Raw genomic sequence first — 143,578 nt, 5'->3', positions numbered from 1 at the left:
CTCGCTGCCAGCTCTCGGGTGGTGCCTTTATCTGCCCACATTCCCCCATTCATGGCCAAAAAGTGCTGTTCATTAAAACTGTGAGCTGTTCCACGGAGCTGTGGGTTTGGGTGCTGAACATCTCACACCTGCTCCCCTGTTTTGGAGGGTGGAAGTTTGGTCTTGACCAGGACAAGAAAATTTTGGACTGTCTGATATACTTGACCATGAATATACATCTTCACTGGAACCTTTGAACTGTATCTGACATTAATACTTGTGGTTTGGATTTTATTTTTATTTTTTTACTCGTGAAAAATATTTAGTGGGAGGTTTGATACTGTGCATTTCTTAAATTATTATGATAACATTGGTTCTTCTTGTCATTTAAACCCCACCACTTCTCTTGTTCTCCTCAGACAAATATGCTGGACTTCGTGTTTGCTGTTGATGATGTTGTGACCTGGCATATGACAAACTTGTTAAAGAACAGGAGTCATTATTCCTTCCTTAAATTTTTTGGGCCCAAAAAGATAAGTACCATACAGGGATATGGAGCAGGGATTTACTACAACACCTTAGTGCCATGCAATGGCAGGGTAAGTACAAGTAGTGTGAGTAATGAAGTCAAATATTTATGTCTGTGAAGTATTAAAATGATGAGCTTAAAGCAGATTTCAGGAAGCAAATATTGCAGATTGTAATTGTAGATTAACTTGTGGTATCTTCAGTATTTATGTCTCAAACTGCTTCACTAACAGCATTTTAATTAAAAAGCAAACAGAGCAGCCTGTCTTACACCTTAGGAGTGAGCAGTGTTTGGAACTTAGAGCTAAGGCACTTCAGGAACTGGATTTATATTCCTTATTGCTTTCTGTCTGCCACTTTTGGTGGTGGTGAGGTTTTGGTGGTGCTTCATTTCAGCAGCTGACCATGTAGTAGCAGCAAAGTGGGCTGTTGGGTATAAAATGCAAGTTACAACAGCAAGGTGGAATTGACGTTTGTGTTGTTTAGTGCCTCATGTTCTGCCCTGTGAGGCTTGGGTGTAATCAATAATTCTGCTGAGTGCTTCTTGCCCAGCAGCCCTGTTCCTGCACCTCTGTTTGGTAGGGAGGAGTGAGGGAAGCACTGTCAGTCTTGCTGTTCTTGTCCCTGCATGAGATTTTGGGGTTTAAACCTTATTTCTTTGATGCAGAAAGGGATTTGGCATTTCATTTGAAGTGGTGTTTGCCATGACTTTGTGTTCTTGGCTCTTATGTTCTAATGACTCAGTCATGCCACAGCCTGTGGTCCTTTTGGTATCAAGAAATTCTGGAGCTTGCTGTGGCCATAATCTTTGAAAATTCAGCTACTGCAGATTGGTAACAAACTGTGGAAAGTCCCCTGGTTTTTCCAGTTACATAAAATAAACTGCAAAATCACAATTTTTTTTTTCTTAATATCAAAGAGGAAAAGAAAAAAACTCCTTGATACACACCCCACCTCCCAATAACAGGGTACATAAACGTCTCGAGGTTTTAATTTAGGTCTCTGACAAACTATTGCTTGAGTATTTGAAAATATTTTTAATACATTCAATTTTTATTATATAAAAAAATCTATTTTTATGAGATAAAAAATAACTTCTATTTTTATTCTATTTTTAATATCATAAAGGCTAATCTGGATTATTCCAGCTATTGTATAGTATATATTATTCCAGCTATTGTATATTATATATTATTCCAGCTATTGTATATTGTACATTATTCCAGCTATTGTATATTGTATATTATTCCAGCTATTGCATATTATATATTATTCCAGCTATTGCATATTATATATTATTCCAGCTATTGTATATTGTATATTATTCCAGCTATTGTATATTATATATTATTCCAGCTATTGTATATTATGATTATTCCAGCTATTGTATATTGTATATTATTCCAGCTATTGTATATTATAATTATTCCAGCTATTGTATATTATATATTATTCCAGCTATTGTATATTGTATATTATTCCAGCTATTGTATATTATATATTATTCCAGCGATTGTATATTGTATATTTGGCTGCTGACTTTATTGCAGCTTTGATTCTAGAAAGGATCTTAGTTTCATGCATTCCATTTTCTCCCTGCAAAAATTGTAATTTAAATAGGAGATTTTTCTTTTACCTCGTGTGTTAATTAAAACATAAAAATGTTTTCCAGTTTTTTATTGGAGGTGTGTGTGCCTTAGGATTAAGGACAGTTATAGCAAGTAGTAAGTTCCATGTAGGGAAAACAGTGCAGGTATAAGTTTTTTCCAAAGCCTTTATTTTGCTGTGTTTTTTTGCAGATGATAAAATATGGAGTAATTAGCACTGATGCCCTGATTGAAGATTTGTTCCACTGGAAAACTCTCTATGTGGCTGGGCGCCTGCAGAAGCCGGTAACTGCTCCCTTTTCTCTCTGGAAATGCAGGAAATTACAGGGCTGGAAAAGAATCTCTGGGAGTTTGAACTTTATCTGTCAGGGATCTGTGCTCAAATCATCTGCCCTGATTTAGGGATGTAGCCCCAGAAGGATAATGTCTCAGAGAGGAGGTGAAATGGAGTTCCTAATGATGGGCTGTGGAAAAAGAACCCCTAAAGGGGAGTAGATTAACAACAGTTTTCTGCCTGTAGGAAATCTTGAATAACTCTATTAATGCCAAGTCCCTTTAATGTCAAACATATTATTTGCCTTTTATAAGAGATTAGAGGGGTGGCCAAAATTTAACACAGCTAAAGAATGGAAATCTTTCAAGATGAAAGCAGCTTTGCTGTGCAGTTACTGGCTGGTTCATAATTGAATGAACCATGGGTTCTGCATGTTTGGACCACAAAAAATAACCTTTGCTTTCCCCCTTGTGCCTGCCTCGTTGTGCTTTCAGCAGGTGGCAGCAGTGCTAAGGGAAAATCTGTGATGAGGAGAGGGGGAGAATTAGAGGAGGAATCTCCTCAGGTCTTGGAAGAGAAGTTCATGATGCTTTTAGCTAAAAAACTGGGAGGGAACGTTTGAATGGATTGTCTCAGACTGCTGCCTTATCTCCAGAGATGTATTACAGTATGATCCAGGTTAGAGCAGCTGTTATCTTTGTAAAGATAACATTGAGAGAGAGACCTGAAGGGAGAATTGTGGAGGGCACTTCAACAGTGAATAGTCAATAGCTGTTTTCAGTGGAGCTGCATTTGCTGCTGCTTTGGTTTGTGACATGCTACAGTGAATATAAATTCTGTGTGCTGTGAAAAGCCTTCCTGCACTGTCAGATTTACCCCAAGAGTCAACGTTCACGTTTTACCAGGGGGATAACCATTGCACTCTGACTTCCTGGGAGATTTGCAGCTCTCTGAACCATAGGAAATTTGTTCCTAAATGCTATCAGTGTTTCAGGCATTCAGATTTTGAAGCCTGCTGTTTTATTTTCTTTCCAAAAAATCCTGCTTTGTATTTGGGGGGTGGTTTAGAAAAGGAGGAGGTTATTCCTTTTGCTTCTCTAAGGCAAGGCTGGTCTCTTCCATGAGGAGGAATAGCCTCTCTGCTGGGTTTCATGTTTTAAAAGGCTCTAACTGTGGTGTCCTTAACTTGCTGATGTTTCCATGGCAATCCTAAGGTATTGCAGTCACCTGTGGGACTGCTTGGGGTGCCACCACAGATTTCCCTGTTCTGACTTCCCTTAGATTTCCCTGTAGCAGCAAGTTAGGTCTGTACATCTAAGTGAATTGCTTGGTGAGATTTGAGAAAAATCAGGAGGACTACCTTTGTTCACAAAGGTGTTGTACAATAGATAAATATTAAAAAGCTGCCTTTTATAAGCAGCACAGGATTGCTTAACCAGAACACTTGAAAAAGACAAACTCCCAGCAAGCAGGGATTCCTAGGGGAGTTGTTTCTGGAAGTGCACAGTTACCCATCTCCCAAAACAGCTTCCCTTCATCTGCCAGTGTTTCTGTCTTCAGTTCTTACCACAGATCTGCTTTTTATTCCAGTGTGTTTCCATAGCCTAGGTGATTGGATTCTCTAGCTGGTCTTGAGCAGTTTCAGTGGTTCCTAAAAATACTCACTTCTTGTGGCAGGTAGAGGCATTCAAGTGATCTGTTCCTCATGGGTGAGTGAAGATCCCCTCGAGTTCACATCCTGCTGATGCCAAGTGCAAAACTAAAGCCCTGCTTCTTCTAGAACAATCTAGAACAACCCCTGGCTGAGAAACCACTTGAAGCTTTTGATAGGGGAGTCCTCTATGAAAAAATAAAGGAATGAAGAAGAATAAGGAAAACTTAATTCTGTCTGGTGTACTGTTCTCTTTTAGTATAGTCTTTTTTCTTATTGCACAATTACACATCTGTTGATGCATTCATCTTTCCTGTTCTGATTAATCTTAAATTCAAAGTATGAAAAGGTGACTAGCTCTTCAGAGATTAGCTCATGTCTGATGCATATAGCACTTCCAAACCTGTGTGTGAAAACAGCTTTTCCTAGCAGAGTATTTATTCTTAAAATCACATTCTTTTCTCTCACATGGTGGGGATGCTCTAGTACTTGTTGTACCATGCTAGTAAGATCTACTCTGAAATGAATTTCTTACTCAATCCAGCATGAAAAATAAATAACATTTCTAGCTCCAGCTTCAGCAGCACTTTGCTGAGGTCTTGTTTCCAAATGCCTCTACTTTTCCAGGTGAAAATCCTGGCCCAGAACGAGAACAGCAGGCTGCAAGCTGCTCTTGTCAGCAACCTGAAGAGTGCAGTGATAGCATCCTTCCTCATGCTGCCAGAGAGCTTCTCTGAAGAGGACCTTTTCCTGCAGATTGCTGGCCTCTCCTACTCTGGTGAGTCTGGGGGCCTCAGGTGGCTGAGAGGAACTGGAGATGGAGCACAGTTGGAGTCTCAGGTGTGATCACTCCTCTCCCTTCTTGCTTTGGGCCTGCAGTGCTGCATGCAGCAAGAATTCTCTCTGAGTGTGCTTATGTAACAGCCCAGTAATTGGGTTTATTCACAGGAAATAGGTGCAGCTCCTCAGCAATGCTGCCTGTACCTGCTTGGTTTAGGAGCAGCTCAGTGTGACTGATTGGATATGATGAAATAATGGGGTTCTCTCCTGTTTGCATGGATTGTGTTTTGGTGGAATGTTTCAAAACCTTGGGAAAAAAAAAAATTTTCTTTGCACTCAGTGCAATGTTGAGTCATCTGATAGTCTGACTCATACCTTGTCATCTCTTTTTGAGTGTGCTGTGTTCAAGCTCTTCCTTAGTTAACTTAAAGATCCTGATTATGATTCTTTGATTTCCATTTAACACTCCTGCTTGGTATTTGTTGAGTTTCCTTACCAATTTCCTAAAAAAAAGAAAAATCTTGAAAAAACTACTGCAAATGATTTTTCAATATACCATGTAATTGTTACAATTCACTTCAGCATTGCTTTTTAAATGTTGACATCCTTACTGGAATTACTGGGAAGGAGCCTGGTTGGAGTTGTGCTTTACCCAGCACTTCCTTGGCTCATACACAAATGCAGTTTTGGCTTTTAAAGGAAGCACAGGGGGGTCTAAGCTGCAGCTTGGCTGTGCTGAGGAGTGTCACTGTTTTATGTAACACTTCTCAGGGCAGTTCAGATTGCAGCTTTCTCTTCCAGAGCAGTTCTCTCCTGAGGTGTTGCCAGTTTTAAAGCACCAGGAGAAGGGTGCTGACAGTGGGATTGCCAGCCAGGGATGTTCAGTGCTCATCTGCCCAGCACCAACACTGGATTCTTACTGGGCACTACTGACCAAAGTGGTTTTTATTTACTCTTTGAAACACTGCAATTAAACAAAAATCAGTGAAATGCTGAGACTGGCTGTGCTGTGTGAGCAAAGCTGAAGCAACACAGCTCCCAGCTGGGAATGTACAAGGAAAAGGCTGCTTGTGGATATTTCTTTTGCTGCCATTTCCTTAAGGCTTTCAGAGGCTGTACTAGTAGACAAAATTGATTTTATGTGTTACTCTAATCAGTCTCCCTGGAGACTGCTGAGAAGAGTTGTTATTGCTTTAATTTAGAAAATGTTTCTCTTTTATTTTGTCCTGCATTTTTGAGAGCACTGAGTCAGTACCATTTATATGTGAAGTGTTTGTTTTGTGGCTCAGCATAAACTGAAATAAACTAAGGAAGGCTAGCAAGTTGGCACCTTTCAACAACATTTATCTCCTGAATGTGGGAAGTGGGAAAAGGAATTGATTCAGAATTCTGGTGGTTGATACAAGCTACACTGAGCATCCAGCTCCTGCCTGGAAACCCAGCAAACAGCCAGGCTGGTACCTAGCAGAGGTAGTGGAATGCTTTCATACAGACTGACTGGCTTTTCATTTATTCTCTTTGAAACTTCTCAGTCATGGATCTGAAAAGTGTAAAGGCCAGGAATGTAACAGTGGTGTTAAAAGAAATTGCTTTTTGCAACTACTGACACAATAGATAGGTAAGAGAAAAAGTGATCCAGTGATCTCACCAGGACTGCTGTTAGCTGAACTCCAGGTACTGCCCTTGGAGTGCAGAAACAATGCTAATTATTACCTCTCAAATTGGAAAATTTAAGCTCATTTGCGTGTGGATACAGGGTATGAAAACTGGGCAATTTGTTTAGTAATTGTTGAGACTGAGGTCATGTTTGCAAAGACTGCAACTGTTACTTGACAGCTGGAATTATTTTGTTTCCAAGTGAAGATGTGGACAGGCAGGCTGATGACATTGTATCAGAGGCTACAGAACAATAAGTGTCTTCAAGGACATTTTTTCTGTGCTTGAAGGTGTTTGAATAGGTTTTTTTTTACTCTGAGAAGATGATTTTTGTGGATTATATTGGCATCCATAATATTGGAGAGTAGAGATTTAGATGACAGCTCTATACTGTGTTGATTTCTCTTATATTCTCCTTCATGATTTTGGGGTTTTCCTAATAGCTTAACTCTCTCTTTTCCTGCCTAGGTGATTTCAGAATGATAATAGGAGAAGACAGATTCAAAGTGCAGAACATAGTGAAGCCCAACATTGCCCATTTCCAGAAGCTGTACAGTACCATACTGCAGGACTGCCCTCAAGTGGTGTACAAGCACCAGCTGGGAAGGCTTGAGGCAAGTGTTCTCCTTTAAACAGCTTCCAAACAAGTGCTCCAGCACTGACAGAAGGCAGGAATTGTCATGCACATTGTCAAACAACTGCACCAGGAGAGCAGCTGTAGGCTCTGTGCTTGCTGTTGGTTGTGTTTCTGTTCTTTGGTTCGTTCTGCAAGCAGCAGACTTGCCTTAAATACCAGGGTTTTCATATGGAGGAGCTCTACTGCTCATTTTCTCTGAGGATGAGCACAGAATAGACCCCAGCAAGGGAACCAGAGCAGATCACTGTAAAATGTGTGTTCTAATGGATTCCACATGGAAATGACAGGCTAGGAAGTGAGGAATCAACAGATGGTTTGTGTTAGAGGGATGAGGCTGGAACTCAGAGGTGCAACTTTCTGCAATCAAAAACTGCCTCTCACAAAAAACCTCCTCAAATTCGAGCTATGAAGATCACCTGACTAAACCCAAGTGAAATTCTGGCATTAATACCCATACAAGACCATTTTTCTTTAGCTTTTGGGAAATCCAAAAATCCTCAAGTTCCAGCTATGAAGATCACCTGACTAAACCCAAGTGAAATTCTGGCATTAATACCCATACAAAACCATTTTTCCTTAGCTTTTTGAGGAATCCAAGGTGATCAATACCTTGAATTCCATCTTTCTGGTGTAACATTGCAGTTAAGGGAGAGATGCCACAGTCAGTAGCAATTTTCCCTTTTGTGATATTCAAGTGTGATATAAACTTGATGATGAAGTCACAAATAGCACCACTTGTCTCATGAATGTGGGCACCTCTTTATCCTCAAGCTTTGGTAATTCTGTCCCAAATGCCACCTTTTAGGATGTGTCTTTGTTAGAAATTCATTTAATTGCAGGCTTGAGTACAGTAAACAGTTTCACTGCAATGCTTTGGGGTAAAATACAGCCAAACCTGTATTATCCTGCAGCTGTCTCCATGTTTTCTTATTGCTTGTGAACAGTTTGGTGCAAGCAATATTTAAATGAATTTGGGAAAAAATTAGTAATGCTCCCTTCAAGAAAAAAAATCCTTTAAACAAACCCTGGTAGCATAGTGCAAATTTATTGCTGGATAATAAATCTCTCCACAATCCCATAACAGTCAGCTTCAAATCAAGACTGCTTCAAATCAACAGCAAAATGAGGGCATTTAATCAAGTGTTTAATGCTTTATTGCTCACACCTTGCTGTGCTTATTGGCAGCTCCTGCCCAGGCTGGGGTGGCTCAGTGCTGCTGGGGTGCAGTTAACAGAATGGAACCCCCTTGTCCAGGAGCAGAGAATTCTCTCTCTCACAGAGAGAATTCCTTCTTCAGGGCTCCCCCAGAAGCAGGGGAGGCAGAGCCCAGCCCTGAGCTCGGGTTGAGGCACAGATTCCTCCCACACAGAGCTCAGAGCTGCTCCCTCTGGCTGCCTCTGCAGCTGGGGCTGACTCATCTGGAGATCATTTTCTCCACACTGACAAAAGGGAGTGGAGAGGGCAATCAGACTCCTGTCTGATGTCTCCATGAAGTGGCTAAAACCTTGTGTGGGAGGAATGGAGCTCTTCAGATTTTCCTCCTCTTTTGGAGAGCTCTGCCCCATGGTGCATTGCATTTTGGAGAAATCTGTCCAGGCCTGCACGTTGGTATCATTGTATTCAAAAAAGCCTCCTTGGATTTCTGATTTAGATTGCAAAATGTGGGATGAATGTTTTCTTCAAATTATACAAACCAGATGTGGTTTGGAGTTTAAAGCAGAGAAAATGGTTTTCTAGCTAAACTTGAAAAGTGTGTGTGTGTGTCTGCAGTTTGATTATATTCAGGCAGAAGAAACTCAGCTGAGGGGTCTTTGGGGAGCTTTTTTTATTGTGCTGTGCTTATGTTTCCAGAGGAAATTGGATACAACAGAAATGATAGACTTTCAATGAACATTCACTTGCAGACACAGCAAGATCATGTGTGTCTTCCTTTGAATAAAAACCCTTGCAGTGACTCATTCTTCAAGTTGAAAACTGAGATGCTGCCTTTCCCTGTTCTTGGGAAGTTTTTATTACCATTGTCAAGGACCTTTTCTAGTGAAATGGATCAGGTTCTGTGAGATGTATCAGAGGTCAATTTTCTAACTTTAAAAAAAAAGAGAACTGAATGTATTTCATGTCTTACTTTTATAACATTCAGATTGATAAAAGTCCAGAAGGTCAGTTTACACAACTTATGGCTTTGCCAAAGACTCTGCAACAAAAGATAACTGCTCTGGTAAACCCTCCTGGAAAGAACAGAGACGTGGAAGAAATTTTACTGCAAGTTGCCCATGACCCTGACTGTGGATATCTGGTGCATCAAGGTAGGTCTGTAATTTCCTTTAAGGCATGATAGATACACAAATCTATTGTATGTGCTCTCCTGTTTCAGGTGGGTTAAAGAGAAGGGGAGTTAAAGAGAGGGGTGAAAAAATCCAGGAGATCATAATGAAATACATTCCTGAAAGCCTGAGTTTGGGTTAGATTGCAGACAGGTTATCTGAAATCTTATCAATAGCATTCCTAGTGATACAGAAAGAGGTGTTTTGGTTTGGATCCTGAAAGAGGCAGAATTTAAGGGATAATAGTGATCACCACAGGCAAAACTTCCTCAGAATACTGAGGTTTCAATCCTCCCAGTCAGAGACTGCAAGGCTGAGGTAATTCTCTGCCTTGCTGACATTTCCCTTGGCACTCATGGCAGAATTTAAGGGATAATAGTGATCACCACAGGCAAAACTTCCTCAGAATACTGAGGTTTCAACCCTCCCAGTCAGAGACTGCAAGGCTGAGGTAATTCTGTGCCTTGCTGACATTTCCCTTGGCACTCATGGTGGTTAGCCCAGACATGTGAGCCCTGGCACAGAGCTCCAGCTGCAGGGAAAAGGCTGAGGTGCTTCTCATCAGCACAACTGCTCTGAGGCACCATGATGTCATGTGAGCAAGTTCAAGCTGATGCTGCACACACCAGTGCTCTGCTCCACTGCAGAAAAATGAAAAAGTTTTGTACTTGGGCTCCTTTGTGCATTTGAAGAACCTGGCACATTTTCTGTTCCAGGTAGGAAATTTTGCAAGCTCCATGAGCACAGCAAAACTTCCCAAGAGATCTGGGAGCCACCAGACACTAAGCAGGGAGCTGAGGGAGCTCAGCCTGGTTTCTGGGGGGAAATGAAGCTCCTGGATGATGCAGTTCTCCATGGACAGCCTGGGATGAGCTGCTCCTGGACATGGAGCTGTTCAGCTTCTTTCTTGGGCTGGGCTGGAGCAGCAGAGGGCTGAAAGCTGGGTCTGGGAGCAGGAGCAGGCTTTGAGCTGCACACAGAGCTCTGATGGTGCTGTGCTTGTATTTCTCTGGCAGCCTGGACACATCTTCTCAGCCCTGCACTTGAAACCCTTAGGAGAACACATCAAGCTATTCTTTCACTTTTGTGATCAAAGCATTTTCCTAATTGATCAATCTGGGTAAAGGCCAGGCTGAGCCATTTGGGAATGCTACAAGACAGAGCTGATTACTCCAGTTCAATTGCATTGTCCCAAGATATTTTGCTACATCAACACAATTTGTTCCTCTCCCTTCCCTATTCCTACCCCTCAAATGATTTCACAGTGGAATATTGTATCCTTGCTTACACATGCATTGTGCTAAGCTTTGTTCTTCAGTATGGAAGCAAGAGTTAAAAATATTTAAAATTATACACCATGCAGAATGTGTCAGTTTGGAAGATGAGCTCTGAGCCTGCTGCAGCTCTACATTTCTTTCAAGTATTTAGTGATGTGAATAGTTTTGTACATCTCACTATGCTTTTATATGTGTTAGAACAAATAGAACTTCATAGTTCTGAAAAAAACTACGATTTTTTCCAACTGTTCTATGAAGAACCCCTGGACAATGCCAAGTGAATGTGCCACAGTGCAAAGTGGTGAACAAGCCTTATCTCCAAAAGCTGTACTTTAGAAAAGCCAGGAAGAGCTGCACTACAGAGGTATCTCTGCTTGACCAGAGAAGTGCCAAATCCCAATGGCATGTTGAAGTAAACAGGGAGGATCATTTGTCCTGCTCTAGAATGTTAATTTACCAGCCCTTAGATGGAACAACTCTGAATCCTTTGTGGTTAATCATCTTAGCACAGAGCTAATGAGAGCACTAAATACATGGATTTGATCAATTCCTACTGCTTGCTGTCTATTTTAATACTGATTTGGGATTTTTTTCTGTATGTTACATATAAAATAAATTAAAATAGTTTAGGGAATACTTTTAATTAGCATGAAAAAGCAGAGCAAACCCAAATTTTCTCAGTGTATGTTTTACTTTCAGGCTGGCTTGATTGTATAACTGGAACAATATTTAACTTGTGCATGGTGGAGGGGCAAAGAATCCCCACACAAGTGCTGGATGGGTAACATGTGTGTGCTTTTCCCTCTGCAGGCATTTCAGCAATTGTGAGATCCTCCAGTATAGTGCAGAGTGCTAAAACCATCCTGACAGCTGGTAAGAATGTGTGGGGTTTCTGTCCATGTGGGCCTGCTGATTTCACACAGCAAAAATGACAGGGCCCCAAGATTGTCCTTTTACAGGAGTTTAAAGAATAAAATTTTGGTGTGTTTCACTAAAAGTCCCTAGAAAATAAAAGCAACATTTAAAGCAGAGGCTTTCTTGCAAAATTATAAAATGCTGAAAGGGACTGGAGTCTGTGTGACTCTTAAATCAACAAACCAAACAACAACATCAGCTTTCATTTTCTCTGTTCTGGAGCTGTGCTGAGGAGATTTTGTGAAGCAAAAAAATTGGAAGGGAGGGTTAAAACCAGTGTTATTGCTGTTGAATTCAAGTTATTCCAGTGTTCTTCCTGTTATATTCAAGTTATATTCAAGTTATAAGCAGTGTTATTGCTGTTGAATTCAAGCTATTCCAGTGTTCTTCCTGTTATATTCAAGTTATATTCAAGTTATAAGCAGTGTTATTCCTGTTGAATTCAAGTTATTCCAGTGTTCTTCCTGTTATATTCAAGTTATATTCAAGTTATTCCAGTGTTATTCCTGTTGAATTCAAGCTATTCCAGTGTTCTTGCTGTTATATTCAAGTTATATTCAAGTTATTCCAGTGTTATTCCTGTTGAATTCAAGTTATTCCAGTGTTCTTGCTGTTATATTCAAGTTATATTCAAGTTATAAGCAGTGTTATTCCTGTTGAATTCAAGCTATTCCAGTGTTCTTGCTGTTATATTCAAGTTATATTCAAGTTATTCCAGTCTTATTCCTGTTGAATTCAAGCTATTCCAGTGTTCTTGCTGTTATATTCAAGTTATAAGCAGTGTTATTCCTGTTGAATTCAAGTTATTCCCTTGAATTCCAGGTGGCCCAGAGCTGGGTAAGTGCAGGAGTAGAGCAGAAAGGGTTAAACTGTGGGGTTATAAATCACCTCTGAGGCTCTTTAGCTCCCCTTGTGTGTCATCCACTCAGTCACTGACACTTTGGGAAGTCCTCATGGATCTTTGAGTAACACTTGGCATTTTTATTGTCATTTTTTATCATTTTATCATCATTTTATTATCAGTTTTTATTGTTCTGCTTCATGCAGCTGAAATCAGTTCTTTGGGAAATGTCTCTATTTCCCTTGCTCTTAGCTGCTTTTGCTTTCTATGTAGTGGCTTTTTTCTCTTTCAAACAAAGTGTAGTTTCCTTCTAATCAGTTATGTAGAGTTCTGTGTAAAAACTATTTTCTACTAGTGGTTTTTGTGGTGAAAAGATATTTTTGGGATTTGGTTCAGGTAGAGCAAAGCAATTTTGGGCCTTTGCCTCCAGCACAAGCCAAATTTGAGCAAGGAGGCTTGGGGGATTGGATTCTTCTCACTTTTTGCATGATTTAGTTTTTTGGGGTTTTTTTAAATGTATTTACACTTGTCTGCCAGAATCTGGTGAAAACCATGAGTAACAGAATCCAGGAGTGGAATTTGCCTGCTCAGGGCAGTCACCTCAGTGTTTTTGAGGTGTGATGTTTGTGGGATGTGCCCTGGAATGAGGAGCGATGGGTGTCCATAGCTTTAATTAGCAAAAACCTTTTGCCATTTTAATTTTTTTTAAATATTTGTCTCCAAACACTTATGCCTGAGTTTATATTAAACCTATCAGTATCTCCTAATGAAGATTTTCTCCCAGGCATGGTTTCTTAATTTGAAATGCATCACTGGGGCAGCATTCCTGGCTGGGCCAGCTCTTGGGGCTCTCATGTGCATAGGATACAGAATTTACACAGAGAAAACAGGAATGTGGCTCCTGCATGGAAATATTTGCTTGACTCAGGCATGGAATGTGTTTTACAGGAAAGCGTGGAGCTTTAAATTCAGTCCCTAAGGATGCTGCATTTCTTCCTTTATTCTTTTTCCAAATCTTGTCTAATATTCTGTTCCCCTAAGACCTATTTTCACACTTTCTAGTAAAGACTTCAGGAAAAATATAAGGCTCTGACCTTCTGCAGTGCTTATGTCAGGAATAGTAGCTTAAAATAAAAGAATTATGAAAGAGAATCATGAAATCTGTGGCTCCATTGAGCTTTGACTTTTTATTGCTGTTCCTAAGAACTGTACAAATACTTTGTAAAGCTTGCAAAAGAACGTTTTCATTAGCTGGCCATGACTCTTTTTGAAGTGTTCTAGGGGACACAATCTGGTTTCTTCAGCTGATTCTTTTCTCTTACCAACACCAGCAAAGGTGAGGTGCCTGCTCTGGGCCACAGCATGGCAGTGCCATGTCCAGCATTTCTAAATTCAGTGCTAAATCAGCAATAGCTGGGCTCAGAGGCCATGCTGGGTATGAACATTACTGGCAAGGAGCACAAGAAGGAATTTCACCCCATTTAAGAGAACTTTTCTCATCTTTCTCTGCCAATGTGGTTTGCAAGAGGAGCCCCAGCTCTGTGGTTTTGTTTGTTGTTAAATGCCCTATTTAGATTTGAAAATGTGCCTGTGTATTTCTTTGAGGCTGTGCTGAGGTTGCCTCTCTGGTTCCCATTAGGGATGGCACCAGGCTTTGATTTGTTTTCCCACATAGCCAGAGCCTGCCTGGGCTATGGGAACTCACTCTGCAACTCTTAGATTTAGCTCCTCTGAAGATGTTGATGCTTCTTTAGCTTCTTTCTTCTTTATATTTCACTCAAGGAATGCTGCAAGCTTTGAAAATTTTTCTATAAATACAGCATACAGTCTTACAGCATAAATCATCAATTGAAGCATTTGTCCAAGATACTTTTAAATTAGCACAAATGTTCTGAATAGCATTTATTTTCAAGGATTTGAGGATTTTTTTTTTAAAGGAGCAGGTTTCATTTGTTCAAGATACTTTTAAATTAGGACAAATGTTCTGAATAGCATTTGTTTTCAAGGATTTATTTTTTTTAAAGGAGCAGGTTTCATTTGTCCAAGATACTTTTAAATTAGGACAAATGTTCTGAATAGCATTTGTTTTCAAGGATTTATTTTTTTTAAAGGAGCAGGTTTCATTTGTTCAAGATACTTTTAAATTAGGACAAATGTCCTGAATAGCATTTATTTTCAATGATTTGAGGATGTTTTTTTTAAAGGAGCAGGTTTCATTTGTTCAAGATACTTTTAAATTAGGACAAATATTCTGAATAGCATTTGTTTTCAAGGATTTGAGGATTTTTTTTTTAAAGGAGCAGGTTTACATATCAAATATTCAGGTTTGGTGATAACTGTTCTCTTCATCAGCTACCTGAGCAGATAACTGCTGGCTTCACTGTAAATATCTGTAAATATGCAGATATCTGTGCATGCCACACTACAAATATACAATGATTTGCTCCACATTACTCAAGGAATGCTGCAAGCTTTGAAAATCTTTCTATAAATACAGCATACAGTCTTACAGCATAAATCATCAATTGAAGCATTTGTCCAAGATACTTTTAAGTTAGCACAAATGTCCTGAATAGCATTTATTTTCGAGGATTTGAGGATTTTTTTTAAAGGAGCAGGTTTCATTTGTTCAAGATACTTTTAAATTAGGACAAATGTTCTGAATAGCATTTATTTTCAAGGATTTGAGGATTTTTTTTTAAAAGGAGCAGGTTTCATTTGTCCAAGATACTTTTAAGTTAACACAAATGTCCTGAATAGCATTTATTTTCAAGGATTCAAGGATTTTTTTTTTAAGGAGCAGGTTTACATATCAAATATTCAGGTTTTATGATAACTGCTCTCTTCATCAGCTGCCTGAGCAGATAAAGTCTTGATTTCACAGAATAAATGTGTCCTGTAAGAGGAATCCATGCAGACAACTCCAAGAGCTACTTGGAGCTCTAGTTTGAATTCTAGTTTGAATCCTCACATAGAAGACCTATAGGAATTTTCTGGGATAATTTTCTCCCCAAACAGAAATTTTTAGGTCATAAGAGCCAGAAAACTACCCAGATCCCTGTCTTGGGTGAAAGGCAAAAACATCCAAATCTTTCCTTTTTCTTTCCTTCTGGATTACCAAGCCTCACTGTTGTCCCTCTGTGTTCCATCACTTTAAGTGTTGTGCTATGACTTGCAGGCAGGCAGAGATGTGCTGTAAATATCTGTAAATATCTGTAAATATGCATTATCTGTAAATATCTGTAAATATGCATCTATCTGCATGGCACCCTACAAATATAGAATGATTTGCTCCACAGGACAGCTGTGCAGCAGGACATCCATGCAAAGGCAGGCCTAGCAGGACACTTTGGGGGATTCCCAAGCAAACGCTGATTTCCAGCAGCAACACTTGCAAAAAGCTCAGCGTGGATCGTTAAGTGAAACCAGACACGGGTTGTGTTTACACAAACGCTGTGGGCTCGGTCCCATGTGCATCAGGGCTTTGTTCTGTGTCCTGCAGTGGAAAAATCTAAAGGGGAGGTGCAACCACCGAGTCGCAGCTTCAGAGCTGGAGTCAAAGACATTTTCATGTGGTCCAAGTGCTCCAGATTCTGAGCGAGAGCCGTAATTACAGCCATTAACTTCTCCTGCAGCTGTGATTCATCAGCCCAAGGGCTGCTTTGGGGAGCAGCTGAGCTGGATGGACAAACCTGTGCTGGGCAGCAACGGGGCCGGCAGCTCCTTCCGTGCCCTGGGTGGAGCTCGGAGGGACGGGAGGGACGGGAGGGATGTGCTGTTGGGCAGGCTGAGAGCAGCAGCGTCCCTTGGGAGCTGCTGTCATTGTAGTGCACGAGTTCTCTTGTCATTACAGTGCAAGGGTTCCAGAGTGCCAGTTTCACACCTCCTTGATGTTTCTGTAGGCAGCTCCTCCAGGCACTGCCTCTTCCTCATCCTCACAGCAGCCAACTGACTCCAGTTCCCACCAATCCACTCTTTTATAGCACTCTTCTCATTGCCTACAGCTGTGGCCTGTTAACATCAGGCCTGCTCCTAATCCTTAATAATTAACCCAGCTGCAGCTCTTTAGGGGGGTAAGATTACCTTCTACACTACCTTTGTGTGTAATCATGTTCTGTCCCCCTACAGAGAGCAGCGGTGTCTCTGCAGCTGAGAGCAGGAATCTATCTCTCTGCATGCTGGGAGAGCAGTGTCCCTGCAGGCTGAGAGCAGGAATCTATCTCTCTGCAGGCTGGGAGAGCAGTGTCCCTGCAGTGCCTGCACCATTCCCTGCAGGCTGGGAGAGCAGTTTCCCTGCAGGCTGGGAGCAGCAGTGTCCCTGCAGCTGAGAGCAGGAATCTATCTCTCTGCAGGCTGGGAGAGCAGTGTCCCTGCAGGCTGCAGTGTCTGCACCATTCCCTGCAGTCCTGCAGCAGTGTCCCTGCAGTGCCTGCACCCTTCCCTGCAGTGCCTGCACCATTCCCTGCAGTGCCTGCACCATTCCTGCAGTCCTGCAGCAGCTGTGCTGCAGTGGATCTGCCACACACTGCACTGCACTTCCAGAAGCCCCTGGAATTCACTGGAGTGGCAGAGCAGCAGTTCCTCTCTCTGAGGTGCTGCATCTGCAGCTTGGGCATTTCCAGAGCCACACTTCCACAATTTGACCTTTTTTAACATTTGTGCTGTGCTGTGCCAGAGCTCAGCCTGGCTTTGTGCTGCTGCAGGAATTGTTGCTCTGTGTGCAATCTCCATGCAGATTTGTCAGGCACTTCAGGGTTTCTGTGGTTGGTTATTTACTTGTTATTGGAGATGCTGCAAAGAAAAGCCTGACATGACTTCATTAGTGTGCTTGCTTTTGCAAAAACCTGGTAAATATGGAAAAGTTGGAGCTTACCTATGGGATGCACATGGGTTTGTCAGTTCAAAGCACAGGGATGGATGTTTTCCTACCCAAGGTGAAGCTGAGTTGATTGAAATTGCAGTTGAAGACATGAGAAGTGCAGAACTGATTCTCTGCAGTCTGTTTGTTATCAGAGCCTTCTTACTCTGCCACATTCCTTCAGAAGAGTGTGCACTTCTCCTTCTTGCTGCCAACTAATTTGTCTTCTTGCAACTTGAATTTGAATGCATCTATCACTTAAAATATATCTTTAATTGATTTCTTTCTTTCACTTTCCTTTTTTTTTTTTGAGGTCTTTCCAAATCAGGTATTAGTATGCCCCTCCCTCTCAGTCCCCCAAAAATTAAAGAAATCCAGTGCAGCACATGGCTAAACTTGGGTTGTGGTTTCCTATTTGTTGCAAATCTTTCCTTGCGTTCTGGGCTGTGACATTGTGTGACTTCTGGCTAAATTCCTTGTGTGTTCTTAGTCAGTCTTGTCAGGTGTTCAATTAAATAAACATAGGGAAGATTGTAGTAAATATCATTTACTGCACCTTTAATCTGTGCACGTGTCAAAATGAGAGCTTTTTGTGCAGCACTAAAAAGCTGCTTTTTCAGTTCTGAATTTGTGAGGGTGTGATTAGACTGTGCTGTAAGCTGAGCAGTCACTCTGTGTGTTGGTTTGGGTTTATTTGTTTGCTTTGGGGTGATTTTTTTGAACAAAAAAAAGGAAAAGCAAGTGGCTGCATTGGCTGGGATCTCAGAACCCCCCTGAAATGCCAAGACTAACAGTGATTTGTTTTCAAATTTATAAATACTCTGTGACTAAACCCAGCAAAAGGCTGTGGGTTTTTACTCTAGGTCTGTAAGAGAACTTCAGAAATTGTTTAACTCCAAGGATCCATTTTACAAATTTTGTGGAACTCAGTCCCATCATATCTAAAACTCATTCATGCTTGGAGGCAACAACTGCTGCAGCTCTGCAAATTGAGATGTCTCCCTTTATTGTATGCCATGGCGTGGAATTTAGCAGAATTTTGCTCTATTTGCTCTGCTTTGATAGCATTAAAAGTGTTTTTGGTGGCATTATTTACTGTGCTCTGCCTGTGACAGGAAGGTTATTTGCATGTCTGCCTGCTGGATTAGGCTGTCATTCCCCCAGGGAAATCCTTCATTTGATGCACTAAGCACCTTCTGCTAAATGTTGATATTTTTTTTTTCTCTGTTTTCTTCCTTTTTAGGGGCAAAGAAATCTGTGATCTACAGTTTGAAGAAATTATATAAGATGGCAAAGGGAGAGTTAAAGAAGCCATCCTGAGTCTGTACATACTGTGTATGGGTAAATAAATGGTACTTTTTCTCTAAATGTTTTGCAGATGTGACTTTGCATACTTGAGAAGATTACAGTGTGTTTAAAAAGTCTGTTCTGATGATTTACATGCCCAATTTTCTTAATGAAATAGGAACTTTTTTAATGGGAGGTTTGTTGGCAATGGGGCAAAAGAATTATAGCTGTAAATACTGAAATGAATTTTCCTGTGTGTTTTGAAGAACCTTAAGTAAAAAAGGTTGATTGTACAGATGGATTAAAACCCAAATTACTCATTTTTTATGTGGTGGTAGCAGCTTTACTTCCCCAAATACCCTCAGAGTCTCAAAATTATCAATATCCCAACTTTAGTTCTTTCAGGGATTTCCAGAACTGGAGAATCCCTTGAGATTTCAGTAGATATGAACCTGCCCTCTGACATTGCTGCCCTGCCAGGTTCATCCTTGGAATTCCTCTGAGGATGCTCCCTGTGGCATCTTGAATCCCAAAAACTGCCCCAGTGTGGGAGAGGGGAAAGAGCAGCTTGGCAGGTGTCAGATCCTTTAATAAGGATATTTAATAATATTCATAGATAAGGATATTTCATAATAATGAAATAGTGTGTTCCTCTCGTGAGGCTGAGATGAAAAGTGCCCAATTCATGGCCATTATCACAAGGGCCAGAGTTGGAAGGAAAATCAGAATTCCAGGGATCTCTTTGGGCACACTTATGCAGTGTTTGTTGTTTGGCAGAAGATTTCATCAAAACACTTTGGAAATTTGGAATATTACGAACAAAAGCACAAGTTGGTTACTTCTTTGATTATCTTTTTTTTCCCTTAAAATACTGCCCACAAAGATGAAACTTGAACTGCCTTTAAATGAGCTAAACCAAAGAGAATTGGAGTTTGACATGACTTGTTGCATTAATCATGCCATGAAGGAATGGCCATTGCTGGCAGGATCCATGTCTGCTGCTAGAAACTGGGAGGATCTTTTATAAATAGAATATTTTTCACACTGACTCAGGTGGGTTTGCTAATTTGGGAAATTTTCCTTAATAGAAATAAACTCAGGTAAGGTTTCATTTTCCTTGTGAGACTGTCAATGATAAAAATAATTTAATGGTTAAAAAAAAGGAAATAAAATGGATCTTTCCTGATCAGCACGTTTGGATTTTTTTCTTGTGTATTATGTGATCATCAGGGCCATCTCTCAAGCTACATTTGATTTAGTGATCTCACTTTAAAAAATACATCATTTCAATGAAGTTGCCTGCTAATTGTTTCCAGGGAGAATTTCAGAGCATTAATTTAAGCAAGACAATAAAAAATACATTGTTGTATGTAATAGGACTCACACAGGCTTGCTTTAATCACGGGGAAACTTTTAAATATTGATTCTTTTTTAAATATTTGAGTTTGAAATTTTAATCCAGACTCAGGAAATAGTAACTGTGAAATAGGAAATCAATCAAACTTTCCAAGGTCAGAGGCAGGTTCCTCATACTTTGCATTATCCATTGGTGATAGAATTTGTGAAACAAATCCCCTCAAATGTCCCTTTGCCGATGATACAACCTTTGTATGGGGGCAAAGAATGTTTGTATGGCCCTGGCATTCTCTGGCCCTATTAGTAAGAAGCCAAAGCCCCCAGTTTGAGAAGTTTATATTATAAAAAATGGAACTAGGGTATTTAAGCCACTTCCAGGTAAATCTGGACTTTTTCATGCTGTAATGCAGTTGCAAGCATTTCAAAGCAGCTTTCTTTGAAAAGCCCTTAGCAATACCATTAAAGAGAATGTTCTGAATGCTAAAGCCACACTTGGAAGTGGGGTTTGGTGTTTCTGAAGGCTGCTGAAATGGTGGTTCAGAGCATGAGAGGGCAGAGACACAGCACTGTGGTGTGAGATGGGCTGGCCTCATCCCACAGTGACAGCCCAGCTCCATCCTGCACCTTGCTGCCTGAGCATTTACCCAGGAATAATGTTCTTGTGGGGAGAAAGGGAAAAGTGAAGCTCTGCTGGCTGTTTAGCAGCTGATGAACTCTTTGTGTGCAGCAGCTGCTGTGTGCAGTCGGGCCTGCCCAGCCCTGAGCTGTTTGGCACTGTCACTGTGCCAGAGGATCCCTCTGGCCCTGCACAGGTGGGACTTTACTGCACTTCCTGTAACCTGAGCCGCCCGTGTTTGTCTTGTGTCGCTGGATACCCACTGCAAGGCTTGCTTTGGCTTTATGAACTCTGCACAGCAATATAAGAAGTCATTTTTTGCTCTTTGGAGTGAGTTTTGCAAATCCCAGCTCGATAGTTCCCAGTTCTCTCCATCTGTTGATGCACTGCCAGTGTCCAAGTCCGTGCACTAAATCTTTGGGAGATGTAAAAAAGTCCTTCCTCCTCTTCCACATGGGCTGAAAACTGGATTCTGCTCTGTAAATCATTCATCCTGTGCTTTTTAAGAGTGGCCTACCTTTCCCCTTGGGGCCAATGGTCTTGAATGTATTTATTTTTCTGGCAGAGAGCCACGAATGAATCATAGCCCTGAGCAGCTCGTTGTGAACTCCTCACCATTGTTAAGAGACTACTTGGGGCAGTTGTTACAGAGCTTTGCTATGTAAAACTTTTAAGAGAAGAGAGATTGATTTCAGCCTTGTTAGCTGCTTTTGAAGTCCCCAGCAGTTGTGTGGAAATGATTTCTTCTGCTCTTCCAGCTGTAATCCACTAAAATAACCGGGGATTGTTGCACGGGAAGCTGGGACATGGGAATAAGTTACTGCCTCTTTGTCCTAATGAGGTGTGGTTGTTCTTTCACCAAAGAAAAGTCACTTCAGCCTTTCATTCCATTTGTAACTTTCCTGTTTATACCTTCCTGCTCCATTTCCATACTTGATTGTTTCTCTTCTTGACTTAATTCTCAAGTCTTTCATTCTGTTCTTCAGACATCCCTCTTTTCTGGCTTGCCTGTTCCACCGTGGATATTGTTTCATGCTCCCTCCCCCTTTTTCCTGTGTAGCAGAGCTTTCATTAAAGGCAACCAGGCAGATGATTTATTTCTGATGTCTTAAAAGGCTTCTTTGTGATGAAGAGCCTGGACCCAATCAAACTGCTGAGGGTTTGTGTAGGTGAGTCAGCAGCATGGGCCTCACTGCCTCTGACATGCACAGTGCCAGGGGAGTGTGGAACAGCCTCCTGCTCCAGAGGGAATGAACTGGCTGACACAGGAAGAGGAGGAAATCAAAAAATCCAAAATGTGACTGCATACATAATCATTTGGCTGCTCCTAAACTCGGTTTGGGGAGGGCACAAAGCTGAGCCACACAGGCTGCTGGCCCCCATCAGCACATGTATGATGTTGTGGGAACTCAGCACATGGCTCCCGATGTCCAGAGATGCCAGGAAAACCCTTTGGGCTCTTGGAAATCCTGGAATGTTGCCAAGAGTGTCTGGTGGCTTGATTTTGATCCATCCACAGAAGTGACAGCAGTTTGAGGACATGAGAATCACTTTAGAGTGAAGGGTGTAAAAGGGACACATTTATAGAGTGAAATATAGACTTTAAGGGTTTTGGTACAGGGGGGTTGTGGAGACAAGATGGAGGGATCAGGGCGTGTCTCGTCCTTCTTCTTTCTTCTTCTTGTCCTCCATCTCCTGTGGTGATGTTGGCACTTGGGGATTGGTTCATGGTGAAGGTGCACTTGCTAACATGGGTGAAAAGCATTGGGAAATAAAGGTAAATATTGTGTACGTAGATATTAGTATAAAAAGACATGACCGCCCCGTGGGTGGTCAGAGAGTGCCTGTGACTGCTTGCAGATCAGACCTCTGTTGGGCAGACAGAAAATTCTGTAGATAAGAAACAATAAACAATCTGAAGACGGAAAAGCTGAAGAGTCCAGACTCGTCCTTTGAAACGCGTGCCACCCAAGAACCACCCTACCCGTGTCGGGGCAGAGACAGACAGCCAGACCCAACATGATGTGCTCCTCATTGCTTGCACATTTCCCCTTCTCCAAGTGCTGGGACAGAGAGCTTCTCCAAGTGCCTGACTGTGGCACCCTCCAAATTCCAGCTGTACCTGCAAGTGCAGAGCCTGAGTTTCTCACCTGTGCTTCCCTGAGGCCTCTCTTTAGGTTTTGTTGGCCTTCACTGGCAGCAGATGGGAGTGAACAGCCTGAGCACAGGGGAGGTGCAGCTGAGCTGGGATCCCTTCCTGGCAGAAACACTTTGCAGCATCCCAGAGCTGCCTGATGTGTGCAGCAAACATCTGTGCCAGAATTGGGGAGATCAAGGTGGACACAGAGGCCAGGATTCCTGGCTGGCTGAGGGAGCTGAACCTTGCTCTTCACACTGAGGTGCTAAAGCAGGAGCCTGCTGTGACTTGGGAAAGTTCAGAATGAGCACAGCCCTTGGTGAGTGTCCAGTGCAGGGGGATCCAAGCAGGGCTGTGACTCATGCCTTTTCCCAGCAATTAATTTAAAAATAGAATTGAAGTTGAAATATGCTCTGAAGGTCAGAATATCAGGGCAGTGTGTTTCTGATGGTTTTTCCTGGGTAAGGTGTTGAGAGAGGACAAAGTATTCTTAATTTTCAAAGTCACTCTGCTGGCCATGTAGTCTGTGTAGAAAATGAATTTTCTTTGTATTCCTACTGCAGGAAAAAGAGACATTACCTCCACAGAGCTATTTTCTGCTCTGCTTTTTGTTGGACTCAACAGTTGCTCTGTCACGTTTGGTACTGTGGTTTCACAAAGTTTTGTGACTTTATTTACCTGTTTTTCTAGATAAAAATCTCCACCACAGTTGCTAACTGATCCTGAACTTAATGACTGCCTTAGGGAGAGGCAGCAATCACTTCACTCCTGCATGTTTTAACCTCTTACTCAGCCTGCTTCAATCAGAAATGTTTAGAAATGGATTAAGTTTTACTACATGAACAGGAAACTTCAGACTATACATTCTGAAATTATTCATGCAAACTCCAAATATTTTATTTAATAAAATAAAATAATATATAATAATAAAATAAAATAATAGTTATTTAGTCTAAGAACTTCCATGCAATTTTTGCCTTCATAATCCAGCATTCTGCCAAGTCCTTCCCAGTAGTGGTGGGGACTGTTTGGATGGTTGAATGGAATTTTTTTGAGAAATGCAAAGCCAGACTGAACACCTCTGCAAGTGTAGTGGGTATAGGGGGTTCTTCTTAGTTTTAAATTTGCCTAAATCTGATCTTGAGGAGTTTGCAGCCACAAGGAGCTGTCTTTAAAAGCAAAACAAAGCAAAAACTGACCAAGAACAACCACTCTGTGTTCTGGTTCCTTCACTTCCCTTTGTTGTACTGATACCTTCTTTAAAAGCCTTGAACCTGATATTTAAGATACCTCCCCTACTCAATTAAATGAGCCAAGTAAATAGTAAAACATCTCATTATTGAATTAATTTGTATTACTTCTCTGTATGGGATCTCTTTAGCTCCACAGTGCACTTGGTAAATTGGAAAGCTTGTGTTCCCACACAGTGATTATTTACTTAATCTCTGCCTCCTGCCAAAGCTCCTCCAAACCTCCTATTTTAAAATTCATAGTGAACCATGGGAGGGGAGCATTCAGTGGTTTTTTTTGGTTTTGTTTGTGGTTTTGGTTTTTTGCTTTTCATATTGCCACCCTGGAGTTGCCTTGCTCTCAGCAGTGGTGGAGAGTCTGGCTCACTCCCTGTACTGCAGTGAGAGCCAAGAAGTTCTTCCCTTCCTAGGATGCTCCAAGAAGGGCTGACACAGAGCAGCTCCCAATGTCTGCCTCACCATGCTGTCACCCTGCTTTGGCTTCACAGCCTGGGGCAAAGCTTTTTAAAACCAAATTATTTGCACTTTTTTTTTTTTTCTTTCCCTCTCTTTCTTTCCTCTCATTGCCTCCCCAGTCTGGGGTTGGGTGAGCTCCTCGTGCTCATCCTGCTCAGCCCTGTTAACTCTGTCCCTGCAGCCCTGCCTTAGGTTCCTGCCAAGGAGGAGACTGAGTCAGCAGCACTTGGGCAGTTTGAAGGTGAGTTCCCTGCAGACAAATCAGATGGATGATGAAATCCATCACTGCACTTCCAATTCTTACAGCATTTTTAAGTAGATTATATTTAAGGGTTGTATTTGCACAGCTGCTTTTAAAGCAAGGATTGGTTTCTTTTCCTTTATGTTTTTGTTGTTTAAAGAGTGTCTCCTCTGTTGTTTTTCTAGTTTATCTGTGACTAATTTTAGCAGGATTCCCTTCCCAGTACAGAATTGAAAATTGGTGTGTTATTTTCATTAGACAATCAGAGGATAATTCAGGTTGGAAAAGCCCTCTCAGACCACTGAGTCCAGGCTGTGCCACATCCAGGAATTCCTTGGCCACTCCAGGTTTGGGCACTCCAAACCCCAAATCCTGAGCACCCTTTCCATGGGGAAATGTCTGCTGATATCCAACCTGCTCCAGCCTGAGGCCTTTTCCTCTTGTGCTGTCCCTGTTCCTCAGAGCAGGGCCCAAACCCCCGTGAGCCATTTGGGAAGCTGAGGAGAGCCCACTTGTCCTGAGGAGATGAGTGAGCTGAGTGCAGAAAGCCCCAGCCAGGAAGAGTCCCAAGTCCTCAGTAATTAGCCAGGAGTAATTAGATGAGGCTGCAAGAGCTGCAGAGCTGGCCCCAGGAGCAGTGGGACAGTCAGGGTGGTGTTTGCATCCAGCAGGTGTGACTGAGCTTCTTCAGAGAGATTCTGTGGCCATCCCTAGCTGATAAATGGACATTCCAAAGGGCTTTGAGCACCCTTTGGTGCCCAGCTCCTCTGTGCAGTGACCTGCTGCTGGTGGCTTTGCTTACAAGGAATCCTGTGACTGAGGAGCCTTTGCTTACAGCCTGCAAATGTATGGAAGTTGTGGAGCTTACCATGAATGGATGTGGAAACTCTGGAAATAACCTTGTGTCTCATCTTGAGCTGCAACCTGTTTGTGATTTTAATGATCCCACTTGGACTGAAGTTTCTGGTGCTGTGTGAGAGACAGGATGCAAATCAAATAGGGAGTGCAATCTGTTAGGTGGTGTTTACTGCATAAGGAAAAAGTGCATAGTGAAGAGGTCACTGTGCATATTTACCTTCAGCTGGGGATCACTCACTGTACTGACCTTTACACTGAATTTGCCATTTGGAGTTCTGCTGTGAACCATCTGTGGTCTTTTTATCAGTTTTTAACAAAACTTTAACAAATTAAAACCAGTGGGTTGTGGCCAGGGGTTGCTTTTAATTTGTTAATCTGACACTCCTTTAGTAATTAATTTTTTTCAGCTATCTTGTCTGTCTCCATCTTATGGGAACCTCCATGGGGTGAAATCTTTTCTAGAACAAAGCAAGCAAAAAGCACCTGTGGTTAAATGTTCTGAAAGAGCAGAGTTGGTGGTGTTCATGTTCTGTGTGAGTCTGAAAGTATCTCATTGTTTGCTTGAAGATGATGCTGCTCTTCTGACCCTGCTCCAACTGAAATTATTCTGTCTCTTTTCATCTTCCTTGGATGATGGGGCAGACAATTATGAAGAGGGCAAGCTTTGTCTTGAAGCAGGTAATAAATAACCATCAACTTACCGTTTGGATCAACTTGTCTGGCTGGAATTACTGCAATTTAACACATTGTGGTGTAATGAATAATAAACTATCTTCAAAAAAAATTCGATCTTACGTATTTTGAACTTTGGGTGTGTTTTTATAGAAGGCAGCTTTGAGCTGCAGTGCAGCTGAATGTGGATTTTTGCAAGGAAGAGTTTCAGAATCAGTTTAGGAGTTTTTCATTGCTGAAAAGATGTTTGCTTCTGAGGCCACTTCATTTGTGTGTGCTAAAACCTGCTTTGAGCTTGATTTTAAAAGCTGCTGTCACTTGGTGTAAAATTAACCAGTTTTCTGAAAGAAGGTGTGGATGGATGGAAGCATGCACTGTAATTGGACTGACAGAGATGGCAAAGCACTGCCATGCCTCATTAAACCTGTGACAAATAATGGAGAAACTGTTTGCTTTTGGCACCAACTGCATCATCTTTGTGCACAGTCTGGTCCACCCTGAGCTTCCCTGCAGACTCCAGGGAGCTCCAGGCCTTCCTGGCTGATGGAAGAGAAGTACCTGTGTTGTTGCTGTTTGAAAACCAAACTGGGATGGCAGTAAGAAAGTGGAAGAACTTCCATAAATTCCTTTTTTTTTTTTTACATACAGTGATGCCAGCTGGCAAATTCCTTCCTTAGATGGGCACCTAAGGAAAACAGAACTTTTTGCAGCTCTACACTTGCACTGGTGATTGAAGCTACACAACCTTTGCCCTCTTAGAAATCCCTGAAATCACTCAGAAATAGTTCAGCAGGCCAGGTTTGGGTCCTGTGGTGGGGAACACTGCAGTCTGTCCCAAAAGTGAGGTGTGCCACTGCTGGGGCCATGTGGAGGGAGAAACTCGCCCAGGGCATTTTTAACCAACTCTTACTATTGTGGAAATGCTTGATTTTCTTGGTTGGAAGAGATGGCAGACAATTCCAATAAGAATGACAGGATTAATGCTTGAGTAGGGGCTGTAGGATTCCAGAATTCACAGAATGACCGGGTTGGAAGAGACCTTCAAGATCATGGAGTCCAGCCCAGCCCCAACACCTCAACCAAACCCTGGCCCCCAGTGCCACATCCAGGCTTTGTTAAACACACCCAGGGATGGGGACTCCAGCACCTCCCTGGGCAGAACATTCCAGAACTTTCTCACTCTTCCAGTGGGAACCTTTTCCCTGCTCTCCAGCCTGTATTTCCCTTGGTGCAGCTCGAGGCTGTGTGCTCTGGTTGTGTCAGTGCTGCTGGAGACAGAGCCCAGCCCCAGGTGAGCACAGGCACCTTTCAGGAGCTGTGAGAGTGATGAGGGCACCCCTGAATTTCCTTTTAGGGAGATTAGGCATGGGATCTCCCTGCAGACTGTACATTTCTAGAATATAGGGTTTTGCCCTCTGGTTTCAGGACCTTTCCTGCCTCTATACTAAAAAACCCCCAAAAAAGTGTTAAAATGTTGTCCTGAGGCAGCTGAGATCCACAGCCAAGCACAGTCCCAGCTCCCTCACACAGGGGTTAAACCTTCTGTTGCATTGGCCATACTTTGTGAAGAATGTGATTAATTAATTTAATGTGCATTTGGAACAGGAGTGGCATCCCAGGATTTGCATCCTTACCTGGGTGCTCAGGCACAGCTTTTATTTTAGTTCAGCCACAAACCCTCAGCTATCTTGGTGACTTTTGGGTTTCATCAAAGGAAACTTTTGCTGCTATCTGAGTCAGCAAAAAGCCTTTGATACCATTGGGTTAGAAAGTTCCTGCTAAATAAAAACCAAATTTTAACACCCGAGCAAAACAAAATACAGCTCATCACCCAAGACTGGGTTTGCTTCCCTAATGTGTGAATTTGCCTGGTGAGCAGCATGTGTTGAGTTCAGCAGCCCCAACAAGGTTTTTTGTGCTGTGTTGTGTCTTCCAAGATTCCCAACGTTTCACAAGTTGCACTTCATTTTTTTTTGGTTTTTGCAGATGTTGTCACCCCCCTGCTGCAGGGGAAGTGTGGCTGTAGGGAGTGCTCAGGGTCACTGTTCCCAGCCAGCTGATGCTCCTCAGGCTCCTGAGATGTTTCATAAATACCCTAAAACTTCTGCTGGGAGCTGCAGCAGCAGCTCCAAAGGATCAGAAGCTGTTTTGACCTCTCCTTTCTCAAGCTCCTCCTCATCCCCACAGGAGCTCTGTCTGCTTCAACAAAGAAACCCTTCCCACCTCTTCCCTCCAGCACTTAGAAACAGGAGTGGCAGACTTTTTTCTCAGAGATACATATTGAAAAGCCTTGTAATTAGTCTGCAGCAGTTAATTCTTGTGATATGTACCAATGTCTAGCTCAGATCTTTTCTCAGTGCCTGTGGTTTTGTTTTCCAGATTTCATGATGTTTTTCTTGTCCAGTGTCTTGTTTTCTCAAACAAGTTTTACATTACTGTTTTGACTACTTTTTTCCCCAAATATTAGATCATCAAACTCCTCTTCTTGCTTGCTGGCAATGAAAATAATCTCCAGTAGTCTATTAATACAATATGAATTTTAACATTATATTGCTATAAATGTCACAGATGAAGGTTTTGCAACATGTATGTTCATAGTTGTTCTGACACCACATGCATTTAATTTGTTTTATCAACTGAAGTGTTCCTGTTAGATCTCCTGAGTGTGTGGAGTCTAAATCTGGATTTAATTTAGGTTTGGAATGTGCTTTTGGCTAGCTTTTGGTGGCCTGGAGATCTCATGACCTGTCCTTGCAAGGATATGAAAATACTTCAGTGTCAGCATGATTTTGATGGACTTTGAGATGGGAACTGGAGAGCCTGGAGCCTTCAGGGCTCTGCACCTCTCCAGGAATCCAAGCTCAGGGTGTGTGGGGTCACCCCAGCCACTCCCTGCCCGCACCTCCCACAGCCCTGGCTCTGCAGCCCTGCCTCTGCAGCCCTTCCCCTGCACCATTTCCTGCACTCTGAGCATCTAAAGGGACCCTGCTGCCTCTGCAGCCCTTCCCCTGCACCATTTCCTGCACTCTCAGCATCTAAAGGGACCCTGCTGGCTCTGCAGCCCTTCCCCTGCACCATTTCCTGCACTCTCAGCATCTAAAGGGAACCTGCTGCCTCTGCAGCCCTTCCCCTGCACCATTTCCTGCACTCTGAGCATCTAAAGGGACCCTGCTGCCTCTGCAGCCCTTCCCCTGCACCATTTCCTGCACCATTTCCTGCACTCTGAGCATCTAAAGGAACCCTGCTGGCTCTGCAGCCCTTCCCCTGCACCATTTCCTGCACTCTGAGCATCTAAAGGGACCCTGCTGCCTCTGCAGCCCTTCCCCTGCACCATTTCCTGCACCATTTCCTGCACCATTTCCTGCACTCTCAGCATCTAAAGGGACCCTGCTGCCTCTGCAGCCCTTCCCCTGCACCATTTCCTGCACCATTTCCTGCACTCTGAGCATCTAAAGGAGCCCTGCTGTGCCCCGGTGCTGCTTTTCCTTGGGCAAACCCTGCTTTTCTCTTCTTGTGCATTTATTGTCCCAGCCAGGGAGGAGGAGCTGGATGGGAGAAATACCCTGAGAAGAATTGCACAGAAATGCTCTCTGTTTCTACTGCTCTGTGCTCTTTTTGGGTTCCACCACAAAGCCGCAGCCCTAAGGCTCTTCAAGGGGCTCAGGTTGATTTATTGTCCTTTTCTTTGCCTTTGCAGGGCACTCCAAGAGGTGCCTGGGGCCACCTCAGATCCTCGTGAGGATTTTATGCCCCATTCTGGGACTGTTTGGTGTGCTGGTGTCCACAGGAGTCCCAGGATGAGGGAAGAGACGAGAATCTTGACTCTTATGTTTCAGAAGGCTGATTTATTATTTTATGATATATATTATATTAAACTATACTAAAAGAATAGAAAAAAAAGATTTCATCAGAAAGCTAGCAAAGAAAGAAAAAGAATAGAATGATATCTTGGGACTGGCTAGAAAGTCTGAGACAGCTAAACTGTGATTAACCAATAATTAAAAACAACTATGTAGGGGGATAGAATATAAGTAAATAAAGGTAGTGTAGAAAGTAATCTTACCCCCTAAAGAGAAATGACCCTGTGGGTTTGGGACTAAACTATATAACCCTGTGGATTTGGGAGAAATGATCCTGTGGATTTGGGACTAAACTATATAACCCTGTGCATTTGGGAGAAATGACCCTGTGGATTTGGGATTAAACTATATAACCCTGTGGATTTGGGAGAAATGACCCCATGGATTTGGAACTAAACTATATAACCCCATGGATTTGGGACTAAACTATATAACCCTGTGGATTTGGGATGACCCCATGGATTTGGGACTAAACTATATAACCCCGTGGATCTGGGAGAAATGACCCTGTGGATTTGGGACTAAACTATATAAATCCGTGGATTTGGGACTAAACTATATAACCCCACGGATTTGGGACTAAATTATATAACCCCATGGATTTGGGAGAAATGACCCTGTGGATTTGGGACTAAACTATATAACCCTGTGGATTTGGGATGAACCCGTGGATTTGGGGAAACAGGACTCCACTATGTACCCCTATGGATTCAGGGAAAAGGACTTGAATACTAAACTATTGGGAAAATATATCAATTGTAGCTATAAATGTTTGTTAAATTTGAGTATAAATATTTTGAAGATAAGTACTTTGTAAACTGAGAAATGCTGCAAAACTGAACCAACACTCAGAAATATATATGTATTCGTACTATAATATGTTGTCTGAATAGTTTCTGTATAACTATTAGTTCTGAAGGAAATGTATGAATGTGTCATAATGTTAATTTATTTGAACATGTCCTTCTAGAAATGGTGCAACTCTGTAATTAAAAGAAAAAGGGGGAATTGTAGGGGGATAGAATATAAGTAAATGAAGGTAGTATAGAAAATAATCTTACCCCCTAAAGAGAGCTGCAGCTGAGCCAATTATTAGGGATTAGGAGCAGGCCTGATGTTAGCAGGCCACAGCTGTAGGCAATGAGAAGAGTGGTATAAAAGAGTGGATTGGTGGGAACTGGAGTCAGTTGGCTGTGGTGAGGATGAGGAAGAGGCAGTGCCTGGAGGAGCTGCCTACAGAAACATCGAGGAGGTGTGAAACTGGCACTCTGGAACCCTTGCAATGTAATGACAAGAGAACTATAATGACAAGTGCACTATAATGACAACACAACTACATAAAACTAATCAAAGATGCACCTGTTGCATTCCACAGCAGCAGATAATTCTTGTTTACATTTCACTTCTGAGGCCTCTCAGCTTCTCAAGAGAAAAAAATCTTAGCAAAAAGATTTTTCATAAAATATGTCTGTGACAGTTTGGTGACTGATGTTCAGTGTCAGATCACTGCAGCACTTTCCTGCTCTGGAGCTCATTTCTGCGAGCCTGGAACAGCATTCCCAGGTTCTTCTTGGAGAAACCTTGCCTTGGCTTTGGGGAAGTGGCTCCTCCAGATGCACAAGCTGCCCAACAGCTTGATTTGGTATTTGGATGAATAGGGTACCTCGGAGAAACCTTGCCTTGGCTTTGGGGAAGTGGCTCCTCCAGTTCAGTGTGGTCACCAGGAGATCACTGCAGCACTTTCCTGCTCTGGAGCTCATTTCTGTGAGCCTGGAACAGCATTTCCTGGTTCTTCTTGGAGAAACCTTGCCTTGGCTTTGGGGAAGTGGCTCCTCCAGATGCCCAAGCTGCCTGACAGCTTGATTTGGTAACATTGCTAAAACCACACTACTCTACATAACCTCACCCTCATTAAAGCCTACACTCCTAACTATCCTGGCTATCCTCTCAGCAGCCCTGGGAGGATGAATAGGACTCAACCAAACACAAATCTGAAAAATCTCAGCTTTTTATTCCATCTCCCACCTGGACTGAATAGCAGTCATTATCATCTACAACCCTAAACTTACCCTCCTCAACTTGGACCTTTACACTATAATAACTGCAACCGTTTTCCTCACCCTAAAGACAATCAAAGTCCTAAAGCTATCCACCCTAATAACTGCATGGACCAAGATTCCATCACTTTTTAGCAAAAATTGCTGGAAGTGGCACCCCTGGCATGGACACTGCCATGGGGATGCCCGGGGCTGTGCTGGATGGTGGGAACAGGCACGATCCTTCCCCAGCATCCGGGGCAGGGATGGAAATGGGAATATCCTGGCTTTGTGCAGTGGGGGTGGGGTGGAAATGGGAATATTCCGGATTTGTGCAGCGGGGCAGGGGTGGAAATGGGAATATTCTGGCTTTGTGCAGCAGGGTAGGGATGGAAATGGGAATATCCTGGCTTTGTGCAGCGGGGATGGGATGGAAATGGGAATATTCCGGATTTGTGCAGCAGGGCAGGGATGGAAATGGGAATATTCCGGATTTGTGCAACAGGGTAGGGATGGAAATGGGAATATTCCGGATTTGTGCAGCGGGGCAGGGGTGGAAATGGGAATATTCCAGCTTTGTGCAGCGGGGCAGGGATGGAAATGGGAATATCCCGGATTTGTGCAGCAGGGTAGGGATGGAAATGGGAATATTCCGGCTTTGTGCAGTGGGGATGGGAGGGAAATGGGAATATCCCGGCTTTGTGCAGCGGGGCAGGGGTGGAAATGGGAATATCCCGGCTTTGTGCAGCGGGGCAGGGGTGGAAATGGGAATATCCCGGCTTTGTGCAGCGGGGCAGGGAGGGAAATGGGAATATCCCGGCTTTGTGCAGCGGGGCCGGGAGCTCCTGCCCTGCAGGAGGAGGGGAGAGGAGCACTTTGGTGGCCAGGAGGGCTCGGCTCTGCTCTCACCCAAAGCCGGCAGCTCCTCCCAGGCTGAGCGAGTCACGTCGGGAGAGGAATTCAGTCAAACCCCGCTGGAGAGCCAGCAGTAAACAGGAAAGTGCCGGAGCTGCTCCCAGCGATTCCCGTCAGATGGGATGTGAGCCCATCCATTCACGGCAGCTCTGACGCTCCTCACTCGTGCGTGTTTCGGTGTGCCTGGGGACACCGAGCCGCTCTGTCACAGGCTGTGACAGCGTGCTTTAATTCAAAACGCGTTTCTGCTTTTTAAACAGTGCTTTGGCCTTGAGAGAGGGGTTTTGTTGTTTTCCTGGAGGTTTAGTTTAGTGCTGTTTCCCTGTAGTTTTTCCTGCGGGGGGAGAGAAGCAGCGTTGTCCCCGCCCGCGCTCTCCTGTCCCCGGTGTCGCTGCCGGGGCTCGAACCCGCGACCCTCCGGCCCCGCGTCCCTCCTCCCCGGGGCGGGGCCCGCGCGCTCCCTACCTGCGAGGATGTGACGTCAGCGCCTCATTACCCTAATTGCGCTGACGTCACGGGCGGCCGGCCAATGGGGGCGGGCGGCGCTCCCCACCTGCTCGCCGCAGAATTCCCTCATTCCTGGGATTCCTCGGCGGGCCCGCGCAGCCAGTGGGGCCAGCGCCGCCGGCCCAGCCGAGCCCAGCCGAGCCCAGCCTGCCCCGGGCCCGCACCGCCGCCGCTGCCTCCGCCCGGCCCGGCCCGGCCCGGCCCGGCCCGCGGGGCGCCGCGGCCGCGCTGCCGGCACCGGCACCGGCACCGCCCGGAGCGCGGTGAGTGCGCGGGGACAGCGCGGGGACAGCGCGCACAGGTGGCCGCGGGGGCGGAGAGAGCGGCGCTGGCGGGCGGGACGGGGCTGGGACAGAGCTGGCACAGGGCTGGGACAAAGCTGGGACAGAGCTGGGACGGGGCTGTCCCGGCCCGTCCTCTCCGCGCTGCGGGGCTTTCCCCGCGGGAGCCGCGCCGGGCCGGGCGCTGCCGGCGGCCGGGGAAGCTCCCGGTGCTGTCGGGAGCCAGGCAGGGAGGGAAGCGCTCCCCGTGTCCGGAAAGGGACCCGCTCTGCCCGTGGCCCGAGAAGGACCCGCTCCCCATGGCCCGAGAGGGACCCGCTCTCCCCGGGGCCGGTCCCGCTCTGTGCCCGTGGCCCGGTCCCGGTCCCTCTCTCTCTCCCCGGTCCCGCTCTCTGTCTCTCTCCCCGGTCCCGGTCCCTCTCTCTCTCTCTGTCTCCCCGGTCCCTCTCTCTCTCTCTCTCTCCCCGGTCCCGGTCCCCCCTTCTCTCTCTCTCTCTCTCTCTCTCTCTCTCTCCCCGGTCCCTCTCTCTCTCTCTGCCCGGTCCCGCTCTCTCTCCCCCCGTGCCCCGTCCCACTCAGTGCCCGTGGCCCGGTCCCTCTCTCTCCCCGGTCCCGGTCCCTCTCTCTCCCCGGTCCCGGTCCCTCTCTCTCTCTCTGCCCGGTCCCGCTCTCTCTCCCCCCGGTCCCGCAGGCAGCAGCTCCCGGCAGGATCGTGCCTGGGGGTGTCACAGCGCCGCTGTCGCTGCCGGAGTCTCCGCTTGGCTCCCGCCCCTCTGTTTTTCCTGCAGGGAAAATCCCCGGTGCCGCACGGGCAGCGGAGGTGAAAGCTTCCAGAACGCGTCCCAGGAGCGCTGTGCAGGCTTCTGGCGCCGCATCTTTTCTATTCCCTGGGCAGGGGTTTTTCTGTAGCCCTCAGCGCCGTGGTGTTCCCCAGATGGGATCAGCAGTAATTAATTCCCTGAGTTAAGCTGTCCACGCCAGTGCCAGTGCATCCCTTTGCTGAGAGTGGATGAATGGGAATTTAACACCATTCCACGGGATTGGAGAGCCCATAAAGCCAGCTCACTTCCTTTCTGCTGTGTTGGTGCTTCAGGATTATCAGGAACAAGAAATAATGGCCATTTTTAAAATTACCCCAAAGAGGACTTGGCTCTGATCAAGAGTTCCAGGATTTCTCCTGCAGGGTGATTTATCTGGTTAGTTTTTCTCTGAGTTTGTTTAAAGAGTGCTCCTCCCGGAGAAGCAAACTGCACGTTGGGAAACCTGAGTGAAACTCTTTGCAGGCAGTGAGAAGAGAGAACCCTTAGATCCAAAACTCTATAAAATTGGGCAGCAATATCCCTCTCCTGCCTTAATGATAAACTTTTTAAAGTCTTCTCTCCAGACTTGAAGGCCCTTAATTTGTATTTTCCTATCTGTGAACTTGCAGGACCTCTAATGTGGAATGTGTTTTGCTTAAATTCTCTACATCTCTTCTTATTGATACACAGTTACAATCTGGTTTTTGGGGATCAGGCTGTGAGGCTTTTGGGCTTCAGTTACAAGAACTGCTTTGATTCACAAGTGAGATACAGATCTGACCTGCTAACTCTTGGTAGAATTTGGGCCTGCCTGTTGCACATTTGCATTTTCCCAGTTGTTGGTAGAATTTGGGTCTGCCTGTTGTACATTTATTTGCATTTTCCCAGTTGTTGGTAGAATTTGGGTCTGCCTGTTGTACATTTATTTGCATTTTCCCAGTTGTTGGTAGAATTTGGGCCTGCCTGTTGTACCTTTGAATTTTCCCAGTTGTTGGTAGAATTTGGGCCTGCCTGTGGTACATTTGCATTTCCCCAGTTGTTGGTAGAATTTGGGCCTGCCTGTTGAACATTTGCGTTTTCCCAGTGACCTGCCTGTGCTGGAGCAGTTGTGCTGAGCCCCCAGCACGCTGTGGGGAGCAGGGATGGATGGATGGATGGATGGATGGATGGATGCTTTGGGGCAGGATGGATGGATGCTTTGGGGCAGGATGGATGGATGCTGTTGGGGCAGGGATGGATGGATGGATGGATGGATGGATGGATGGATGCTTTGGGGCAGGGATGGATGGATGGATGGATGGATGGATGCTGCTTTGGGGCAGGGATGGATGGATGGATGGATTCTGTTGGGGCAGGATGGATGGATTCTGTTGGGGCAGGGATAGATGGATGGATGCTTTGGGGCAGGGATGGATGGATGGATGGATGGATGGATGGATGGATGGATGGATGGATGGATTCTGTTGGGGCAGGATGGATGGATTCTGTTGGGGCAGGGATGGATGGATGGATGGATGGATGGATGGATGGATGGATGGATGGATGGATGGATGCTTTGGGGCAGGGATGGATGCTTTGGGGCAGGGATGGATGGATGGATGGATGGATGGATGGATGGATGGATGGATGCTTTGGGGCAGGGATGGATGATGGATGGATGGATGGATGGATGGATGGATGGATGCTTTGGGGCAGGGATGGATGGATGGATGGATGGATGGATGGATGGATGGATGGATGGATGGATGGATGGATGGATGGATGGATGGATGCTTTGGGGCAGGGATGGATGGATGGATGGATGGATGGATGGATGGATGGATGGATGGATGGATGCTTTGGGGCAGGGATGGATGGATGGATGGATGCTTTGGGGCAGGGATGGATGGATGGATGGATTCTGTTGGGGCAGGGATGGATGCTTTGGGGCAGGGATGGATGGATGGATGGATGGATGGATGGATGGATGGATGGATGGATGGATGGATGGATGCTTTGGGGCAGGGATGGATGGATGGATGGATGGATGGATGGATGCTTTGGGGCAGGGATGGATGGATGGATGGATGGATGGATGGATGGATGGATGGATGGATGGATGGATGGATGCTTTGGGGCAGGGATGGATGGATGGATGGATGGATGGATGGATGGATGGATGCTTTGGGGCAGGGATGGATGGATGCATGCATGGATGGATGGATGGATGGATGGATGGATGCTTTGGGGCAGGGATGAATGGATGGATGGATGGATGGATGGATGGATGGATGGATGGATGGATGCTTTGGGGCAGGGATGGATGGATGGATGGATGGATGGATGGATGCTTTGGGGCAGGGATGGATGGATGGATGGATGGATGGATGGATGGATGGATGGATGGATGGATGGATGGATGGATGCTTTGGGGCAGGGATGGATGGATGGATGGATGGATGCTTTGGGGCAGGGATGGATGGATGGATGATGGATGGATGGATGGATGGATGGATGGATGGATGGATGGATGGATGCTTTGGGGCAGGGATGCATGGATGGATGGATGGATGGATGGATGGATGGATGCATGCATGCATGGATGGATGGATGCTGTTGGGGCAGGATGCTCTTCCTTCCCTGCTCAGGAACCCCTCTGTGGGATGGGGCCAGATTTTAGACCCACCCTAGAGCAGAACTGAACACCCAGGAGTGCTGCTGAGATCTGACAACCTGCTATAAAATTAACCTGGGAACTAAAATAGGATAGAAATTATCTGTACAGACAGGTTCATTAAGAGCATCCACACCACAAACCATCAGTTTCTTATTTACACACGAGCAGCTTTGATAACCTTGTGAGCAGCTCCCTATTTCAGGGGTTAATTGGTTTGTTTAATTGGTTTCAGGTTAATTGGTTTGTTTCCAGACACACCTGGAAGTTTTCTGTTGGAAAAGGGAGCCTTGGCTCAGTTTTTTTACTGTGCTCAAATGTTTCATAATAAGTTTGCAGCAGATTGGGTAACACATGGGATGCTCTGAGTGAACTTGTAGGTACAAGACAAGGTCAGCTTGGACTTTCCCACCTTAAATTTCTTAGCTTTGAAAAATTACTAGTAGTTTGCTTCTTAAAATGTTGCCTTGTTAAGGGGGATTTGTGTACAAGACAACAAAAAGCACAGGGTAAAATACCAAAGCTCTGCTTTAAGCTTATAATTTTCTATGTGATGAGTTAAATTGTTGTTTCTGGTTGAAGATTTACCTGTTCAAACACGTTTTCCACATGCATAGCAAGCATGGTTTAAAGAAACCCCAAAACAAGGGATAAATACATTAAAAAAAAAAAATAAAATTGATATTTAGCCAAATAGGCTGAAGTTACTCTCAAGATTTTGAGTTGTAAATAGGGAATGATCAGTGCTGCTTGGCAATCATGATCTAAAGTGAGCACTTACACATTTTAGCTGAAGGAATTTACATGTATTGTGCCTATTTGAGAAAATTCTTGATTACAACGTGCCCATCATTGTTCTCATTCATGGGGCAAATATGCTTTACTCTCTCCTGGCATAAAAAATAAACCACGTTTACCTATTCTGCTTTATCCTCCTTCCCTGGGTGGATTTACTGGTTGTGCTGATCAGTTGTGTCTGGATTTCCTCTTCAGTTTCCCTCTCTTCCATTGAAATCAGCAGAATCTGTTTCTCCTTGGCATTTCTGGCCATGAATTTGGGCAGTTTTGGGGCTGTCTCTCCCCCGCTGGGAGCTGCTTTTGCCCACTCTTTTCAATTCACCTTGTTTTCCCTGCTCTTGTCTTTATCTACACTTGGCTCTTGATGCTTTCTCGAGTGTCTTGTTACTCATGAATTGCTTTTTCATTGTTGCAATTAGTGGGCTTTGTTTATTAATCCTGCTCTCCTCCCTTCAGTGTTATCAGTGTGATTTCTGCAGGTGGCAATTCAGCTTTTCCTGGCCCTTTCTCTCTCCTGCAGGTGCAGCTGTGTCCCAGCAGCTTTGAGGCTGCTCTTGGTGTCCCTCAGGTTTGCTGCTGTTCTGGCAGTCCCACTGCAATCCAGGCAGTGCCCTTTGTCCCTTTGTTCTCTAATAGTTTGGGTGTTATTTGGGTAATATTTTTGCTGTTGGCGTTATTTGGGTAATATTTTTGCTGTTGGTATTATCTGGGTAATATTTTTGCTGTTGGTATTATTTGGGTAATATTTTTGCTGGTGCCATTGTGACTTCTCTTTGGGATTCCATATCCAAATTGTACCCAAATTCTTCTCTTTTTGTGCTGCCTGCCCTCCTGTCTGTTCTCATCACCCACTTTTGGCACCTGGCTGGAGCTCAGGTCTGTCCTAGACCCATCCTAACTCTATGAGATCACTGCCCAAGCATCACCTTTGCTTCTCTTTCATTTCTTTCCCTTTGCCACTCCCCTTTTTTTAAAATCAAATGTAAAGTTTTTCTCTTTATCTCACTCTTCCCTGACATCCCCCCGGTGAACATGAACTTCGGTGGGATTAATTAATTAATTAATTGTGGCTGTTTGGGCTGAGTGAGTGGAGCTCTGCTGCCTGTGACCTGAATTTCAAACCAGCAACCTCAGGGTTTGTCCCTTCCTGATGCTTGGAAGGTGCTGCAGAAATCCCTGAAAACACTCAACTGGTCCTTTTCTAAAGCTTTCACTTCCCTAGAGCCTTAAAAAAACCCCCCAAAACAAACAAACAAAACCCAAAAAAACTCCAAAAAACAAACAAAAACCCACAAAAAAACGCCCTAAAACAAAACAACATCAACAAAAAAAAAAAAGGAAAAAAAACCCCAAAAAACAAACAAACAAAACCCCAAAAAAATCAAAACCAAGAAACCCCCAAAACATTAGCAAGCCTTTGTGAAGCTGAGCGTACCCTGTGTTTTTCTGTCTTATAAAAATGTCAGGAAAGGGGGAAATGAAGTGGAGGAGAGGGAAAATAAAGTGGAGCACAGGAAAAATAAAATGCTGTTTCTTTCCACTCATGGGTATTGTGTGTTTCTGGTGTTGCATTAAACAATGACAGGTGGGTCAGTGTTTAGATCAGCCTTTCAGACATCTCTGATTTCCCATTTTATGTCCTTACTGTTTCCAGTTTGCTGCTGGAAAGAAACATTCTGGAAACAGTAAAGGCATAAAATAGGGATATTGAGTGGGAGCAGTAACTGATAAATAAGAGCACTTTGGAAGATATTAAACTAATATTTGCAATAACACTGGATAACAATGCTGCTAAAAATGCTTTTGGCTCCTGCCTCCTGAATCCAGCAGTTCAGACTTTGTAAGCAGTGAGGTTGGTTGCAAAGAGATTTGTGAGATTTTCTTGGGAAGCTCTTTCCAGGGTGTTGGACTGGGCTGCAGCCGGGGGAAATGCACTTTGGGCTGGTGTTTCTCTGCTCCTGCCTCCCCTTACCGAGCACTTGAGAGAGCTCTGCTTTGCTGGGCACACACAGGAATTCAGCTTGGGTTTGCTGCAGGGACAGGTTTGTGTCACACTGGGAAACAGCTGGGTTTGGTCAGGAATCTCCTTATTAACAGGTTGTTTTGGGATTTTTTTGGGGTTTTTAAAAAAAATTTTATTTTTTGTTTTTGTTCGGTGGGGTTTTTTTGTGTGTGTGGTTTTCTGTGTTCGTGGTTTTTAATTTTCTTTTTTTTTTATTTATTAAATTTGATTTCTTAGAAACCTGGCAAGTGTTTTTGGTCTTTCCTTTCTGACCCATCACTCCCCAGGATGCCTGGGCTCTCCACTCCAGGCAGCATTTTCTGCCCTTGCCCTGACCAAATCAGGCTTTTAAACTTGGAGCCAAGAGAGGATCCCTCCTCTCCCTCTCCTGAGCAGCCTGCATTTCTGTCATCACTGATTTGTTAGGCTAATTTAGAGATCAAGAGATATTTAACACTATTTGAAAAATAATCTGGCAGTGTGGAGCTCCCTGCAGGTAATTTTTGTTCCCTGTTTCAAAAGTGCCAGAATATCTGGGATTCCAGCCTGGGAATTGCACTTTTGAATGAACACAAGGCCCTGATGCCTCAGCAGCTCTCTCATGATGTGAAGAATTTAATAATAGAATTGAAGAATACACAAAGCTGGGTATTTTAGTCAAGTTGTTTTTCAAGTGTCTGATTTCCTGACCTGCATCAAGACTTGGTTCCTGTTTCCTTCTCCCAGTGTGGGTTTCTGTCACCAGTTCATTCTTACTGGGAGCACACTCTGGGAAGGCGTTGGGCATCTGCTGCTCCCTTTATTTAAAAATTACTGGAAAGCTGGAAAAAAAATTTAAAAATTGAAATTACATTAAAAATTGTACAAAAAAATTTCTTACCTACATTGAGAAAATTGGTGTAGTTAAATTTCTTAATGTAGTCGTAACTGCATCAATTTTCTTAATGTAGTTAAGAATTTTTTAACTTAATGTAGTCAATTTGTTTTTAATAAAACCTCTTACTATCCTTTACAATTGGTGTTTATCCAATTGTATTATTGGATATACATATATGTATGTAATATATATATATGTATATATATATATAATATATACATATTATAATATGTATATAATATATATACAATATAGAATAATATATATACATATAGAATAATATATATACAATATCTAATAATAGATATACATATATAATAATATATATACAATACATAATAATATATATACATATATAATAATATATATACAATATATATATTATTATACAATTCTATTATTAAATTCTTCACATCATGAGAGAGCTGCTGAGGCATCAGGGCCTTGTGTTCATTCAAAAACTGCAATTCCCAGGGTTTTTTTTCCTAAAGACTTGACCAAAAATATCAGTATTATCGTCTTTGAATGTAAGATGAGTTTAGCACTGAATCCTGAGTTTTCTCAGTCTGGTGTAGCTGCATCCCCTGATTAGAAAAATCGAAATAATTTTTCCACCTGGATTTTAACTCTGTTAGAGGAGTTTTTGTGAGAGGGTCAGTAAAGCCCAAGAAAACAGAAAATCTGAAAGAAATGAAGCATCAGGGTGTGAGGGATGCAACTGGATGGTGCTGAAGGGATTCAGGGAATTCCCTCTCCCAAACCTTTGCTTTGCTTTGGGGGAGGATGTGGCCAGGAGGGAAAGGAAGAAATGTTTGATGAAGACAGAATAATCAAATAAATTAAGATCTTGTGTTCTAAAACCTCTTCCCTGCAGGTATTGTCTTAATTTAAAGAGTTAATTAACTTTATAAGTTCAGTTAAAATATTCTTGAGCAAAAGCTGATTCTGGCAGGGAGGGAGAAACATGTTTTAATCCTCAATACACTTGGTTATTTCAAATTTCTCTCTTCTTCTTACTTTGCTCTATGGAAATCCTACTGGATTTCATTATTTAAACTTAAAAATATAAGCTTTAAGCTTAAAAATACAATTTTTTTTCCAACTTATAAATGCTTTAAAATCCTTTCTCTTGTGCTTGAAAGTCTTTGATTAAAGTCTGACTTGTTTAGGAAGAGGAGTGAGGATGGTGAGGTTCATTGTTTCAGTGCAAAGCCAAGGAAATTGCTTGCCAAGCATGTGCTTGTTGTTAAGGCAATGTACACGCTGGACACGTGGTTGACATTTCTGCAGTTGCCACTACCTTTGTTGGTATTTTTTAAGATCCTATTGTAAAATAAGTTACAGTAAACAGTTCTTATGAGAGAAATTTTTGCTAAGTTTTTGTGGAAAAATCACAACAAAATTTAGTTGTTCTGTTTGGTTTTTTTTTTCTCTTTTACCATTTTTTAACAGTTCTGCCTGTGCTGTTGCCTTTTTATTTGAAACCCATAGAAGTTGTTGGCCTCATAGTAAAAAACATCTTGACAACATGTTGTTCTCTTCCTTCCTTTCCCTTCCATATTTTTGGAATTTCAGTATTAAACATATTTTTTTTTTTAATTTTGAAGCCATTCATGTGAAACTTTGAGGAGCTGCAATGCAATCCTTGGTTTTATGGGAGTTGTATTGGTTGCTTGGTGTAGTGTTGGAATAAGTGCTTCTAATGTGGTGGGAATTCATTTTTTTAATTAGAATTTATAAAGGGCAAAATCCAGGGAAAAGCAGCTACTGAGGTGTGATTATGACTGAAAAACAATCCAGTTCTGTGTGTGGTTTCTCACATACCCAGAATTCATCTATGTTTATATAAATAAAATAAAATCAGAAATAATAAATGATAAATTTATTTTAATACATAGAATAAGCAGAATAATATTCTGCTTATTCTATTTTAATACATAGAATATTTATTCTATTATTATTCTGCTTATTCTATTTTAATAAATAGAATAAGCAGCTACTGAGGTGTGATTATGACTGAAAAAAAAATCCAGTTCTGTGTGTGGTTTCTCACATACCCAGAGTTCATCTATGTGTTTATATAAATAAAATAAAATCAGAAATAATAAATGATAATTTTTTTTAATAAATAGAATAATATTCTGCTTATTCTATTTTAATACATAGAATATTTATTCTATTATTATTCTGCTTATTCTATTTTAATAAATAGAATAAGCAGCTACTGAGGTGTGATTATGACTGAAAAACAATCCAGTTCTGTGTGTGGTTTCTCACATACCCAGAATTCATCTATGTTTATATAAATAAAATAAAATCAGAAATAATAAATGATAAATTTATTTTAATACATAGAATAAGCAGAATAATATTCTGCTTATTCTATTTTAATACATAGAATATTTATTCTATTATTATTCTGCTTATTCTATTTTAATAAATAGAATAAGCAGCTACTGAGGTGTGATTATGACTGAAAAAAAAATCCAGTTCTGTGTGTGGTTTCTCACATACCCAGAGTTCATCTATGTGTTTATATAAATAAAATAAAATCAGAAATAATAAATGATAATTTTTTTTAATAAATAGAATAATATTCTGCTTATTCTATTTTAATACATAGAATATTTATTCTATTATTATTCTGCTTATTCTATTTTAATAAATAGAATAAGCAGCTACTGAGGTGTGATTATGACTGAAAAACAATCCAGTTCTGTGTGTGGTTTCTCACATACCCAGAATTCATCTATGTTTATATAAATAAAATAAAATCAGAAATAATAAATGATAAATTTATTTTAATACATAGAATAAGCAGAATAATATTCTGCTTATTCTATTTTAATACATAGAATATTTATTCTATTATTATTCTGCTTATTCTATTTTAATAAATAGAATAAACAGCTACTGAGGTGTGATTATGACTGAAAAAAAAATCCAGTTCTGTGTGTGGTTTCTCACATACCCAGAGTTCATCTATGTGTTTATATAAATAAAATAAAATCAGAAATAATAAATGATAATTTTTTTAATAAATAGAATAATATTCTGCTTATTCTATTTTAATACATAGAATATTTATTCTATTATTATTCTGCTTATTCTATTTTAATAAATAGAATAAGCAGCTACTGAGGTGTGATTATGACTGAAAAAAAAATCCAGTTCTGTGTGTGGTTTCTCACATACCCAGAGTTCATCTATGTTTATATAAATAAAATAAAATCAGAAATAATAAATGATAAATTTATTTCAATAAATAGAATAATAAAATGATGGGAATTTGCTGTTCTGCTGTGTTGGGTGGGAAGGGCAATGCCAACACTGATTTTCCTGTTTCAGCAGTGACATTTTGCACCAGTCCTGTGCTGCTGTAACGAGAAAAGAGCAGCACAAAGTTGGATTTTTGGATTTTTTTTTGCTGTTGTGCATTGCTGCTCTGTAATCTGGGGTGTGTGTGTGTGCTCAGGTTGCTCTCTGAACCTTGGTTCTGAATTTTGCAGGATCCAGAGAGGAATGGAGACTCCCTTGGATGTGCTGTCCAGAGCAGCATCTCTGGTCCACGCTGATGATGAGAAACGTAAGTTGCCTGCCCTGCTGGACCCAGCTGGAATTTTCCTGAGCCCAAAATGTGGAATTTTCCTGAGCCCAGAATGTGTAGGAAGCTGTTTTCAGAGCCACAGAGATGTGCAGGAAACCCTTCAGGTGTTGTTTTCCTCAGGTGCAAACCCAACACTTTGCGTTTAAATTGGCCACTGGGCAGGAGAGAATGACTGGATTAAAAAAGAAAATTAATTTATACATACAGATAGAAAAATATGAATAATATAAATAATAATTTATTTAAAAATGTGTTTAATTCATGTCAAGGTGCCTCTCTTTTCCCACTTGCATTTGCATTGTTAGCAGACAAGAAGTTGTGGTGGAGCTGCTGTCAAACTCAGGCCAGGTTGAGACTCCCAGATAATTTTGCTTGGATCTCATTTTGGTAATATTTTGGTGATAGTTTTGCTATTATTTGGGTAATATTTTGGTGAGAGTTTTGGTGTTATTTGGGTAATATCTTTGTGATAGTTTTGGTGTTCTTTGGGTAATATCTTTGTGATAGTTTTGGTGTTCTTTGGGTAATATTTTGGAGATATTTTTCGTATTATTTGGGTAATATTTTGGTGATAGTTTTGGTGTTATTTGGGTAATATCTTTGTGATAGTTTTGGTATTATTTAGGTAATATCTTGGAGGTATTTTTGGTATTATTTGGGTAATATTTTGGTGATAGTTTTGGTGTTCTTTGGGTAATATCTTTGTAATAGTTTCGGTGTTATTTGGGTAATATATTGGTAACAGTTTTGGTATTATTTGGGTAATATCTTTGTAATAATTTTGGCGTTATTTGGGTAATATTTTGGTAATAGTTTTGGTAATACTTTTGGTGTTATTTGGGTAATATCTTTGTAATAGTTTTGGTATTATTTAGGTAATATCTTGGAAGTATTTTTGGTGTTATTTAGATAATATTTTGGTAATAGTTTTGGTGTTCTTTGGGTAATATTGTGGTAACAGTTTTGGTGTTATTTGGGTAATATTTTGGTAACAGTTTTGGTATGATTTGGGTAATATTTTGGTGATAGTTTTGGTATTATTAGGGTAATATTTTGGTGATAGTTTTGGTGTTCTTTGGGTAATATCTTTGTAATAGTTTCGGTATTATTTGGGTAATATATTGGTAACAGTTTTGGTATTATTTGGGTAATATCTTTGTAATAATTTTGGCGTTATTTGGGTAATATTTTGGTAATGGTTTTGGTAATACTTTTGGTGTTATTTGGGTAATATCTTTGTAATAGTTTTGGTGTTATTTAGGTAATATTTTGGTAACAGTTTTGGTATGATTAGGGTAATATTTTGGTGATAGTTTTGGTCTTATTTGGGTAATATCTTTGTAATAGTTTTGGTATTATTTAGGTAATATCTTGGAAGTATTTTTGGTGTTATTTAGGTAATATTTTGGTAATAGTTTTGGTGTTCTTTGGGTAATATCTTTGTAATAGTTTCGGTATTATTTGGGTAATATTTTGGTAACAGTTTTGGTATTATTTGGGTAATATCTTTGTAATAATTTTGGCGTTATTTGGGTAATATTTTGGTAATAGTTTTGGTAATACTTTTGGTGTTATTTGGGTAATATCTTTGTAATAGTTTTGGTATTATTTAGGTAATATCTTGGAAGTATTTTTGGTGTTATTTAGGTAATATTTTGGTAATAGTTTTGGTGTTCTTTGGGTAATATTTTGGTGATAGTTTTGGTCTTATTTGGGTAATATCTTTGTAATAGTTTTGGTATTATTTAGGTAATATCTTGGAAATAGTTTTGGTGTTCTTTGGGTAATATCTTGGTGATAGTTTTGGTGTTCTTTGGGTAATATTTTGGTGATAGTTTTGGTGTTATTTGGGTAATAGTTTGGTGATAGTTTTGGTGTTATTTGGGTAATATTTTGGTGATAGTTTTGGTGTTATTCGGGTAATAGTTTGGTAATATTTTTGGTGTTATTCGGGTAATAGTTTGGAGATATTTTTGGTGTTATTCGGGTAATATTTTGGAGATATTTTTGGTATTATTTGGGTAATGTTTTGGAGATAGTTTTGGTGTTCTTTGGGTAATATCTTTGTGATAGTTTTGGTGTTCTTTGGGTAATATCTTTGTGATAGTTTTGGTGTTCTTTGGGTAATATTTTTGCTGTTGCCATTCATGGTAAGAGTTTCAGATGGGTTAACTCTTGTTAGAATAATAATTTCCATTCTGCCAAGCTGCAGTTCACAGATCAGATTGTTCCCTGCAGGCTCAGTAAGAAATGTCCTTGGTGCTTTCTGAGTGCTGTGTGCACTTTGGGTGTCAACCTCAGGAGAAAAATGGCATCTTGGGGTTTCTGACGGGAAAAACGGCATTTTGGGGTTTCTGACGGGAAAAATGGCATCTTGGAGTTTCTGACTGGAAAAACGGCATTTTGGGGTTTCTGACGGGAAAAACGGCATTTTGGGGTTTCTGACTGGAAAAATGGCATTTTTGAATTTCAAACTGCTTTTGGAAATCGCTCCTGTACCTAAAATCACCTTTAAAGATGAATGCAGCTTTTCCTCTTTTGTCCCTTTGCTCTGTATATATTTTTGAAAATTATTAGCCTTGAATATTGGATAAAATAATTGGTTTGCTGCTGCAAAATCTGCTTTGTAAGGAGCATTGGTTTTGCTGTTCTTGCATGTTCTCCCTGCTGCTGGATAAGCACAGGTTCCCCGTGGTGCCACTGTGGAGGGATGGTTTGGTTGATTTGCCCCAGTTCTTGACCATTTCTGGTAAAGGAAATAATTTCAACCATGATTTTCACCTGGGAGAGGGGCAATTTCTTTTGGCTACATTTAAAAAAGTACATTTTGAATTTCTACTCTCAATTTTCTTGAGCTCCAATGCATTCTTTTTTTTGCCTAAGACTGTAGTTGGATGTTGAGCTCCACAGGGCAGGAATGCTGCATTTAGGGAATCCAGAGGAAGTCTGATTCAGTGCAACTTGCATGTGAGGGAGCTGATGTGTATCTGCTTCTAATTTACATTCCTTTGGTCTTACCACTTAGACTTCATTAGATTTATGCCCCTCTGCAGCTTCTAACTTGTGCTGTCTGCAGCTCCCTCCCAGCCCAGAGCGCTGCAGTGCCAGGAGCTGCTGGGAAAAAGGAAATGGGAGGGATGGCCCTGAGCTTGTGCCTCTCTCTGGCAGCTCTGGCACCTCCTTCTGGGTGAGAAAAGTCAGTTTTAATCTTGAATTTAGCTGTTATCCTTCAGCCTGTTCTGGGGAAAAAGAAGTTTAGTTTTAATCTTGAATTTAGCAGTTATGCTTGAGCTTGTTCTGGGGAAAAAGAAGTTAGTTTGGAAGTTAGTTTTAATCTTGAATTTAACTGTTATCCTTGAGCTCGTTCTGGGTAAAAAGAAGTTAGTTGGAAGTTCGTTTTAAATTTTGAATTTAGCTGTTACCCTTAAATTTGTTCTGGGTAAAATGAAATTAGTTTGGAAGCTAGTTTTAATCTTGAGTTTAGCTGTTATCCCTAAACTTGTTCTGGGTAAAAAGAAGTTAGTTTGAAATTCTGAATTTGGCTGTTGTCCTTGAACTTATTCTGGGTAAGAAAAAGTTAGTTTTAATCTTGAATTTTGCTGTTATCCTTAAACTTGTTCTGGGTAAAATGGAAGTTAGTTCTAAATTTTGAATTTAGATGTTATCCTTGAGCTTGTTCTGGGTAAAAAGAAGTTAGTTTGGAAGTTAGTTTTAAATTTTGAATTCAGCTGTTATCCTTGAACTTGTTCTGGGTAAGACAAAGTTAGTTTTAATCTTGAATTTAGCTGTTATCCTTAAACTTCTTCTGGGTAAAATGGAAGTTAGGTCTAAATTTTGAATTTAGATGTTATCCTTGAGCTTGTTCTGGGTAAAAAGAAGTTAGGTCTAAATTTTGAATTTAGATGTTATCCTTGAGCTTGTTCTGGGTAAAAAGAAGTTAGTTGGAAGTTAGTTTTAAATTTTGAATTTAGCTGTTACCCTTAAATTTGTTCTGGGTAAAATGAAATTAGTTTGGAAGCTAGTTTTAATCTTGAGTTTAGCTGTTATCCTTGAACTTGTTCAGGGTAAAAAGAAGTTAGTTTGAAATTCTGAATTTAGCAGTTTTCCTTGAGCTTGTTCTGGGTAAGAAAAAGTTAGTTTTAAATTCTGAATTTAGCTGTTATCCTTGAGCTTGTTCTGGGTAAGAAAAAGTTAGTTTTAATCTTGAATTTAGCTGTCATCCCTAAACTTATTCTGGGTAAAAAGAAGTTAGTTTGGAAGTTAGTTTTAACCTTGAGTTTAGCTTTTATCCCTAAACTTGTTCTGGGTAAAAAGAAGTTTGAAATTCTGAGCTTAGCTGTTATCCTTAAACTTGTTCTGGGTAAAAAGAAGTTAGTTTGAAATTCTGAGTTTAGCTGTTATCCTTAAACTTGTTCTGGGTAAAATGGAAGTTAGTTTTAAATTTTGAATTTAGCTGTTACCCTTAAATTTGTTCTGGGTAAAATGAAATTAGTTTGGAAGCTAGTTTTAATCTTGAGTTTAGCTGTTATCCCTAAACTTGTTCTGGGTAAAAAGCAGTTAGTTTGGAAGTTAGTTTTAATCTTGAATTTAACTGTTATCCTTGAGCTTGTTCTGGGTAAGAAAAAGTTAGTTTTAATCTTGAATTTAGCTGTCATCCCTAAACTTATTCTGGGTAAAAAGAAGTTAGTTTGGAAGTTAGTTTTAACCTTGAGTTTAGCTTTTATCCCTAAACTTGTTCTGGGTAAAATGGAAGTTAGTTTTAAATTCTGAATTTAGCAGTTTTCCTTGAGCTTGTTCTGGGTAAAAAGTTAGTTGAAAGTTAGGTTTAAATTCTGAATTTAGCAGTTACCTTTGAACTTGTTCTGGGTAAAAGTAGTTAGGTTTAAATTCTGAATTTAGCAGTTTTCTTGAGCTTGTTCTGGGTAAAAAAAGGTTACTTTTAAATCTTGAATTTAGCTGTCATCCTTGAGCTCATTCTGGGTAAGAAAAAGTTAGTTTGGAAGTTGTTTTAAATTCTGAATTTAGTGTTATCCTTGAGCTTCAGTGAGGTTCTAGCAGTGGTGCTGCTCTAAGTACTGGAAATTTTGTGATTTCTTGACCTGGGGAATGATAAATGGCAATCTTTGGGTGTCTGTGAATTTTGTGTAAAACAGAATTCTGCAGTGTTTCCAATATTCCAGTAACGACCAGGAGTGCAGCAATATTACCAATATTTATGAATGGAATGCTTTGAAATGTGAAGGATCCTCTTATCTCCGTGGGCACTCTCTGCAGGGCCAGGTAACACTGAAGTGTCTTTGTGTATACAGAACATGAGCTGTTTAAAACAAATACTTTTCAATTTAGCAGCACTTCAAGAAATGAGTTTAACCTCAGGCAGCAACCAAGGGCCACACAGCTCCTCACTTGCCAGCCCTGCTGGGATGGGGAGAGGAATCAGAAAAAAGGCTGAAAAAAACCTGTGGGTTGAGCCAAGACCGATTTAATTATTGAAATAAAAGATGATATTTGTGATAATGCAAAGAGCAAAGGGAAAGAGGGAGGAATAAACCCCAGGACAGAGGCACTGAGTGGTGGCCAGCACTGATGGGTGATGCCCACTTGATGCCCAGTTCCTTACTGGACAGTGCCAAATTTACCCTGGGTGCTGCTTTCAGGCTCTGCTTTGGCTCAGGAACCATAAACTGAATTGCAGCAGTTGAAATCATCCTGCACTTGTTTGCCATGAAAATTTATGAAGCACATTTGTTTAACTGCTGTGTCAGGGGAAGGATTAATTGTGGAGCAGGAATGGCTACTGCACTTGGGGATTTTAACTCCTGCCACGGGGAGGGAAGCAGTTATTGAGTTTATTCTGCATTAAAAAGCAAAAGAAGGCTGAACAAAAGACAGGCAATGATGCCATTATTACCCAGACACGTTAAGGGCTGGTCACTAATTTCTGACTTGTCAATAGTGGGGAAAAGGCCATAAAAAATCTGTTTGCACTGATGAGGAGCTACAGGTGATGTGCAACTTTATTTATTTCACCTGTAAATGGCACCTGGAGGGTTTTGCTGGGATCTTTTCAGGGATGGGGTTTAGAAGAAATAACCATTTCTGTGATGTGCACCCATGCTGGGTTTTATTGTTAGCACAGCCCCAAGCCTCACAGAAGGTGGGTGACTGTAAACTTGATTTTTGCAGTTTCCAATGAGATGCTTGGCACTCATTCCTCTTCTCTCCCTGCACTGTTCTTCCTGGGTTTGTTCTGCTTTCTCACCTGCTCAGGGTTCACTTGGGCTGCTTTTGGAAGAGCACATGGTGAGCTGGTAGGGTCTAAGTAAGTATTCAAGCACTGAGGAGGAATATTATTTCCCATTCTTTCTTTCCCTCTCTTTCTTTCCCTCTCTTTCTTTCCCTCTCTTTCTTTCCCTCTCTTTCTTTCCCTCTCTTTCTTTCCCTCTCTTTCTTTCCCTCTCTTTCTTTCCCTCTCTTTCTTTCCCTCTCTTTCTTTCCCTCTCTTTCTTTCCCTCTCTTTCTTTCCCTCTCTTTCTTTCCCTCTCTTTCTTTCCCTCTCTTTCTTTCCCTCTCTTTCTTTCCCTCTCTTTCTTTCCCTCTCTTTCTTTCCCTCTCTTTCCCCTTTCCTTTCCCATTCTTTCCCATTCTTTCCCATTCTTTCTTTCCCATTCTTTCCCATTCTTTCTTTCCTTCTTTCCCATTCTTTCTTTCCTTCTTTCCCATTCTTTCTTTCCTTCTTTCCCATTCTTTCTTTCCTTCTTTCCCATTCATTCCCATTCTTTATCTGCTACAAGGGGTTTGGGATCTGGTCTTTCAGTCATAAACAGAGTTTTAAAAGCATAATCTTGACTTGGAGAGAACAGTGAGGGAAAGCAGTGATCAGGGCTTGTGCTTGCAGACTTTATTGTAAGCACTTTGTACTCAGTGTGTGTGGATTTACAGGAACACTTTATTTACACTGCCCTCCAGTATGTAAAGCCAGTTTAAAAATGTGGTAGAGAATGAGAAAAACCATGTCTTTTCTCACTCTCTCAGGGTAATGTAGTGAAAAGTCTGCTGTGGGCAAGCAGGAGAAAATCCACTTCCAGAAGGAAATGAAAGGTTTGGGAACAGCTCACAAATGGCACCACCAGTTCCTGGGTAAAACTTTGCATTTTAATGCTTTGGACCAAATCCACTCCTCTTGAGCCTTGATTTATGTTTTGCAAAACTGATAGAGAACTACATTAAAACCACCAAAATAGAATTATGATTGATGAATCCATGCTCCTTGCACATGTGCCATCAGTCACATGTGTGCAGGGCAGCCTGGAGCTGCAATTCCACACTCCTTGCCTGTGAACACTGTGATTGTTTGGCAACAGTTGCTTTTATGTGGTTTAGCTTAATCCACTTCAAATAATTAAGCCAGACCATACAGTTGATATTTCTAGTACAGAAGAATTATTGTGCTTTAAAATCCCTGCCCTAATCTGCTTTCTAATAAAATCCTGGTGTAGACAAGAGCCACCAAGCAGTTTTTACTGCTCCTCTCTGGTATCAGGAGCTCATTAGGAGCACAGATTTTGTGCTGGCTGCCACCCCCTCATGAATAAATATGCAATGATTATTTGGTTTGGATAGCTGATCCCAAAAAAAGATCCTGCTTCAAGGCAGGGTTGAGGAGAATTTATTCTTTTTTAGCACTATTGAAGAAGATGGTGGCTCTGTAATCTTGTTGATTGAAATAAAAACCAAGCAGGATTTCTAGCAGAATTAGACTTGAGTGCTGTTATTTGTGTTGAAGATATTAGTGATGAAATATTTCCAGCATCACCAGGGCTTTCCACCCACCCTGCTGCTACTGTTTGTTGTGTAAATTTATGGCAAACGATGGGCAGGGAGCCCGAGGCAGGATTTAAAATCAGTGTTTGCAGGAACATTTAAAGACATTTAAATGAACATTTAAAGAGCTTCCATCCTTCTGTGGGAACAGTTACATCAGCACTGCAAATACCCCAGGTCCTGAAGGGCTCCTGAGTGACTAAAAATGAGGAATTGGATGGAGTTTGATCTGTGAATGCAGGTGGCACAAGGGAAATCTCAAGGATAATTTGCAGTTTGGTTTTAGAGGACTGTGAGGTGTGGCCAGCATTAGTTTGGTTGTGTGCTTTGGAGTTTTTTGTTTGTTTGTTTTCCTTTTTTTTCCCTGGAGATTCATCAGAAAAATGGGCAACAGGACAGCATTTTTGCACAAGTGTGAAATAGCAGTTTAGTGGCACAATCCTTGTGTATTTTCTGTTCACAGCTTCAGCATTCTGAGTAGAACTGGGAAGGAATTGTAGTGTAAGGACAGGAAATATTCCATAGCAAAATATGGCTCAAAAAAGGAAAGATTTCCAGCAGAACACAATCTTCTCATGTGATGTGCCCTCTGTATTTTATTTGCACCTGTGAGTGAAAAATAGCAAATCTTGTGACAAAGAAATAAATGGAAAAGGTCTTGGATCCTGAATTAAGAATTTCAGTATTGCTGCTTATCCGTGAACTTTTGCTTCAGGGGTGGAAGGGAATCAAACTGGTTTAATAAGGGCATCCTGGAGCATGGTTAGGGATCTTTTGACATCTAAAATAGGAATTTTGAAGGACATAAACTTCACTTTGGAGAGTGTTGGGCTCTGCTCCTTTAGCTGGGAGTCATTACAAGGACTGACAAAATCCCTGTCCTGGCTTTTCCCAGTGCAGCCTAATAGGAATTTCCCTTGCCATGAAAATGTTGTACTTAAAATCTCCCTCCTGGGACTTCCAGTCCAGACAGTGCTTGCTGCAATCCTGCTTGGTTGAGGGCAACACAACCACTTGAATTCAGATCTTTATTCTGCATTTTGTAAATAAATTTAGCAGTGTTTTCTGTGTGGGATATTTCTGAGTGCTTTCAGAGTTTGGGGGTTTTTATTTAGGGTCTGTCAGCTCTTAGGTGTCTCTTATCAACCAACCCAGCACAAATTTTCATTTAGAGCTTGGCAACTTCTTCAGGACTTTGAGGGGATGGTGAGAAGCTCTCCAGGATAAAATCTAATATGAATAGAGATGCATTCACCACATGGATGTTTGTTTCTTCTTTTATGGCTAAATAAAATATTGATTTTAATAAGTCCTATTAATATTATTTAATATTGATGTTAATAAGTTAATAAGTCCTATTAAGGATTTATTTCAATTGTTTTTATCCTCAGATTGGCCTCATCAGCAGACAATGGAATGGTTTTCCAGCAGTGCTCTGGAATTGCAATACGTTCAGATTGAGCAGTGTTGAAATTTGTGATCCTACTGTGCAAGGATCTGTCTTTGGGAGAATTTCAGGTTATATATTTTTTGCAGAATAGATTTTTTTTTTCAGAATATATATATATTTTTTTCAGAATATATATATTTTTTTTGCAGAATATATATATTTTTTTAGAATATATATATATTGCAGTATACATATTGCAGTATATATTTTGCAGTATATATATATTTTGCAGTGTATATATATATATATTTTGCAGAATATATATTTTAGAACATATATATATATATATATATATTTCAGAATTGATTTGGTCATCTTTTTGCCAGGTTGGTTCAGAGAAGAGGCAGATATTTGATATACACAAAAAGTTGTCCTTAAAAATTAGAGGTGTGATCAGACTGGTGGTGCTCTGCTACTCACTTTAATACCCTGGATCCTTTAATTGTGGAAATTAATGTGTAGTTCACTAATGGAACAGTTTTTATGATTTAGGAGCTGTGTTTGTTGTCAGAGCTTATCTGTGCTGTCCAGCAAAAGAGAAACTGAAGTTTCCTGGAGGAAAAGCTCTGATTTCTAGGGAGCAGTGTCAGCAAAAATCTACATTTGTAATCCCTTAACAGCCATGAGAGGTGTTAAAAGTACATTTATCAGTTTGTCATGTAAGTAATGCTTGATCAATGGAGGAAGGAGTCCAGTTAGTTTTGGAGTGGAATTTGTGACATAAATCATCCTTTTCTTTTTAATGGAAGGGGGATAAGTATGGAAATGTGATGTTTGAGCACAGTAATAATGTGATGAAAAACCACAAGTGCTTCAGTCCTGGAGATGCAGCCTGAATCATCTGATGATGTATGAATACCAAAAGCTTGAAATAATAAAACTGAGTGAGAACATGCAGAGTGTTCTGCTTTTAAACTGATGAACCCCACAGAAAATACCAATATCTTCACTGTTTTAAATATCAGTAAAGCTGTTTTTCAGTAAAATATCTGAATGGCTGAACTTCTGACCCTCTGCTTTTTGTCTTTCCAAACCCTTTAGCTGTTTCTATCACTCGGGGTCTCACAGAGCAGCTTCCTGTGAGTGCTGGCAGGGCCATCCCATTCATTTTAGGATTTTCTTGGAAGCACGAGTGTTACATAGGACAACTGCTTGCTTGGCTTGTTTTGTTTGAAAAAAAACAATGAATTATTCTTACCCCCGGAAAGTTTCACCCCCTTTTTTTTTTTTTTTTTCCCTCTGAGTTTATTGTAGCAAGAAAATAAAAGGATGTTTTCAACGCGTTAAATAGGCTGGAAAATGGGGCAATTGTCTGCCTGGCGCCTCGGTGTGTTTTAGAGGAGGGGAACCCCATTAGCAGAGCCACTGGAGGGGTGGAAATTCCTGCAGGAACAAAGGGCCTGCGTGTTCCTTTGGAATGATTTTTTTAAAAAGTTCAGCTGCCTGCAGTTTGTAAACAGTCACAGCATCCTTCGGGCTGCCCAGATGTTCCTGAGCAGCAGCAGCAGCCACACAATCGTGGCTTTTCTTCCTCAGCCCTTCCCAGTTAATTCGGGATAAAATACGGGGGGCTGCTGCCATTCCCCCCCCCCAATAAACGGTGTCTGCTGCAATTTTATCTCTCTGAATGTTGTCTGCAAGTGCAGGGGGAGGAATCCCCTTGCTGGGATGGAATTTGCCATCAGATCCCAAGCAGGGCTCTGGAAATCGCAGCTGGCTGAATTGCAGGCTGCTGGGGGGGTGGCACATGGGGCTTGTCAGTGCACAAATGGTTTCAGTTCTGCTGCTCCGTGGTTGTCATTTCTCACATGCTGCCCTTGGGATTTGCCTGTTTTACCAGTTGTGAGTTTCCCTGGCTCTGGATTGAAGGCATTTTGAGATAGTAATTCGTGTTCAGACTCAAGTGTTTACTATTTCTTATCAGTAAAACAGTCTCATTACTGTGAGGTCAGCAGCTTTTCATTAGAAGGCACAAAATGGCCAACAGTCTCTTGTTACCAGGTCTTTTAAGACTGAGCTATCCAATTAAGAGCTGACACCTGGATTATTTTCCCTTTTAACCCAAGAACTGATCCCACAGAGCTGCAATGCAGACTTTTCTGCCCAATTACAAAATGCCACCCAAACCCATGAGGAAGAAGAAGCATGAAGAAGAAACCCAGGATGACACCCTGTGCCCTCCATCTTGCTGCCATCCACAACACACTAAAAATCCCAAAACTAAATTTCTCACCAAGTGATATAACTACACTACTCTCTATAATCTATTTCACACTTTTGTGGATTCTGGTTTATTTTGAAGTCTAGGAAACTTTCTTCATGAATGAGGGTCAAAGTCAGAGTTTCCCTGGGGGTCAGGACACCCCAGAGCAGACAGAGAAATATTCCTGAAATAGCCCTGGGTTTGCACAAGCACAGCTCCCGTTTGTTACAGCCTGAACTCCCCGACAATGCAGGGAAATTATTCCCTGGTTAGGGTTTGTCTGTGGAGGTTTCTGCTGGGGGTGGAAACTGGAGTAGTGCAAATGTGGCCATTCTTCCCGCGGTCCACATGATTTGGTGTGTTTAATTTGGTTTTAGAAAGGAAATAAAAAGTTCTTTGTTAATTAGGAGTACTTCAGGCTGCCTAGGAAAAGGCAGGGTGCTTTCCAGGATGTCCTTCAGGAGCACACAGGGCATTCCTGGAAATGGCAGTGAGCAGACCTGGCGAGGGGAAAGGACTTTAAATATTGCAGCAGGACTTTGCATTTGGCATATTTACCACTTTCTCTGCTCTTTTTTATGTGTAGCTCCTTATTTCAGCACTTGATTAAGTGTCTGAAGGGTTGGATAGAGCACTTTGTTGCCTCTAACAGCGTGTCTTAAACCAGTCTCAACATTATAAACTCAATTCTTTCAGCAGCAGTTAAAATTGCCGTAAATTAAAAGTTAAAAGTTAAAATTGAGGTGGTCCTACAGCCTTCACTCCTTGTTCATCACACAGCCTTTAGTCAAATGATCGTGGAAATTTTACAGTTCTGTTGTAAAAGGCAACATGCAAGCCCTTAGTTAATGAGCATCTGTTTGGAATTTCCATTTTTCCCTGGCTGGGAAGGCAGGGTTTATTTATGGTGTGCCATTCAAGCCCTGAGCTGGAGCAGGGGGAACCTGCACACGGATTTTCCAGGCAAGGTGAGCGTCCCGCTGGAATGGCTGGTGACACAAAGGGAGGATGCAGTCAATTGACGCTCTGCTCTACTGACTTCTGCCTATTGTTCTGCTCTTCTACAAGGGAAAAAGAGCAGCAGTGCTTTGCTTCAGCCTGAAAAGAAAGTTCGTTTTTCTCCAAGAAGCAAACACCAGAATGACTTGCTTTTATTTTTTCCCCCTTGATGGATTATGGGGTTTTTTGACTTAGAGATGGGGTAACTGAGAGGTGTTTTAAAAACTTTTATTCTATTTTTAGTCTCATGTGAAGGGAGACAATACAGATGTTATAATTCACGCCATCACAATCAGAAGTTAACTATCTCTTAATTGCAATATGTTATAATTACAGTATATTGTAATAGCAATAAATACTTATAAATAATAAAATTAATATATAAAAACTTTTATATTTATTTATTATTTATTGATTTTAAAACTTTTTTCTATTTTTAGTCTCATGTGAAGGGTGAGACAATACAGTTCTTATAATTCACACTATCACAATCAGAAGTTAACTATCTCTTAATTGCAATATGTTATAATTACAGTATATTGTAATAGCAATAAATACTTATAAATAATAAAATTAATATATAAAAACTTTTATATTTATTTATTATTTATTGATTTTAAAACTTTTTTCTATTTTTAGTCTCATGTGAAGGGTGAGACAATACAGTTCTTATAATTCACACTATCACAATCAGAAGTTAACTATGTCTTAATTACAATATATTATAATTACAGTATATTGTAATAGCAATAAATACTTATAAATAAATAATAAAATTAATATATAAAAACTTTTATATTTATTTATTATTTATTGATTTAAAAACTTTTTTCTATTTTTAGTCTCATGTGAAGGGTGAGACAATGCAGTTGTTATAATTCACACTATCATAATCAGGAGTTAACTATCTCTTAATTACAATATGTTATAATTACAGTATATTGTAATAGCAATAAATACTTATTAATAAGGAATAAAATTAATATATAAAAACTTTTATACTTATTTATTATTTATTTAATAAATGAATAGTAAATTATAAATAAAATAAATAAATTAATAAATGAAAAACTTTTATATTTATTTATTATTTATTGATTTTAAATCTTTTTTCTATTTTTAGTCTCATGTGAAGGGTGAGACAATACAGATGTTATAATTCACGCCATCACAATCAGAAGTTAACTATCTCTTAATTGCAATATGTTATAATTACAGTATATTGTAATAGTAATAAATACTTATAAATAAATAAATAAAATTAATATATACTCATAATTACAGTATATTATATTATATATTATAGTATTTTTATCAGACTTTAAAAATTCTCTACAAATCATTTCTCACACCTCCTGTTTTGCTGCTGACTCAAAAATCAATGCCCTGAGAAAGCAGAATTCTGGCTACACATCTGCAGGGCAGCTGTAAACAATGTCACTACAGAAAATTCTGCCATCCGTGAGCTTAAAATGAGAAATGCTTCTTATTTAGCAAATTGAAGAGTGATTTATTACTCCCCTCTGATTTTTTTTCCCCTTTTCTGTTCTGACTTTAAGTTTACTGACACATTCATGGGAAGGTGCCCCGGAACCCTCCAAGGTGTTTTTGTGCATCCCCTGCAACAGTGTTGTACTGGGTGATTAGAATTGCACAGCCCTGGGAGAAATGTGCTTTAGATACACATTTATTGCTCATATTCTGAATGATGAAATTTAATTCTGAACACTTGGGGAGGAATGGCCCTTTGTGTGATTTCTGGTCTCAAAGGGAACAATTTTAGCCCAAGCGCTGGGGTTTTTCTGGAGCCATGCCAGGAGCACTAACTTGGTTTGATTTTTTATTTTCTGGGTCATGCCCAGGTTTGTGTTTGGTTTGTGTGAGAACATCTGTGTGTTCCAGCTGTGGCTCCATCCCTGCAAATCTCCTGCCTTCATTTGTTGTTTTTGGGGCTCCTGACAGAGAGGGCCCAGCTCATCCCTGCCTCCCTCTGCCCAGCTCTGGCCTTGCTGCTGCTCTTGCTTGGCCTGGAGTAGGATTGGGTGCAAAACTTGGCCTTTCCCATTTGAACTCACCTCCAAATTGTGACATCTAGAAAGGACCTCTTTCAGCTGGTTTTCTCCTCAGATTTGCCTCAGCAGACAATGTGAGGGTTTTCCAGTAGAGCTCTGGAATTCCAATATATTCAAATTGAGCAGTGTTGAAATCTGTGATCTTACTGTGCAAGGATCTGTCTTTGGGAGAATTTCAGGATATATATTTAATATATTTTTTTCAGAATATATATATATTTTTTTCAGAATATATATACATTTTTCAGAATATATATATATTTTTCAGAATATATATTTTTTTTCAGAATATATATATTATTCAGAATATGTATATATTTTTCAGAATATGTATATATGTATTTCAGAATATACATATATATTTTTCAGAATATTTTTTTTTCAGAATATATTTTTTCACAAGATATTTATTGCAGAATGCTGGTACTTACCATAATTACACAATCTTATGCTACATTTATACCTACTCCATTAATTCTTTTATTCCAAAATTATGAACTCCAATTTTAGCAGTATATTGAATATTACTTAGCTTTAAATACATCAATGCTGATAGTAGTCCTGAATCATCAATCAATAATTATTCATATATTGAATGTGAATTGTTAAGATTTTTATTTCATTATTCATAATTTATTAATATGTTGAATATGAGTTTTATTGCTGTATAAAACAGGTGCACAGCTTATTAAAAATGTCATTTGTCCATGTTTGGGTGTGAAGGAAAATAATGGGCTTTGCACTGTTGTCTTCTGTGGAAAGGAAGAAGAATTTGGGAAATTAAAAAAAAGCAAAAAGAATTTGGGAAATTAAAGCAAGAAGAATTTGGTACATAAAAATCTAATTTTTTTTTTAGATTTCATTTTTAAAAATGATAGTTCCTGGTGTCAGTGGCAAGCTCAGAGTGCTGAGCAGCAGTGGCTCAGCTTGCCCTGAGTCCCTGCAGATGTTTTGCCTTTAAAGGTCACTGGCACCTTGTGCCAGGCTGGCTCCTGCTCCCAGCAGAGCTCCCAGCTGCACTGGGGGCTGACAGCAGCAAGGAAAGGAAATTCCATGGATTTCTTGGGCACTTCCAAGTGTCCCCACAGCCCCTTGGCCAGCTGGGAGAGTGGGATTTAAATGGGAATTCTGTGTCAGAACAGAGGGGATGGGAGCAGCCAGGACTGCTGGGGCTCTGAGGGCTCAGGACACAATCCCTGTGCTCCTAAGGGCTGGAGTTTGGCAAGAATTCAAAATTAAATCGACCCATTAGGTATTGACCCAATAGGTATTGATCCCTTTGATAATGACCCAATAGGTATTGACCCATTAGATATTGATCCCTTTGATAATGACCCAATAGGTATTGACCCATTAGGTATTGATCCCTTTGATAATGACCCAATAGGTATTGACCCATTAGATATTGATCCCTTTGATAATGACCCAATAGGTATTGACCCATTAGATATTGATCCCTTTGATAATGACCCAATAGGTATTGACCCATTAGGTATTGATCCCTTTGATAATGACCCAATAGGTATTGACCCATTAGGTATTGATCCCTTTGATAATGACCCAATAGGTATTGACCCATTAGATATTGATCCCTTTGATAATGACCCAATAGGTATTGACCCATTAGGTATTGATCCCTTTGATAATGACCCAATAGGTATTGACCCATTAGGTATTGATCCCTTTGATAATGACCCAATAGGTATTGACCCATTAGGTATTGATCCCTTTGATAATGACCCAATAGGTATTGACCCATTAGATATTGATCCCTTTGATAATGACCCAATAGGTATTGACCCATTAGGTATTGATCCCTTTGATAATGACCCAATAGGTATTGACCCATTAGGTATTGATCCCTTTGATAATGACCCAATAGGTATTGACCCCTTTTTTGATTGACTCCTTTTTGATTGACCTCTTTTTGATCCCTTTGATTTGCCCATCAGATTGATCCCTTTGATTGATCCCTTTGATTTGCCCATCAAATTGATCCCTTTGATTGATCCCTTTGATTGATCCCTTTGATTTACCCATCAGACTGATCCCTTTGATTGATCCCTTTGATTTGCCCATCAGATTGATCCCTTTGATTGATCCCTTTGATTTACCCATCAGATTGATCCCTTTGATTGATCCCTTTGATTTGCCCATCAAATTGACCCAAGATTAAATGTATCCATCTATAGGTAGATATAAAGGTAAAGCAGAGGCAACCTGGCAAACCCATGTGACAACTGCAGTATGATATTGGAATAAAATCTTGAATAAAACGAAATAAAAATTGTCATAGACACTTGAATAGAGTTCTCTGCCTGCACTCTGATGTGTTCCCACTTTTTTGTGGTCACCTGCTCAGCTTTGCATGCCTGTGTCTGTCTGATCTTCTGGCAGCTCTACCCTAAATTTATTTTTCTTTTTCCTTTTCAGAAGCAGGGCCCAGTGGCACTATGAGCTGTTCCACTGTCCCCAGTGCAATCCCATTAATGCCACTTTCTGCTCTGTCATGCTCAAATATTAATTAGGAACAGGCAGAAGGCTGACAATAGAAAAATGTGGATTTTTACCACTTCTTGTGGCTTTTCCTCCTGTCCTGCTTTGAGAAACAGAAGCTGTAAATGAGGATTTTTTTTTTTCAAGGTCTCTTTCAATTTACTCTGTGTTCTCTGAGGTCTTATTTTTAATTTTCTTTCTACCTGCCATTATGAAGGCCCTGGTGGGTGGGAAATGGGTTGGAGGCTGCAAATGAGTGTGCAACTTATTGCTGGAATTAAATTCCATGGGCCAGCTATTTAATTAATGTTCCATTAATTAATGGAATCCTTGATTTTGTGTGGCTGTAAGGAAACCCACATCACGTCACTTGTGAAGTAACTGAGATTATTTTGATTGCACAGAAATTAATTGGTATTAATGTAATAAAACATTTAATGTATTGAATGCTTTTAAGCAATAGTTCATTTATTTTTTAATGAGGATTTCTTTTGCATTTTGTTGAAATAGCTAGAAAAAATTGGAAGGTACTTTTGTTTCAGTTAGAGGTTTGTGGTGTCAGCTTTAACTGAAATGTTCTTCTGCAATTTGAGAGTTGCTCTTCCAAAGGTGGAAAATTCACTCACTAAGTGAACGAAAGAAGAGGTGAGAAAGGGTGAAATTGGGGCTGCAGGAAGAACAAGGCTGTCCTGTGCTCCAACATTTTCAGCACAATTTCTTTGCCATGGTTTGAATCATTGTTTTAGCCCATAATTCATAAGAGTTTAGATATAGAAATATTTTATAATGTTTAATATCCAGGTGCTTCTGAAGTAAATGTATGAGAAGGAAATTGGGAATTCTATAGAGAATTAAGCTGGAGGTTGGGGAGAAAGGAATTGACAACTTAAAAGTTCCTTTAAGAGCTGCAAGAGCCTTTCTTGAAGTTTGCTACCATCATATTTTAGCCCATAAATAAAAAAAAGCCATAATAAACATCATTTCTTGAAGTCTGCTAAATCATATTTTAGCCCCTAATTGTTTTGTCAGCCTGAGTTTGGGTTTGTCACTGTTCTGAGAAGGAGCTGTTGAATCTGTTGTGATTTAAATCAGTGGCAGCAGTTTGTGCTGTGCAATGTTGGGGTGAAATAATAATGTGAGGGATGAAAAAACAGCTGACAAATGCTGCTGCCATCAATACATCCCCTCCCAGCTTGTTCTCAGTCACAGGCTGTGTATTATCAATTTTCCTTGGAAACCAATTCAGGGAACAGCTTTGGGAAGTTCTCCTGGCCCAGCAGCACCAGTTTAGAGAGTTCACTGCTATGGTTAACGATATAAAGCGTTAATATAGTTAATTAAAGGGTTAATAATGTAAAGCATTCTCATTGATCCCAATCTTCAGAGCTCCTACTGCAGTTCAGTCAGATCAGACCAAGATTAATCTTTCCAATTGGGATATTAGAGGAGACATGTGAGTGTGTGAAGGTGAGAATTGGATGTTTCTGTCAGGATTTGTGTGTGCTGGCTGTCACCTGCTGACACCCTGCCCTGGGACCTGCTTGTCTGCCATCACTGCTGGGCTGAGCTTATCCCAAACAGCACTGCTCAACTCTGGCACCCAAAGGTGCAGGGTTTATTTGCAACCTTTCTTATGCAACACACCAAATGACTGGTATCCCTTTCTGATAATATTTTTAAATATTATATTAAATATAGTATTATAGCATGTAGATTAATATATATATCAATATATATATGTGTGTATATATATATAATAATTATATATATAATATATATATATAATATATATACACATACATATTATATACATATATATATACACATACATATATATACATATATAATATATATGTGTGTATATTAATATATTTAATATGCATTATATTAAATATAGCATTATAGTATTAATATATTTAATATAGTATTATAGTATATAGTATAATAATATATGTGATATATTTAATACATCTCAGTATGTTTTATATTTTAAATGTATTATATATTAATATATTTACTGTATATTATACTAAATATAGTATTATAGTATATATATTATGTATATTAATATATTTACTGTATAGTATATGAAATATAGTACTATAATATATATAGTATATATACATATAGTATATATACATAGTATTGTATATATATAATATAGTATAGTATTTTAATAATAATTTAGTAATTTATATTATTAAATATATTATTTTTTATTTTATCGTATTTTATAGCATTTTATAGTATTTTTATAGTATTTTTAATAGTAATTTTAGGGGGGTTTTTTCTGTGAAACTTTGCAAGCTGTTGGGTGTTTGATAACCTCTGGCAGTGCTCAGATATCACTCCAGCTGCTGAATCCTGATGTGGCTAATTGGTTTCTTTGGGATTGTCTCACTGCACAGACACTCCTGACACAAACTCAATCTTCCAGCAAGCAGAGGAAAGCTAAAGGGAGCAGGGTTTAAGCTGAGCTGCTTGGCCTGTCTGGGAGTATAAAATAAAATCTAAATTAGCTCAATAGAAATGATGTTGAAATGTTCTGGGCTGGAGTTGGTCTGGCTGCAGAGAAGTTTCAGCACAATTTACCAACACCTGTGAGGCTGACAGAGCTCTGAGGGCTCAGTTTGTGGAGAACCTGAGGAGAAAGTGGGGTATAAAATCCCACTTTGTTGCTGCCTAGCAGTAAATAAGAATGATCTGAGAATGGTGACTGCAGTGGGAGCAGCAGCACTGCCAGGCTGGGAAGGTTGGGTTCAACTTTAAAAATTCATGTTCCACATGTACACAGAGTATGTTTAAGGTTGGGCTTGTTTTTGTTTTTGGCTTGTTTGCTTGTTTGGGGTTTTTGGTTTTTTTAATTTTTTAATTTTTAGGTGTGGTAAAAAATATTATTAAGGTCAAATACTTTTGAAATAATAGAGAACAAGACCCTCACTTGGGACACAATAGCCTTAGAGCTTGAATGAAATTTCATTTTAATTTTAAAAACTCATGTTCCACATGTGCACAGAGGAAAAAGAGGAGGAATGCTGAGATGGGATCCAGCTCACCAGAGCTGGATTTTCTTGGTGGCATAACATTCCATAGAAGTAAAAATTCATGCAGAAGTTTTGCCAGGGGTGATGTGCGAGCATTGCTCCACAGCTGATCTCCACTTTGTTATTGGTGACAAGAATTTACTGGTGCAAATGTGCTGCACCATGCCTAAAGGCAGAGGCTCTGGAGCTGGAGGGCTGTTTGCTCAGGAAAATCAGCAGGCAGCTGGTTTGTGTTCCTTTGGTGCTGCCTGTGGAGGGATTTGTGCTCAGGGAGAGTCTGGGGATGTCTGATAGGACCCACAGTCAGGTTCCCTCTGTGGCTGCATCCTGCTGCTGCCAGCTCTGCCAGGTGAGCTTTGATCTTGGGATCATCTGCACTGCACATTTCTTACTGGGGCTGCTGCCCTGCCAGGGCTCATTCCCTGGGACAGTAATTCATTCTAATTATTGTGAGCTTCAGGGATGTGGAGCCCTCATTCTTATATTGATCTGAGAAATTGTGCAAGGGCATCTTCCTGAGCCCCAGGTCAGGCTGTGGGGGTTTTTAGCTGAAGTTAAGGAGCAGATTGTGCTCACTGAGATGTGTGAAGGGTCACAAGAACCCCAGAATGTCCAAGATGTGTAACTCACCCAGTTTTTCCCAAAAGGCAACGTTTTGGTTGCTGCAATGCTGGGCTTACAGGCAGGAATTGGCTGCTTCTGTCTCATGCTTCATTTTCTTGTGAGATCAATCCTTCCTGGTGGGCCCTGGGAGAATCTGAATTTATATCCCCCATAGATAAAGGTAAAGAGAGGAGTTTGTGTGGAGTCTTTGCTTCTTTTTTGCCAGAGATGGGATTAAATGTGTGAGATGGAATTTCTTGTTGGGCCTCAGATGTTTGTTAGTTCTTATCTATGTTACAGTCTCACAAACCCTGAGTCCTGCAGCACTTTAACAAACTAAAAATGGAACCATGTCTCTCTCTCTACAAGGCCTTTTAAGGATAAACTGTCCAATTAAGAAATGACACCTCAATTATTTTTACTTTTAACCCAATAACCAACCACCTGGACTTTTTTATCCAGTTACACAAAGCCACCCAAAGCCATGGAGAAGGAGGTAAAGAAGAAGGACCAGCCACTGCCCCAAAACCTCCATCTTGCTGTATTTATATTACTGTATTCTAAACCCTTAAACTCTGAGTTTCCCACCCTGTGGTATCACACACTTCTATTCAAACTCCACACCCACAATCCCAGCTCTGTCATTCCATTCTGGAAGCTGCTTCACAGCCTCAGGTCAGTGCAGTGTTCTCCTGGGGGTCAGTGGCAGCACAGAGAGGCTGAAATTCTCAGCAATCAGGGTTCCAACCAGTCTGCAGCCTGAGCAGAGTCTGGAGAAGGAGATGGGTGTTCCACCAGGGTTCCTTTAATAACACTTTAATAAAGGCTGCTGCTGTTTAAAATCCACTGTCAGTGCATTAACAGGTCAGACAGGTTCTGCCTGAAAGGAGTATCCAGAGCAGAAGTTCTTTTATTTGTAATTTTGAGCGTGGATGAAAGCAAGGCGTGGTCCTTGGAGAGTCAGGACCTGACTGGCTTCTGTGCCTGCAGGGAAATCTCATCTTCCTGCCTGATTTCTGCAGCTGCCACAGAGCTGGATCCTTGCCCCAGGTGAAAACTGGATGGATTCCTGTGTGCAAGGCTCCTTGCAGATAGAAACTCTGCATGCACAACATTTCTAATCTATCACCTGGATAAAATGTTGGAAAATTCACCTTTTAGAAGTCAAAATGCTGATCACGAGGCTTCAGTTTAGGCGCGTTCTTGTCTGTCTATAGAATTAAAAATATGATAATTTGTTCCATTGTGTTATGGATGTCCAAGTATGTGACTTCAGGGAAAGCTGAAGACACTGAATTTGTTCTGAGACAGAGGATCTCTACATGGCTGAGTGCATTTGATGGATGGGACACCAAAGGAGAAAATGTCTTTTGACAGCCTTTATCCATCTACACTTTTAAAAAGTTGTTGTGCTCTGCCCAACCCAAACATTTTGGCACTTCATGATCGGCCTTCAAAAATGTTCAGTTCAAAAGTTATCTCTCATTTCCAGTTCTGAGCTTGTGGATTCACTTTGAGGCCTCATTTGCATGTTAAAAAAAATAAAATCTGTTAGATTCAAAAGCTGAAAAACAGAAATTGTGTGCAATATCTTCAGGTGCCTATGGGAGAAATGGGCCTTTAAGAAAAGCATTGGCATTGCAAAACTTGGCAATATTATGGAGTTGCAACATAAAGAACCTGGAGAAAAAAAGGAGCAATACTCTTTAAACATTTCTGTATTTTAAAAGTCATATATTACAATATTTATCCTGAAAAGTGATTCCTAAGACAGGTAATGGTAAAGAGTAGAGTGTCTCCAGCTCAGGATTTTGGGTTCTTTGTTAAATTTAGTTTATTAATAAATTAAAAACCATTATATATAATGTATAAAATTTTATCTAATGAATTTTAATTTATTAAATTATTTCTATAGTTTTGTAAAAAATATTTTTATAGCTTATATTTATATATATTCTTGATATTATATATTTATATATTATTAATTTATAATTTATAATGTTGTTGTTTTTATATTTATATTTTATATGATAGATATATATTTTCTATATTTATATAGTTAGTTATAATTTTATGTTTTATATATTTCTATTTTTAATATGTATTATACTTTTTATCTGTTTATATATTTTATATACAAATATGAAATTTATATTATTTATATATTTGTATAGAAATATAGAATTTCTATATTTCATCTATAAATACTTTTATATCATTTAATATATATTTATGTTTATTATATTTATAAATTATTTTTATGTATTTTATTTATATATATTATATATAAATAAACATATAAACAAAAATTATATATATTTTTATATATATATATATATATATATATATATATATATATATATATATATATATATATATTATACATATTTATTTATATAGTTTATAGTTTATTAAGTGAAATGCTTTGCAGCCAGCCTTTTTGCTGCTGATCTTATCAAAGAGAAGTGCAGCCCAGCAGCCTGGCAGCAGTGTGTGATTTGGGAGCTCCTGGATCAGCTCCCCAGGGCTCCAGCACCATGGGCCAGGCTGACACAAACTCAGCATTTAGGTGGTCACAGCCCCGTTTCCAGGGCTGATACAAACTCAGTGTTTAGGTGGTCACAGCCCCACCACCAAGGCTGACACAAATTCAGTGTTTAGGTGGTCACAGCCCCGTTTCCAGGGCTGATACAAACTCAGCATTAAGGTGGTCACAGCCCCATGGCCCAGGCTGACACAAATTCAGTGTTTAGGTGGTCACAGCCCCGTTTCCAGGGCTGACACAAATTCAGTGTTTAGGTGGTCACAGCCCCGTTTCCAGGGCTGACACAAATTCAGTATTTAGGTGGCAGAGTCCCACTGCCAAGGCTGACACAAATTCAGTGTTTAGGTGGCACAGTCCCACTGCCAAGGCTGACACAAATTCAGTATTTAGGTGGCACAGTCCCACTGCCAAGGCTGACACAAATTCAGTGTTTAGGTGGTCACAGCCCCATTTCCAGGGCTGACACAAATTCAGTGTTTAGGTGGTCACAGCCCCATGGCCCAGGCTGACACAAATTCAGTATTTAGGTGGTCACAGCCCCGTTTCCAGGGTGACACAAACTCAGTGTTTAGGTGGTCACAGCCCCACTATCAAGGCTGACACAAACTCAGTGTTTAGGTGGTCACAGCCCCGTTTCCAGGGCTGACACAAATTCAGTGTTTAGGTGGTCACAGTCCCACTACCAGGGCTGACACAAATTCAGTGTTTAGGTGGTCACAGCCCCGTTTCCAGGGCTGACACAAATTCAGTGTTTAGGTGGTCACAGCCCCGTTTCCAGAGCTGACACAAACTCAGTATTTAGGTGGTCACAGCCCCATGGCCCAGGCTGACACAAATTCAGTGTTTAGGTGGTCACAGCCCCACTACCAAGGCTGACACAAATTCAGTATTTAGGTGGCACAGTCCCACTGCCAAGGCTGACACAAATTCAGTGTTTAGGTGGTCACAGCCCCACCACCAAGGCTGACACAAATTCAGTATTTAGGTGGCACAGTCCCACTGCCAAGGCTGACACAAATTCAGTGTTTAGGTGGTCACAGCCCTGTTTCCAAGGCTGACACAATTTCAGTGTTTAGGTGGTCACAGCCCCACTACCAAGGCTGACACAAATTCAGTATTTAGATGGCACAGTCCCACTGCCAAGGCTGACACAAATTCAGTGTTTAGGTGGTCACAGCCCCGTTTCCAGGGCTGACACAAATTCAGTGTTTAGGTGGTCACAGCCCCGTTTCCAGGGCTGACACAAATTCAGTATTTGGGTGGTCCCAGCCCCGTTTCCAGGGCTGACACAAATTCAGTGTTTAGGTGGTCACAGCCCCATGGCCCAGGCTGACACAAACTCAGTATTTGGGTGGTCCCAGCCCCGTTTCCAGGCTGCCACACTCTCAATATTCAGGTTATGAACCGGGAGCTGTTGCTGGTGAGGCTCAGTGCCCTGCTCTGGCGCTGCCTTGGTGCCTGTTGGTGCATGCTGTGCCTCTCTTTGTCACCCTTGCAGCGAATCAGTGCCTCCCACCAGGGATGTGACTCCTCCTCTCCCTGTGCTGGCCCAGCCCCAGCAATCATTTTCATGACACTTCAATTCCTCCAACTTCTGCAAGCAACAAGCCCAGAATTTTTGGCAATAATCTGATTTACGTAATTAGCCCAGCTCACCACCTACAGCTAATTTTTTTTTTCTTTTTCTTGCTTGGGAGTTGGGATTTGTTTATAGGGGAATTTAATCTCAGTGGAGAGCTGCTGGGACCATTAGGACTTCCTCCTCTTTTGCCACCAGTCCTGTCCCAAAATAATGCCTTTTTTCCCCTTTGCTCTGGAAGGAGGCGGATGTGAACTGCAGTACAGCCAGGACATCTGTTTTTCCACCTTTGTGGGAAGAAGGTGGAATATCACTGAGTTAGAGCAGCAAAAACTGAGTTCATGGATCTGAGACCACCTGTAGCTCGAGAGAAAGGAAGTAAAAAGTCAAAAGGAAAAGAACCAGGACAGGGAGAGTTAAGGGGCTACCCTGAGACTGTGATCTGGCATTTAATTTTTGGGATTTCAGCATCCCATGACTGAGTATCTTTGGGTGCTGTGTGTGCCTTGGCCTGTCCTGGGGCTGGTCTGGAGGAAAACACGGAATTTTCAAGCCTGGGTTGTTATAATATCTTCTTTAAGCCAGGTCTGGAGGTCTATAACACATTCGAGATAGCTCAGCTACCCTTGGAGGCATAAAAAATCAGTAGGATGGCTTTTGTTGTGTTTTGTAGTGTTGGAAACAAAAATGTTTAATAAAAGGCAAAATAACAAACAGAGAAAAACCCAGCTAGGTGCAGGAGGTCTTTGCTCTTGGTAAAACACCTCACAAAAGCCATTAGTTCTTTTGTTCTCTTCTTTTAGTTTCTTTCTTCTCTCCTTTTTCTAGTAAATTGTTCGGGTGGGACATTTTGGCTCCTGTTCAATTGACCATCCTTAAGTTTGAGGTGAAATCCCCCAGGTCTTATGAGGTGGCTTTTCACCTTATTGAGGAGAGAAACTCCTGGGCTTCTTGCTTTTATGAGGGGACAATGTGTTATTGTATCTTTAAACCAAGTCTCATAAGCTTTTAGAAGTCTATAACAATTCAAGATTGCTCAGCTATCCTTAGAATCATAAAAATCAGTAAGATAGCTTTTGTTGTAGTGTTGCAAACAAAAATGTTTAATAAAAAGCAAAATAAATAAAAAAAACCAAGCTAAGTGCAAGAAGTCTTTGCTCTCAGTAAAACACCTCACAAAAGCCATTAATTTTTTTTGTTCTCTTCTTTTTCTAGTAAATTGTTTAAACAAGACTTTTTCGCTTCTATCCAATTAGCTATCTTTAAGTTTGAGATAAAGTCCCTTAAGCTTATAAAATACCTTTTTCACCTGATCAAAAAAAACCAACTTCTAAGCTTTTTCTTTTTAGAAAAGACAAAAAAAATAGCTTTGTCACTCCATCAACAAAGAGCACACTCCTTCCCTGGGTCACAAATAATTCATCTTTGATTGGGAAATTGTGGTGAGATGGGATGGGGGCTCTGGGTGAGGTGGGATGGATGGGTTCAGCAAGAGAGGAATGGCTTGAGGGTGGTTGGGATTGGTGGAAGGAGAGAGAAAGTAGCTTGAAATGAGTGAAAAGCGATGTTAGGATGGAAAATATTTTAAATGGCTGAGGAAATTTTGGGCATCTTGTGGAATATTTGTCACTTTTGGGGACATGCTGAATTTCAGGAAGTGAAGGGGTGGTGGATGTGAGCATTGGGGGAAAAAAAACCCCAATATAAAAAACCTGATATAAAAAAACTGATATAAAAAACCTGATATAAAATCTGCCCAGCCAAGGCTTTTTTTTTCTTTTTTTTTTTTCTTTTTTTTTTTTTTTTTTGTTAAAATTTGGTAGCTGTGATCCTTTCCTCTCTGCCTCTGGGTAAAAACAAGAAGTGCTAGAACATGACAAAGCTCAGCTTGTGGTCACTGCAAATTCCTGCAGCACCTGGGATTTCTCATGGCCTTGGGCACCAGCTAGGGCATGGGCAGTGCTCACCAGAGGGAGGTTTTCATGACTTTTTGGTAAATTAAGGGAGATTTTTGGTAAAGTAAGGGAGTTTTTTTGTAAATTAAGGAGATTCTTGACTTTTTGGTACATTAAAAGCCAAAAATTTGGTTTAAAGAACGTTCTCTGCTTTTAAAGGTGGTTGTGTGATCCCTAAAAAACCAGGGCAGAGCTGGCAGAGGGGAAGTGATGGGAAATGTAAATATAGATTTTATTGGTTTGTCAGAAAGCTGGAAGTTAATAACAAATATCTCTTTTAATCCAAAACATAAAAAAAAAAAAACTTCTTTTTTCCATTTCTTTTTGGAGAGCAAACACCAAAAGCACAATAAAAAAAGCTAGTGTTGATTCCACTGAAAAATAGTTTTGGTGAGGAATTTTCAGCATTCTCTGGGTTTCATTTTTGGAAGGAAAATGTACCTGTGGAATTAGAAATGGTAACTTTGATCCTTTGGAAAAGGGGTTTCAGTTCCATTCAGTGCCAGGCCTGGCCCTGCCTGGGGAGCAGCAATGTTGGAAGGTTGTGCTTTGGAACAGGGAGGGCTTTTGTCACTGCTTTTCTGAGGTTTTCCCTATTAATTCTCTGTTTCTGAGCCCTGAATTTGTACTTTGGACAGCAAAGGCATCCTCTGCAGGATTTAGTGGGTTTAGGACCATTTATAACATTCCACTTGTGCCCTACAGAACCCTACACACATCCGTGTGTGTGAATAAATAATGTATAATATTATATATTTATATACTAAAACAAGCTCTTTGTCTACTAATACTTTAAATAATGCAAGGGCACTGCTCTTTTTCTTGTTTTCTTTGTTCTTTTTTCTTCCAATTATCCAGTGGACACCCCTCAGCATCCTGAGCAAAGGGTTTGGGTTTTTGTGAGCACAAAAATTTGGGATAAGTGAGAATATGTTTAAGGTTGGGTTTGTTTTTGTTTTGGGGTTGTTTTTTTGTTTGTTTGTTTGTAGGGTTTTTTGTTTGGTTGTTTTTTTCTTTTTTTAGGTGTGGTAAAAAAATATTATCAAGGTCAAATATTTTTGAAATAATAGAGAACAAGACCCTCAATTGGAAAAGAATAGCCTTAGAGCTTGAATGAAATTTCACTTTAATTTAATGGAATAAGTTGCAAGTTACATAATTGGGTTTTGCAATAGCTACTTCTTAATATTTTAACCTTAAAATTTAGGATGAGTAATTGCTGTGATGAGTAGATGCCAGAATTATTTCATTCTTTAAGAAAAGTCGTGATTGATTTTAGTGCATGGGACAGCATTGGGAATCCTGGTTTTATCTCATTTATAAGGTGATGATAATTATTGGAATGTTCAGTCTGTGTGCAAGCAAGGTCAGCTCCACAGATTTACATATGTTAATGCCTAAGCTCAATTAGGCCATACACATTTATATATATATATATTTATGTATTTCTATAAAAAAGTGTATTTCATGTCTTGCCAAGTGAGCTATAAGGGGAAATGTTTTCAAAGACTTGAGCAATCTTAGAGCTCTCTGCTTTATTTCTAAACCCTGCAATTAGTGGCTTCTGGAAACAGGATTTGCTTCTTCCCAAAGCTCAGGGATACACTTGGTAATTTTGAAATCTAACCTCTAAACACAGTCTGGCTCCTCATTTTCCTAAGTTAAAAGTGGTTTAGATGCCTGAGCATCAAGCTGAGTTAAAATTGCCTTTTTTTCTTTAGTAATCTCTCTTTTTTTTAATTTTCTTTTTTTTTTTAATCATCTCATTTCTCCTAATTGAATAATATAAAGGATTTTTTTGCCCTGCTAACACAATGTCAGGGCATGGCAAGGTTTGCACGTCACTGTTTGCATCTGGAGGCTCTGGTGGTGGTTGAGACTCTTTGTAGTTCAAGTTGAATTATGTTTGTGATTATCATCAACCCTTCAAAAATTTACATTAGTATGCAAATAAGAGAAAAAGATTATCAAGTTTTTAATTAGCACATAACAATTTTCCCACCCAGATAAACTAGATTTATCTGTTGTGTGCTTTAGCTGTATTTTTGAAGTGTTCTCAGCCCAGCCTAAGAAAACAAAAAGAGAAAAACAGCAGCAAATTGAGAGCTGCAAGATACCAGTGAGAAATGGAAAATATTCTTGATAAACCAGACACCTCACCCAGCACCTCTGTGCTATTTTATATATTCGCACAGAACTAAATGTGGGTTTTTTTGGCCAAAAAATAATACAAGGGAAGCTCTGTGTGTGCCCTGCCCTGGATTCTGCCTTTCCTGGCCCAAATTCCCCCCTGGAAAAGGCTGTGGAAGGACAACAGGTGTGTTTAGTTTGGGGTGGGAGGCAAATGATCCCCGCTGCTGAGGGCAGGTTTTCATGAACCAAAACCTTTTTGAGTTGATAAACACCTTGGGATTTTCTGATCTGGTATGAAATAGCTGGTCCTAAATCACTCAATATTTACCAACAAGTGATCTGAAGTTTTTATTTACCACCACGGTGAGATGCTGTTTGAAATCCGTGTGTCTTTAAAGAAGTGAGTAGGGCAGAGTAAGAACCGAAGTACAGAATAAAAACTGCAGTACAGAATAAGAATTGCAGTACAGAAGGCATTTCAAAGAAAAAATTAAAAAGAAATTTAAAAAGTCCATCTGCCAGTCCAGACAAGCCATTCCCAGCTCTTCCTGGGCCCTACAAGTGCCTCAACTCCAGACACTCTGAGGCATCTCTGTATTTTGGGTTTTCCTGGCATGTTGTTCTCTGGGGATTCCAGTGGGAGTTACCCAGCACTTTGTGGCACTCACACACTCACTAACAGGTTTCCTCACTAGATAATGCTGTGTTTGGGTTTTTTAAGCAGCATTCCCTAAGTTTAGGTTATGACAAGAATGATAGGATACACAAATTCTTTTGTTACAATATTGGGTGTAAGTTTCCTATTTCAGGCTTGAGAAGCTCCAGGGATAATTAAAAGTGCATCTTTTGTGTTCTGGCACATTTGGTTGAAACCTTTAACCAGGGGACAGGTGAAACAGGAAGGCATCAGCTTGGGCTCAGAGATGCCCTACCTGATGGGGCTTTCTTTAATTATTGATTTATTTTAAGGGAACGGGTAGTTGGGTGTGATTAAAATCCATTTGCAATGCAACTATGATTAGGGAAAAGAAGTGGAAGAATGCACATGGGAATAATGTGTGTTTTGATATTGTCTGTTCATTGAGTGCTTAATGCTTTGTAAGGAGTGTGTAAAGTTATTTTTGTGGTATGTGACTCACTGAGGGAAGGGTTGTGTTTGTGGCTCTCAGAGGCACAGCTGGGAGATTGCTGCTTGTAAGGAACTTGAAATGGCATTTTTCTTGTCATCCATTTCTGGCCTTGCTGTGTGTTCAGTCCGTTCTAACTGTATTTCCTCATCACACATGAATGGATTTCAAAGCAAACACCCCATCCTGCTTCAAGGGGAATTTTTGGTTTGCCTTTTTCCTGTGCAGTGCACTCTGACAAATATAAGAACAGGGGTTTTGAGAGCAGCTTTTCCCACCCACTGCCATGGAGTGCATGGAAAAAGAAAAGCCTTTTCCTTCATCGCCACCTAGCAACCCTCAACTCCAATTTGCTCTTTTCCTAGGGCAAGGAAAAGGGTAAAACCTGTTTTTAACTGTTCTTGCTTTATTCCTCCACCTCCTCCTCAGTGTGCATTGAGGTTCCAGTAGGTGCCTGCCTGACCTGAGGAGCTGCAGCTGATAATTATTGACTCAAAAATAATAATAGAGATTCATTCAGAACTGGAATTATGCTGAGCAGCACTGTGGGGCCACACAGACACAGCAGAGTGTGTCCCACCTCTACAAAGACTGTTTTTTCTCTCAGTTGCAGAACTGGTCACTGTTCCAATAGTTGCTCTCTGCTGATGATCTCCATGGGTGCAATTTCAGTTGTCTCCCATCCGTGGGGTTGATTCTCAGCCAGTGTTGCCCATTTGCCCCCTGGAAGTTGTTGTGGAGTGCAGGCACCAAAGGAATTTGATTTTCTCAGGCTCTTCAGCACTGCCTGAGGCAGCAGCTCCTGTGAGAGAGGAGAGGGCAGAGAAAAGGCACAGAAAAGAGCAGCTCCCTGTATGTTTGTAATGCTCTAAAGCAGCTCAGTGCTTGTTCAAATGCTCTAAAACCCATAGAAACTCACTGTCAAATCTGGTATCCCAGACTCGATATATGAAGAGTTTTCCCTACAAAAATCCAGGTGAATAATACAGAGTTGTAAGGATTTACTTTTATATTAAGTGGTGATTTACAGTGGTGATTCACCTGCTCTCTTTGCTTTCCTTGCTTTGCTTTTTGTGTGTTCTGAGGTTGTTGTGTGCAGACTGGATTTGCTTTCTGAGTTGAAGTGAGGCAGATCCCCGAGGGGCTGAAGGCTCTGCCCTGCTCTGCGGGATAATCAGAATAAATCCCATGTCAATCCCACCCGAGCCGTGCCTTTCCCGTTACCTCTAGAGGCTGCTGTTGTGTTAAATTCAAGTTCAGTGCGTGCCCAGCAGATCCCAGGGCTGGGATTCACTCCAGGAGCAGGGAGGGTGCGATCCTAGAGGAAATTCTGCAGACAGGGAGAGGCAGAGATGCCTCAGCTCAGCTCTGTGTTTGCAGCTATCGGGATGTAGCAGGAACTGATGACAAACAGCCTTTTTTTGCCAGCCACTGCTGATTATTGGTTTCAGTTCAGTGCAAGGTCTCTCAGAGTGATGAGCAGCAATGTGAATTGAGAATTTGCTGACAGGAACCAAGTACTTTACAGTGACCCTGTCAGCATTTGAGGTTAATGTCTGCTGGACTTGGGTTTGTTGAGCTGATAAAATTTTCTGTCAAAGTTTTCCTAAGAATGGATTTTGGGTTTAAAAATTAAAAATCCATATGTTTACATTGATAATTCCCCCTCACTCTTACACTAGGCATTGCCTTGCTTGCAGCATAGATATTTTAATTTAGAAGATATTTTAATTTAGAAGTTCAAAAAGCTCTTGGTGTTTGGTAGACTTTATTATTATTTATTGTGAAGCATGCTTATTATGCAACATTTGACAAGTCCAATCAGAGTTTGTACTGAAATGCTGAAAGCCATTCACCTAACAATGCCTAAAAACCTGCACACCAGTGACTGCTGGTCTAATAAAGAAGAATTAACTCCTTTATTAGTGTCTGGACAGCACTCCTGAGTAGTCAGTGGTTTCTGGACAGCACCCAACCACGCTTTTCCAAACAGCTTGAAGAAATCTATAACTTTGAATATAGAGAGTTCAAATTGGACTGGGAATTGTAATGCCCATGTGCACCCCTGTCTCGTAGAACACTGCTCTAAAGGAGTTTAAATGGTGTTTTCTTCCTCATCACCTGCACCTCCCACAAAAATCAAAGTATTTTAAAGTGAAAAAATCAAATACTTGTCTTCTTGTCCTTCCCAAGCACCCAATACATGTGTTGCATTCCTGTGAATTCAGGGATGCTCTCTATGATATAAACTGTACATATCAAAATATTGTCCCCAAAATTGGTGAGGAACTTGCATTTCATGCTGAAGAAACGTGCCTCTCTTTTTTTAATGTTGTAGGTGTGGGGTTTTGTTGTTGTTTTTATCTCAGAGGGCTCAGATTTCCCTTGATGTCTTTATTAGATGGCTGTTTTAATTTGATGGATTGGTGTTGAATATCTGAGTATGCACAGTATGCAAAACTCCTCATGCCCCGCTTAAAAATCACCGTACACTACTCTTTATTAAAAATGTTTCTCTTTCTAGAAAACAGCATGGGCTGCTTTGGTCTGTGTAGTTGCAACTATTGCAAAACAACTGCAACTTTTTATTCAAGAAATGTACTGTTACCTCAGCGTTGTGTATCTGAAGTGGGGAGAAACCTTTTTTATGTTCTAGGCAATCTTCCTTACAAAATTCAGTAGACACCAGCAGTAAATTTAAGCTACCTGTTCTTACTGAAATACCCAGAGCATTTTCAAGCAGTGATTCTCAAAATGCCATCACAAAGGGTCACTCTGTGAGTCGCTTCTGTCTTGTCATCCCTTCCCCTTCCTGAGGGGAGAACTTCTTGTGATCTTGTCATCCCCTTCCTGAGGGAAGAAGTTCTCAGGGTGGAAATGGAAGTTTTTTACTACACCATGAAGATTTCCCATGCCCAGATGGGCAGGGATGAGCTGTGCTCCAAGCTGAAGAGGGCAGAGGGAAAATTAGGATTCTATTAGCTTTTTAAATTTCTCTTTTCATATCAGTCAGGTGCTGATGAGCCACAGGGAACGTGAGCTGATGCCCATTGGGTTGGCACATGTTGCCACCCGCCCAGATGTTTGTTGTGCTGTGTCAGGATGAGTGGCACACATCTGTCTGAGAGCTCTGGGCTGCAGAAGGGCACCACATCCCGGGATGGGAGAGCTGCAGAAGGGCACCACATCCTGGGATGGGAGAGCTGCAGAAGGGCACCACATTCTGGAGATGGGAGAGCTGCAGAAGGGCAGCACAGATCCCAGGATGGGAGAGCTGCAGAGGGGCAGCACAGATCCTGGGATGGGAGAGCTGCAGAGGGGCAGCACAGATCCCGGGATGGGAGAGCTGCAGAGGGGCAGCACAGATCCTGGGATGGGAGAGCTGCAGAAGGGCAGCACAGATCTGGAGATGGGAGAGCTGCAGAAGGGCAGCACAGATCCCGGGATGGGAGAGCTGCAGAGGGGCAGCACAGATCCTGGGATGGGAGAGCTGCAGAAGGGCAGCACAGATCCTGGGATGGGAGAGCTGCAGAGGGGCAGCACAGATCCTGGGATGGGAGAGCTGCAGAGGGGTAGCACAGATCCTGGGATGGGAGAGCTGCAGAGGGGTAGCACAGATCCTGGGATGGGAGAGCTGCAGAAGGGCAGCACAGATCCTGGGATGGGAGAGCTGCAGAAGGGCAGCACAGATCTGGAGATGGGAGAGCTGCAGAAGGGCAGCACAGATCTGGAGATGGGAGAGCTGCAGAAGGGCAGCACAGATCCCGGGATGGGAGAGCTGCAGAAGGGCAGCACAGATCCCGGGATGGGAGAGCTGCAGAAGGGCAGCACAGATCCCAGGATGGGAGAGCTGCAGAGGGGCAGCACAGATCCTGGGATGGGAGAGCTGCAGAAGGGCAGCACAGATCTGGAGATGGGAGAGCTGCAGAAGGGCAGCACAGATCTGGAGATGGGAGAGCTGCAGAAGGGCAGCACAGATCCTGGGATGGGAGAGCTGCAGAGGGGCAGCACAGATCCCGGGGTGGGAGAGCTGCAGAGGGGCAGCACAGATCCCGGGATGGGAGAGCTGCAGAGGGGCAGCACAGATCCCAGGATGGGAGAGCTGCAGAAGGGCAGCACAGATCCCAGGATGGGAGAGCTGCAGAGGGGCAGCACAGATCCCAGGATGGGAGAGCTGCAGAAGGGCAGCACAGATCCCAGGATGGGAGAGCTGCAGAAGGGCAGCACAGATCCCGGGATGGGAGAGCTGCAGAAGGGCAGCACAGATCCTGGGATGGGAGAGCTGCAGAGGGGCAGCACAGATCCCGGGATGGGAGAGCTGCAGAGGGGCAGCACAGATCCTGGGATGGGAGAGCTGCAGAAGGGCAGCACAGATCCCGGGATGGGAGAGCTGCAGAGGGGCAGCACAGATCCCGGGATGGGAGAGCTGCAGAGGGGCAGCACAGATCCCGGGATGGGAGAGCTGCAGAAGGGCAGCACAGATCCCGGGATGGGAGAGCTGCAGCAGCACCAGCCTCCACCGCCTCTGTCACCTCAGCCGGAGCTTCGGCAGCTCCTGAAGAGCCAGAGCCCGGAATGTTTAACCACTAATAGCCCTTAAAAAATCCGATCTGGCTGTGCCCTGATGGAACTGTAGCAATGTGTGCAATGCCTGTTTATATGGAGAGAGAGAGAAACCTTTTAAAACTATTTATATATAAACTATGTACACGGCGCAATGGCCATTGCCTCACGCCTTTTATTTTGTCTCTCTCATTCCTGTGATTCCATGTCTCATTCCTGCCATGCCAGGCCGTGATTCCATGGCTGCTGTTGCTGCAGCACCGCATTACTCCTCGCTGTGAGGCGCTGAGGCCGTGCCGGGGAGCGCACAGAGGCAGAATTAGTTTCAAACAGCAGCCTCAGCACCCGCCCGTGCCCGGAGGAGGCCCCTCAGCGCCGCTTCCTCCCCTCGCCGCCGCCTCCTCCTCCTCCTGCCGCCGCTGTTTCCTGTGCGAGCGGCTCTGACGCGGCCGTGCCCTCCCTCCTTCCCCCGCTCCCCGCCGGGCCCTGCGGAGCACAAAGCACCCGCGGCCGCCGGCAGCGCCTGCGCGGGGCGGGCCGGCCTCTGAGGGCAGCGGGCTCGGAGCGGGGCCCGGCGGGCAGTGCCGGCCACTGCCGCTGTCAGCGCCGGCGCTCGCAGCAGGCTGCGCCCTCCTCCCTGCCTGCCCTGCCCCGCCGCCTTCGCTTTGCTTTTACGCTCTTATTTTTAATTATTATTGTTGTTATTTTTTAAAAAAAAAACTTGGAAGAAGCCCCCGCGCTGCTCCCTTCCCCCGGCCCGCAGCGCGTTCCCCTCGCGTTCCCCGGGCTGTCGGAGCCCGCTCCCCGTTCCCGACCCGCTCCAGGCTGGGCCTCTGCTGGGCTTTGGAAGCCGGGAGCGCCTCGGCACCGTCTGCCTCCCCCTCCCGGAGCCGCTCGTCTCCGCCAGCCCGATAAATGCTGTTTATGAGGATGGACCTGTTGAACTACCAGTACTTGGACAAGATGAACAACAATATCGGCATCCTGTGCTACGAAGGTAACAGCGCCTGGCCGCGGGAAATCAGTGGTGCCCTGGCACGGGGGGGAGCGGATCCCTCGATCCCTCGCACGGGGAGGGATGGATCCCTTCCAGGGATGGATCCTTCTCGGAGCCGGGCTCGCTGTTGTTTGTCAGCGGGGATGTTTTTGGAGATCGCCGGTGCGGGACGCCCCGCGGGCTGTTGTCAGAGCTTTGTTACAAGGCAGAAATTTCTTTCTTTCTTTGTGATTTTTTTTTTCTGTTCTTTTCTTCATTTTATTTCTTTTTCCCCCCCACAATCCGCGTTTTCAGCGCCAACTTTCCTTTCCCTCTCCCTGCTGGCACTAAAGGCGGAGGTTTGTCCGTCTGGGGTTTGTCCGTCTGTCCCGGCGCCGCGGGGCTGGGCCGCGGCCGGACACGCGTGGGCCCGGCCGGGGCCGAATGTCCGGCGTGTCCCTGGCGTGTCCCCGCGGGGCCGTGGCCATTTCCCGGCGTGTCTCCGAGTGTCCCCCGTGGCCATACCCCGGGCCGTTGTGTCCGGCGGGCCCGGGGCTCGCTGCCCTCCCCTGCCGGCCCTCAGAGCCCCGCTGGGCCGTGCCTGAGGCGGCAGGGCAGAATCAGCTCGTTCGTGTGCGCCGAGTTCTCTCTACGTGCGGCTGCGAGAAGCGGTTATGGCTTGGCTTTGCCTGCACTGAAAGGCACCACTGAGCTAATTCGGCTTGGCAGCGGGGCTGGTTTTGCTGTAGCCACACACCAGCGCCGCGAAAAGCTTTGCTTTGCTTTGCTTTTTTTTTCTGATTCAGCAGGAACGCTTTCCATGTTCGTTCAGAAAATAAACTTGCTGGAGTTGTCAGGAAAGAAACAATGAGGAGCGTACACAGGCCAAGGAGATATCTCCGCTCAGAAAAAGGCCAGGCCAGAACGCAGGCAGCTGAATCTCACTTTGGAAATTACAGTCCCTTCTATCCCTAAACCAGCATGGCCACATTTCTTCCCTTCAGGAAGTGGAGGGGCTCCCTGTTCTACTTTTAATGTCTTTGTTTCTCCTCTTTTCCTGCTTTTTCTTTCCTGCACAAATATGTATATATTCATTCAGATTAAGCTCTTTTACAAAAGACTGAGCTGAAAAATACAGAGCTGGAGTTCTGTGAAGTTGAATTCCCAACTTCTTTCTTATGCCATGCTTTCTTTGTTAGAGCAAGAAAACTCTTTAAAAAAAAAAAAGCTTTCAGGATCCTTTTTCATTTCAGGGTCCCTTAACTTTTTCACTGCTCTCTGCAGTAATTAGTGTTTTCTTTGGAAGCCCTTGGTAACTTCTGATGAAGACCATGAAATTTCATGCAAAGCTTTATTTACATAATGCATCTTTCTGAGCGTTCTGTTCACTAAGTTTTGTTGCTCTGTAGTTTTGGCTCATTAGTTCAATTCATTGTAATTATGCCTGATATTTATGGAATATTCTTTCCAGGTAATTGTTATTTAACCAGATCTTAGCTTTAATAGTTCAAAAGCAAAAGAACAGCTTGAGGAATACACTCCACTGGAGCAGTTTTTGTTTAGGTTAAACATCTGTTGCTATTTTCCTTATTCTGGAAGTTAACATTTTTAACACTAAAATAAACACACACAAAACGAAGAGAAGAAAAGCAAAACTTCAGTGGTGTTTATATCCCAACGGTTTAAAAAGTGTAAACACTGGCAACATCTGCTCTGAACTCAAAGGGTGTTTTAGAGATGCCTACAGATCTTCCTGGCCTCTGCCACAGTATTTATTTTAGAAGTGAGTTGTGTCAGCAGTGATGGATCTTGTCTTTCCAGTGACACTGTTGCAGTAGGAACGACATTGACAACAAAACGCCCTCTCAAACTCAGTTAATTAGGATTTACTGAAGGCCACACTTGAGCTGCTTATAAATTGATGCCTTCTTGAAAAGCACTTCTGAAGATGCAGGATAAGATAAAAATAGGTTTGAAATTTCAGAGGAAAGAGTGATGGGCCTGTAGGCCACAGGAAATAGATGGGTTCCTTGTTCCTTTAAATTCTCTCTGGAAACATTTGGTTTTGGTTTTTGAGCTGATTTCTATGCTGGTGAGCTATGCCAGCATGTTTTATGCAGTTTACTGGTGATTTTACTCCTCTGGCACTGGAACTGTTGGATTTGCAACAGCCTGTGCATCAGAGATGTGTTGATACCTAAGAAATAGGAGAAGTTGCTGCAATGTGTGCATCTGGCAACCCTTCAGTTCAACATGGAGCACAGGAGTGTGATTTGCATCCCAAGAGGAGTCCTGCTTTTTCTTGCCCAGCAAGAGTCCCAGATAGCAATTTGTTATCTGGGAGCTGGCTGCAGGCTGCTGAGTTAATGGCAGCCCTGGAGAGGGGCAGGAACCTCCCAAGAACCTCAGCTGAGCCTTCATCTCAGGCTGCCCCTCAGTTGTGCCACTCGTGGTCACTCTCCAGCCATGGAGTTCCCAGCATGGAAATATTGTGCTGCTTAGTTCATTCAACACACTCTGATTTTGGAAACTGGTGTTGTTCAGTTCATTCAACACACTCTGATTTTGGAAACTGGTGGTGTTTGGTTCATTCAATACACACTCTGATTTTGGAAACTGGTGTTGTTCGGTTCATTCAATACACACTCTGATTTTGGGAAATGGTGTTGTTTGGTTCATGCAACACACTCTGATTTTGGAAACTGGTGTTGTTTGGTTCATGCAACACACTCTGATTTTGGAAACTGGTGTTGTTTGGTTCATGCAACACACTCTGATTTTGGAAACTGGTGTTGTTTGGTTCATTCAATACACTGATTTTGGAAACTGGTGTTGTTCATTCAATACACACTCTGATTTTGGAAAATGGTGTTGTTTGGTTCATGCAACACACTGATTTTGGAAACTGGTGTTGTTTGGTTCATTCAATACACTGATTTTGGAAACTGGTGTTGTTCATTCAATACACACTCTGATTTTGGAAACTGGTGTTGTTCATTCAATACACACTCTGATTTTGGAAACTGGTGTTGTTCAGTTCATTCAACACACTCTGATTTTGGAAACTGGTGTTGTTCATTCAATACACACTCTGATTTTGGAAACTGGTGCTGTTCAGTTCATTCAACACACTCTGATTTTGGCCTCCTCTCTGGGGGCAGAGAAGAACTGGTGATAACATAGATGGGATCTGCCTTGTGGGCAGCAAATTGTCTTTGGCTGGGCTGGGAGTGGGAGAGCTGGGAGTTCTCTCATGAGCTGTCCAAAAGTGAGGCTGTGCTGCAGGTTTGGCTCTGCAGGTGAAAGCTCACCTGAGCTTGGCTGTTTTCTCAAACATGGGGTGGTTTCTTTCAGTTTTTGTTGTGAGGTTGGTGAGCCACAGGCACAGGTTCTCCGGAGAGGCTGTGGAGTCTCCACCTTTGGAGATACTCAAATCCCATCTGAGCATCCCACCCTGCCTGAGGCTGGTTTGGAGCAGGAGGTTTCTAAATGGCCTCTAAAGGTGCCTTTGTAGCCTCTTGGAAATTTCTGCACACTCATGTAATTAAGACAGCCAGGAAAAGGATTATGACCAGAAATGAGGGGAAAGAGTTTAAGAAAGGGGGTCCATAACTCTGAAGCACAGGATGAAGCCATTTCCTTTCCTCAAGGTTGTTTGTTTTACATTGATTATTTGTGTCCTTTGAAGGGTTTTCTTAATCTCATTGCTACCTTTGAGCCCCCATGATGCCCCATGGTAATCTCAAATCCAACTGATGCTTTGGGAGGAAAACCTGAATGTTAATGTGTTGGGGTTTTTGAAACAAGTTGCATAAAAAAGGCATTTGAAAGAAAATTTTTTAAATCATTCAGATGAGGATGCTTGGTCCTCCCTAGTGGAAAAGGACAATTATATTTCAAGCAATTTATTGTAATAGTTTTAGTGCAATAGGAAAGAAAAGAAGAAATAATGAGAGAATTGTTGCTTGGCATCTGGACGCTGATCTTGAGCGTGAATACATCTGATATTCTTCTACTCAGCACTTGCTGCCGGTGATCAGCAATGGGCAGCTTAACGAGTGGTGCTGGCAGATCATTGCTCGGCTCCTAAGGAGCTCGGGCCATGGGGAAGCTGCGGGAGCCCTGGCTGAGGTGCACTCTGAGGCAGGCTGGCATTCCCTACCCAGTGACAGCCCCTGCACCCGGCCAGGTACTCGGGGCTGCAACATCTGCATCTCGTTTTGTGCTGCAAACTCACTGACCTCCAGCTCAGTACTCCTTCAGAGCCCGCCGCTGAGGTAATGGAGTGCTCCGAGTTAAACAAAGCAGAGCTCAGGTGATGCTGCTCTTTGACTCCAGCCAGTTCTGGCTCCTGCTTTCCCACGGAATATGCATGAGCAGGAGCAGTCTCCAGGCAGATCCCTTTCCTTCTGTTGTTTATCACAGATGGTGCTGTGGTGGAAGGCAGATTTCTGCCTTCCTTCCTCTCTCTCTCCCCGTTTCAGATGCTCTGGGTTATTGCTGCATTCTCAGGGCTGGAACTGCTGTGCTGGGAAAGGTATAAAGAAATGCAATAAGATGCTAAGAAATCCCCCAGGCATGTTACTTGGAGCACTCCAAATAGTTATGCAGAGTTCTCTGGATAGTCCAGAAGACTGGGATTTTATTATTTTTTTTTAATGAAGAAAATTGGATCCAGATTTCTAGCAAAACACCCCTTTTTGGTTGCAGGACAGCTTTCATTAGTTAGTGGCATATTACATAATTATTTCACTGACTTCCTGTAAGGCTGGAGAGTTCCTTGGCTTGCAGAGCTGGGTGTCCTCTCAGGGCACTGAAAGCATCCTGAAAATGTCTGTGTCTTCCCCAAAAGGCCACTTCAGATGTTTGCTGTCAGAGGCACAGATCCTGCTAACTTCATTTGCTTTTTAATGAAATGCAACATGTTTTTTTAAGTTATAAAAAAGAGTTTCCATCAGCTCTCTCTGCTGACCTTGCATTTTTCCCTTTCTCTACCATCAGTTTCTCCTATTAACTGCAAAGTTTGGGTTAGTTTCTAAAGATGTAAAATGACTTAAGCACTATTCTTCTGCTAAGAATTGGATAAGAATCTCCTTCATGGCAAATTAAGTGTTCTTATTTGTAACACAGTGTAAAATTTCTGTTCAAAGCCATGTAAATTAAGATGCACCTACAGAAGGCTCCCCATTTATAGAACATTCTGTGGGTTTTGCATTTTCAATCTCTTTCATCTTCAGAAAAAAAAACCAAAGAGCCCCAGCTTCACAGTTGGGCTTTTCTTGCTCATTTCCTCCTACCATGAAGTTGGGAATATCCTCTTCAGGACTGACATAAAAATTCAGTTTATTTTCCTCCTTCATCAAAGGCAGGATAGATTTAGGTCATACTTGAACTTTTTTTGTTTTTTTTTTCCCCTGGAGTTCTGTTGTTCTCATCCTGGATGCTAGTTCAGCACTTGTACTGAGAACTCAAACAAGGAAATGAAAAACCCAAATAGAATCGAGTGTTATCCCACAGCTTTCTGTAGATAAGATAGGCAGCATATTTTTTTTCCTGAGATAAAAGGTAGTGAGGTTTGTAGCAGTAAGTTGAAGTCTGTGTTAATGAGCAATTTGCTTAAAGGCTGTAACTTGTTACTCACAAGTCAAATTTGTTACAGTGCCAGCTCTCTTTGGATATAAATCCAGGGATTTTAGGAGACATTGAAAAAGCTTAAATTGCTCCAGAGTTTGAACAATGCACTGCATTGTATGGAGAGCTGTTAGAGAAAAAATAAAGCTTAAACAACAGTCTTCATTGTGTGGCATCTAAAATTATGAATGAAAAAGTTCATCCATATGTATTGGCTTTGCCTTTTTTAAATATCTGCTTTGCATGAAAATAGTCTTCTATTAATTTCTTCTTGAGCTTTAATACAGATGGGCCTTTCTATTTGATTTTGGCTGAATAGAGTGCAGAGTTTGAACATGCTGCATGCAGACACAGTGCCAAGCCATTTAACAAAGTTGTTTACACTAACAATAATCCAGCAGGACAGAGCCTATCATTTCTGCCTGATAATAGTGTGAGGTAGTGGTGAACACAAGTTCCTGGAGAAGTGTTTACAAGAATGCCTTTATACTTCCTCAGCCTTAGAGAACTGGAGGCCTTTGGGCTTGAATTCCTTCTTTACAGGCAGCCAGTTTTTCCTGCAGCCTGCATCATCCCCCTGCAAATTGCTCTCCAGATCAGCAGGAGAGCTGCACACACAGGGCCATTGTTCGTCCCTGCCTTGGGGACGGCTCTGGGATGAGGCTGAGGGCAGGACAGACAGCAGCAGTGCCAGCAGCCTCCCTCTGCCCTTCCACATTGCCCTGGTGCTTCATCTCCCAGCTCTTCCCACGTTCTCAGTCCCTGCAGGGGTGAGTGGGGCTCAGGGAGCACTGCTGTGTGTCCTGGGAGGGAGGATGGGGGGATCCTCCAGGCTGTTGAGCTCTTAATTAGGGTTATCTCTGCCCCCTTGGAAACCTCATGTTTGCTCTTAATAGCAGGGGTAGCTGGCGCTGATTGAGGGTAGGGTGAGCTTGGGGGACTGGAGTTCACAGAATCACGGAATGTCCTGAGCTGGAAGGGACACACAGGGACCATGGGTCCAGCTCTTGGCCCTGTACAGACCTCAGCAATCCCACCCTGGGCATTCCTGGGAGCTCCTGGAGTTCTGGGGGCTGTGCCCATTCCCTGGGGGATCTGAGCAGTGCCCAGCACCCTCTGGGGCAGAACCTTTCCCTGAGATCCACCCTAACCCTCCCCTGATGCAACTTGAGGCCATTCCCTTAGAAAAGGTCATTCTTGTTAAGAAATATCTCAGTACAGCTTCTTGTGCAACCTTGGGGAAGCTGAGGTAGCCAGCACCACCACAGCATTGGTTCCAGCCAAACGAAAAGTCACCCAGAGACCTGGGGGAGGTGATGGCATCCATCACAGATCCTGTTTGAGTAGGAATGGCAGTGCTTAAAGTCACCCAAAAACCTGGGTGAGGTGATGGGACTGCATCAAAGATCCTGTTTGAGTAGGAATGGCAGTGCTTAAAGTCACCCAAAAACCTGGGTGAGGTGATGGCATCCATCACAGATCTGCAGAGATCCAATTTTAATAGGAATGGCAGTGCTTAAAGTCACCTAAAAACAAACCTGGGTGAGGTGATGGCATCCATCACAGATCCTGTTTGAATAGAAATGGCAGTGCTTAAAGTCACCCACAAACCTGGGTGAGGTGATGGCATCCATCACAGATCCTGTTTTAATAGGAATGGCAGTGCTTAAAGTCACCTAAAAACCTGGGTGAGGTGATGGCACTCCATCACAGATCTTCAGAGATCCAATTTTAATAGGAATGGCAGTGCTTAAAGTCACCCACAAACCTGGGTGAGGTGAGGGTACTCCATCAAAGATCTTCAGAGATAATGTTTTAATAGGAATGGCAGTGCTTAAAGTCACCTAAAAACCTGGGTGAGGTGAGGGTACTCCATCAAAGATCCTGTTTGAGTAGGAATGGCAGTCCTTAAAGTCACCCAGAGACCTGGGTGAGGTGATGGCATCCATCACAGATCCTGTTTTAATAGGAATGGCAGTCCTTAAAGTCACCTAAAAACCTGGGTGAGGTGATGGCACTCCATCACAGATCTTCAGAGATCCAATTTTAATAGGAATGGCAGTGCTTAAAGTCACCCACAAACCTGGGTGAGGTGATGGGACTCCATCAAAGATCTTCAGAGATAATGTTTTAATAGGAATGGCAGTGCTTAAAGTCACCTAAAAACCTGGGTGAGGTGAGGGTACTCCATCAAAGATCCTGTTTGAGTAGGAATGGCAGTCCTTAAAGTCACCCAGAGACCTGGGTGAGGTGATGGCATCCATCACAGATCCTGTTTGAGTAGGAATGGCAGTGCTTAAAGTCACTCACAAACCTGGGTGAGGTGATGGCATCCATCACAGATCCTGTTTGAGTAGGAATGGCAGTCCTTAAAGTCACCCAGAGACCTGGGTGAGGTGATGGCATCCATCACAGATCCTGTTTTAATAGGAATGGCAGTCCTTAAAGTCACCTAAAAACAAACCTGGGTGAGGTGATGGCACTCCATCACAGATCCTGTTTGAATAGGAATGGCAGTCCTTAAATCTCAGGGTGATGTGGGTGCTGGAGACAAAAGTGTGAAACTGAGGTTGGAATCATTCCTTATCTAAGTTTCACAGCTGGTCGGTATCAGATTTTTTTAAAACAGGAGTTTCTAGAGTGTTTCCTTGCCTAAATTTCATGGCCCTGTTTGGTAACAGATTTTTTTAAGTAACACTTTTATTCCCTTTTCAACTTGGTTGTTGCAAGTGTTAAAAGCAAGAACTTGTTAAACATAGTAGCACTTGCTGCAATCCAGCTTTTCCCCCCAAAAATGTTGTGTGCTACTTTGTGCCTGATGTTGGGTTTGGAGAAGCAGCTCCTGCACAGTGGTGTCCATGGCTAGAAGCAGATGATATCTGGGATAAAGTGGAATGTTGCAGCCTTTGGTGGCACACAGGGAGAGGAGGGAAGTTGCCTTCAGCAGGCTCTGTCAGCTCAGTTCCCTCACAGAACCCATGGCTCCTGTCCTCTCCTAATTCCCCTGGTTACAAGAGCTGGGATTATTTCAAGCCATGTTCCTTTTCACTCCTCATCACTCTGAGTGTTCCCTGTCAGCTGTGAGAACCAGGCTTTGCAGTGGATAACTTTCCTCCTATCCTTCCAAATGTTGCTAGCAGGTTCCAGGAAATATATTTGCTCTCCCAGGGAAAGTTTGGAACCAGTTGTGTTTAAAAAGCAGTAGATTTTCCTGGAAACCCATTTGACAGGGCAGGCATGGAAACCTCTCAGCACTGCACTTTCCTGCTTTGTGAGGTTTAATATTTATTTCTCAGCATGCAGAAATATGGGGGTTTTTTGCCTTTAAATATGGCTTGTAGTTAGATGTGAGAGAGATTTAGTCAGTTTTTTTTTGTTTTTTTTTTTTTTGCCCAGGGTAGAAATGACACAGTTTTATGGGAATATAAACCAATTTGGAACATTTATTATGTTTTGTTGTAATTCAAAATCTCAGATCAGCAGATTGAAATTAGTTACAACCTACCAAGTGTCCAGCCCAGCCATCTTTTGCATGAGAAGAGTGAAACCCAAAGCTGCTAAATGGATCTTTTTGAGTTGCTGCTGTTCTTTTGGGAATGAGTGGGGATTTATTTCTTTTGCAAATGGTATGAACACACTGTGCTTGCACTTTAGAGATGATATTGAGACTTGAAATTTTGTTATTTAATTGCTAATGTTTACTTCTGAGAGTAAATGAAGATATTTGTGACAGTAGCAGGTTTGGACACTTTCAGAGCAGAACCTTTCAGTAAAATATAATTTCTTGGCTCCTGATTACAACATTGGAGTTGTTTTCTGTGATGCTCTGCTGATTGTAATGAAATATCCCTGTGAAGAAAATTAAATTGTCCAGGCAGAGGGGAAACTATTTCTATGAATGGAAATGATCTGGGAAGATCAGTAAATGCCACACAAGAGCTAGCCAAGTAAAACAGGTCTATTCAGTTGTTCTGCTTCTATTCTTTGGAAAGCAACATCTTCTAAAGACAAAAACTGTTCTTACCATGGAGAAAAGCAGCTGACACAAGTGTGGCACCACCTCTGTGGTGCTTTTCTCCAGAACACACCAAGTGAGCAAAGTGCTGCATGATTCACCTAAGGCAAGTCTGAACTCGGCCAGTTCCTTGCATTTAGTATAAATATTTATGGCATTGAAGGGGATTATTTTTAATTTTTTTTTATTAATTTAATATTCTTCCTGATGCTCTGGATCCTTTTCAGATGTGCTCCTCAGGCATGTGGTGAGCAGTGGTGCTTGTTTAACCCCCCCAGGCTGGAGTTTTCCTGCTGTGCCATCTCGGGGCTGCTCGGGCCAGCTGGGGCAGTGCTGACGTGCACAATTTTCCTGCTGAGCACTCCAAACCCAGAGGTGAACACTCTGCTCTTGTCCTGCTGCAGGCCATCACACTGAGCCATTTACCAAAGGTAGCAAAAATAGGAATTCCAGCGTTAGCAGGGATGTTTACAGAGCCTTGGCTGGGTTCTCTAGCTTCAAAAATGCTTCTCTTACTGATGTTACATAATCCATGTATTTAACTCAGCTCAGCACAAAAAAAAAGTTTAAAAATTGTAATCTTTCTTGAAAAACTCTTAAAAGTCCAAATATCTAAGACTGTGAGTGCTTTGAGGTACATTATCTCTGCCTTAGCAGCTAATCTGTGGGTGTTCTGAGTTGTTCTTTGCAGTACAGTAAATTGGACACTACCCTGTTTGAGTTCAAGTGCTTCTCAACTGGTGTGTTTAGCAACAAGTATGACAGCAAACATTTTAATATATTTGCATATATTTTTAATCCTCTCTGCAGAATCCTTGCTCTCACAGAAGCCCAATTAATGCAACTTTTAGCCAGGCCTGTGAAATAACCAATGACTGTTATCCATATTTACAGTGGGGAATGGAGAGCTGTAACTGCTTGAACTCCCAGGAGTCTGGGATAAAGCTGCCAGCAGCATTCCAAGTGCCTCCATTGGAATATTTGCCACAGCTGCTAAACCTTACTGTGACCTCTTAGTAAGGAAAATTGCTTTTAGCTGTTAGAGCTGTTCAAATAAAATAGGTCATTAATCAGCTAAGCAGGTAAGAACAATGATGGACTCGATCCTTACTTTGTGCTCAGCAGTCATGGAGGGCAAACAGGAGCTTTTGGACCCAAATCTTGTGACTTTGGTCCTTCTGTGGTGGACCCCACCCAAAGTGAGGTGATGGAATCTCCTTCTGTGGGTGTAGTTGAGTCTTTTTAGGTGATAAGAGGCATGAGGCCTTGCAGACAAAGCGGGGAAGAATTTGAAGTTCCCCAGTCTGAGGCACAGGACCTGCCCAGGTGGGTTTCTTGAGATCAGAGCCCGTTGAGTTGGGTAAAAGGAACGTGCCCACAGATGTTAATTTTATATTCCCTTTGCACGATGAGTTGGGATCAGAGGCTTAATGAAATAGCAGTCCAGCTGTGCTCCTGCAGTGCAGGCCAGGCTGAGCCCCTTTATGACCTGAAGCAGGGCTTCCAAACCTTTTAATTAATGCTGCAGTGTCTCACTGCCCCCAGCACTGCTGTTTGGTTCCATTAAAAACTTCACAAACTGCTTAATTATGGGGTGCAACATCTGCAATGTGTGACAAGAAGGTAGAGAGCTGCAGAAATGCTCTTCAAGTGAGATGAGGAAGGCTTTAACAGATGATTCACTGGGGAATGATATCCCAGTGATGCAGTGAGAGGTTTGATTTCTCCTGTGGGAATAGTGTGATGTGAGTGCTGGGTCACAAACACACAGCTGACGTGGTTTGGTTACCTTTGTTTTACCAAGCCAGCTGCACTTCGTGTCTTTTCTGGGTTCTCTCAGGATTGAGTTGCTTCTGCAGCTCTGAAATAAATAGAGAAGGGGCCTGGAGCTGTTGTCAAAAAGGAGATTCAGCTAAGGAGCAGCAGGTGCAGGGCAGGAAAAGGCAGAGTGTAACTTTGGTGCTGCTCACCCCTTCCAACCCCATGACTGTCAAGATAACTTCAGAAACAAGAACCTCTGCTTGTTCTTGTTTTCTCCAAGAGTTCTGGAAAACCTGTCCTCAGTGCCCAGAAAAGTGTGAGAAAGGCTGCCTGGGCAGCATGTAATTTCCTGGTAGCCAGCACAATCCCTCCCTCTGTGTGCCCTGCCTTCTCTTCCCCTTGGAGAGAACATTGATTGGGAGTGACCCTGCAATGTGGCCCTACAGAGCAGCCTGAGCTTGTGAAACAGCAGCTGAGCTCTGGGCTGCCCAGGGCTGCCATCCCTGCCTGCCCTGGCTCCCTCTTAGCCCTGGCACAGCCTCCAGCCATCCCAGCCCTGCTGCTGCTGGCCTGAGCACCTCAGTCCTTCTGGGCAGGAATTCACTCTGGGCCAGCAGCTTTTCCACAGCTAAACCTTGTAGGCACAGTTTGAAAGCTTTGGTGCTCTCTGGTTAGTTAATTTGATTTCTCTTCATCTCTTCATAGCCATTTGCTTTTTCCCCAGTAAAATCAATGTAGTTGTGGGACATGAACCCAAGATTAAAAACTGCTCTGTTAAAGGCACAGCTTTAGTTTTATCTTTTTCCTTAGTGGTGCTGTGGACCTGGTTTGGTTTTTTTTTGGAAGACAGTCCTGTCAGTAACAATGGTGATATTTTAGCTTTTATGTGTTTCTTTATACCAGCATCCATAACCCTTGAGAAACGAGATGGAATCCTTTCCTCTGAATCTCACGAGCTGCACTTTTCTAGAACCTTCCCAAGTTCCTGGATAATAAAACACTGCATGAGAGCAGCTCTGAGGGAGTGTTGAGCTCTACCTCAGAATAACACAGATCAGAGGATTGAAGCTGATTTTGCTTTATTTTCTTGATTTTGCTTTATTTTCTTGATTTTGCTTTATTTTTGGCTGGGGCAGTGGCTGGGCCCTGTGTGAGCCCTGCCCAGGAGGAAGGGCCAGGCTGGCACATCTGCCCTTTGCCATGCCCCAGACAGGATCTGAAGGGCCAGGCTGGCACATCTGCCCTTTGCCATGCCCCAGACAGGATCTGAGGGGCCAGGCTGGCACATCTGCCCTTTGCCATGCCCCAGACAGGATCTGAAGGGCCAGGCTGGCACATCTGCCCTTTGCCATGCCCCAGACAGGATCTGAAGGATCAGCTGGCACATCTGCCCTTTGCCATGCCCCAGACAGGATCTGAGGGGCCAGGCTGGCACATCTGCCCTTTGCCATGCCCCAGACAGGATCTGAGGGGCCAGGCTGGCACATCTGCCCTTTGCCATGCCCCAGACAGGATCTGAAGGATCAGCTGGCGCATCTGCCCCTTTGCCATGCCCCAGACAGGATCTGAAGGATCAGCTGGCACATCTGCCCTTTGCCATGCCCCAGACAGGATCTGAAGGATCAGCTGGCGCATCTGCCCCTTTGCCATGCCCCAGACAGGATCTGAAGGATCAGCTGGCACATCTGCCCCTTTCCATGCCCCAGACAGGATCTGAAGGGCCAGGCTGGCACATCTGCCCTTTGCCATGCCCCAGACAGGATCTGAAGGATCAGCTGGCACATCTGCCCCTTTCCATGCCCCAGACAGGATCTGAAGGGCCAGGCTGGCACATCTGCCCTTTGCCATGCCCCAGACAGGATCTGAAGGATCAGCTGGCACATCTGCCCCCTGTCCATGCCCCAGACAGGATCTGAAGGGCCAGGCTGGCACATCTGCCCTTTGCCATGCCCCAGACAGGATCTGAAGGGCCAGGCTGGCACATCTGCCCTTTGCCATGCCCCAGACAGGATCTGAAGGGCCAGGCTGGCACATCTGCCCTTTGCCATGCCCCAGACAGGATCTGAAGGGCCAGGCTGGCACATCTGCCCTTTGCCATGCCCCAGACAGGATCTGAGGGGCCAGGCTGGCACATCTGCCCTTTGCCATGCCCCAGACAGGTTCAGGTTTCCCCTGGAAGGTTCCCCCACCTCACTGAGCCTTCCCAGGTCCCCCTGCCCTGTGCAGTTTTTGCTGTTCCCTTGCTCTGCTCTCCCTCTGCACAAGGGATTTTGGAGCCCCTTCTGAAGGACAAAGGGATTTTGTTCTCCACAATGGATTCTTTGTGGGAGATGGGTTGGGATTGTTCTGCTGCTCAGTGAATTAAAATCTTGGATATTTTAAAATCTTGGATATTCTGGAGGGGCTCAGTGTCACTCATGTGGGACATCATGAGGCTGCACATCAGACAGCAAAACCAAAGTGGAAATCCAACTTTTCCCTGTGTTTGTGGTGCCAAATGTGATTTGTTTTTCTCATTTCACTGTGGTTGAGGAAGAGAATTTGGTGACTTGGATGCAAGTGCCAGGGATCCCCTCAGGATCCTGCCCAGTGCCCTGAGCAGTGGCCCTGCTTTATTCCAGACCCATCCCAAAGGCAGCACCCACCCATCCATGTCTTCTCCCAACACCTGAAATCCATCTGCTTTTCTGGTCATATTTTCAAGCATTTCTATCTCTTGAGGGCCATTTTACCTTCCAGGTAGGGAATCTGGGGAGAAATAAAATGGGAATAGAAGAAACATTGCTGGAAAGTGCAATATCAGATTTCACAGCTCTTTTAGAGAGCTCATTTTCTTGAGGGTCTGAATTTTTCCACATGTAGCAAAGGAGGATAATGTGAGAAAAGGTGTTCAGAGCATGTTTATTTTAAACTGCAATAAAAGCCTGTAGTACTTCTAAAAACAGGCTCCAGTTGAAAGAAATGGAATATTTTTTTTACCTTTCTATTGCACCTTTTGCTTCAAACCCTTGTGAAGGAGAGTGTGCACAATTTATTAGATTTATTTTTAATGTGTGAACATCTCAGAATGAATATTTGAAGCATGGTGGCTGTAGCACATCCTCACAATTTATTAGATTTACTTTCAATGTGTGAACATCTCAGAATGAATATTTGAAGCATGGTTGCTGTAGCACATCCTGACTGTGTTCATACCCACAAGGGACACTGAACACCCAGAACTGAATTTGTGAATTTACAGCCATGGAATATCAGCCATTAGGGTGGGTTAAACCTGAGTACCCAGTAACAGAAACAATATCCCAAAAACCCCAAACCAACCAACCAGAGGGAGGGTAACAAAGATTTTCTCTTTAGGGGGAATTATTCAAATCTGAGCTTTCACAAATTGAATTTGTCTCTCTTTGCCATCACATGACAACACAGCTCTAAGGTAGGATTCAGTGCAGTGAAATACTGCCTTAGCCCCAGTTTTACAATTTCTTCTGTTGTGACCTTGTTGTGACTTTGATTTACTTTTGGAATAGATGGCAGGGCTTTGGCTTGGGTTATTTCAGCTGGTCTTTGATTAGTTTAGCTTTGCTAGATTTTATGTAACAAAATCATTTGAGACTCTCAGTCTTGCTGACCAAAAAAAGAACCACCTTTGGTCTGGGAAACAACATCTTCAACATGTTCCCCTAATTACATTTCACTCACAAAAAACTTTCTTGATAATGTTTTCACATTTCCAATAAAATCACATTATCACATGTGTCTTTTGCTGCCCAGTAAAGAGGAATGTCATGTTTGCTAAGCAAAAAGAACATGGAATGGACTGTTTTCTGCATGGAATGTAGAGGATGCTTCTCCCTTTGTCCTCCTTCCTCCCCTCCTGTGTTTGGGATGCCCAAACTGCTGCCCTTGGCTGAACTCAGGAGTTGGGCTCAGCCCAGAGCTTGGTTCTTCTCTGAGCAAAGACAAAATGATCGTTCTGCTCATTGTTAGTCCCTCTTAAGTGCCTTTGGGTGGTTGGTGCAGGATTTTCCTGGCAGAAAGCCTCAGAGGCTGTTCCTGGGGTGCACAAACCCATCCTCTGCAGAGAAATCCTTTCTGCCATTGGTGGTATCAGCTATTGCAGCCAGCCCTGGTGTTATCTGCCTGGACATCAGTGCAGTTTTACCATTGACTCCATCCAAATCGTGCCTGCCAGATAACTGAAATCCTATTGTAGCCACACTTTGCATGAGTAAACTGAAATCTTATTTTAGCCACACTTTGCACGAGGACAGGTACTCTAAGCAAAAAAAGCACCACTTTTTTCAGAGTTCTGTAAGAGTCACCTAAATGGGACATGATCTTAGTGAGAGCTGTGAATTCATGCAGTAATCTCATGGGCTAAAGTTAGACCCAAGCCTGAGTTCATTGTTGGGCGGGGAGTGAGCACGGCCTCACAGTCACAACTGTTGAGGTGTGAAAGCTGCACTTTGACAGAGGAAATATTAAGGAGCTCTGCCAGACCACAGCATTCCAATTTCTTCTTTGTGGCACATCTGCTGCCCTGTTCCTTCCCATGCCATCAATTCTTGCCTCCTTACCAAGGACACTCCCTCAGGTATTTTTAGGTACCAGGGAAATTACCAGGTACCTGAATTTTTCAGGGAAAATTTTCAACCATTGCTGAAGCGTTCAGCAAAGATTTTTTAAAATTGATCTTATGTATTTGTGGAATAGTTTGTGGAACTGAAGGGAGTTGATGTAGCCATGGTGTGCTGTTACAGTGGGAGGAGAGAGAATTCCACATGAGCAGTCAGTTTTTCACACTGCCTCTGAAGGAGCAAATAAGGTGCTGTTGGCTTGGGGGAGGCGAATTTGCCATTTCCTGCCTGTTCCACTGGAGTTTTTGGTACATAATGCAGCGTTTTCAAGACCTATTAAGTAGAAATGATCTCTAATTTTGATCAACAAGATATTTTTGGAAGGATCCTCAAGCGAGCCAGTGCTGCTGCTGCTGCACCAAATTGTGGCTCCTGTGTGAGGCTTTTGAAGGGAAGAGGAGGAAGGTGGGTGGAGGTGAGTGAATGCAGAGGTCACTGTTTAATGTCCCTGCCTGCAGTGAACGTGTCCCTGCTTGGCAGGCAGGGGCACTGGAGGAGCCAGCCCAGAGCAGTCACTTTAATCAGTGTATTTTGGTTTTGGCCATGGCTTTTCTGGCATCCACAGCTCTGCACAGTGGTAGCCAGAGCTTGTTCCAGGAGTAAGTGCTGTTCATATGTTTTGTAAACGGAGGAGAGGAGGCTTTTTGCCAATTTTTCTCCACATGTGTATGTGACTTTCTGGTTTCCTAAATTAGCTTTTTGTTATCATAGCAGAAAGTCAGTAAAATATGTGGCAGATAAAGGAATCAGTAAGTTGGCCGCTGCAAGAAATCTGTCAATTATAATAAAGAATATTTCCAAGATCTGATGTCTCACCAGCATGTTTTAATCAGGCTGTTGCCATTAATACTTAATTTTTTGTTATTCTGTAGTTTGCTGTTTTATTATGCTCTCCAGATAGGCCTGTTTAATGTACTCTAAAGGAAATACAGACTACTGGGACTCTGTTTATAGTGGTTGATCTACTGCTTCCCAGAATTAAGTCTTATTTAAGCTCATCTTAAATCATAACTTCTGTAGAAGCAGCCCTGAAATAAAGTAGTGGTGCAGAATGCTGGGTTTTGGGATAAAGGATTTTGTTTCTTTTCCTGAGTGGGGGTTGCAGAAGTGCTCAGCAATGATAGAAATAATATCATTTGTAATTCTGCTTGGAATGTCTCTCATGGTGACCCAAGATTTCCTCCTGAGAATGGATTCATTTGTTGTCTTTGGTCAAGCAAGTGAAGCAGATCTGCCTGGAGCTGCACGCTTTTCATCCTGCCTGCAGGCTGTTTCACCCAGATCTGATTTCAGGGAATTTCCCACTGCCAGGGCTGCCAGTCCTCTCCCACTGCACAGAGGGAGGAGCAGAAACACCCAGGGCAGGCAGCTGGCCACATCTGCACAGGGACTCAGTGCTGCATGGCCATTCTCAGCTGACACCTCGTTCTGATGGCTTCTGGAACTGAGGGATTGCTGCTGCCTTCCCTGCTTGGTATTTGATATCTCAAACCATGTGTTTGTTTTTATTTTGTGCATGAATTGGAATTTTTATGCCATTTATCCCAATTTATGTTGGCACAGACTGATTTCAGTGTTTGCCATAGTGGAATTAAACATTCCACATTGCCATAGTGGAATAAAACATTCAAGTTTAGAAATTTGTTTAGGAATTTGTTCCAATCTATTTGTTATTCAATCTCCTAATGATTTTTAGAACACAGTAATAAAAAATCAAATAGATTTTATTTTATAGTGTCTTTTTCACATCTCTTTTGCTTTTCTGAAGATCTTGGCTTTTCAGAATATGCCATAGTTTAGGAATTTGTTCCAATCTATTTGTTTTTCAATCTCCTAATGATTTTTAGAACATAGTGATAGAAAATCAAATAGATTTTATTTTAGAGTGTCTTTTTCACATCTGTATTGCTTTTGTGAAGATCTTGGCTTTTCAGAATATGCCATAGTTTAGGAATTTGTTCCAATCTATTTGTTTTTCAATCTCCTAATGATTTTTAGAACACAGTGATAGAAAATCAAATAAATTTTATTTTAGAGTGTCTTTTTCACATCTGTATTGCTTTTCTGAAGATCTTGGCTTTTCAGAATATGCCATTTGTACCAATCTATTTGTTTTTCAATCTCCTAATGATTTTTAGAACATAGTGATAGAAAATCAAATAGATTTTATTTTATAGTGTCTTTTTCACATCTGTATTGATTTTCTGAAGATCTTGGCTTTTCAGAATATGCCATTTGTTCCAATCTATTTGTTTTTCAATCTCCTAATGATTTTTAGAACACAGTGATAAAAAATCAAATAGATTTTATTTTATAGTATCTTTTTCACATCTGTATTGATTTTGTGAAGATCTTGGCTTTTCAGAATATGCCATAGTTTAGGAATTTGTTCCAATCTATTTGTTTTTCAATCTCCTAATGATTTTTAGAACACAGTGATAGAAAATCAAATAAATTTTATTTTAGAGTGTCTTTTTCACATCTGTATTGCTTTTCTGAAGATCTTGGCTTTTCAGAATATGCCATGAAAGTAAATCCTGATCTTGAATCAATAGGAAAAGCTGCCCTTGAAGGTCTTCAGGTACCACTCTTTCCTGGGAATTCGGCTTTAGGAACATGAGGCAACTCCTCTCACTAATGAGAGTTTGTCTGCAGGTATTGGAAAAGGTAATTAAAGGTGTGATGCCCATTAATTAAAGTCTGTTTAATGCTCTTGCCCATGATTTTTTTTAGTTAATAGAGTGGCCTGAGGTCGTAATAATTCAATCCAAGACCTTAAAGGTAAGGACCTTGATGACAAACACCACAACTGAAGAATTTTAAATTGTTTTTTTTTTCCTAAAAGTTAATAAACTCATCAGGAATTGACTCTTGTGGATAAATCCATCTGTCAGACACAGAACAAAAACCAGGCAATGTGGAGGGATAGAATGTAAGAAAATAATGATGCAGAAGGCAGTCTCACACCTGAAGGGTTTCAGCTGCACTAATCACCAAGATTAACAACAAACCTGCCCTGCATAGCCACAGCTGGGCCCAGTAAGAACACGAGTGCTACAGAAGAGTGGGTTTGGTAGCTGTGCTGTGAAGAGAGTTGAAAAGTTTGTTGTTTGTACTGTGAGGAAGAAGAACAAGTCAGTGCTGTGAAGAGCTGCCTATGAGAAATCACCGAGAAGGTTTGGGAACTTTTGCAATAAATGACAACTGGCCCAGGGCAGTGCTGGGATTTTCTTTTGAGGAGTTTTATTGTAACCTCAGGTTGGAAGAGGTGCAGCCTGAGGTCTGCAGCGTGTCAGTGTGAGCTGGCAGGACAAAGGCACGGGAGGGTGCTGGGCTGTAATGAACGCTGCCCCTTTGTGCTTTAACAGCAGGGAGGAGCTCGGGAGGGGGGATAGGGATAGGATACGGCAGCCCTGTGGCCCTGCAGCCCACACCGAGTCACAGGAAGGAAACTTGCTGCCAGAGCAGTGTATATTTTTTTTTCCCAGTCTTTGGTGACTCCTGGAGCTCTCAGACAGATGTCAGACCCCTCTGGTGTCTCTCTGTCAAGGCACACTTGTTAAAACACGGCTTTTGCTGTTGAGGACGCTCCGCTGGGGCCGCGGCTCCCGCTGGCCACAGAAAGGCAAACAGAGCTGGACATCCTCTGTTTACACAGGGCTGGGAGGCTGGGGAGAGCCCTGCTGGCCTGGCAGACACTGTGCTGAGTGCAAGCACTGGCAGGCAGGCTCCTAAGTGGTTAAAATAAAGCACATTCCTGCTGACTGCATGGGCTGGTGTCAAGCGAGAGCAGAGCTGCTCTATAGGCAGACACTACGTCACGGTGTTATCTTTGTTTAGCTTGTCTGTGCTTTATCATGTTGCCCAACAGTTTTAATAAAAAAAAAGAGAAGGAGGAGGAGGAGAAAGGAAAAAAAAAAAGACTAGTATGAATAGTTGTAAGTAGAAGTATCTGAAAGCAGCAGATCTGGAGTGCCTTCCACCAGCTGCTGGCTGAAACAAAGAGGAGCATTATGAGAGGCACAATCAATGTGTTTGCTATCTCTGCTCTCAGTTGCAGGGCAGACACAAGCCGTCACAGGAATGAATTTTGAAGCCTGGAGTTTGGAGTTGGGGAATTTATAAAACACAGTTGTTTTATCAGAGTGTTGCCTTGCCAGCTGTGTGATGGGAGTCTGGTTTCCATGGAGTGTGGTCAGCTGGGGGAGACAAATCTAGTCCCTAAAAAAGCATTTGGGGCCGTAGTCTCCTCTGTGGTTTCTCTCTCTCTGCTTTAAATTCACGTGTGGTAAGGAGGAAAGGAGTGGGGGAGGAATGTTATTTAAATGAAGAGCAGTTTTAGCCCTAATCAAATGTGCAGGCCCCATGAGAACTCAGGGTGCTGTGCAAAACCAGTGTAGGAATTTGCATTTTAGCCCTCTAAACAATGTAAAGAGATTGTTTCCTCAATTTTCCCTGTTATCTGGACTCTTTTTGGCATTGTTCTCCTGCCTGGGGTGGGCAGGAGGGGCTGTACAAACTGAACTGGCCTGTAAGAGACTCTCACTGCTCCCCCCCTAATCAAAGTTTGCTTAATTTGATTAATTTTGGCCCAGTGGTGCTGGTCAGATCCTGGTATGTTTAGCTGAAGTCTTGGTGTTCCCTGCATAATCAGGAAAATGCATTATCAAATTGGATAGGCTTTCTTTAGAAGCTCTTCTTTTCTTTGCTAAGCTTCTTTAAAATAGGTTTCTTCCAGCATTCAATAGCATTTTAACCAGATTTTATACTCTGAATGTCTGAGTATAAAATTATTATAATATATATATTATATATATTATATATATTATATATAAAATTATTATAGTCTGAATGTTAATATATAAATGCTGCTCTTATTATACATAGAAGAAATGAGTTTTTAAATTTTAAAAATAAAAAAGTCCCAATTTTGGTAATTGTATAGTATCAATGTCCTGTTTGGGGAAAAAGGGCAAGTTTCTGATTTACTGGATTGAAGAATGCCTAGAGATTTCTGGTGTTTTGTAAACACCCAAGTTAGCTTTCCATGGGTATTTAAACCGCCCAAGGCCCTTAGGAGTTGCTCAGGAGTCAGTGGGAGTGAGGTGCCCACATGGAATTTGTAATTGCTGTTGTGGAATTTTGTGTTGGAGTCCCCAGCAGTGATGGGAGATGCTGCAGGGAGAAGATTGATGGTGCATGGGTGGGAGGACACAACCTGCAGCCTCAGGTGCTGCAAGCTTTATCTTTTGCCATCGCTTTTAGGTTATTCCTTTGCAAAGACAGGAGTGAGGGAGATTCCTCCTGGAGAGGAACTGCTGTGATGTGGTTTGCTTTGAAAGTTTAGAACGTGAACACTCCGTAGGTGGGGGTTTCTATTGGCAAAATACAAAGGGAAGATGCACAAATGTACTGATCTGAAAACGATTCCCAATAGATTGTGTTGATAAAAGCTTTTTTTGTGGCACTGGGGTGGTTGTGGGTGCTTCTCAGTTAATGTTTGGTTGGAACAGGAGAGCTCTGGGTGTCTGTCCCAGAGCATTTGCAGCAGGGCACAGTTTTTGCTATTTAGAGCTGAGATGGAAAGTTCCTATTTCGATTTGGTGCCAGAGTCTTTAATAGAAATCATGGCTTGTGGTGTATTATAGGTCAGCGTATATTTGCTAGTTTATATTATGCTGACTAAATTGGCAGAATGCTTATTTTTACTGGTAAACATTCAGGAGGTTTTCTCCTCGCTCCTTCTTTTTCCAACAAAATGTTATTTGTCGTGTGTAGGAATTAAGGCAGCATTTTATAAATCATCTGCCTCAGCGATGATGTGAAAATGTGTGGTGGCACACAAAGATTTCCATTGTCAGGTACCACAGGGCTCTAGATGGACTTAACTTAGGCCTAATTTTAGGGCTGGAAATTATGGCTGTGTAAAAAACAAAATGCTTCTGGCAGTGTAGGAAAAATACAAATTCTAAACTCCAGCAAAAGCAACTATTTCAGGGATATTACCAGAATAGGTAACCCTGGTTAATTTAGCTCCTCTCCAAGCCCCTGATGGAGCCTCAAAAGCACTTTTTTTACATCTTTAAATCCCTATGAGGTCTAAATCCGACCAGAGGATGTGAGTTCCAGTAAATCCGTGGTGGTGAAGTGCAGCACTGTGGTCCAGGCTGTAGGAGCAGTGAGACATTTAATTGAAATGGGGAAAGCCTGGTCACGCTTTAACGCCTGCTGAGCACCGGTCTGTCCTGTGCTCTGCACAGCCAACTGTGGCATCGCTGGAATTATTACACAGCTCCCAAATGCTGGCAGTGGCTTTTCTGGAAAGTGTGAGATTTTATATAAAAACTTAGCATCTACTCAGTCTGCCCCAGTTGGAAATTCTGCCCCAGTTCTGTGATTCCTCTGCTGAAGAATTGTGCTCTTTTGTTCCTGGGTCCGAAGGTAGGTTTAAAGAATAGAGAAAGACATTTAGGGACATATTTAAAAGTTGAATCAGCAAGTTCCAGTTTCCCCCCTAATTTTTCCCTTGCATAGTTATATACCAGACAAGCTTGTTTTGGACAGCATTTTATAAAGGGAATCATCTGAGAATCCGAACGTTTATTCAGTTTTTGATCTGCAATATTTGGCATTAACGTGAACTGTAGCCCTGGAATTTATAACCACAACTGTAAGAAGAGGAACAAAGCTTTTATTTCTCTGTGAATAGTCATGGTTTGCAGAGTGAGGTAATCACAGCCCAGTGCTGGGATTGCAGCCTGCCAGGGGAGATCTGGGTGAAAAAGCTGAGAGGGGGATCTGGGTGAAAAAGTGGAGGGGGGAATCTGAGTGAAAAAGTGGAGGGGGAATCTGAGGGGAGATCTGAGTGGAAAAAGCTGAGGGGGGGGATCTGGGTGAAAAAGCTGAGAGGGGGATCTGGGTGAAAAAGCTGAGAGGGGGAACCTGGGTGAAAAAGCTGAGAGGGGGAACCTGGATGAAAAAGCTGAGAGGGGGATCTGGGTGAAAAAGCTGAGAGGGGGAACCTGAGTGAAAAAGCTGAGGAGGAACCTGAGTGAAAAAGCTGAGAAGGGGAACCTGAGTGAAAAAGCTGAGAGGGGGAACCTGAGTGAAAAAGCTGCTGCAAAAATAGGTTAGTTCAGCCTTTGGGATCATCCAGGGTGGGCTACCCCTGTCCTGGTGCCTTTTCTCACCGCTTGTTCCAGCATAAAGCGTGGTTTGGGATGCCTTGTCCATCCTACAACCGCATCCCACGTGTGCACTCTGGGGGGTGTTACTGGGGAGTTTCAGGGGGTGTTACTGTGGGATTCCAGGGGGTGTTACTGTGGGATTCCAGGGGGTTTTGCTGCGTGCTCCCCAGGGGGTGTTTGTCACTGTTGTCTCTGTGGGTGACCCCTGTCGTGTCTCCCCGGGCAGGTGAAGCGGCGCTGAGAGGGGAGCCCCGAATGCAGCCCCTGCAATCCCCCGCGCTCAGCAACCACCGCACGGGCCCGCCGCCCATCAGCCCCAGCAAGAGGAAGCTCAGCATGGACCAAGGGGACGAGGAGCTGGACTGTGAAAACGACCACGTCTCCAAAATGAGCCGCATGTTCAACCCGCATCTGTAAGTGCCTCGCGTCTGTCCCTGCACAGCACTGAGCGCTGCCTGCTAGAATCTGCTAAAATCGTGTCCTGGCTCCAACTTTGAGCTCGTTTTTTTTCCCTTTGTTCCAGTTTGTGTGGGAGATCTGCACAAGAGCCGCCGTGATTAGATGGGTTTTCATGTTTTCTTTTGTTTTTGTACAGCGTGAAGTAACAGGAATTAGCTCAGCCTAACTATTTATAGCAAGCCATACGTATTCACCTTGCGATTCCTGCAGTATTGTTCCCTCGTTCTTTGTAAGGCTCTCCTTTCACTTCCCCCCATTCTGAGGCTCTCTGGCTGGGGGTGGGGAGGCAGCAGCAGCAGGAGGAGGAACACAACACGAGTGCTTTGCATTTTTCCGAGGCCAGCAGCTCCGAGGCAGCTGCTTCCTGGGCTGCCTTGACAACTGGGCAAGCGGCAGTTGTTGCTACACATTCCTGCTCTGACAGTCAGGTGTGGAATGTGCCGGCCAGGTAAGGCGTTGATGAGCTGTGTTGGGCAATCAGCAGATGCCATTGCTGGGAATGCGAGCCTGGCTGGCACTGCTGCAGAATTCCTGTCATTCCTGCCTGGAGGAAGCATGGATGGAGCTCCTGTGGCTGCTGCCTCAGCTCCTGCAGCCCCGGCATTCCGCGCATTCCACAGTCATGGGATGTGGACTGAGGGATTTATCCTGCCATAAATCACCGCAGCCTTACTCACAGGCTGGGCCCGCAGTCTGCAGCCTTGGAATTTGTTACAAATCGGGAATCCAGCGCTGAAGTAATGCAAAACAATGAAAGCTGCCTTCTCATTTACAGCATACCTCCTCCTCTCCCCGAAAAATTAACTATTTATAGCCTTGCTCTGGGGCCAGGAGGGCTTGGAAAGAACCGTGTGCTGCATTTCTGGATGCATGACACAACTGAGGAGATTTATGGCATTTTTGAAATGTTATGTAACTTTATGGGGGAAAAGTGTGATTTTTTTTTTTAAAGGCTCATTTTCTACTGATGAAATAAAACACAGCTGGCAGTTACATACATTATAACACTTTATATAGCGGAGGCCATAAAAATAATGAAGTCTGAACCAACAGACTCATGTGCAACCAAGGCTCAAAACTAAAAGATGCAGGCAGTTATTTCATGTGATCCCTTAGCTATATGTCAGAGCTGTCTAATAGTTTCCAGTGTGGTACATTTTTATGGTTTTTTCAATAGAATCTTTCTGTGATTTTGTATATGAGACACTCATCTTTTCTTGTAATAAAAAGCACAGGTTTTCTGCCCAGGGTTCACGTGACTTAATCTGTTTCAATTAAACTATCTGCTGCAGATGAATTATAATCTAAAATAGCATGCATGAGGCCATCTCTTTTTCTACTTTATTTTGTAAGTTTGATCTGGCCATACAAAAGTATGCTTTCAATGGGATATTATGAAAACTCAAACATTTGTGATTCATCTAAAATAGCTGGATTTTTGTGTATTTCAGATATATCAGAAAAGTTCACAAACATTCTCTGAATTTTGTTCTCATTTCCCTGTCACTGCCTCAAATGGAGTTATTTTTTGACTGTTTTTCATATTTTCCATCTTTTTCTGATTCTCGTGTTCTGGTTTACCTGTAAAATTGGATTACTCAAGCCCTGTGGATCTGTCCAGAGAATTTTAGTTGGGAATGGGAAGTGTATTGTGGAAGCTTGGCTCGTTCACACCCAAGAAAACACAGTAGATTTGGGGAAGAATTATTTTCTGGAGCACAATAATGGCAGCCATTGGAGTGACTTGGAGGTTCTGGAAGTGTAAGGTTGACAATGTTCATTTTAGAAATCCAAATGTGTGAGAGATGTGGAGTGTAGAGATCAGGTGCCACGGTGTCTGTGGTGTCAGCAAAGATGTTTCTGTGACTGGGACTGTAAAGATTAGTTTGAGGCTGTGTGGTTTGAATTTTTCAGGGCCAAGTTCCTGAAAGCACAGGATGAAAGTGTTCCTGACACACAACCTGGGCACAGCTGACACAAGTCTTTATAACCTCCAGCAGCAGCTCTTGTTCAGGCATTTGGGTCTTTGTGATGGTGCTGGTAGAACTGGGAAGCAGTTGTGTATTCATTCTCTTAACACCAGCATCTTATGGCTGGAAATGTAATTAAATAGGCCAAGAATTGTGTGTTTGGTTCTTTAGAAACGGTGGAACCTTTTCCTTAGCAATTTGATCTTAACTCCGAGGTAGCAGCACCCCCACTGTGCTTCAGCAGGAATGAATCCATTGAAAGGCTTTGGATGTGTTGTTAGAAATGCAGTTACGTCAGCCTTTTGTTGGGAAATGGAGTGCTTGGAGACATTCCCTGCTCAGGTGTAATTCCCTGAAGGATCATCTGTGAGCTCTACTTGGGTCTGTTTACTTTTATGTTGGAAAAACACAACTATTGGAGTGCAGTCTCTGGAGCAGAGTGAATCAAATGCCCTGGCAAGCCTAGCAGGATCCTCAAACGTGTAATGGAATGAATGTGCAAAGAACACTTTATCAAATGTGCTTTTTCAAAGGAGAGAATTCTCAGTGCTAGGATAATAATAGACTTGAGAGCTTGTGGATTAATTTTTTAAAAAACCAGCATGTGACACTACCTCCCTTTCATGTACTTTTATAGCTTCTATGTTTTTGTGGTGATAGAAGTTGTGAACACCCATAAACTCCTTGGCTGGATAGAACAAGTACTTCCTAATTAAAATATAGTGATAGGTAATATAGAATTCTCTTATTTTTCTGGTGTGTCCCTCAGGTGTTTATCTTGAAATGCACTCACTGAAGTTAAGCCTTGCTAAAATAAAAGGTGCTTTTGGCTTTGTGCTGCTCTGTGGAGGAGAAGGGAGCTTGTTTTGAGGTTCGGCTTGAAACATGGCTTTGTTTTCCCGTGAATTCATTATAACCACCGTGGTTTACAGAGAGTGATTGGGAAATAGGACTACACGAGAATTCTGTGCGGTGCCGGGGCGGCTGCCTCCGTCCTGACCCGTCCGGGGAGCGCTTGGGGCAACGCGGCCTGGCCCGGAACCCTCCTGCCCGAGCTCCTGCCCTGGCTCCTCCTCGAGCTCCCTCCTGCCCTGGCTCCTCCTCGAGCTCCCTCCTGCCCTGGCTCCTCCTCGAGCTCCCTCCTGCCCTGGCTCCTCCTCGAGCTCCCTCCTGCCCTGGCTCCTCCTCGAGCTCCCTCCTGCCCTGGCTCCTTCTCGAGCTCCCTCCTGCCCGAGCTCCTGCCCTGGCTCCTCCTCGAGCTCCCTCCTGCCCGAGCTCCTGCCCTGGCTCCTCCTCGAGCTCCCTCCTGCCCTGGCTCCTTCTCGAGCTCCCTCCTGCCCGAGCTCCTGCCCTGGCTCCTTCTCGAGCTCCCTCCTGCCCTGGCTCCTTCTCGAGCTCCCTCCTGCCCTGGCTCCTTCTCGAGCTCCCTCCTGCCCTGGCTCCTGCCCTGGCTCCTTCTCGAGCTCCCTCCTGCCCTGGCTCCTTCTCGAGCTTCCTCCTGCCCGAGCTCCTGCCCTGGCTCCTTCTCGAGCTCCCTCCTGCCCTGGCTCCTGCCCTGGCTCCTGCCCTGGCTCCTCCTCGAGCTCCCTCCTGCCCTGGCTCCTGCCCTGGCTCCTGCCCTGGCTCCTCCTCGAGCTCCCTCCTGCCCGAGCTCCTGCCCTGGCTCCTTCTCGAGCTCCCTCCTGCCCGAGCTCCTCCCTGGCTCCTTCTCGAGCTCCCTCCTGCCCTGGCTCCTTCTCGAGCTCCCTCCTGCCCTGGCTCCTTCTCGAGCTCCCTCCTGCCCTGGCTCCTTCTCGAGCTCCCTCCTGCCCTGGCTCCTGCCCTGGCTCCTTCTCGAGCTCCCTCCTGCCCTGGCTCCTTCTCGAGCTCCCTCCTGCCCTGGCTCCTGCCCTGGCTCCTGCCCTGGCTCCTCCTCGAGCTCCCTCCTGCCCTGGCTCCTGCCCTGGCTCCTCCTCGAGCTCCCTCCTGCCCGAGCTCCTGCCCTGGCTCCTTCTCGAGCTCCCTCCTGCCCGAGCTCCTGCCCTGGCTCCTTCTCGAGCTCCCTCCTGCCCTGGCTCCTCCTCGAGCTCCCTCCTGCCCTGGCTCCTGCCCTCTCTCCCTCCTTCCCGGGCCCCCATCTTCCCTAGCTCCCTCCCTTTCTCCTTCCATGTTTCTCTCCTGCTTCCCTTCCCTGTCTCACTCCTGCTCTCCTCCCTCCTCTTCTCCTTCCCGGTCTAACTCTTGCTCTCCTCCTTCCCCTTCTCCTTCCCTTTTCCTCCTGCTCTCGTCCCTTCTTCCCTGTCTCACTTTGCTCTCCTCCTTCCCCTTCTTCTTCCCTGTCTCACTTTGCTCTCCTCCTTCCCAGTCTAACTCTTGCTCTCCTCCCTTTCCTTCTCCTTCCCTTTTCCTCCTGCTCTCCTCCTTCCCCGTCTCCTCCCTCCCTTTCCTTCTCCTGCCTTGTCTCACTCCTGCTCTCCTCCTTCTCCTTCCCGGTCTAACTCCCGCTCTCCTCCCTCCCGCTCTCCCGCTCCCTCTCTCCCTTTTCTTCCCTCCTTCCTCTCTCCCCCTTCCCTCCCTGGTCCCTCCCCGGTGTCTCTCCTCCCCCTGCCCGTCCCTCCCGTTCCGCAGTCCCGGCACACAAAGGCCGCCTTGTCCCGGCCGCCCCGCCGCCCTAAGAGTCCCCAGCGCGGCCGGCGGGCACGGCGCTGCCCCTTCCAAAGAAATGGCCTTTGCAATTCAGCCCGGACCATTATTTTTGTTCCTTGTGCCGAGTACGTCAGCCTGGAAGCTGGCCTTTTGGGGTTTGGGAATTTTCCCCTCGTTCCAGTTTGGTTTGGTGGTATTAGGATTGTGATGGCAATTTATTTGTGTAGAAAAATCTTCCTACAGCTAAATGTTCGCAGCTGTGAAGTCGAGGGAATAATTGTCTCTTGGTTTGTGTGATAAATAATTTGGCTTTTTCTTGTAATAAAAGGTCGACTCATGAATAAGTTACTTTAGTGTGTATCATGTAAAATGATGTGTAGTTTCCAACTCTTCAAATTCTGGGCTGTCTTCAGTTTTGTTACACTGAAGAATGATGGTAAGCCCACCCAAAACACTCCTGAAGTTTTTTTACCATGAATATCCAATGACATTTGCTTACTTTAATGACACTGTGATAGAAATTAGTGGAGCATCCTTTAAAAAAAAAAAAGTGTACTAAAAGTTACCTTTATTTGAAGACGGTGGAATAATTCAGGCTAGAACAGACTATTTCATCCAACCTCCTGCTCAGAGCACGCTCAGCTGCATCTTCAGCAATTTTAGAGTTGCTCAAAGGGAGAAATTTTGAGTAAGATGTGAAATATTGAGTAAATAAAGTTCCTCATCAGAGGATTCTTGTCACCTTCCTCCTTAGCTTGGCTGAGAGCACAGGGTGGAAATGTTCTGCAGAAAATCCCTGTTGTGGAGGAACGTAGCTCCAGCAGGGCTTGAAAAGATGCAGAGCTGGCTCTGAGGTAGCGTGGGAGTTGTCAGAGAAGCTCTTTGCTGCTCTTTGGGTTCCAAACTTCATGTGGTATTGAGAAATATGTTCCCACTGTCATTTTATTGTGACAAATTGGATTGGGAAAAAACCCCAGCACACACTTGAGAACACCCAAAGTGTCTCTCATGTGCTGAGTGAAGCATCCTCACCCTGTCCTCGGCACAAATGTGCCCCTGAAGGATTTTGGGGTTCACCTGGGGCTCTCTGAGCAGTCCTGCTGGAGCTGCACTCCTCAGTGGAACTGAGCCCATGTGGCTCTTGTTGATTGAGTGGCAAGGATCACAGAGCAGCTTTCAAACTGCTTTTCCTAATTTTTTTTTCCCTGTCCGTATCTGCCTTGCTTGAATGATGGAGTGAATCAGACATTTTCTTATTTATTAATGGAGATCACACGCTGCACAAAATTAAATTGTTTTCAAGAAACATATGTTAAATGGAACCTTCAGAGACAGACTTGAAAGAGCCACCATATCTGAGTTAATATTTAACCCAGAGTTGTGCAGTTCTTAGCCACAGGGGAATTTCAGACAGCACTCCAGTCCCTTTCAGTTGAAGCACATGTGAAAGGTTTGTTAGGAACAGCTTCAGGGCTAAAAGCAATTTGATTGATAGCTTATCAGTACTTCACAAAAAGACCTATCTGTCAAAATTTGGGTAGATGTTGAGGTACTTGAAAAACCAGGCAGTGTTAGCTCAGGTGTCTCCTCCACTTGCAGACAGAAGGGTTTGTTAGCCAGCTCCAGATTTCTGCTTTGATATCATGTTTTCCACTTTCATTTTCCATCTTTTGTGGAGGAGCATGACCCTCCCCTGGTGTGGCAAGGCTCCAAGCTGCCTCTCAGGGCAGAGCTGTGTGGTGTTGCACAGAGGGGTTTGATCACCCACTTTGGGAAGGCATCTGGGGCCCTGTGCACTCAGGGGTGCAATGGGAGCCACAGAATCACAGAATATTCTGAGCTGGAAAGGACCCACAAGGATCATGGAATCCAGCTCTTAAATGAATGGGGAATCCCTGGAGCCCTGGTGTTGGATTTTTACCCCAGGGTAAAAGCAAAATTTTACATTGTGTGAATGAACCTGTGTCTACATGGGGTGAAATTCAGCACCAATCCAAAATCCTGAGATCTTAGAAAGAAGCAAGCAAAGAGCCAGTAACCTTTGCAAACATACTCTGGATGTATATCCAATCCCATGGAAACAAAGGTTGAATCTCACTTCTTTCTATTTAACCATTTTCCCAGATGTTTCCTGCAGTTTGACAGATGTGCCTTTTACTAGAAAGTTGTGCTCTTGAGAATGAGAGTGTTATGGACACAGTTGCTATAGACAATGACTGTGTGAGGGTAAGGTTTGGAATAAAACCTTACATTAATTTCTACTTGAATCAGTAGTTCTGTTCCCCAGGCTGGCAGTGCTGATGCTGTGGGATAGCAGGTACAGCCTGGAAGGTTTAACCCCTTCCTGCAGCATTGCCAGGTGCTGGAATTCCCCAAGAGTGAGCTGGGGGAGGACACTGAAGGGAATCCTTGAGCTACAGGCCTGGGGGGCATGCAGGGCTGGGGCTGGGTTGGTTTGGGGTTTGTCCTCAAAGCTAGAAGGGAATAAAAGGACTTTGCTGCCATTGGGGTCTGGAGATGCCAGTGCTGGGGTGGCTTTCCCAGTGGGAATTCTGCAGAGATGGATCCCATGTGGGGGATCCTGGTGTGGATGAGTCCCCAGCTGGATTGATCCCATGTGGGTGGGTTACAGAACCACAGAACGTTCTGAGCTCTAAAGGACCCCCAGGGATCATCAAGTCCAGCTCTTCAGTGAGTGCATGGCCCAGATGGGCATTGAACCCAGAGCTGTGCTGGTGTCAGGTGTGCATGGATCCCATGGAGATGGATCCCAGGGAGTGGACATGACTGACATGAGTGATGTTCTGCTGCCAGATGATGCCCAAAGAAACCTTGGGCACATTTTTAATCATGATTCACAAACCAATTCCTTCAAAAGGGAGTAAGCAAAGTCCCCAAACATTTTTGCTTGTGGTTTGCTTTTCTTATTAAGTCTCCTCTTAACCAGAAGCTGCTGTGGGAGGAGACTGTTGGCTGCACATTGTGGGGTGCCTGAGTTGTAGAAATGCCCTCCAAACACTCATCTCTTGCTGCTGGGGTCCATTTGGTTACAGCTTTCCAAGGAAATATTTTACTATATTGGTCTGAATAGTTGTGTAATATACAATGAAGCTGTTACTGGTTTTATAGTGCTTCTAGAGTTTTTGGTAATTCAGATTTTATTAGCAATTACAAACAGTTTCAATAAACTTTTAATGAAATGTTTATTCCTTCTTTAAAACAGCCTGTGAAAAAGTCTAATTTCTTGAAACCAGTTGTTTAAACACTGCTCTTGGTCTGAAGGCCTAAAGACCCTGGGGGTTGTTTTTTGAGAATTTTTGACATGTCTGGAAGTGAATTATTGTAGTTTCTGCTTCACCTCAGCTAATATTATAGTGTGTATCTGATGGATAGAGGCCATAATTTGTAAGTTTTAAGGATTTCCCTCTGTCCTTAGAGCCAGTGAAGCTGGAAGGGAAGGCTGTGCAGTCCCATTTCCTCCTGATGATTTGGCACAGTTAATTCCAGCACTGTGTCCTTATTTGTGACCTGCTTTGTGTTCTTAAAGCTCTTACCAAATACAGTGGCCATGCTCATGCTGTTGATATCTTTCATTTCCCCTATCATCTCTTTGGAGAAAATTATTAACCTGCTCTTCTGCTGTAAAATTCAACCTGCTGCAGGCTTTTAGCTGGTGGAACCGGGGGAAATCCCACAGACTTGTGAGAATTTGGGGTTCTTGGATTAATTCAGGCTGGTACCGACTTTTACTAAAACAGTTCCATGACAGGCATTGAGTGATGATCAAAAGTACTTTTTCCAAATAAAAAAAAGTAAAAAGTATTGCAAGGAACAACCCAGTGAATCCTCTAAGAGAACATAACTGGCATTTTGTATTTCCTTTAGCACTCCTGGCAGGTTTCAGCACTGAGCTGGAGCAGCAGCAGCTTTGCCCAGAGCCTGCAGCCCAGCCTGGGTGCCCGTGGCTGATGCTGGTGCCCTGGGCCATGACCCCTGCATCACTGGATGTGCAGCCTTCCCCCTGACCTGGCCCAGGGTGTTCTCTGGGTCACCATAAATCGTTTTGATGGTATTTTCCAGTGACTGGCTATAGAGGGCTCGTTGCATGTGCCAAGTTTGACTTCAGAAGGCATTCAAAAGCTGCACATGACCCCTCTGATGGATGGGTGGAGTGTGCCAGAGGTGTTTGGGTGGGCACTGCAGTGGGTACAAATGAATCCCTTCACAGCCTCTGACCTTGCAGATGTTTCCATTAAAGCCTCCCTGCTCTTTCCCTACACTCAGCTGTTCCTTCCTGCTTGTTTGAGATGTGGAGTGTCTCTTGTACATCACGTTTTATCCTCTGCTCTCCTGGAAGTTCTCCCCTCCAAGCATCCAAAGTGCCTTGAACACTTGAAGCAGCTCAGAGTTCTGCAAGGATAGTTTTCCTTTCCCTTCCAGCAGTGATTTGCTGTTCTAGATCCCATCCTGTTCATCCCAGCACCTCCAGCATCTGCCTTTCTCCACTCCCTCTGCTTCACCAGCTTTGCTTGACTGCCTCAGGTGCCCCAGAACACCCAGGCACTGTGGTGGCTTCTGCAGTCTCAGGATCTTTTGGTGGTTGCTGTGACCCTGAGAGATGTTAAAATTCTCTTTTCCCAGCCTGAGCTCCTGAAGAATGAGTTGGAGCTCTTCATTTCCTGGTCTCAAGGTTGTTTATTGTTTCTTATCTATAAAATATTTTCTCCTGCCCTGCTGAGGTCCATCCAGCAGGACAGTTCCAGGCACTCTGCCTGCCCCCAGGGTGCTGTTGTGTCTTTATACTAAAAACTACACATACAATGTTTACAGTTACTTCCCAATACCCATCACCCATGTTAGACACTGAGCTTCTACTCTAAACCAGTCCCAAAGTGCCACCATCACAGCAGAAGATGGAGGCCAAGAAGAAGAAGGAGAAAGGCTGGACACACCCAGTTCCCTCCATCTTGCCCCCTGAACCCCCATACCAAAACCCCAAAATCTACTTTTCCACCCTGTGATAACTTCACTGTTATTCTACCTAAACTGTTGTGATCTTCATCTAAGGTTGGTGATTTGCTCCATGGGTCACAATCAAACCCCCAGGTGCTTTGGGCTCTGTGCCAGGGTCTCTGAGCCCCCTGGCAGGGTCCTGGCCATCCTGGACAGCCAGAGGGATGTGCTGGGGTCCCACACTGCAGGATTCACCTTGGAGCTAAAGGGAAACTTGACTCTGGGCTGGGCTGGCAGCTGCAGGATGGAGTTCCTGGCACACTTTGATGGGTCTGAGTTTTGCTGAAACTTCCATCCAAACAAATGCTCTCCAAAGTGCAGCAGCAGCATCTCCCAAGGACAGAGCACATCCTCTGCAGGGCCTTTCTCAGCTTCACAAACACTCCTGTCTCCTGTCACCTGAAAGAATTCTTCCATGCAGCATTTTTCTAGTGTGCACTGCAGGACTTTCCAGAGGCAGCTGGAGCTGCTGTTGTTCTTTGAAGAGAGAATTGTGGAGGGGTGGCTCAATCACATAAATCCCAAAGAGTTGGTTGCTTGTCCTGTCTCCTTTCCAAGAACTGCTCTGCTCCTGGGCAGGAGCTGGGAGAAGGAAGACAGAGATGCCCTGGTGCAGGTTAGAGGATCAAAAAGTTTCTCCTCTTGGACTCATGGGATTGGTGGGAGGCTGAAACTTTTTGACTTTTTGTCCTCAATCCTTGAAAAGTAAATTGGGATCTGATGGGAGCACAGCTGCTGGTTCCCACCTAGTAAGAATTAAACAAAACTTTGAAGATGTGGAAAAGGGTTGTGTTTATTGTCCAAAAATCACTGTGCATTTTAGGAAACCATTGCTGCAATATTCACTTATACCTAGACACTTTTTGTGGAAACACTGAAATCTGGAGCTTTCTCTTGTTTCTTGGAAAGCTTCACTTTTTGAACTATTCATGATTTTTAAAATTTTCTTTACAGGCTAAATTTTGTTAAAGCTACCTCAGTAGAATTAATGGCATTGGTTACCATTTCAGAAGTTTCCTGGGTATTTATTATAAGTTACATTTTTGTTGTTTGTGTCTCAGGAATGGCCTCACATAAATGCTCTTCAAAAAATGCTGGAAATTTAGAATGAGCCATCAAGTGTGCCAGGCAAAAAAGAACCTAAACACAGGAGTTGGAGTAGGTTTGGAGTTGGAATACATTTGGAGCTGTGCAAGGCAGCAGCAGTGCAGAACAGAGAGATGAGTGAGTCATTTTTTCCTCTTTTTTAAAAAAAGTTGCATTGCAGGTAAGCTGCAGTCTGTACCCCTTGCAGTGAGGTCACTTTGTCATTGTTTCTGCTTTGTATTTGTACTCATGTTCCAGCAGTGACAGAACTTTTCATTGACTAAATCCCTGAGTTTTGCTGTTATAAAGCAGCCAGTGCTGTCCTCTAAAACAATGCTGTGAGTGCTGGAGCAAAGGAGCCATCAAAACAGAATCCTATGAGAAAAACGAGTGGGATCTGAGATTAATTGATTTGAATTGGTGTTAATTGATTTTACTGTCCATTAGATTTGGATTTCAGTTCTGTGGCTTTGGCTTTGGACTGAGCTCTTATGTCATGCAGTTCTCTTGCATTCCTTCATACTTGTGAGTAGGAAGGCTTCAGGAAGGGAAATTCATCTGAATATTTGTGCTTGGTGCAGGCTGCAATGACACTACTTGGTGCATTTCACAGCTTATTACTGATTTATTTTTTCTACTGTGAAATCTGTTCTCCTGGCTGATTCCATTTGCAAGTAACTGCTCCAAGGTTTATCTCTGAAAATCCTGTTTTGGTGAGGATAAATATAGAAAGTCTGACTTGTGTTTGTTTATATGAGATGATCCCATTTCTTTTTAGTGGCCAATGGTTTAGACTTGAAAGGTCTTTCCTTTGAGGGAAGGTGTTCATTATGTTTCTGAGGAAACCATACCTGCTTCTGAGGCAGGAGTGATTCCTGCAAAAAACAAGGATCTCTGCAAGTTTTGGGATGGAGTACTGAGCCAAAAAAGAAAAAGGCACCTCAGAGGAACTGGGAAGCACATAGCTGGTAAAGTGGGATGGAATGGGGCTGTACATTTAGATGACTCTAAATTCAAGAGGGCATTGGGCTGCTTGGAGTATTTTTTCATGTTCTGAATACTTCAGATAATTGGCTGAGACGCAGAACAAATTGCTGCTGCTTTCAGGTTTTATTGGAGGTTTTGTTTCTTTTTTTTAGTGAATTTGTATTGCTTAATTCTGAGTAAGGAACTCTTAGGATTTTTCTCTCTGGATGTATATAATCCCATTTTGAAATACCACTTTAAATTCTAGTTTTCCCACCTCCCAGTAACAGAATTAAAGTGTGTCAGTGGATACTTTGCAGGAAATGATGCTACATCACGTGGAGCAGATATTCTGTACCAGTGGGTTACAAATCCCTAGGCAGCCTTTACAAAAGCAGCTGCCCTCTTTCAGACCTCAAATAAAAGCAGTAGAAGATGTTGGAAAACAAATACCATAAAGATGCTGAAAATGTTCAAATCCTATCAGCATGAGGCTGCAGAAATACAAGTTTGCCCTCCAGCAGGGCACTGTGTGTGTGTGAAGCAAAGGGGGTGCTTGTTCTTTGTGCGAGTGAAACTCTGCAGCTCCCATTTCAAGCCAGCGCTGCGGCTCTGCCAAAGGGAGTGAGGAGCGTCTGGGATTCCTTGCCTTGGAGGTACAGTAATGCTTTTGGCAGCATTCCTGAGGGCTCTGCAGCCTGGAAGTGAGTGCAGGCAGCTCTGGCCCCTTCGTGGGCCTCTTTTTTCCCTTTTCCTGCAGCAGCTGGCAGGGGCCGCCTGTTGCTGGGGGCCGGCTGTGAATTCCCCCCTGGCGGTGCCAGCCAGCAGAACAGCCTCGGCTGAGGGCTCTGCTGCACAAAACCCTGGGAACAGAGGGGGATTTACCCACCTTGGAGCACAAAACCCTGGGAACAGGGGGGTTTTCCCACCTAGGAGCTGCTCACTGCCATGGCTGTGCCTTTGGGGACAGCCACCCCAGCACGTGATGCTTGGTAAGTGCTCTGATTCACTGGGATCAGTGAAAAAAGCATGGCTGGGTTTTAAGGACTGGAGAAATTCACTGGAGGTTGGTGGGATTGTGTCTAATTTGGCTAAAATAAAGCTGGAAGTAGCTGGGATAGCTGTGATGCACTGTTCATGGACTCAGGGTTGGTAAAATAGGCTAATTTTAAGGTCAGGATTGGAGAAATTCATTGGAGGTTGGTGGGATTGTGTCTAATTTTGCTAAAATAAAGCTGGAAGTAGCTGGGACAGCTGTGTGAGCAGGGAATAGGGGTGGTGGGCATGGGTCCCTGAGCCTGGCTCTGCTCTGGGCTCAGCCATGGGAATTGCTGGATTTGAAACACTGGAATTGCTGGATTTGAAACACTGGAATTGCTGGATTTTAAACACTGGAATTGCTGAATTTTAAACACTGGAATTGCTGGATTTTTAAACACTGGAATTGCTGGATTTTAACGCTGGAATTGCTGGATTTGAAACACTGGAATTGCTCTGGCATCCCCCCCACTGCTCATGGACTCAGGCTTGGTAAAATATGCTGACTTTTAAGATCAGGATTGGAGAAATTCACTGAAGGTTGGTGGGATCATGTCTAATTTTGCTAAACTAAAGCTGGAAGTAGCTGGGACAGCTGTGGTGCACTGCTCATGGACTCAGGGTTGGTAAAATAGGCTGATTTTTAAGACAAGCTGGAGCCCAGGGATGGCAGAGCTGTTTGGACAGCTGGATTTGTTTGTAGTATATATATTTTAAGTTCTTTTTTGAGCTTGGTCAGAAATCCTTCTTTGTGATTTTGGGTTCTTCTGTTTGACTTGAGAGATGCATCTCTGAACTTGGCCAGAGTGTGGGGAATGTTTGAGCTCCTGGACTTCAGTGAAATAATGATTATCTTCACACACTTACCTTGTGATTGCCCCTTCAGATAAAGTCTTTAGTAGCAAAACAAGAATCATCACGATAATTACAACAACAACAACTTTTCCACAGAATATTATTTTGTAAGCGATGCTCCAAACTAAATTACTTAAAAACATAAAATTGATGGATGCCCTATAAATTATCTTACAGTTGTCTGTCAAATCTGTAGGATTTGCTATTTCTGTGTGAACAGAAGGGACTCACAAATGCTGCTGTGTTTTCACAAGGGCAGAGCTTTCATGGCACTGTCCTACACTGTGCTGCTACATTTCCAGTAGCAATATTATCTGATGTGGAAGTAGAAACTTCAGTGGTTTTTAGTTTTTCCAGAGACTGGATGAGTTGAAGGTGGATGAAGCGAGGAGAGGATTTTTAGGGAGTGGATTAGGAGCAGTTCCCTGCCCGGAAGAGGAGTTGTTCTAATTTAAGAAGAGAGAATTATTTGCCTGCAGAAAGGCCTGGGGTGTGGTTCTGCAGAGATTGCTGAGATAACTCAATCATTTTAGGTGTCTTTAGGGAAGGTCTGCCATTGCCCAGTTCTTTGATCTCTTCTTCCAAAAGTTTTCAGGGAACATTTTTGATGTGTTTTTCTGTGTTATAATTTTTGTTTGGATTGGGTTTTTGTTTGGGGTTTTTTTGTTGTTGTTGTTGTTGGATTGGTATTTTTTGGCAGAAAAATTGCCAGTTCAACAATATTTAGGGCTGTGACTTTTTATTTCAGGGGAGGATGAGTGAAATAAGCGTTGTTGTGTAAAATGGAAAGTTTATTTTGCTTGGGAATTTCAGTGAGTTTCATCAGTGGTCACTTGACAGCCCCACCCCCCAGTAAATGCAACACTAAGTTGTTGAAAAGGGAGTTCTAACTCAAAAAACCCCAAACAACTGGTGTAGGTACATGTTTTGTTTCATTTCATAAGCATTTATTGGGGAGTAAACAAAACTTTTGCTTTGAAAATCAGCCTGGGCTTACTAAAACAAAACAGAATAATTCTGAGTAGAGATTCTGTTTTAGTTTGAGGCAGTGAGAAGTAGGAATCTTCTGGAGCTCTTGGTGGTTTTACAGCTTCCAAATGGGAATTTTAATTATAGCAGCCCAGCTAATATTCAGTTGAAAAGTGAGAATTTGGCTGCAGCCACAGAAACTGTGCACTGCAGCACCAAGAGGAAGCATTTGCTGAGCAGTGATTTTAGGTGGGTTTGGGGTTCCCAGGATATCCCAGGCTTTGTCCAGGCTGTGTGTGAGGTTCTGCCTGCGTGCTCAGGGCTGGGCTGGGATCATTCCCATGTCCAGGAGCTGTTTCCATGCTGTAATCCAAGAGGAGCTACTGTAGGTTAAATATAGAGCCCCTTGTGCTGCCATCAACTCACATTTGCATCAGTCATTAGCTCAGAGCTGCTGCAATTCCAAACTTCCCTGCTGAGGCTGCTCCTGCAGTCGAATTCTGCTGCAGCTGAGCTGGGACAGTGCTGGGACACTGATTCCTGGGGAATTGTGAGCTGCTCCTCAGATCCAGCCTGGAAAATGGGCTTGGAGAGCACACAGGAGGAGCAGCTGGGAAACCCCGGGGTTGGATTTGAAGGTGGCTTCTCTAATCTGCAGCTGCTAATTGGTAATTAGTGAAAAGGGCCAAGGGGATGCAAAGGGTTACAGCTTGTATTGTTGTGCTTTGGCTCTTCCCTCCCCAGGCTGCCAGGGCAATTTGGCACAGAGTCCCCGTGTCCTGAGCCTCCCAAGTCACTGGTTGCCTGGCATCATGTTAACCCAACTTCTACCACGATAAACGAGCTGAGATTTGATTCAGGAGCAATCATTTCTGTATAGGAGCAATCATTTCTGTACAGCCAAGTGACTCTGAGGAACAGCACAGGAGAATTGTGAGTAGTTCAGCCAAGGTGCTGTTCCTGAATGCAGGAGAGGTCTGGATCCTCATCTCCAGGAAGGAGGTGACTTTTAGCTCTTCCTGACAGGGGCCACAAAGGTGACAAAGGTACAGGTTTTATTTGAAGAAAGTATTACTGGAAGAAAAGCTTGTTGAAGAGATGAACTTGGGAGTGGCTGCAAGATGATGAGAGGGGAGCAATGGCTTTGTCTCTCTCCTAATTCAGGAGTCAGGGCTAGGCCAGTCCAAGCCATTGGATTTTAGGTTGAAAATAAACAAAAAGAGCCTGTGAAGAGAAGGGACTTTCAAAAGTACATAGTTTAAAGCCTGGAGTCCATGGCCAGGGGATGTTGAAGGTAAAGGATTGAGGGCTGGGCAGGATCACCATGGGACATCCCCACACCCCAAGTGGGTGTTTTAGGGGCTCCTTAGTTCCCTCCATTGGCAGGGCTGTTTTCCCTCAGCCTTGATTGTGGAGAGACTTCCACAGACACTGAGATAAGCAGAAATGTTTTGGTCTTGTAACTTACTTCAGCATTGAATATTGATTCCTTTTCTGTCTCTGCCTTTCATCTGAGCCTTTTTAAAGATTTTCCTGCATATTAATTTGCCATGATAGGCTTTAAAAAACAGGAGAAAAACCACCTTGAATTTCACACATTTATGGACAGGACACAGAGGGTGTTTCACTGGTACTCAAGAATGGTCCAAAGACAGGTCGGTATTTTTATTTTCCATGGAGCCAGGGGTCTCCTCTGGTGCTTTTGCAGATGGAATTTGAGGTGACTCCAGGCTGCTGGGGATGCCCACGTTCAACTGGTGATGAGAGAAGTGCTTTTCCCTTCAGTCACTGGTTTGCCTTTAATGACAATTCAGTTGCAGTGTGGCAACTGAAATCCCTCATCCACAGATAGAAACCCAGCTTTCTTTTCATTGCAGTGAATGATGGGCTGATTATGTGAGCACAGCCACAGGGATTTACTGTTCAGGAGTAGCTGGAAATGAGTCTTTTGAAAGAGCACTTGTAAATAAATGATTCTGAGATAAGTCAAGAGCACTTTGCTTTTCCTTCATTTTCTCCTTTGAAAATGTTGCTTCCTGCCTTGATTCCCTGCATTTTTGCTGATATCAGCCACATCTTTTCAGTAAAATAAACTTTTCTTGGGCTTTAACAATGCTTAGAGAATATTGCACCGTTAGATGGAGTGGGATTAGTAGTATGCTAAAGAGGAGGAGTCTGATGTTTGGAAAAGTTGTTTCTTGGTGCATGTGGATGAGTATCTGAAGAAATCCTAGAAGAGGATGAAGAGAGATGCTGGTTGCTCTCGGGTTTTGGTTGTTGATTGCAGCCCTGAGATGTGCAGGATGTCTCTGCTTCAGCCTGCACAGTTGAAGAACGAGTCTGGACTCTTCACTTTTCAGTCTTGAGGTTGTTTATTAATTCTTATCTATAAAATTTTCTTTCTGCCCAGCTGAGATCTGCTCAGCAGGGCAGTTCCAGGCACTCTGACCACCCCCAAGGTGGTGTTGTCCTTTTATACTACAAACTACATAGAACATATTTACACTTAATTCCAATACCCATCACCTGTGTTAGACAGTGCACTTCTACTCTAAATATAACATATTTACACTTAATTCCAATACCTATCACCCATGTTAGACAGTGCACTTCTACTCTAAATATAACATATTTACACTTAATTCCCAATACCCATCACCTATGTTAGACAGTGCACTTCTACTCTAAATATAACATATTTACACTTAATTCCCAATACCCATCACCTGTGTTAGACAGTGCACTTCTACTCTAAATATAACATATTTACACTTAATTCCCAATACCCATCACCTGTGTTAGACAGTGCACTTCTACTCTAAATATAACATATTTACACTTAATTCCAATACCTATCACCCATGTTAGACAGTGCACTTCTACTCTGAACCAATCCCAAAGTGCCAACATCACTGCAGAAAATGGAGAACAAGAAGAAGGAGAAAGGCTGGACACGCCCAAGTTCCTCCATCTTGTCCCCATAACCCCCATACCAAAAATCCCAAAATCTACATTTTCACCCTGTGATCATTTTATTATTACACTATTCAAACCTGTGTGACTTTCAGGTCCTCATACAAAGCTGGTCACTTGCTCCAGGGGTCACAATCAAATCCCCAGGTGCTCTGGGCTGTGTGCCAGGGTCTCTGAGCCCCCGGTGGGGTCCTGGGCAGCCCTGGGCACCCGGAGGGGTGCACCGAGTTCCTACGGGCTGGCCAACTTGGCAGATGTGGGGGGTTGGGGGATTGCCCCTGGCAGGGTGCATTCCTGCCAGAGCTGATGGAATGCTGCACGTCTCAGGGCAGCCTGGAAGCACAGCAATCCCTTTTCCCTGTTTGCTCCCTGCAGAAGCAAGCCTGCCAACGGGGATTACCGCAAGGAGCACCGGGAGCGGAGCCGCAGCCCCATCGAGCGGGCGGCTGCCCCCACCATGAGCCTGCACGCCAACCACATGTACACCTCCATCCCCAGCCTGAGCATGGAGCAGCCCCTAGCACTGACCAAAAACAGCCTGGATGCAGCCAGGACAGTGGGCATCTCCCCCAGCCTGAGCAGCGTGGAGCGGCAGCAGGTACGGGGCTGGCACCGCCATTGGCAGCGGCCCACGGGGAGGGCGCCGGGGACAGCCACAGCCTGGGGCAGGTACAGCCAGAGGAGAGGCTGCTCCTCGGGCAGCACGGGGTTCAGAATGCACCCTGAATGTCACAGGGTCACCCTTGTGGTATTCCTTGTGGCATTCCCAAGCTTGGGAGTGCAGGAGTTGTGTTTGGGAATGGGTGAGTTTTTATTTGGAATGCATGTGTTGTATTTAGGAATCCATGAATTTTATTGGGGAATGCAGGAGTTATATTTAGGGATATTTGGGAATGCATAGGTTTTATTTGGGAATGCATTGGTTTTATTTGGGAATGCATGTGTTGTATTTAGAAATGTATGAGTTCTATTTGGGAATTCAAGAGTTGTATTTGGGAATGCATGTGTTGTATTTAGGAATGCATGAATTTTATTTGGGAATGCAGGAGTTGTATTTAGGAATGCATGAATTGTATTTAGGAATGCAGGAGTTGTATTTAGGGATATTTGGGAGTGCAGGAGTTGTATTTGGGAATGCATGTGTTGTATTTAGGAATGCAGGAGTTTTATTTGGGAATTCAAGAGTTGTATTTGGGAATGCAAGAGTTGTATTTGGGTATATGTGAGTTTTTATTTGAGAATGCATGTGTTTTATTTCGGAATGCATGAATTTTATTTGGGAATGCAGGAGTTGTATTTAGGGATATTTGGGAATGCAGGAGTTGTATTTAGGGATATTTGGGAATGCAGGAGTTGTATTTGGGAATGTATGAGTTCTATTTGGAAATGCAGGAGTTGTATTTAGGAATGCATGAATTTTATTTGGGAATGCATAGGTTTTATTTGGGAATGCAGGAGTTGTATTTGGGAATGCAGGAGTTGTATTGGGGGATTCATTAATTTTCTTTGGGAATGCATGAATTTATTATTTGGGAATGCACAAATTTTATTGGGGAATGCATGAGGGATTTTTTGGGAATGCATGTGTTGTATTGGAAACGCATGAGTTTTATTTGGAAATATTTGGGAATGCATGAGTTTTTATTTGAGAATGCATGCATTGTATTTGGGAATGCATGAGTTATATTTGGGAATGCAGGAGGAATGCAGGAGTTGTATTTGGGAATGCAGGAGTTGTATTTGGAAATATGTAGGAATGCACAAATTGTATTTGGGAATGCATGAGGTGTTCTTTGGGAATAGCTGTGTTTTCCCTGGGAATTCAGAGGGTGGTTGGTTCAGGGAGCCCAGCACCTGCTGGGCAGTGCCTGGGGACATCCCCTGAGCCCCTCCTGTGATCCCTGTGTGCTCCCCTCCCCTGCCCCAGCTCTCCACCCTCAGGAAGGGGTACAACAGAAAGGGAGAATTTGACTCTGGGTGATCTCGGTAGTTTTAGGCAGCCAGAAGCATTTCTGTGTTGTTCAGAGCAATGTTGCATCACTCATTCCCCTTTCCTAAAGCCAAGTCATTCTTTTTGATTATTTGATGCTGATTTCCATGTGCTGGAGTGGCTGTTCAGGTTTTTTGTTGGTGGTTCTTTGCTCTGCCATCTTGCACATGGCATTTGTTTTGCTGCAGAAGTGCAGAAGCTGAGCCATTTCTGTAGGCAAGAACAGTTTCCTCATGTGTCAGACTCACTTTTATCCCTCCTCCAAGTGGAGAGACAAAGCAGGGAATTGAGCTGTGATGAGCTGCAGCACTGAGAAATTCAAGTACCCAAGCTCTGCCTTCCCTGGATCCCTCTCTGTTCTCTTTTGAACCAGATTACAATCACTTTTTTTGCAAAACAGGATGTTGGGGCAAGGCCTTGCTAAGAGCACAGAGCAGAAATCATACAAAATAAAAAGTGCACTAGAAAAAAAAAAAAATCCTAGTTTGATGATTCCTTCCTTGTTTTGGGGATTTTTTTTTAACTTTAACATGTGGAATGAGATTTCATTTCTAATAAAACATTCAGGAGAATACCTTATTTGCAGCAGGACAGGGTTATTCAGCTGTTGTAGTTAGGGATTATTACTAAATTCTCAGTTTATCTCAATATTTTTATAAAATTTTCTGTATTCTATGCACACAGAACCATAGCAGAGGTTAAGGAACCCTTATTGGGTTCTTCAAGGTGTTGGCATGTGCATTTCTGAGGTATTGTTACCTGTCTCTCTGCTCCCCACCTCCTGCATGTCCAAAATACTCTTCTGAAGAGAATTAAATAAGAGAATTAAACACATGCCTTTCTCAAAAACCACTTCTGAGAGGCACAAAATCCTCGCCCCTACAGAAAATAATTCCTCCCACATGTGAACTGTTTACAGAAAAATCAAATAATTCTTCTGTTTTGCTTTATTTACTTTTTTCTCCTTTGCTGCCAATGCAGTAAGAGGTAAAAAACCTCATTGCTGTTTTGTCCTGGCAAAAATGATGTTAAACTTCCCTGGAAAGCTCAGCTCTTTCACTTTACTGTTCTTGCTCTTACTCTGCCTAAAGTCCCACCAAAGAAGGGAAATTCCCTCCTTCCTCCCTGACCTTCTATGGGGGCAGGCGATTTTTTTGTGGGTAAAATGGTCAAGAAATGAAATTCCATCAGTTCTGTTAATCTTTTGAACACTTACTGCTTCATTTGCATTGAGTATAATGGACTCCTTGCATCATCAAATATATGCAATTTATTCCACTACCTGTGGTATTTCCCTTCAGCCACCTGGGACATTTCTTTTCCCAAGGCTTTGTGTAAATGTCCATAGTAACCAACTCTAAAAAGAGTATTTTATGGTTACACTTAAAATACAGATGGAGGAGTATCAAATATATGCAATTTATTCCACTACCTGTGGTATTTCCCTTCAGCCACCTGAAATATATGCAAATATTCAAATATATGCAATTTATTTCACTACCTGTGGTATTTCCCTTCAGCCACCTGGGACATTTCTTTTCCCAAGGCTTTGTGTAAATGTCCATAGTAACCAACTCTAAAAAGAGTATTTTATGGTTAAAGTACAGATGGAGGAGTTCTAATGTAATGCAGCCGTGAATAGACATTTTGGGGAATTTGCATGTGCTGAGAATGACAGTGAAGTTAATTAAGTATTAATTATAAATTAATTGACCTGCTGCAAAGGCAGGTGAATTCCAACAAAAAAGGATTTGTGGTCCAGACAGGCTCAGAGTTCTTCAGATTTATTGCACATCCCATGGGATTAGGAATACAGAGGTAGAGCTAGGAAAACTCAACTCCTGAATCAAAATTATAACTCCAAGACAACAAATACCTGGAAAATGTACAAACCCCTTCTATGTGTGGCCACTGAATGAAACAAACATTTAAAGTGTTGATATGGAGCTCAGTGCAGTTGACACAATCACTGTAAAATCACTTCAGAGATTTGCTTTCACACTGCTCTTTTTTTGTTCACTGAAATAACCTCTATGGAAATGCAACAGATTTTTAAAAATGCACTTAAAAAAAAATTAATCAAAGAAACAGCTGAATATTTAGGGGTTTAATATGAATTGGATAGTTTATGAATTTAGTTGCCATGGCTGTGAAGCTGCAATAATCAGTGTAAGATTATTTTTAATTATTTGCTTTCACACTGCCCTTTTTCTGTTCACTTACATAAGAACTGTTGTGGAAATGCAATGTAGATTTTTATTTTCAATCAAAGAAGCAGCTGAATATTTGGGGGTTGATATGAATTAGCTTATGGGTTTAATTGCTGTGAAGTTGCAACAATCAGTGTAAGATTAAGATTTACTTGATTTACTTGATACTTTACATGATTACTTTCATGCTGCCCTTTTTCTGTTCACTTACATAAGAACCATTGTGGAAATGTGATGTGGATTTTCATTTTAGTCAAAGAAACAGCAGAATGTTTGGGGGTTTAATATGAATTAGATAGTTTATGGGTTTAATATGAATTGGATAGCTTATGGGTTTAATTGCTGTGAAGTTGCAACAATCAGTGTAAAATTGTTTTGAAGAATTACTTTCTCAGTACCCTTTTTCTGTTCCCTTACATAAGAACTGTTGTGGAAATGTGATGTGAATTTTCATTTTTAATCAGAGTAGCAGCTGAATATTTGATTTTTCTTTTTAATCAAAGAAGCAGCTGAATATTTAGGGGTTAATATGAATTAGATAGCTTATGGGTTTAATTGCTGTGAAGTTGCAACAATCAGTGTGAAATTGTTTTGAAGATTTACTTTCATGCTGCCCTTTTTCTGTTCACGTACATAAGAACTGTTGTGGAAATGTGACGTGAATTTTCATTTTTAATCAAAGAAACAGCAGAATATTTGGGGGTTTAATATGAATTAGACAGTTTATAGGTTTAATATGAATTAGATAGCTTATGGGTTTAATTGCTGTGAAGTTGCAACAATCAGTGTGAAATTGTTTTGAAGATTTACTTTCTCAGTGCCCTTTTTCTGTTCACTTACATAAGAACTGTTGTAGAAATGTGATGTGGATTTTTATTTTTAATCAAAGAAACAGCTGAATGTTTGGGGGTTTAATATGAATTAGACAGTTTATGGGTTTAATTGCTGTGAAGTTGCAACAATCAGTGTAAGATTATTTTTAAGATTTACTCTCTCACTGCCTTTTTTCTGTTCACGTGCATAAGAACCATTGTGGAAATGTGATGTGAATTTTCATTTTTAATCCAAGAAACAGCAGAATATTTGGGGGTTAATAAGCAGTGGGTTGAATTGCTGGTGCTGAGTGTGCCACTGTGCTTGTGTCCCCCCAGAACCGTCCCTCTGTGATCACCTGTGCTTCTGCCAACAACCGCAACTGCAACCTGTCCCACTGCCCCATCGCCCACAGCGCCTGCTCCGGGGCTGCCTACAGGAGACCCTCCAGCTGTAAGTGCCTGCCTGGGCTTTGAGAGGACAGCTGGCTGCTGAGGAAGGCAGGAGCCTCCCCTGAAATGGGAAATGTCAACTCCCTCCCTCCAAATTATCACAGTTTGGAAATTAAAAGGCTCTCAGGCAGAGATATGGGAATAGGAATAACAGTTCTTGACTGGGAATATGAAAATGAAATGCAGTGATACAAACCAAACCCCTGCCAGAGTCAGCCCATGCCCTGTCCCCTGTGTGTCAGGGGGTGGCACAGCCCCATCCCATGGGGGCTCAGCCCTCCTGCAGTGCCAGCTGTGGCTCTGCTGGAGCAGGGATCCTGCACAAGGGGGGAGTTTTCCTCTGCAGCTCCAGGGCTGCTGGAGATGGGCCTGGGCTCCCTCTGGCCATGCAGGGCAGCAGAAGCTGCTCCTCTGGCAATGCACTGGGCAAAGGCTGCTGTGCTGTCCCAAACCTCAGATTGGATCCAGGGAGGAATGCTTGGCTCCTCCCCTGGGCGGAGCTTCTCCCCATGGGATGATGGAATTGGATCAGCCCTGCAGGGACACTCAGTGGCCATGGACAGCAGAGATCTCCTGGAGGGAGGATGGGTTTGTGGAAGAGATAAATCAAAGTGCCCCATGAACAGAACTGTCCTACCTCTAAGAGCTGGCAATAGAATACACACCCCCAGCCACATCCCCAAGGCAGTGCCACCCTCCAGCCTGCCCTCACTGGGGTCCCAGCAGAGCAGAGTGGTCCCCACTGTGCCCTTACTGACAGGGAAAAAGGAGCTGAAATGATGGACCCCCCTTTGTCTGCTCCTGTGCCACAGCTGGAGGTACTGCTGCAGAGCTAGGGAGAGAAGGGTGTTCTTTCCTCTTGCATGGAGAAGCTTATTAAAAACCAAAAAAACAAGCACCCCACACAGACAAATAAGTCATTATGTTTATTTTAATCCAGCTGACAAACAGCAGCCAGGGCCAGCAGATCCCCCCACGCTGTTTTTTTAGGAGCTGTAGTTTCCCCTGCTCTCTCAATGGCCAGGAGACTTTTTTGTGATTCAGCTGCAGTCGCAGAAATCTTTCCTGCAGCCACAAATACCCTTCCAAAGGCTGCACCCTGCACCCTGCTCTGCATGGATAACACAAAACCCTTTGGAAGGCAGTTGCTACAGCAACCCAAGCAGGGAGCTTTAGCTTGGTGCCTTCAGTGCAGTTAGCACTGCTCATGAAATCTGCTCAGGCAGCACTTGCTGGGAAAGCTGGGCTGTTCCTGCTCACTCTCACTGCTCACAGAGCACAGGGGGAGCTCAGCCCTTCCCTTGCACATCCTTTACCTGCTGGGCAGAGCTTTAAATTGCAGCACTGCCAAAAGCTCAGGGCAGGATGTGCCCATGGAACAATACCAGCATGATGTAGGCAGCAACCTAAAGCCCACAGCAGGGTAATTATTAGTATTTTGCTATAAATAGCATTTTTTAAAATTTGTCTAAAGATACTGTTGCTAACTAGAATTAGGAGCTGAAGGAGCCCCTTAGACTACTGGGGAAATCAATCATTGGGGATCTCAGATGTTATCAACTCACAAACTGGTGCTACTGGTCCCTGGAGAGCTGCTCCAGTGAGCATGGGAACAGGGCTGGATGTTTCCAGAAAAGATTTGTCTCCTGTCAGGTGAAGAGGTGTCTGTGCATGACACTTGGGTTTATTTTAGGATCAATCAAGCAGGGGGGCTGTGCCATGGATCCCAACAGTTCATGTGTTTTTGGAAAGACAATTCTTATTAAGACACACAAATACTGATTCTAAATTGTAAAACTGCAGTGCTCTTATATTTAGTCTGAGAAATTACTACAGTTCTGGGTCAAAACCTGCCTTTTAAGGCTTTTGTAATAGTCTTAGAGCCCTTACTGCAGTGCTCCTGATTCATTTAGCTCTGACTGCTCCCAGCCCAAGTGTGTGGAGTGAGATGAAACCCTGAGCTCAGCTTTTGGCATGCTGCACTTTAGGATGGGGTCTCCTCACACCTGACTGCTATCAGCAGGCTTGGGAGCTGATTTTAAACAACTCTTTGCATCATTAACTCCATTTAAGCCTAAATATAAATTCTATGTGATTGTTTTGGGAGAAGGTTTCCATAGAATTGGAGCTGGAGCTGTTAGTTGCCTGAGGGAGAAATACAATTACATATAAATGCTCACCTGTTCCAGTTCACAGAAACGTAAAAATATTTAATCCCTTTTTTTTTTTTTCATTTTAACTCCTTCCTTCCTACCTCCTTGCCCACTCCCAGGTCTGTAAGGGTGTGAGGAAGGTCATCTTAGTGACAGGGACTTGTAGTGACAAGGCATTAAGCTACAAGGGAGATGCTTTGGGGGCTGGAGCCTCGGTGCTCTGGAGACAGCCTAGGAGAGATGCAGGGGTGTAGAAGGCCCTGGGGAGAGCTCAGAGCCCCTGCCTGTTCCTAAAAGAGCTCCAGGACAGCTGGGGAGGGACTGGGGACAAGGACCTGGGGTGGTGGGATAAGGGGAATGTCTACCCATGGCCCTGAGGGCAGGGATGAATGGGATATTGGGAGGGAATTGTTCCTGGGAGGGTGGGCAGGATCTGAGGGCAGGGATGGATGGGATTTTGGGAGGGAATTGTTCCTGGGAGGGTGGGCAGGGATGGATGGGATATTGGGAAGGAGCTGTTCCTGGGAGGGTGGGCAGGATCTGAGGGCAGGGATGGATGGGATATTGGGAAGGAGCTGTTCCTGGGAGCGTGGGCAGGATCTGAGGGCAGGGATGGATGGGATTTTGGGAAGGAGCTGTTCCTGGGAGCATGGGCAGGCTCTGAGGGCAGGGATGGATGGGATATTGGGAAGGAGCTGTTCCTGGGAGGGTGGGCAGGATCTGAGGGCAGGGATGGATGGGATTTTGGGAAGGAGCTGTTCCTGGGAGGGTGGGCAGCCCCTGGCAGCTGTGGCTGCCCCTGGATCCCTGGCAGTGCCCAAGGCCAGGCTGGACAGGGCTTGGAGCAGCCTGGGACAGTGGTTGGGGGTGGTTGAAGGTTGAGCTGTAAGGCCATTCCAAGATGTGTGAGACAAAGCAGGATGGAAATGCAGGCTGGAGTGCAGTGCAGGGTGTGAAGTGCCCCTCTGTGCTGTCCCCACAGCCACCGCTGCGTGTGACCCGGTGGTGGAGGAGCACTTCCGCAGGAGCCTGGGCAAGAACTACAAGGAGCCCGAGCCGGTGGCGAACTCGGTGTCCATCACGGGCTCGGTGGATGATCACTTTGCCAAAGCCCTGGGGGACACGTGGCTGCAGATCAAGGCTGCCAAGGACGCCGTGGGCAGCAGCCCCGAGGCGCGGCGGGGCCGGGCGTCGCCCTCCTCACACATGGTCAGCCACAACCACTCGCCCTCCGTGGCCTCCTGAGGACAGAGCCCTTCCCGTGCTGGGAGCTGCATGCTTTGACTGAGCTTGGAACAAGTGCTTCAGTAGGGCTGGGGAGGGGAGGTTAGTTTGCAGCACATGGTTTTGTGTACTCACTTTGTTGTTTTTTTTTTTGTTTTTTTTTTTTTTTTGTAAAAGGGTGCCCTTAAAGACGATAGCAGGAACTATTTCATAAAGATTCATATGATGTAGCATCCTTTTCTTCCTGCCTCAATTACCAAAGAAACCTCTGATGCAAATCTGCTGCCCCTTAAAAAAATAATGCACGCTAATCCACAAAAGCCATTACACTTAGTTGGTTGACCCAAGTGCTTTTTTGCTTTTCTTAGCTTCTCAAGACTAGAATTTGTCTGGTTTGCTTACATTGCTTTTTTTTTTTTTCCCTCTGTGAAGTAATTTTGTATGTATATACTTGAAAAGAACTGTCATGTATGATTTGCACTATTGGAGGAGGACTGAAGTTGCACAGCAACTTTCTGGAAGAGGCGAAATATTTTGAGGGCAAACTGCTGAAAAAAGGGTTTAAGGATGACATTTCTATCAGTTTGATTTTTCTTAGAGCAAAACAGCTTTGGAAGGGGAAGTCTCATACAGGTTATAGGTCTTTCTCTCTTTAGATTTCAGGTGCTTAGTGCTTGCAACTGGACTGCATAATTTACAGAACACGGGCATTTTTTCCTAAACACTGCAGTTTGTTAGAATAGAGCTGAGGTTGGAGGGTTCCATAGTGCTTAACGATGCATGTTTTATGAAAAATAGCTGGTATCTATTAATGTATAGACAGTAAGAATCATAATACTTATTAGCTTCTCTTCAGAATTAGTTTATTTTTGTCAGTAACAACCCTAGATATACTTACTGCTGGTACAGTTGTACTCTATGATATTTGTATTTGCTATTCACTTTAGTGGCAGCAGCACCGAGGGCAGCTCAGGACAGGCCTCGTGCAGCACTGCTGCTTCACAGGGATCTGCTTCCCAACCCCCAGTCTGTGTAATCCACCCTGAACTAGCTGCAGGAACTGTTACCCTTACACATCATGGCTGGACAACAGATTGTTACAGTTTGTGAAAGATGATATTTCCTTTTGTTTCTTTGATTTTGGTTTTTTTTTTAAGCCTATCCATCAGCCTACGTCAAGTCGCAGCATACATTCCTCCAGTAGGTTTTATACAGGTATTACTGCATTTATTATCATTTGCTATATTAATAGCTACTAACTAGAAATTAGGCAGTAGAGGCAGGCATAAAACCACAGCTGTGCTAGTGCTAAGAGCTTCTCTTCTTCTTGTTAAGTGTAACTACTCTCCCCAGTACATTCCATCTTCCCAGGACAGTTGCAGCCAGGGCTTGGTTTTTATCCTGGGCTCCCTGAAAGGATGGGCTCAGTGTAGGAAGTGAGAACTGGTTGGAAGATGAACTCCACGTGATGTATTATGGACTATGTTACAGTATTGGGTCCATTGTGGCTTTTATTTTATGCTTTTTTGGTTTGTTCTTTTGGTTTTTTTTTAAAGTTAAGCTATTTAATTTGGAAAAGGTGCAGGGTAGAAAGAGATCGGGAGATTGACTCTTACTCTTGGTGAGAAGGTGGCTGCTCAGTTTTCTTTAAAAAAATGAAAAAAAACACAAAAAAACCCCAACCCAACACCTAAGCCCCCAGTTTTACACATTTCACTACCATCTTACTGGGTAGTCAACGCTTCCTTGCTTTGGCATTCAGTACCCTACTCTCTGTAGGAAGATTGTTAAAAAACACTTTTTTATATAGGTAACTTTAAGACCATCGTTACGCTGTGCGTAAAGAATGTACAGAGAAATTTGTAGGTATTTTTTGAGGAACAATTAATTTGTTAATGATATGTAGCTATTTAATTTTTCCCTTTCCTTTATTGTAATCATTCTTTTTTTTTTTTTTCGTTTGTTTGGAGAAAAAAGTTGATCTTTTTTTTTTTTTTTTGTTTTGTTGTAGATTTGTCTGTAATACAGTAAAAAGTGCAGGAACACAGTTATTCTATGAGGACACTGCATTAGCATTAATAGCCACTCGTTTGTTATTGCTACAGGCTACTGAGCAGTATAACAGTCAATACTAATACTGTAGATGGACTCTGTGGAAAATGTGACTCCTCTATTTCTTTGTAAACACAAATGAGATAATGTTTTTAAAGCTAATATTTTCAATAATAGCTGTTTTACAAGGTTACATTTACTTATCTGAGATAGGTAAATGGATTTGAGGGCAATAAAGATTTAATGTGCTACGTCCAGTAAAGCAGATACTGGGCACAACAATGTCACGAAAGCCAAAGGGTTGGGGGGAGGTGGAAGGACACTAAACTGAACTCACCATCATGAGACGTGGTGAAGCTTCTTCACAGAGCCAGGTTATCTACAGTTCAGTTTGAAAGATTCTCTCTGTGTTTGTAAATCTGTAATATACCATTCTTTTGTGGCCTTGTTTCACCTGGAAAAAAAAAAAAAAAAAAGGTTTGGCAGGCCATCTTTTTTTTTTGTACTTAAAAGTAGCCTTAAAGAACAATAAAGTGCTCTTAAATCACAGGTGTGTTCCTAAGCCTCTGTATTGCCTGAGCCAGGAATTGGTGTGTGTGAGGCAGAAGCAAACCTCTGGCCACGTCCTGCCTTCCTTCCAAGCATCCCTTCCTTTCTTAGGACCATAACCCCACTGGTGGGGCTGCCACAGCCACAGTCTGCAGTTCAGGGGGCTTTTCCCTACAGGAGTTTGTCAGGAAATCCTTTTACAGCAATAAAAACCCTGGTGCTGCATCTCTGTTCCTGAAAAGATCAATTTTGTGGCATTTTGTTTGTTCCTCAACTTCTTCAGGGAATCCCTCCCTGGTGAAAACAGCTGAATTGCAAATGTCAGCACCCACCATCCTCTGGTCCAGGTGAGCAGCATTCCCATGCCACTGGAGATGGTTAATTCTCAAAAAGTGGTTGTAATTACCTGAGGATGAGAAAGCCCTGTGAACCAGGCAAGAAAGGGGGCTCCAAAAATTTAAAAAAAAAAGGCAAAAAGCCCTAAAAGGAAAGAGACACAAAGTTCCTGTTGGCTCAGCAGGGTTTGGAAACATGGCAGGCCTGGCTCAGGGTGAGGGAGATGCCATGAGGACACTTCAGGAGGGTTGGTGGAGCACATCTGGGAGGGTGTGGGAGGCAGGCCAAGGACACCCCACAGCCTCCCAGGGGAGGTGCTCTCCCTTCAGGAACAGGGAAAATGTCCCTGCACCAACAAGCTGGGGGCTCCATGACACAGGCCAGGCTCATTGCTGTCTCCCAGGTCAGTAACTTACAGCAAACTCCATTTCCTGCATGGGAAAAGGGATTTTCCAACTGGCACCGTGGAGGAGGCAGCCCAGCCCCTCAGGATGTCATCAAGAGCCCCAGTGTTTGTAGTGGCATCTTCTGGAGCTGAGTGAGAGGCACCTTCTGCTGATGGCAGCCCAGCCATTTCCATGGCAGCAAGCAGAGCTGGCAGCACAAACACCCTCAGGGATGCCCAGCTCGGGCAGTGCCCTCTCCCCAGTGCACTTTGGATGCATTTCAGGCTGGACTGGGGGTGAAAATCACCTGTGCAGGCAAATCCAGCATTTCAGGTTGGATTGGGTGTGAAAATCACCTGTGCAGGCAAATCCATCCAGAGGCCAGCAGTGCTGGTGTGGGCAGGAGTGGTGGCACAGGTGCCAGCCCTGTGTGGCTGCCTGGGCCCCACAGCTGTGCCCAGTGGCACTGAGTGCCCACAGTGAGCCCTGGGCTGCCCAGCTGGGCTGAGGGCACCTCAGGAGCCTGGCAGTGGCACTGGGGTGGCACTGAGGAGCCTGGCAGTGACACTGGGGTGGCACTCAGGGGCCTGGCAGTGGCACTAAGGTGGCACTGAGGAGCCTGGCAGTGGCACTGGGGTGGCACTGAGGAGCCTGGCAGTGGCACTGGGGTGGCACTCATGGCCTGGCAGTGACACTGGGGTGGCACTGAGGAGCCTGGCAGTGGCACTGGGGTGGCACTCATGGCCTGGCAGTGACACTGGGGTGGCACTGAGGAGCCTGGCAGTGGCACTGGGGTGGCACTGAGGAGCCTGGCAGTGACACTGGGGTGGCATTCAGGGGCCTGGCAGTGGCACTGGGGTGGCACTCATGGCCTGGCAGTGACACTGGGATGGTCTCCCTGTCAGTGGAGACTTCTCCAGTGTCCCAGCAGTGCCACCAGCTCCTGTTCTCATGTGTCACCCCTAGTGTCATTTCCAGTGTCATTTCCAGTGTCATTGGTGCTCTCCCCAGGGCTGGCACCCTCAGCCTTGGCCCAGGGTTGCTCACACTGTCTTTGGATCCTTCTAGAAATTCCAAGCCCTCTGCCTGCTCCTGATCCCTGGCACAGCCCCAGGTGTGCTCCCAGTGTCCAGCTCTCCTCCCTTGGCAGAAAGTGATTGCACAGCTGGGTTACAAGGTATGATAAGGCACATTTGATCCCTGAACAGCTCTTGATAGAAGTTATATCCATTTAACAATTGTTTTCACCTCTTTTGAAATGGGAACGTTCTGCCCCTCTCTGGAGCAGCCACCTCAAGTGCTTGCTTGGGTGTAAGACAGCCAAGATCATGTAAATGTGTGTTTTTAAGCTGTGGTGGGACCATTCCCAGCACATTCCCTGCTCCTGAGCTGCCCCTTCTCTGTGGCCACTGTCCTGCTGCATCCCCAGGGAGCAGCACCAGGGAGGGAATTCTCCTCTGGGAAGGATCAGGAGCCCAGTTCAGGCAGCAAGGGGCAGGCTCAGGGGTTTAGAGCTGCTATTGCTGTGGCCCTTGGGCATCCAGAGCCAGGGATGTTCCTCTCTGCTGGGAATGTTGGCATGGCATCAGTTCCACCTGGATATTCCCACTGCAATGCATTTGTGTGGCAGCAGAGCTGGAAAATACAGAATTTCTTTTTGCACAAGCTCATTTCCCATCGTGACCAAGCAGTTGCTGCCACATCTCACTGCAGTCACGTGAGACCCTCTCAATCTTTTCTTGCTCAGCCAGTTTCACTGCTCACTGCTGCACTGCTCAGTCTAATTTCACATTTTATTTTGCTAAGCAGCAGCTTTCTTAAATGCCAGGGAGAACATCTGTCTCTTCTCCATCACAGAGAGACACAAAGGCATCTGTCAACACCAACCCCTGCTACATTCCATAGGCAAAAAGCTGCTGATCTTCCAAGTGTTCACTCCCTTTGGGGAAGCACTGTGCACACAGAGCCCCTCTGGGAGCCTCTGCTCGCTGGGGAACCAAAGTTACCTTTTTTAATCCAGGAACACACAAAACTCTGATCTCCAGCTTCCTGAAAACAGTCAAATACTCTGGGCTGAGCTGTGTTAATGCCATCTGGCTTGTGTGTTAAAATACAAACAATGTGCCACGGGGGTTAGAGTAGTTCTAGGGAGTTAAAAATACAGGATTTTTTATTTTTTTGCTTTCAGAGGAAAGAAATGATTCAACACACTTTCAAAATAATATTTCCCAGGCTAAGCCTAAATTTTTGCTCTCACTGCCACATTGTAATATTCACTTACCTGGTTTTTTTTTTATGAGAGGGGGAAGGAGAGATGAAAATAGTGGGAAGAACTAACAATACTCACAGATCAAAGTGAGGGCTTTTCCTTTTCCTTTTTCCTTCCAAGGGATGAATTCTTGGGCTCCTGCTAAGAAAACCCTACAGAAAATCTCAGCTTATCAACTTCCCCAGAAGCAAATGTGGGTGACTTCAAACAGCCCCCCAGGCAGCAAAGGCTTTTCTCTTATTTCCCTGACATACCTGGGGTGAAGTTGATGCAATTTTTCAATTTCTTCTGGCCCTGTCCTGTGTTCCATGCACAAACACACCCCGAATCAGAGCTGCTAGAAACAGAGTCACCCTCTGCTGTGAAGCTTTTCACCTTAATTCCAACATTTTGGCACTTGTCTCTCCTTCCCAGTGGCTCTCATACCTCCCTCAGGAATTGGAAAATCAAGATTAAAAGAGGTCATTTATTAACCTGCAAGTCCCATGAATAAAGTAACAGCAATGGCCAGCAGACCTGGTTGTTAAATGCAAGCAATATTCTCATTTTCCCCCTAGAACTCAGCACATTAATACACAGGTACATAACTCACCTTTTGCTGTGAGAAAGCCCCAAGGATACATCAGGAAAGTGCCCAGAGGAAAACAACATCTAAAAGCACTCCAGATATTTCTTTTGTTCTGATCAAGATGTGACAGGCTAAGAACAGGGCTCAGAACCAAGCATAGAAAGGGAAAATGCACTTCAGCTTTTAAAGATGTTGCATGAATTGTTCTATTTCAGAGCACTTTGTTGTGCTCCCCTCCTCTGGCTGCTAATTCAGCCTCCAGCTCCCTGGTCTGGGCAAAGTCATTCATGGCATTAACTCAAACATGGAGTTTTCAGGAGGGAAAATGAAGAAAAACCCCAAAACTGCAAAGCCACCATTTCAAACAATCCCAGGGCTTGATTTCAAGATTTTCCCCAGATTTCCTCACAACAGAAAATAATGCTTTGGTTGCTGCCAGGCTTACAAATGCAGGCTGTGAGTCAAGCTCTGACCTTTCAGGATGATGCAAAATCAGCAGCAGTAAATCAAATCCTGACTTTGCTGACACATCTGTACCTCTGAGTAGTGATTAATCCAACAAATAAACAATTTCTGCCTGGAAATGCAGGAGGAGGAGTGTGGGATTCTCCTCCTGCTCTGCCCTGTGGCAGCTGATGCAGTTTTGGTGCCACCAATTCTCACAGGAAATGTGAACAACACTGGGGCAAAGGCTGAGGATCCAACTCTGTGCAGATCCACGCAGCAGAGATCACTGGAGACAAAGCAGAGGCAGAAAATATTCTCTGTTTAGAGGAAAATGTTGCTGCTTTTAGCACTGCCCCATGGCAGATCCATCTCCTCTCCATTCTGGGGCACATCCCCAAACAAATCCCATGGATTTCCCTAAGAGAAATGTGCATTTTACCATTTTACCAGCACAGCTAAATTAGCTCACACATCTCTCTGCCCTTTGGAGACTTCTTCACACAATTCCCCAGCCATCCAAAAATTGATTTTCTGCCTTTTTGATGCTAAAGAACAGATACAGAGCATTGATTTTATATTCTATTGCTTGCACAAATCTCCACTGATCTGTGGCTGTTTGCCCTGCACAGACCCAGGGACAACAAACACAGCAACATCAAAGTGCTGCAGGGCCTGCAGAGCTTTTTTGCCATCAGATATTTGGGATATAACTCATGTGATCAATTCTAAAGGATATCTCACAGCTGTGTTATGCACTACCAACGCTCAGAAAATATTTCACCCCAATTTTTCACCCCAATTTTTCAGGAACAAAAATGAAAATCAGGTTCTTGTGAATGATGACATTTGGAGTTAATTCTGTTCTTGAGGCATTTAGCTTCACATTTTCAAGTCTTTTTGACATGGCCACAAAACAGATGGGTTCCTTTTGAAATGAAAGAAAAAAGAAAACAGATCCTTGGGAATTGGAGTGGCACAAAACAACAAAACCCCAGCGCTGGGAGAGCAGCAGCACTTTGAGAGTTGAGAAAGCTGCAATTTCCCCAGACTGGTGAAAAGCAAAGCTTCTCTCCTCAGGAAACCTCCACTGCTGAGCTCTGCATCCCCAAAGTGGGAACCAGCTCCAGTCCAACCTCAAACCCAAACAGAGCCAGAGCTCCCACCCAGATGGAGTTGGGGAGCCCAGGGATTGCTCACTGAGCTGCAAAATCACAAATGAACCCTCCAGAACTGCATTTGTTTATTCAGCTCAGGGCTGGGGACGCTGCTCAAGCAAATCTGTGGCTTGAATTGCTCTGTACAAATTCAGAAGATTCCTGCCCTTCCTGAGAGCACCACAGGAGCTGGGTGACGAGAGAGAAATTGCATTTCATTTCTGCACAGAGGAGCTGAGAGCTGCCTGGGACCCTCTGAAACCTCAGCCACAGCTCCTGTAGCTCCACAAAATCTGGAAACCCCAAAAGAAAAATAAAATTGATGCTGAGGTTCAGGAGAGCTCCCCAGAGACAAACAGACAAAGGGCTGTGCCAGGGCTGGGGGATGAACTGGAGCTCCCCAAAGCAGGGACAGTTCCTGTGCTGGGAAAGCTCCAAACTGGGCTCCTTTTCCTGCCTCTCCTCCAGGCTCCTCCTCTTCTGCCCCTCCACATCTCCCATCTGCAGCTGGATCAAGGGAGGGAAGGGAAAACATGAACGTGGAAGGACCAAAGAATGGCTGGAGCTTCACTACAGCAGAGATTTGGGGCAGTGGGTGAGGCTTTCAAAGGATTTCTCAGTTCAGCTGCTCTTCTCTCATAATGGAAGTTTTGCACCTTTTTTTTTTTTTAGTGAATAGTTTAACTGGGGAAAAGCCAATGACAACACTGGGGAAGGTTTGTAAACCACAAAAATATCAGTAACACCCCTGTAGAGCCCAACAAATTACAGGTCATGGCAACTTATTTACACTTTGTACTGAGTTCACTCAGGAAGTAACAAACCCCTTTTTTCCTCTCCCCTGGAGTATATTTATAATATATGATCAGCATTAAGAAATGCTTGTTAATTAAGAATTATTATTTTAAAAACCCAAGCTGAATTCTTACTTACTTCTGAATTCTGTTCCATTACCAAAGTCAAGGCACCAAATGGATCCAAAGCTTTGGTTCCTGGAGACAGAAATTGCAATGTGAGCCAGGCCTGGGAGGACACAGCCACCATTCCCTGCCCCTCTCAGCCTGGATTTCTGAGCTCTTTGACCCCAATTCCAGCTGAGTGTGGATCCCAGTCCCCCTGGGATCACTGGGACAGAGCCAAACTCCTGGCACTGAGATGGGGAACAAACACCACGAGCCTCCAAACCAGAAATTCCCTTTAAACAAGAGCATTAAATGGCATTTCCCTTCCTGATGCTGGTGTTCCATGAGAACAGCAAAGCTCTTTGGGGACTCCTCTCCTTTTCAGCTGATTTGTCCCACAGAGCCCATCCTGGCATTGCCCAGAACCCACCTGCAGAAAGAGCCAAAGTGAAACAGAGAGCAGTGACAAGGTAAGAGCAGATTGATTTATTTATTCCTCTTTCACACACAGAACTTTTAAAAATACATGCTTAGGGGAAGATTGTCTTTACATTTGACATCAGACTTCTCTCAGAACTCTGAAACCCAGTTAGAAACACCATCAAAGAGCATCCAGAAATGAGGCCAGTGAATTCCAGTGAGCAGTGCCTGTGTTCCAGTGAATTGCAGGCCAATGAATTCCAGTGAGCAGTGCCTGTGTTCCAATGAATTCCAGTGAATTCCAGTGAATTCCAGTGAATTCCAGTGAATTCCAGTGAGCAGTGCCTGTGTTCCAATGAATTCCAGTGAATTCCAGTGAATTCCAGTGAATTCCAGTGAGCAGTGCCTGTGTTCCAATGAATTCCAGTGAATTCCAGTGAATTCCAGCGAATTCCAGTGAATTCCAGTGAGCAGTGCCTGTGTTCCAGTGAATTCCAGTGCCTGTGTTCCAGTGAATTGCAGTGCCTATGTTCCAGTGAATTCCAGTGCCTGTGTTCCAGTGAATTGCAGTGCCTATGTTCCAGTGAATTCCAGTGAGCAGTGCCTGTGTTCCAGTGAATTCCAGTGCCTGTGTTCCAGTGAATTGCAGGCCAATGAATTCCAGGGAATTGCAGTGCCTGTGTTCCAGTGAATTCCAGTGAATTGCAGTGCCTGGGCTGTAGCTCCTGGAGCAGCTGCCCAGATGCAGCTGCAGGGCAGTAACAAAGTGAGAGGGGAGGCAGAGCTGCCTCACCCCCACAATCTGCACAGTTTCTGCTCTTGCCAGTGCCTCCACTGAGCTTGGTCCTGCTGTGCCAAGCCCTCTGAAGCAGCTCAGCCTCTCAGGGTTTCCCTGCCCCACAGAGCCCAGGCAGCTCTGCCTCCTCCCCCTTCCATGGCTGTGCCAGCCCCAGGAGGACAGAGGTGCTTGAAATAGCAGTGTTTTCAAAAAGCCCAGTAATTCATGACATTGCACTCCAAACTGTGACACCTTGGCTCAGAAAATGTCTGAATTCACCTACAACTAAAGGAGCAGAATAACTGAGAGCAGAGCTGTGGTCATCCTCTGAATCGTGCTGTGCTGCACGTCCCCATGTCCTGAGTGTCACCCCCCTGACACCCCTGTGACATTTCAGTCCCATTCTTCTCCAGTGTCTGACATCAACAGGTATTTTGTTATTCTCTGCTCCCACAGGGCTTTTAGGAATTGCTATCTTGAAGTTATCTCATGGAATCTCTTAATGACATTTCCAAATAGTATCCACAGGAAAAGGAATGAGCAGATCCCATCATGGCTGGGAATGAAACCAGGATCTGTCCAGCCACAGGGTAAAGCTGTGACCTGCTCCATCCCTGCCTTGCAAATCAGGGCTAAAAAACCCTGGCTTAAGTTTGTGGTGTTGCTAAACTCGACTGAGTTCACAGGGCAGAATTTACAGCTCAGTCCTCCCCACTACTGCCCAAGGAAAAATCACAAATAGGGCCTAAATGCATGCAAGAGACATGCAACAGCAAATGTTTTAATTAGAGGAAAGTTGCCTTTGTGTAGGCAAATAGTGGTGATGTTATCACATTCACCCCACCTTGCATCTCAGTGTCCCCAGCTTGGTGCCAAAAATGAGAAATCACTGGGATGTGGCAATAGGATCTATCCTCTGGGTGGGACTTGAGTGAGAGCTTTATGCTAAAAGGAATTTTAATAAGGTAATTTAGAAAATAAAGGACCCAAGGGAAACTCAACAGCAACTTTAGGAAGGTCAGATGAATTAAGAAATAATAAAAAAAAATAGAATGAGATGCAGAAGAGATACAGAACATTTTTTTGAGAACTTTGGCCTAATGTGTCATCTGATAAATAACTTTAATCCATGATAGTGCCAGATTTTGGCATCAGTGGAAGAAAGCCCATGACCCAGAGCAGCCCTGACCCCACTTCCCTTTGAGTTTTGCTTTAATTGCCAGCACAGAGGCTCTGCCTGGGGGTTCTCACTGGGCAGGCAGAGCCAGCCCAAAGCTGCTGCTGCCCAGAGCAAGGGCCAGGCACAGGATGCTGTGCCCTGCTCCAAGCACCAGCCCAGGAGCAGCTGGGTGATGGCCTGACAGTGACAGTGACACACATCCCTGCCATGGCCTGACAGTCACACACATCCCTGACAGTCACACACACATCCCTGACACTCACACACATCCCTGACAGTGACACACATCCCTGACAGTCACACACATCCCTGACACTCACACACATCCCTGACAGTCACACACATCCCTGACAGTCACACACATCCCTGACAGTCACACACACATCCCTGACACTCACACACATCCTTGACAGTCACACACACATCCCTGACACTCTCACACATCCCTGACAGTCACACACACATCCCTGACAGTGACACACACATCCCTGACAGTCACACACACATCCCTGACAGTCACACACATCCCTGACAGTGACACACATCCCTGACAGTCACACACATCCCTGACACTCACACACATCCCTGACAGTCACACACATCCCTGACAGTCACACACATCCCTGACAGTCACACACACATCCCTGACACTCACACACATCCTTGACAGTCACACACACATCCCTGACACTCTCACACATCCCTGACAGTCACACACACATCCCTGACAGTGACACACACATCCCTGACAGTCACACACACATCCCTGACAGTCACACACACATCCCTGACACTCACACACATCCCTGACAGTGACACACATCCCTGACAGTCACACACACATCCCTGACAGTGACACACATCCCTGACAGTCACACACACATCCCTGACACTCACACACATCCCTGACAGTCACACACACATCCCTGACATGGCCTGACACTCACACACATCCCTGACACTCACACACATCCCTGACAGTCACACACATCCCTGACAGTCACACACACATCCCTGACATGGCCTGACGCTCACACACATCCCTGACAGTCACACACACATCCCTGACACTCACACACATCCCTGACAGTCACACACATCCCTGACAGTCACACACACATCCCTGACAGTGACACACATCCCTGACACTCACACACATCCCTGACACTCACACACATCCCTGACAGTCACACACATCCCTGACAGTCACACACACATCCCTGACACTCACACACATCCCTGACAGTCACACACACATCCCTGACACTCTCACACATCCCTGCCATGGCCTGACACTCTCACACATCCCTGCCATGGCCTGACACTCTCACACATCCCTGCCATGCCAGCATCCCTGCCCTGCCTCCTCTGCAGCTCCTGCTGCAGCCACGTTTCTGTTCACTGAGAAAAGCAAGGCACAACTTCCCAAGGATATTCCTGGGATTCACCTCAGAGAAAGGAAAAACAATTCTTATCTCACTTGCTGCTCCTGTGCTGTTCACAAGTGGAATGCATTGTGCAAGATTGTTTACCCGAAGGGAATTAGATCATAATAATAATTAGATTATTAGATTAGATTCTGATAATTGGATTCTAGTGTGAGTGTTTTGATTCACTGGCCAATTAAATCCAGGTGTGGGTGTGTCAGGACTGTCAGCTGCCAGAAATAGGAGCAATACTCCTGCTGCAGTGACAGTGACAGTGACAGTGGCAGTGACAGTGACACAGTGACAGTGACACAGTGGCAATGACAGTGACAGTGGCAGTGACACAGTGACACAGTGACAGTGACACAGTGACACAGTGACAGTGGCACAGTGACAGTGACAGTGACAGTGACAGTGACACAGTGACAGTGACACAGTGACACAGTGACAGTGGCACAGTGACACAGTGACACAGTGACAGTGGCACAGTGACAGTGACAGTAACACAGTGACACAGTGACACAGTGACACAGTGACAGTGGCAGTGACAGTGACACAGTGACAGTGACACAGTGACACAGTGACACAGTGACAGTGGCAGTGACAGTGACACAGTGACAGTGACAGTGACACAGTGACAGTGACAGTGACACAGTGACACAGTGACACAGTGACAGTGGCAGTGACAGTGACACAGTGACAGTGGCACAGTGACACAGTGACACAGTGACACAGTGACACAGTGACAGTGACAGTGACAGTGACACAGTGACGGTGACAGTGACAGTGACAGTGACAGTGACAGTGACACAGTAACACAGTGACAGTGACAGTGACAGTGACAGTGACACAGTGGCAGTGACAATCGCAGTGGCACAGTGACACAGTGACAGTGACAGTGACAGTGACAGTGACAGTGGCACAGTGACACAGTGACAGTGACACAGTGGCACAGTGGCACAGTGACAGTGACACAGT

The 143,578-nt window shown here is 43.4% G+C and overlaps 2 protein-coding genes across 3 annotated transcripts in view; both read left to right on the top strand.

Moving 5' to 3' along the window:
• Nucleotides 1-19,803, top strand: part of TAMM41 (TAM41 mitochondrial translocator assembly and maintenance homolog) — a 20,395-nt gene extending 592 nt beyond the window's left edge. Inside the window, exons 2-8 of the mRNA XM_066557854.1 lie at nt 399-578; nt 2,307-2,399; nt 4,667-4,817; nt 6,944-7,083; nt 9,247-9,418; nt 11,524-11,586; nt 18,571-19,803. Of these exons, the coding sequence (XP_066413951.1) occupies nt 399-578; nt 2,307-2,399; nt 4,667-4,817; nt 6,944-7,083; nt 9,247-9,418; nt 11,524-11,586; nt 18,571-18,647 (876 nt within the window). The 3' untranslated portion in view covers nt 18,648-19,803. The remainder of the gene's footprint in view (nt 1-398; nt 579-2,306; nt 2,400-4,666; nt 4,818-6,943; nt 7,084-9,246; nt 9,419-11,523; nt 11,587-18,570) is intronic.
• A 13,941-nt stretch (nt 19,804-33,744) lies between these two features.
• Nucleotides 33,745-130,295, top strand: VGLL4 (vestigial like family member 4). 2 transcript variants are annotated; one of them, XM_066557856.1, is made up of 6 exons: nt 33,745-33,781; nt 44,439-44,515; nt 103,563-103,749; nt 121,666-121,888; nt 126,642-126,756; nt 129,891-130,295. In XM_066557856.1, exons 2-6 carry the CDS (start codon nt 44,452-44,454, stop codon nt 130,151-130,153), a joined length of 852 nt encoding a protein of 283 aa, XP_066413953.1. In that variant the 5' UTR covers nt 33,745-33,781; nt 44,439-44,451; the 3' UTR covers nt 130,154-130,295. The 2 variants fall into 2 exon arrangements, with proteins under 2 accessions (XP_066413953.1, XP_066413952.1); XM_066557855.1 differs by lacking the exons at nt 33,745-33,781; nt 44,439-44,515 and adding an exon at nt 79,688-80,126 and having other exon boundaries at nt 129,891-130,293.
• The last annotated feature ends 13,283 nt before the right edge of the window (nt 130,296-143,578 follow it).

The sequence above is a fragment of the Molothrus aeneus genome, chromosome 12 (genome assembly GCF_037042795.1).
Source record: "Molothrus aeneus isolate 106 chromosome 12, BPBGC_Maene_1.0, whole genome shotgun sequence".
NCBI lineage: Eukaryota > Metazoa > Chordata > Aves > Passeriformes > Icteridae > Molothrus > Molothrus aeneus.
Note: the sequence above shows the minus strand (reverse complement) of the source record. Positions and strands in the feature narration are given on the sequence as shown.

What these genes read in the sequence shown, in the direction of transcription:
- VGLL4 (XM_066557855.1), top strand. Translation starts at nt 80,045, where the DNA reads ATGCTGTTTATGAGGATGGACCTGTTGAACTACCAGTACTTGGACAAG. An exon ending in CGCATGTTCAACCCGCATCT is followed by an intron (nt 103,750 to 121,665) that starts GTAAGTGCCTCG and finishes TGCTCCCTGCAG; the next exon opens with AAGCAAGCCTGCCAACGGGG. An exon ending in GCAGCGTGGAGCGGCAGCAG is followed by an intron (nt 121,889 to 126,641) that starts GTACGGGGCTGG and finishes GTGTCCCCCCAG; the next exon opens with AACCGTCCCTCTGTGATCAC.